Source organism: Misgurnus anguillicaudatus, chromosome 8 (assembly GCF_027580225.2).
Source record: "Misgurnus anguillicaudatus chromosome 8, ASM2758022v2, whole genome shotgun sequence".
NCBI classification, from domain to species: domain Eukaryota; kingdom Metazoa; phylum Chordata; class Actinopteri; order Cypriniformes; family Cobitidae; genus Misgurnus; species Misgurnus anguillicaudatus.
In genome coordinates this window covers 20,462,968-20,607,146 of record NC_073344.2, presented here as the reverse complement: position 1 = coordinate 20,607,146, position 144,179 = coordinate 20,462,968, and the positions used below count along the sequence as shown (strand labels likewise).

Sequence of the window (144,179 nt, the reverse complement as noted above, 5' to 3'; positions counted from 1 at the left end):
TCCTAATATACATATTTATGTTCATATAATTTATGTCATTTATACGTCATCATCACATGCTTATATTTACCGGAAATATTAACTGGAAATTACTAATGTAGTTTCCCCAGTCTTTCAGTTTTTATTTATTTTATTTCTTTAAATAAGAAGGATATTAAGACAGACGGGGAAATGTAGCCTATAAAAAATTAAAATGACAGATTTTATAGTTTTTCTTTTATTAAACATAGAGTTCACCTTTAAATCAAATTACAAATCATAAACACTGACATACAGAGGCAAAGTCCAGTCACTATTTCCTTGAGACACCTGTGAGTACAGGTAAGCATATTTCTCTGTTATTCTTTAAGATAAAGAGAATCAAATAATGTAGTAAATGGTTTTCAATCTGTTTACATTGGTTTCAGTCAAAAAGTATTTTATTTATCCCGAGTTTACTTTTTTTTTTGTACTTTATTTTTTCTTACATTTTTTTGAAACATTATACAAACAAAACATATAGTTATACAAACAAAACAAACGGTTTGGTCACCTATACTTTCGTATACAAGTCATATTAACAGGAAAACAAGTCATATAATGCAGTGGTCAGTTTACATCATGGCTCCGAGTTTACTTTTGTGTAAATGTACATATATTTAACGAGTTCTGTCATTCTGTACAGATTTTATGAGCAAAATATGGAAGATATTTTTCTGGTAGTTCTTGTCAGTATTAGTGGATGTGGCTTGCAGACGACACTTAGGCCCCAATTAATATATGATATTAAATTAGATAACAAAATATAAAAAGTGGCATCTAAGCTACAAATGAATAGAATTTATTCACGAGTTGAATGACATGAGGGTTTTTTGAGTGATGTAACCCTTTAAGTTCAAGATAATAGCAATCACATCTTTTCATTAATATACTCTCAAAAATGCTGGGTTATTTTACACAGCCTTGGGTCAGAAAGGGACAAACCCAGCCGTTGGGTTCAATTAACCCAGAAAATGTTTATATTTGACCCAACAATGGGTTAAAACAACCCAGCATACCCAGATAGCAACACATTCTGGGACAAAATTGGCTTACTTTAGGCACTTCAGGCTTAATTCTGGCTCTGTTTTTGTAACACAATGGGCTGGGCTGGCCCCATTTGACCCAACGCTTGGTTGAAAAGAACCTAGCATTTGTACACTGCAAAAAATGATTTTCAAGAAAAAAAATTCTTGGTATTTTTGTCTTGTTTTCAGTAAAAATATCTAAAAATTAAATTTAGTGTATAAACATGCACTGCAAAAAATGATTTTCAAGAAAAAAATTCTTAGTATTTTTGTCTTGTTTAGAGTAAAAAATTTGATGAGCAAAACGGCCCGAGGAAATAATTCTAGTTTTTAGATCAAAAATATCAAATATCAAAAACACTTAATTCAAGAAAAATTTGCATACCCCATTGGAAGATTTTTTTGCTTGTTTTATGCACAAAATCACTTACATTTGATATTTTTGGTTTAAAAACCAGACCTACCTTCCTGAGTCATCTGCCTCATCAAAAAAAGCATCTTAATTTAAGAATTTTTAGATATTTCCACCGAAAACAAGGCAAAAATACTGAGTTTTTTTCTTGAAAATCATTTTTTGCAGTGTGTTTATACCTATTTGACATCTGTTGGACATTAGTTAAATATTAAACCGATTTAACATCAGTTAAAGATTAAATGTCAACAACATCGTTCCTAATTCCCTGGGCAGCTTAATCTTTTATCGGTTACTGTATTTTTGTCTGTTCAAGCTGATCTTAAACAGTTAAAGAGGAAAACATGGCAGGACAGCAAAGCCCAGTCAAAAGGTTAAGAAAGACCGTCAATGGCCACCTTTGTAATATTAGCCCCATAAAAGATAAACAGAAGCCATATTTTGAAGCATTTCTTCATCACGAAGGTGAATGTTGCAAAGTTGTGGCCTTTAAAGAAGAGGACTACATGAACTTCCAGAATGCTGAGAAGACTCAGTAAGTCTAATCTCTAATATCATCCTAATTATATTTATTGTAATATTTTTATAAAAATATTGTGTGCAGGAGTCCAGTTACACTACAGAATGTGATCGTACAACCATCTAAGTCAAATGGAAGAACTAATGTTTACTACACCCATACTTCCAAAATGTCCTGCGTTCGGGACATAAGCCATGCATTTAAAAATACCTTGCCCGATGAACCACAAGACATAAAATTGTCTGAACTTCCAAAACTGGATATTAACCATCTGAGGGTAAGATTTAGCAATTAATTTCTTTGAGATTGTTATATTTAATGTTTGCAGTCTAATAAAGTCCCTTACTGTCTGATATATGCTGTATCTTCTTTAAATTTTCTTTTCAGATTAATATTAATGTAAAGATTATCCTGGAGGAATACAAGGGGCACAATGTTGTGTGGGATGGACGCTACCTTCCAAAAACTGTATATACTGTAGCAGATACTACAGGCTATGTAAGTCTAACCGTTTGGGGTGAGGAAAGCGTCACTGTTGGAGAATGGTACAAGATTACAAATGTCTCAGTCAAACAGTTTAAAGAGAAAAAATCCCTATCAACTACCAAACAGACACAGATTCTCAGCATTCCATCTCAAGGTACCACAGTTGATGTTGAAGTGCCTATAAAGTCTGTAAAGTGTTATATTATCGGTGTAAACATAAATAGTCTCTTCATTTGTCATCGTAAGCATCAACTTAAAAACATAATACTATCAAGACCAAGTGTGTATTGTTACTCGTGTAAAACACATTACAAAATCACAGCTGCCATCATGAAGATCAGCGGGCACCTGGAACTCAAACCAGAAACGGGGGACATTATAATAAAGGCAAATGCTGAAGATGAGGTCATAAGATCAGCGCTTGCCATGAACGCAAACGCATCTCAAAATGATATCATTCAGGGACTTTTGTCTTTACCCCTGATGCAGATGACCATTTGCAACAACGTCATTGTGAAGATGGAAGAATCAAAATGTCCTCTGACCGAGTCGGATCAAGTGATGGCATCTCTTGCTGTGACGGATCCAGCTGATGTCTACTCACCCCCAGATCTCAGGCTCTTCTTCAGTTCCCAACGCCAAAAACGAAATCTATCAATTGATTCTAAACCCAAAAGATCTAAAGACCATCAAAGCTTGGTAGCCATCAGGGCCGTGCACAGGATTTTATAAATACAGAGGTCCAAATATGTATTTTTAATCGACCGATTATTATTATATATGAAAATAAAACCACACATTTTCTTAACTATTTATTCAGAAAAGATTTTTTCCATTCACATGGCAGTTACCACACTTACAAAATTGGCATCAAAAGCAGGTGATAGTATTACACAAACATGGACAATGTTGCACTTTCATTTCAGATTAACTGTTATTAAAGACTTTTTTGCACATATAATAAATGCAACTTTGTGGCAGAGACACAAGATGTGTACATGTGTGAAGACATTGCCTGATTTAACAAGTTGAATGTATTTTAGACGAGTCTCCTCCTCTTGCAGTCTCTCTCCAGCTTGTCTTCTGAGACGGGGTTGGCTGTAGCGATACCCAATGGGGACACGGAATTAAGTAAGGGATCCTCGGACGCCTGACCGAACAGAGCCATGAGCAAAGCAACACCGAATCCCGTAGCTCTCTCCCCCTGTCGAGAATCCATATTATCGATCATTTATTACAATTTCTTGGAGAAACAGGCTTTCTTTAAATTATTTAATGCTCTGTGTACTCACGGCATGGACGGGGGAAGCTATGTCCACATGTACCCAAATGCCCGGCCAATCAAAACCTAGATGAGAGCCAATGAAAAGGCCAGCACAAGAGCTCTGAGCGTTCTCACGGTCCTGTGGAAACAGAAAACATGTGTTCTGTACTGTAAAAATTTGTAATTGCTTTTCAATGTGCAGCCTCTTTAGTACATAGCAGCAGTAAATATAATTACAGTTTTTGCTTTTAAACTATTTTGTCAATTCCCATTACATCCCCAGATGCATTCCTATTGCTGAATAGTTGGATCAGTGCATTAACAGTGCAAAGATCGTAGGGGTTTGATTCCCAGGAAACACAAATACTGAAACTATGCATGACTTGAATGCACTGCTCACCGCCACAGAGTTTTTCATGTCGGCCATGGCTGAAGTAAATTCACTGAAGTGAAGTTCAGGGCAGTAGACCAAAGGATGTGCCAGGTCTCCGCTGCTGCGTCCCGCTCTCACGCACGCTGCTTCCCACTGCTCATTGTTGGTCATCACGGCCGCGTGGTACTTCCCTGTGGAGATTCCCTACAGGAGGAATAATAAGAAAGTACTGTAGCTGTGTTTCCATTGCCCCCCAAACTAAAATTGAAAATAAGAAAAAAAAAAATTTCAGGCATTTCAAAAAAGAAATATATTGCAAAACTGCAGTAGGAAAAGATTTACAGGTCACCTGACATACATAAACGTCACATACATTTTTTTTTCAGATGCTAAATCACGTACCATAAGTAACCTTTCAGAAAGACATCATCCACTTCCAAGTATTATGGGGCATACACACCAAACGCAAGTTCAACGATTTGCGTGAGTAGATTACATACAAAGTCAATGCAAAGACGTGTTAGACCTGTCCTTGCATGGGGCGATGCAAATGACGCAAATTGGGTAGCGAAAACACGCGCTATTCGCCTCAAACGAGCTTTCGCGCAAGTCAACTCAAGTGTTAAATTTGCATGACAAAAAGTTAAATCCCACGAGTAATCTAGAGTGAACAACGCGATGCTACGCATTTGGTGTGTACGTAGCATAACTGTGGGTTGACACCAGACGCAAGTTCAACGATTTGCGCAAGTAGATTACATACAAAGTCAATGCAAAGACGCGATGGCGCGATTGGAGCGAAAACACGCGCTATTTGCCTCAAACGAGCTTTCGCGCAAGTCAACTCAAGTGTAAAATTCGCATTACAAAAAGTTAAATCCCGCGAGTAATCTAGAGTGAGCAACGCTATGCTACACATTTGGTGTGTACGTAGCATAACTGTGGGTTGACACCAGATGCAAGTTCAACGATTTGCGCAAGTAGATTACATACAAAGTCAATGCCAAGATGCGGCGGCGCGATTGGTGTGAAAACACTCGCTATTTGCCTCAAACGCGCCTTCGCGCAAGTTGAAAATGTTCAACTCGAGCAATAAATTAGCATGACACGAAGTTAAATCCCACAAGTAATATAGAGCGAGTAAAGGTACATTCACATTATAAGCGACTAGCAATAGCAGAGCGACGCAATCTCATTGATTTCAATGGAAGCTCGGCAGCATGAGTGACAGTGACCGCTGGTGGCTGGATGGGCGTGTCCAGTTGCGCAACAAAGTTGAGAAATTTTTTACTTTATGCAAATTATGAGCGACATTCGGAAGCGACTATGATTTTTGAAATGACTTATTGCAAGAGGGAAAATTATGTTTAAGTCGCATAACATAAGTTAATGGAAAAGCTATATTTCGCAACAGATTTTTTATTGACATTTAGAAAATATCACATTTTTTTTTGCCTGAAAACCAGGCTACTGTCTTTTAATCTAATTTCTCTTTGTTTTTGAAAGAGATTTTGAATCATTTTGCTTGAGTCTCAAGAGGACAAATCACTCCTGTTTAAATAGAAACGTTAGGGATAATGACAAAAACTCATGTGACTTACAGAGAACAAGAGGTTCGATCACATGAGCGTGAACAACCACTACAAGCAAACTAAAAACCAAATATAACCCTCTGCCAAGACTCAAAGTGCAACAGCCATAAAAAAAGCTAAGAACCATTAACTGTTCGCTCTCTGTTTTTGTCATGTTGTTGACCATCATGTGACATTGAGTTTTAAAAAAATAATAAAAATAAATGTAACTTAACACTTGATATCAAGTCACAAAACCTGTTAGGACATACTCACCTGTCCTGAATGATGAAATGTGTGGATTAGGGCTGCACGATTTGGGAAATTTTTCCCATTGCAGTTATTCATGCTAATATTGCGATGTGCGATTGCGATTATAATAAATGGTATCATGAGTCAACTTGATGGGTTTTAAGGAAAATCCACACACAGTTTAGTGATAATGCTAAAATTTGTATTTGTAAAACTAGAAATGTTTTTGTATTGCCACGTGATGTACAACTGCTCAGTGTCAGTAATCCTAAATCCAAAATACCGCCATACAACAGACGTAGAGTTTTTTTTAGCTACCAGATCACTGTCAACCTCCTCTGCATCCATCTTCGCTCTGGTATTTCCGCGCTGCGCACACACAAGTGACGACGCACACCACACATGCGCATAGTGTGGATTGTAATTTAATATAGAAATTATATACACTGCAAATAAAATGACTTTCTTTATAAGTATTTTTGTCTTGTTTTAAGTACAAATATCTAAAAATTCATAAATTGATGAGCACAATGATCTAAGAAAATATGTCTAGTTTTTAGACAAAAATATATATTTATATACAAATAAATTTAAGTGAATTTGTGCATAAAACAAGCAAAAAATAAATAAAAAAATCTGCTAGTGGGGTAAGCAAAAAAATGTATTTCTTAAACACTAAATTCAATAAAAATGTGAATTTTTGTCTTCGTTTTAAGCACAAATTCACATAAATTTGGCATTTTATTTTCTGTCTAAAAACTAGACTTATTTTCTTAGGTCATTTTGCCCATCAAGAAAATGCATCCTGTACTAAAAACAAGACGAAATACTAAGAAAGTATTTTTTTTTTACCGTGTATGGTGTGGCATCAAAATCTATCAATCGCTTTCAGTGCTCAAGTTATTGTATGAATCCTCAAATGATGATATATTGTATGATGTCCTTGCATAAGTTAGCACAACCACACCTGAGCTCCGGTCAGCGTCGCCATATCCAGTATGATATCTGCAGAGAGATCTTTGCTTGCATACACAACACCGTCAGAGAGCACCAGCCTCCCTTCTGCATCTGTGTTATTTATCTCCACCGTCCTGCGAAGAAAAAAAAACATACAAAACACAACAATTTAATATTACAATATTTGATCTTTTACATAAACATTCAAGTAAGCACAACCATGTAATGCTGATGATAGGAAGTATGTTTAGGATTAAAACAGCTCTGCTTGAACGCAACGTGAAAACGTCTTTCCAGAGTACAGGGTGTGTATATCGTCTGGTCGTGTGGCTGTGGGCCCGACTGCGTTCTCTGCCAGGCAGAAGACGGCATGAAGGTTGTCCTTAAAGCCCTAAAAAAAAACACAAGTCAATATCACACTATGCAGTGTTGCTATATAATGATAAATACATACATATATATATATATATATAGGAAATGTACAAGATATCTTCATGGGACATGATCTATACTTATGTTGATTTTTGGCATTAAAAAATATCATTTTGACCCATACAATGTATTGTTGAAGTCATCCAAGATTGCACGAGGATGAGTAAATTGCAAGAATTCTCCTATTTGGGCAAACTATTCCTTTAAAACCAGGTTTACACAAAAACCTGTGCTGGCTGATCAAGGTCATAGATGTTTACATGTTTAACAGTGACTTATAATACCTGTTTAACAGTAGCTTTAAATGCTCCCAAAACGGCTGCAGCTCCTCCGCAGTCTCTCTTCATTCCTGGCATTGTGGTCTATAAAGAGAAATAAAAAAATGCTTTAGAATTTACTTATCCCTTTCTAAGCATTATTTCCATCTTTTTTTTTGCACTGTATAATAACAATGATGTATGGTACTCACTTTGCCCTTGATGCTGAGACCACCAGTGTCATAGACGATGCCTTTGCCCACCCAGGCAATAGTCTGTGTGGCACCTGTAGGGGTGTGGCTTAGCACAGCCAAGGCAGGGGGGTGCACGGCAGCTTTCCCAACTCCATAGATACCTAAAGATGAAGAGATTTAACATGAATACCTGCTTAACTAACAGGGTCTCCTTCAGCCAACTCATTTTTTTATGACAGGTTAATAAATCAGCTATAACTCATCTCGTGATGAGAATGCAAGCTCATCGTTTCTGGCATATTGGTCATAAACATTGTGTAATCGCAGTACAAGATGTGACAAATTACCACCAAAGCCTTTTTGTTTCAGTTCCTCTCCTCGGATTATAGTTGGAGGGATGCCTAATTCGTTCCCCACCACTTTGATTTCCTGCAAAACACATCACAAAATAGCAAATGAGGCCATTTTCAGGGAACATCATTGATGGGGTGACTCTCACAAAGAAAAACGTGGTCAACTATTAGCCATAAAGACGGTCTTCGACAGCTTTGTGAGATTCACCCTGAGATGAGGAAAGGAGAAACACTTGCCTCCAAGAAGTCATCAGTATTCATCTCATTGCAAGGAGTGTCTACGATTCGAGCAGCCAGACGAATTCCATCCGCTGCATTAGCAAGACACTACGAACAAAAAACACAAATCAGTTGTTTTATGTATTTGAAAGTCCTTCCTTGTTAAACCACACATGGCAGAAAATCGAAACCGCATTAAATGCATTGCATCTTGTGGCAATGAGCATGCGTCAAATGTCTGTAAACTATACTTCGCAAGGGGGTGCGTTCAACTGTGCGTGTACACGTAAAAAACAGACTATACTCCCGGCTTTTTAAAATACTGTGATAATTTAAGCATCCTTACCTCGAGCGTGGAGGCTTCCAGAGGACTGTTTTCTTGACCCACTGTGATAAACTCAACAGTGACGTGCTTTTTCTCCGTCCGGCGAGATGAGGCAGATCGGCGGGTGAACAGTGGAAACGCTCGTGCGATGGCGCATCCTGAAGCAAACACATCAGAGCGCTCACAGACCATCTGTAAAAAAGGCGCAACAATGGTGTATGTGTAAGCTCTTTAGTCACAGAAGTATATTTAATGAAATTAAGTGAAATGAGACTTACCACAATGCAGCGGTTGTTGCCAGAGGGTAGACATGTTCGGACCAGGCGGGTGAGGAAGTGGGCAGATGCCGGGCTGTTGTGCCGGCTCACTCGTGAAGGAAGAGCCGCCACTGCTGCATGACTCAAATACAGCGGGCAGCTATCTGTAGGATTCGGGTTCAGAGAACCTAAAGCTGCTTGCCATGTCTGAAATCAAGACATATAAATACATAAAATAGATGCTGGAATACTGTACACATTACAGAAAACAGGCTACCAGATACTGTCGTAACAGAGGTGACATCAGACAGTAAAACTATTTTACTGAAATAAAGGTACCATGAGCAGTGGTGTAAAGTAATGAGGTAGACAGCGTCACGTAGCCAGACCTTCAGACTGAGTGACGGCAGAAGGTCTGGAGTCGGGTCTGGGGAATGACCTAAGACTTGACTAACATGTAAAGCAACCAAATCACAGTTAAAATACGTAATGCACCTGCTAATCCTGAGAATTCAACCAATCAGATGACAACTTTGAAATCCTTTTTAAACCGGGAATTGGTATTGGCAGATTAAGACATTTTTCCCACTATCGTACAGCTGATTGTTAAAAACAGCCGATGATCAGGGCAGATTATATCCTGTTAATCAAAAGGGGCAGAAAAACCCGGCAGAACTCATAATTTGTAGTTTTTTGAGTTTATTTGAATTCTTAGTTTTTTTCATAGTTTATTTAAAGTCATAGTGTATTCGTAGTTTATTTGAATTCATAGTTTTTTCGTAGTTTATTCGAATTCGTAGTTTTTCGTAGTTTATTTGAATTCTTAGTTTTTTCTTAGTTTATTTGAATTTATTTCCATAGTTTATTTGAATTCTTAGTTTTTTCATAGTTTATTTGAATTCTTAGTTATTTGTAGTTTTTTCGTAGTTTATTTGAATTCATAGTGTATTTGTATTTTATTTGAATTCATAGTATTTTCGTAGTTTATTTGAATTCATAGTTTTTCTTAGTTTATTTGAATTTATAGTATTTTCATAGTTTATTTGAATTCTTCGTTTTTTCATAGTTTATTTGAATTCTTAGTTATTTGCAGTTTTTTTCGTAGTTTATTTAAATTCATAGTGTATTCGTAGTTTATTTAAATTAATAGTTTTTTCGTAGTTTATTTAAATTAATAGTTTTACGTAGTTTATTTGAATTCTTAGTTTTTTCATAGTTTATTTGAATTCTTAGTTTTTTCATAGTTTATTTGAATTCATAGTTTATTTGTCGTTTTTTCTAGCCTGACGTTGCCATACTCAATTCTAGTCAGAATTTGAGTCTGATACCGCTCCATTGAGCTATAATTATGAGGCGTGTCTCAACCGAAAAATGCCTCTGCACTCAATTGGATAGACCTAAGACCAATCAGAGCAACCGAGTGTGTAACGTATGTTGAAATTACGTCTTTGCAGCCTGACCGAACTGCTAGTTATTTCGCTATGACACAACATTGTGATTATACTGAGTTAGCGAATGTACATCAACACCTATTATGTTTACAACATTTCGTTTATATCACAACATGAAGTATTTACTAAGTCATAGAGTAAGACTATCTCTTACCATTTGTACGTTAGGTGAACTTCATCCACGACGATACCCATTACGTTTGCTTGAAAATATTGGAGCCTAACATGTCCCTCCACTTACAGCAACCACGATTCCGGGCTTCCGAAAAGAAGCTGGCAACGACCGCTAATTATATCCATCTCGTCGTGTACGCTGAGTTGCATCGCCGTGATAACGTTAGCCTTTTCATTTGCGACCAACTTTTGCCGAATAGGACATCAACAAATGCCCTGCTCGCGTTTCTCTGTTCCTCTTTTAAAATCAATGCTCTGTCGATATATTTTAGAACAGACTCAATGTCAGAATCCACACATCTGAACTCTACAGCGGCAGCCATTCAACACACGCGCTCTTTGGTGACGTGGTTCATTACGTTACTGTTGATTATCTGTCCATCATCTTATAAAGCCCGCCCTGACAATTTGATTGGTTCGACCAGCATTTGTTCTAAAATAGTAGCTCCTCAACGGAGAAACCCCAGACCCATCTTCCCGTTTACAAAATCTTGTGGGCGGGGCTAAGATGGGCTGGCACCCAGGCTACGTTTTTTCGTAGTTAATTTGAATTCATAGTTTTTTCATAGTTTATTTGAATTCATAGTTTATTTGTCGTTTTTTCGTAGTTTATTTGAATTCATAGTGTATTCGTAGTTTATTTGAATTCTTAGTTTTTTCATAGTTTATTTGAATTCTTAGTTACTTGTAGTTTTCGTAGTTTATTTGAATTCATAGTGTATTCGTAGTTTATTTGAATTCATAGTTTTTTCATAGTTTATTTAAATTCGTAGTTTTTTGTAGTTTATTTGAATTTGTAGTTTTTTTTAAGTTTATTCGCAATTTATTTGAATTCGTATTTTATTATTAGTTTTCCGTAGATTATTAAATTAAAAGTTTATTCATAGTTTACCTGAAATGCGCTGGTTACCTGAAATCCGCAGGTTCCCTGAAATGCGCAGGTTACCTGCGCATTTTAACCTGAAGATTTTAAGTAACCTGTGCATTTCAAGTAACGCTTGCAATGCGCAGGTTACTTGAATGTGCCGAGGACCTTGAATGCGCAGGTTACCTTACTTCAATTTGTAGTTCACTTTGAGATACTTGGGAATTTTTTTAACTATTTGCATTTTACTTTAACTTGTCGCTGCATGGCACCCATCTCTTTCAATGAGGTTGTTAGGAGGTAGAGCTGCACAATTATGACTAAAAATATAATTGTTGATTATTCATCTTGATATTGTAATTGTTATTATTATTGACGATAAATAGATTTAACATTGATGTTTTGAACCACTTTATAACCTTTTGTGACAGCTGCATTGTAAATTCTAAACAAACTAAATAATATAAATGTAAATAACAAATAATTATGGGAGTTGTTAGTAAAAAATCCAAAACAAATGGCTAAAAGACACCTCAACTTATCAATTTAAAATTTCTGATTTACTGTGTTTGGTTCCCAAACATGCTGGCGAAATAGGGCATAATATTTTAATAGGTGACATTTACATATTGGTGGGGCATATGTACTTTTAGTTAAAGTACTTCAGTACTTTTCCCACCACTGAGGCTCTGTGGTATTTTCTGGAATTTTTTTTGTAAGGGAAGAGCCTTTCCCTAAAACAGCATATTTTGTGAGTAAACCACAATCTTCCCAACCAATCTGAATAGAAAGGAAAAACAAGCATACAAGAAGTTACAGTAACTGTAGGAAATCCAGACTGTCAGGTTCTGCTTCCTTATAACACACAGATAAAGACTTGAAGGATCAAAGCTGAGTCGACATACTAAAATAAAATGTTGAGTAATAAGCTCACAAGTGAGTCTTGTTTAAATATATATGACTCACATCCACTGTAAAAACATGGTATTCTAGACCTTGGTGTACCACTTGTAATACATCACAGTAACATAGTTTTACCATATGATATCATCATTATACCATAATAACACAAAACCGTTCGTAAGGTGGTTAACGTGGTTCATTTTCTTAGTGAAATGTAATAATAACCGTGTTATAAAAAGTACTGATTTCAATAGAACTCACAATAGCACGGTGTAAAGTAACACAAACGTTAAGTCTTTAAATTAATTTAGGTAATCGTGTGTATTTTTCATTCATAGATGCAGACTGCTGCTATGTTACACAGCAGAAATCCGTTGTCAAATCTCCAACTGTATTAGCCGGTGAGCTAACGTCAACGCGTCGGGGGCTTTATTTTACATCACGTACCTCTTTGCTGACCACCGGCTGCAGTTTTCCTTTCAACTGGGCCCAGTTGAGCTGTTGCAGGTTGCCAAGCTGGCCGACGATGAGGACAGGACGGTTCTGCGGCTCTGAATCCCCGGCAGATGCCTTGAACTCCAGCAACACGTTCGCCATCTTCCGCCTGAATGAAATGTTTGTTCGGCTTCACGCGGCGTTGCGCAGACCGATCGACGTATGACATTTAAGTATCGCGAGAATTATTTAAAAGGACAGCTGTAGCGTGAACTGCTTTAACCTTGTTTTTCTTTTCAGGTTGTTAATAAGTTTGCAGTTTCGTTGGTCTTAATGTTTAAATGCAATAGCATCATCCTCACAAAAAGTCCCAGAAAATCACAGTACCACCGTGGTTTCTGTGGACATGTGCATTGGTGGAAAAGAACTTGTGTACAGATAAATCTATTAAAATATTACTTAAGTAAAACTAAAAAGCGTATAGTTTTAAAAACACTTCCAAAAGTACATTCTGAATAAAAAAAGAAATGTATGAATAAATGCGGTTTATAACCAAAATCACAGTTTACTTGTTTATATGGCACTTGGCAGTCTTGCCCGTTCCAATATGGCGGACACGTTGACGTTTCGCAGCAACCGGTCGCGATACTGAAAACAGTCCACGTACGTCTATTGAAACATACGAAAAATTATAACACAAAAATTTCATTACATATTACTTTGTGAACCATTCAATAAATTTAGTTATAAATTACTGATTGTTTAATAATATGGATGCGCCTAAATGGTTGTTTATACAAAGTTCATAAATATTTCTTGCTACCATGGTTGTATAATATATAGTAACCAAAGTTAATCAAATACTTATTGTGTTTAAGACACTACAAGAAACTCAACAGTATCAGCATAATACAATGCCGAGAAAATAGTGATCTTTTTTATAGTGTAGAAAGTTCAAATGTATAGAATATCAGACAACAATCATCTTTATGTATGATTTTATTTCAATAAAAACCTGTTTAGTCTTTACAGAAGGTCAAGGTTCAGAGAGCATACAGTAGTACCATAATGGCAGAAAATTATATGACATTTTTACATGTGCATCACACCAAACCGGCAAAAAAATGAAGGAAACTACATAAAACGAGTTTAAGCACTGGATGTAGCTATTTTTCTATTTATAACTTTTAAGAAAATGCCCCCATTTCTAAAACATCATCATAAATTCCCTCTAAATTCATAAAATAATGCAGTCGTGTTCACCATACAGTAGTGTCGCAATTGCCCTTCACAAAAGCCAACAGGAAATCATTTGGAAAGAAGAGAAATGAATCATTACAATATACAAAAAAGCTTTGGACAGTGTTACCATAAGACAACCACAAAACTCCATAAACTCTGTACAGATATTTTCATCTAAAATAAATAATTTTATCTTGCACATGAAACAGCAGATGTACTGTTTAGGGCTGAGCTGCAGTCTTAGCATGATCAGAGATCAAAGGTTAAAGTTCAGTTTAGGATCTGTCGACAAGTTTAACACACAAATGTCCTTTACTCTTTAAGGCAAGGAACAGAGTGAAGCAAATCACTGATAAATCACTCTATCCTTTCAATGAATATACGGTATCACTGAAATGATACTGATAGTATGATAACAACACTGTCATTCACATGTTGACTAACACATAATGGTGCAATAAGCCTTTACAGACATCAGCAGAAGACTTTATGGTCAGTTATGGATGGGAAACATTTCAGAAAAATAAAGGACAATGTAACATTCCATTCAATTTCTTTCTTAATCACAACGCTTTCACCCCTTAAAATATTAATCGTTTTCAAGACCATGATAAATGCCTAAGTCTTTAAATATCTCCAGGTTGACAGGAGTGTCAGTGCTTCTCTTATAAAACAACAGCGAGCAAGCACAAAAGTGGAAGATTTAAATGCTGTGGTGCAAAAAAGGTGCTTTTGTCTGTGATTTCATTTAGGACTCACATTAAACACAAACAAAAACCAAAACCAACATCAACGTTTTAAAATGCAAGTTCAAAGGCAGCTCATAACGCTATATATGGGTCTCACTATAGCCGACTACTGCGGTGGATTGAAACTGATGTCCCGAGGCAGAAAGTGAATCTCATAAAAACCATGTCCAGGTCACAATTCAACACCACCTGAAATGTATACAATCAAGGATGTTTACTTCATTTATTCGTTTTATTTAAAATAGCCTACCTTTAACAACATTAACTTTTTTTAAAAGCAATGGAGTATTACAACTTTAAATTTAGTATAATAAAAAATCCTTATAACAATATTAAAAATAACATCAAATAAAAGTTCCTGGATGTTTTACTGTAATTACCCTTCATTTCAATGGTGATTCCCATTACTGTTAATACAGTAAAAGTAAAATCTAGCACAGTAAAATAACAAAAAAATAATAATATTACAATACTAGCACAATGTAAAATTCGCATTACAGTAAAGGGAATGAATTTTCGAAATGAATGTGAATAAGTGTCAATAAAATGTCACAATGGTCCTAAAAATAACCTTCACTTAAATGTATTTTTATTTTGAAGTGAAATGTGAGCTGGACAGGTTTTGTGAGATTCAAGTGGATAAGACCTTCTCTTCCAGGACAGGTACAGACAAGATCCCAAACCTTATCTTTTCCCGACATTTACTCTTTTAACCAGATAACAAGCGCGGCCATCTTATAGTCACACTCCAAAGTGCTGTGCTTGTGCCAAACTCTTGTACCACTCCTTAGGACTTTCTTCCAGACACGCCACAGGTTGGCCTCCAGAGGGCACTACACCTATTCATTATGTTGTGTAGTATTTGATAACATAAGCAGCTCTGTTAGACAAACCTTCCTCTCTCAAACAATGGTCCTAAGTCAACATGCACGCACACACACTCACACACATAGAAATACATTGGTTTACTCTCATAAATACAGGTGGAGCTCTCTTAGAGGCCATGGAATGATTCAACTAAACTTTGTCCCGAACAGAACAAGTATTAGAACAACAACTATGACAAAGAGAATTAAAATGACAAGCATCTTGCGATCTTTCTTCTGGTACTGCTCAGCCTAACAACGGAGAAAAAAAGTTAATTCAAGTATTTACAGTAGTGCTTGTAAACCGTAAAATACATTATGGTAATATTATATGTGAGCCTGGACCACAAAACCAGTTAAGGGTCAATTTTCTGGAAAAATAAGCCTTCCATTGATAGAACAATATTTGGCTGAAATGCAACCATACAAAAAACTGGAATCTGAGAGGGAAAAAATCTAAATATTGAGAAACTCGCCTTTAAAGTTGTCTAAATTAAATCCTTAGTAACACTTATTACTAATGTATAAAATATCTTCATGGAATATGATCTTTACTTAATATCCTAATGTTTTTGGCATTACAAAAATATAATTTTCACCCATACAATGTAGTGTTGGCTACTGCTACAAATATACCCGTGTGACTTATGACTGGTTTTGTGGTCCAGGGTCACATCTACAATACGAATGACTGTAAATATCAGCTATTTAAAAGATGGATTTGTTGCTTAACAATAAAGAGCCTCACCTTTTGGAGCTGCTTAAGCCCCTCTTCTGTTTTAACGCATGATTGCTCCACATTGAAGTCAATTCTGTCAAGCACCGTGCCCTGAATTGAATAACATTGCCATTAATAAAACCAACATTAAGTATTTTAGAAATGTATACAGCACAATACAGTCACAATTGTGAAACATAAATCTTTCTAAAATTGTATTCTTGTTAAATAAAGCATTTTAATCAGCATCCAAACTTATTAAAGTGCTGGCACTTGCTCAAGTTATCTAACTCAGGGTTCCCACACCTTAGTTAACTTCATATTCAAGGACCTTTCAAGGACTTTCCAGGTCCAAAACCCTCAAATTCAAGGACTAAATGTGGGGACACTTTTCATGTGAGAGCAAGGTTTCATCGTGTTACCTTTTAAGATACATTGCTACAGTTCCCTTTTGAGGGAACTCGCGCTGCGTCACTGCGGTGACACTTTGGGGACATCTCCAGGGGTAAGTGTGTCTGAATGTGTATATCAAATTTAACCAATGGTGAGACTTAACAACAAAGACAGGGTGACGTGGGAGCCAGGAAGTATATCGCTTTCTGAAATATTGCCAAAGACGGCGTTACAGGGACGCCAGGAAGTATGGCAAGGGAGACGCAGCGTCTCGTTCCCTTCTCAGGGAACAACAGTTACATACGTAACTCAAGACGTTTTCTTCCCAGTGCCTTGAATTTTTCCCCCAGATTCACAAACTTTCAAGGATTAGTGGGAACCCTGCTAACTACATGTGATATGTTTTTCGATGAGATCTTCACACTAACCTGTTCAACAACCATTCCGGCAAGATCTCTAAATATCTCATTAAGGTCCGAGATGGACTGAACAACCTGTCGAATCTCTCTCTCTCGCTCTTCTACCATCACACTGTTCTGCTGAACCATGACCAGCTGGTCATCTGTAAACCCCTGAAAGAGCAAAAAAATTTATCAAGTCAGATTTTGACATTATCATGTAAATCTTGGCATCTTAAACACTTATCCGATTCCAATATCTCCCTACTCAGATGCTGAAGTATTAACCCTCCTATTATGTTTGAGGTCAAATTGATACTTTTTAACTTGAAGTTACTTTTAAGTCACTTTGGATAAAAGTGTCTGCCAAGTATATAAACAAGTGTCCCTGTAAAACTGTCCTAATGAGTGTTTTTTACTATTAATATGTGAAACTGGCAAAACTTTTCTCAAATAAAATAAATGTTATATTATTATTATATTATTAATAATATGTTATATTATTATTTTCATTACTACTTTTATTTTTTATACTAAACATACACTAAATTTATGTGCTACAAAAAATATGTTATTATAGAAATTATTCTATTAAATAAACAATTTATGTATATAAAAAATACATTTCAGATCACCGTAATGATTGCACATCTCTTTAAAAAACACAAGGGGAGCTGAAGCACATGTATAAATAAAACCGTATCAGATGTCGCTCCTTAACTAACAGTGTAATGGGAATTTTCAGTTTTTGAAAGATATATTCATTAAATAATTACATTTAAATATGTGTTATGTGTATTAATATTTACTGCCAGAAGATTTAATTTAAATAATCACAATAATGTGTGAAAATATTTGATGAACAAACAAAAAATGTATGAGAATTAAATGTCAAAACAATTAAACAGGCAATTAATCGTCAAAGCTCTAAACAGGCAATTAATCGTCACAACGGTCACAATTTATTAGTCAATTAACCGTTAACTAAATTTCATAATCGTGACAGCCCTAACCCCAAACATCATAAGTGTTGCTAAAATTTAAACATAACAGGAGAGTTAATATTGGCCAAAAACAATATGAATATCAATATATTTATCATCCCTCATACATTATACATCTAAACATTTGGCGACACATGCATTAAAGCTAGAAATTAGAATATATTGTTTATTATTGTAATGTTTGTAAATTTGTAAATTTCAGATCACCGCAATGATTGCACATCTCTTTAAAAACACAAGGGGGAGCTGCCGCACATGTATAAATGAGACCGTATCAGATGGCGCTCCTTAACTGACAGGGTACCGCGAATTTTCAGTTTTTTAAAGATATATTCATTAAATAATTACATTTAAATTTCATAATCGTGAATGTCCTAACCCCAAACATTATAAGGGTCGCTAAAATTTAAACATAACAGGAGGGTTAATATTGACCAACAACAATATGAAAATCAATATATTTATCATCCCTCATATATCATACATCTAAACATTTGGATATATTGTTTATTATTGTAATGTTTGTAAGTACTCCTACTCGGTCATATAGTGCGATATCTTCATCTTCATCCATAAGGGGACCCGAGTCGAAAAAGTGCTTTGATCGTTCCTCACGGTTTTTCATACGTTTAATCATAAGCAAAGACATTTAGTTTAAGCATTTTATGCAATTCGTACAATATGCATGTTATTACTTCATTTGTAATGCCAGCTTTGACCTCAAAATGCTTACGAATTACATCAGCATGTTAATTTATAGTCTGTGTGTGTGTGCGTTTGTGTATGCATTCACATACGTTTCAAGTAGCCTGACTGTGTGTGTCTGAAGTTAGTTGAAAGATCTTGAAGGCTCTGAGCCAGCGAGGAGACCACATTGGTCAACAATTTTCTTTCTTGTTCTGTACAGTGATGGCTCTGAGTCTGCAGTCCTGTAACGGCTCGCTGGCACCTGTGAAACATCTACACGCACATACAGACACCTTTACAGCACGTTCAGTGATTTACTGTCAGCGGTTTAGTTAGAGCAGATGTTTCTGTATAATTAAAAGATGATGATTGGGCATGTGTGGTATGATACCTGTGTAATTTCCTGTGTGGTGATCTCTATAGCGTGTTCCTCCTCGCTGCTGTCATCCAGCGTGGGGCGGTTCATGTGTTTGTCGTGCAGACCGGCCAGTTCCTTCATCTTGTGACGGATACGTGTGATTTCATACTGAATCTGCAGAAACAAGAGATTCACTGTTCATTCTGGGTTTCACAACCCGATGTAAGAGATTCAGACTGCAAAATTTTAAACTATCTGCCGCAGGAAAGGTGAAAATATTCGGAATAAATGAACATTTGAATGTTAGTTTTAATATCATGCTGTGCACATTTCATTCTTATATTAAATATGCATGTAAAAATACTAGAAATTTAGTGTTTAAAGTAAAGATGATAATTATTATTTATAATACACATAGTTTTTAATGATAATTTTAGGAGTGCACCTGCAATTATATAATCACCCATTATGGGGCAAAATATATATTTGGCACAATAAAACTTATTTGGACTATGTCAAAACTGGGTCTTGCAGCACAACCACCTGAGAACCAGTGAGCTAGACCATTTTAAGTTGCTATAATGCAAACATTGGCATATTAATAAAAATATGAGCATCATATTTATGCAATTAAACCTTTTCTCTTTTTAAAGTCAGGCTGGAAAGACTTCCTTTGTGAGTGGATTGCTGTAAATACACATTTTGAGCAACAAGTAGTACAATGCATGCAATTTTTATCAAAAATTATCAATTTTTTTTACCTCATCCACCCCCTCTACCCATTTGGGTGGGAGTCTTTTTGTGACACCAATAGCAGCTTCTGGGTCCAAACTAATGCCAGACACCAGGGCCATACGATCATCAGCAAGCTAAAGAAGATGAAAGAAAAAAAGAAAATCATAGACTGGGCTTTGTGACTGCATTACAATCTTACAGTACTTTTTTACAGTTTCAGAATAACAAATATTTATTCATTTTATTTATATATTATTCACTTATAAACCAAAAACAGGCCCATGCTAAATCTGCATCACATTTTCTGTGCGCAAAAGTGAAAACATTTGAACAGTACCTCATCAAACTCCTAATATGGTTGGAAGAGCCCAGCGAAGTCCCATCCAATGAGAAGAGAGATAGAAGAGAAGGGGCGTGAGACATGAGAAATGACAGCAGATAACCCCGAGACAAAAAGCAGTGATTATGGACATTTTAAAAATGACTGACAGCTTTGGGCAGGACTGGACAATTGTTATTCAATGATCATCAATATCCTGTAAATGTAAGGGATGCACCATTATAAGAGGTTATATTTATATTATAGCAGATTATTATATTTACCTACATTACATTGATCTAAACCAGTTCATCTGTGGCTGGCAAAAAAGGTTTAAAGGAATACTCCACTTTCTAAAACATCTCAATAATTTACTCACCCCCATGTCGTCAAAGATGTTTATGTCTTTCTTTGTTCAGTCGAAAAGAAACCAAGTCTTCTAAGGAAAACATTCCAAGATTTCTCCCAATTCAACAGACTTCACTAGACCCCAACAGTTCACAGCTTCAATGCAGTTTAAAATTGCGGTTTCAACGCAGCTTCAAAGGGCTCTAAACTAGAGCCCGACCGATTTATCGTTTTGCCGATTTTATCGGCCGATATGAGCATGTCGCAGATATATCTGTATCGGCGTATAAGCCGCAGATATGCGCCGATATGAACGTTTGTTACAGAACACATTAAATGCATTTGAAAGATGTAAGTACTTGTTTGTCCAGCAGAGTGCGCCCTACTGGTTGCTAATGGTGACCCAGGTCACTCACTGTAGTGACACCATCCAATCCCCCACCCCCTTCACCTCAGTCAGTCTCTCAGTTCAGGTGGCATGGAAACAGTCACGCAGTGTCTTCTTCACAACATTTTTACACCTGGTATTAAGACGCGCTTTGGTCGATTGGATTATAAATGGACAAGAGAGACGCATTCCCGTTTGCATTTGGTGTTTTTAATCCGTCTCTTTGTCGACTTATGAGTTAAAACGCAAGCGGGAGAAATGACGCGAGACGGAGAAATTACACGTTTAAACTACGCACAGCCGTGCACTTATATAACACTATATGAGATTACTGCTGCTTGTGTTGTTAGTTAACATGCTCATTTCAGAGCAATTGATTCAATAAGCTCGCGCAACTCTACGCCCTTGCTAAATAAAAGAGGCGGAGCGAAGACGCTTTAGTTTTATAAAAGTCTAAAGTTGCACGGAACCCTGGGTTTGTGTTATAAAAACGTTGTGCACAACATTAAACATAGCGTACATTAGTATGTGCTACGTCAAGCATTGTCTTCGTAACGATGACTGGCTAACTAATTTGTGAAGTACACAACTTACTGTAAAGCTAATAATCAATGACTTCATAAGTTTCTCATTATAACGTTATTCTCGTCAAAACTGCAAATGATGCAAGTTTTATGTATTTTGTTCTCTTTGTGTTTTAAAGTTATTTATAATAAGTCAAGTTTACTGTTTAGTGCACTGATATTCAACTAATTTTGGATAATAAAGTTTATTGTTAACTTCTGCCTATAGTACATATCTTTGTCACATCAATATAAGTGTTGGATCACCACATTTGTGAGTGATCACCACATATGTGAGTGATCATTGCATTGCATTGTATTTATTCATATACAGTATATTATGTTAAAGTATATAGTGTATTCTATGTACAGTACTGTAGTATAATATACTGTAGTATATACTGAACTATAATATACACATAAAGAATATCGGCCGATATATCGTTATCGGTCTTTTTTTACTCCCTAATATCTGTATCGGCCCGAAAAAACGCATATTGGTCGGGCTCTACTCTAAACGAATCCAACCGAGGCATACGGGTCTTATCTGGTGAAACAATTGTAATTTTCGACAAAAAAATATGGACTTTTAAACCACAACTTCTCATCTTGCACTAGCTGTGCGTCGCGCCAGCGCGACCTTAGATATTGCGTAATCACGTCGAAAGGTCACGCGTTTCATATGTGAAACGCACACTTGCGGACCATTAGACCAATAGTATCATTTCACAAACAACAACGTCTGATTGGTCCTCTTTCTCCACACTTGTAAACACTGGAGGGGTAGTTTCGCATACGTCATGCGTGACCTTTCGACGTGATTCAGTAATACGTAAGGTCCCGCTGACAAGTAGTCGTGGTTTAAAAGTACATATTTTTATGTGACGATCGTTTCGCTTAAGACCCTTATGCCTCGGCTGGGATCGCACTTTGAAGCTGCATTGAAACTGTAAACTGCCGAGGTCCAACAAAGTCCACCAAATGGAGAAAAATCCTGGAATGTTTTCCTCCAAAATCCCAATTGCTTCTCGACTGAACAAAGAAAGACATCAACATGGATAACATGAGGGCGAGTAAATAGTCGGGATTTTATATGAAATTAAATGTTCCTATAATGTTTGAATTGGCAAATAATGATATTAGATGTTTCGCTTACTATTTTTACCCAATTGGGAGGTACAGATACCATTACTGATGTATTCAGGGTTCCCACACCTTAGTTAACTTCAAATTCAAGGACCTTTCAAGGACTTTCCAGGTGCAATACCCTCAAATTTAAGGACTAAATGTGGGGACACATTTCAAGTGAGAGCAAGGTTGCATCGTGTTACCTTTTAAGATTGTTACAGTTCCCTTTTGAGGGAACTCGCGCTGCGTCACTGCAGATTGTGTATATCAAATTCAACCAATGGTGAGGCTTAACGACAAAGACAGGGTGATGCGGGAGCCAGGAAATATATCGCTATCTTAAATATTGCCAAAGATGGCATTACAGGGACGCAGGAAGTATGGCAAGGGAGACGCAGCGTCTCGTTCCCTTCTCAGGGAACAACAGTTACATTACCCGAGACGTTTTCATGTGTCAAACAACTTTGCAAAAAGCAAATGAATCAACAATTTGTATTTAATTTGTATGAATCAACATTCGCATACAGAATATATAAGCATTTAAAGCGAACAGTTTAGCATGTGTGCTTAAAAAGTCTAGAATTTTTATGATATTATCCTACACTACACAGGGAATAATATGGATTTTCTTCCAGAAAACTTCTTGCATAAAATAGATTCAAGCACTTTTAATGACCTGTATCTATGTATGTTTATTTTCAACAACTTCTAAGGGCCTTGAATTTTTTACCCCAGATTCACAAACTTTCAAGGATTTCAAGGACCCGTGGGAAGCCCTGTGTATTGTGTGGAACCACTTTGCAATACATCAATTAATGGATGTAAAAATGTGTCCATTCCAGCCCAAAACTAATTCTCAATCCTAGTAAATGATTGTGTTACTAGTTGTTACATGAGTGAACTGATTCATAAAATAGCTAAACAATTTATCAATATTAGATTTGGAAAAATGCCACACTTTCTCCTAAGGTGCAAAGTTCTGTGAGATATTTTATCAACCCAACAGACAACCGTAGATGAAAGCGTGCAAGATTTTGCAAGGCAGTGCTAAGCTAAAAATCAAAAAAGCAAAGCAAAAATCAGCATGCAAAAACAACAACAAAAACAAGCATGCATGATTTGATTTTAAATGACGTCTGTGGTGGTAACTTTATTACGCCAGCTTTGAATATTACATTGTAAGAAATAATCGCCGTGTAAAATCTGCCAAGACCAAAACAAAGTCCATATCCTACAATGTTATGTTCAGTGCCATGGTTCATGATATTATTGTACTATTCAAAGCCATGCTGGATACCAGACCGCCCACCAACATCAAACAGAAAGAAATATGTAAAGCATAGCTTATCTATAGAAAAAAATCTATGGAACTGCAAAGACAAAACATAATGCTTAACAAAAGAGTCTTACTGTACACTTAAATTTGTGCACATTGACTAAATAACTCACATATTTCTTTAAAACATTACAAAGAATTGTGTATTTCACAATTTTCAATCATGTGTATTTATTATTAAATTATTACATTTAATACATCCCATCCTGTGTTTTGTTCTCATGGTAAATGGTTACAGTAGATTATAGTAGATCCACAACCACCACAAGACATTTTTGCAATTAATATTTGGTCTTTATCATTGCAACTCAAGTGTGCTGAAGTAAATTAAATCGTATGAGTATGTAAACAACTTTATGAATAGCTAGCCGGCTCGCGTGGTCTGCCAGCTGTTCATACAGCAAAAACAAACAGTTGAGGCTTGTTGGCGCAACTGACAGCGCTAGTTTACATCAACAAGCATCACTAGCTAGGTTTATCTAGCTAGCTGAAAAGCACACACACGCGAAAACAATCAATTCAGACAATTAACGTTAGACTCACCGCAGCATTGCTACGTGTATTCAGAGTACGACGGTGGTCGTATGTACTCACTTGCTCAGCCAAAATCTGCCGGTTTTGGATCGCATTGTTCCGCATTAATAAGAAAGCATCGGTCAGTCGCCGAGTTGCCATGGCTACGCAATAAAGGAGGACAGTAAAATGAAATAAGGACGAGCTGCCTCGATGGCTGTCTTGAGATTAGTTACTTAGCTCGTCGGTCGCCTTGGCAGCTGGATACTGAACTAGCGAGCTAGCATGCTAAACAGCAGGCAAGCTCGCGCACCGACGATTTCCAGCGGTTTGGGTCACTTTGTAGTGTCTATGTTTGTATCCTGTATAATATTACAACATTACAATGCAGATAACCCGAAATTTCCGCTCGATTCGGAGTGTAAATGGATCATGTCTGCGACTTCCGTGACGTGGAATGCGTAAACGTGACATCACAGCGAAACTTCCGGTTTGGGCAATGAATATACTAAATAAATATATAAATAATAAAATACCATATTTTTGTTACTTTATAAATTAATTTAAAGATACTATGCTTTTTGTGTTTACGTGAATTTTTTTCTTCGTATTATTGTACCATATTACATCTTGTTTACCTGTTAATGTTTGTACTTTATTCCTCAAAGTAATGTTAAAGTTTTTTTATTTAAAAAAATATTTAAAAATAGCATTGAATATTAGTTTTTTTGTTATTACGAGAATAAAGACAAATGGATAACATTTGTAATTCTGACGTAGTTTTATTTTCTTTACTGATATTTAGTTTTATTTTGTTTTGTTTTTTACTGGGCGGATAAAATACGGCGTCTCCAAAGGGGCAAAAATATTTTCGAAACTCGCACTCGTTTTGCTTCTTGTGCAGTTTTACCGCGTGGAGGCGCTGTTACATATTTTAAACCGTGAACAATTCACAAAAAGTTGAAATGTAGAGAACATCTGTGTGATCACTTTTAGCAAACTGTTTATTTAAGATGTAAAAGACACATGGATGCTGGATTTGAGCATTGGACTTGATATCCACTGTTATATAGATTTTTATTTACTATTTTGTTTTTGAAATCGATCTTACTGTGTCCGATCTGTGCTCTGGAAACTTTTATATTCATTCATTCATTCATTCATTCATTCATTCATTCATTCATTCATTCATTCATTCATTCAAACATATTGAATTTTGAAGTTTTTTTTTTTTTAATACATGCACATGCAGATATGAATATGAGAACAAGCTAAATTATAATTTATTAAACATTTAAGGTCACTACATAATTCCAAAATCTCCACTTGGGTTTAAATGCTACTATTACTCTAAAATAGGCTGCATTTAAGATCCCCCTGCTGATCTACTTTCTCTGTAAGTGAGCATTTTAGGGTCACTCTACAAAGATATTCAACAGGACAGGTGAATTTACTACAGTATATCGGCAGTTTATAACACAACATTAAAACTGCCCCTTGTGCTACATAAAGATTTGTGATTTATACCCAACATCACAGAAACATAATTTGAACTCCCACGTGATAGGTGAAGGTTGAGAGTTCAACTATAACAGAATAATAGATCCAAGATTACACATGGTCTCTGTATTTAAAAAACAGATCTTTGAATATTAAATAACATATAGTCATTCACCAAAGTACGAATTGCAGAATGAAAAAGCGTTTTAAGCACATAAGCAGATAATACAGAATGTGTTTTGTATATAAATGTTTGATAGTGGAAAATGCAGGAGTGTATTGAACCATAAAGCATAAAAAATCGGTCTTTTTGTTCTCATCTGGACAGTAACAGAAAAAGAGGTTGTGACCATGAGTAACTAGCGGGGATTTCACCAAAAGAACAGCTGTGTAACCCAAATCCCCTTTCGTAAACTAAGACACTGTATTCATTTAATCTGGAGTTTAAATCATTCAACATACATGACATCTTTCAGTGGGTTGAGAAGTACAGCAGAGCCTCACAAGAGTAAGTCAACCTGGTTTCAACCTCTAAGTTCAAAAGATTAACAAATATTAAGAAACAATGGTAGGAAAAAAGTTTGTATGCAGTGTTGGGGGAAACGCATTACAAGTAACTTGCATTACATAATAATATTACTTTTCTGAAGTAACAAGTAAAGTAATGCATTACTTTTCAAATGTAGCCTACACATTAATATTTGGGTTACTTTTTCAAAAAAGTAATGCAAGTTATTTTTTTAGTTTAATTAATATGATTTGAAAATTAATAGAAAATGATGTACTGAATTACACTAAACGTAGTCACATTATGCACTCTACGCGTACACGTTTGTGTGGGAACTGTTTGAGTCAGAAACTCAGATGGCAGACCAGTGCTCGACTTTTGCGATGGAAATATGCAATTTCTGAATGCAAAACTTTTCAATTATAAAACACCTGCAAGGCCTGAAAGAGATCAAGCCTCAGCCAAGAAAAAGTAACGCAAAAGTAACGTAAGCATTACTTTCCATAAAAAGTAACTAGGTAATGCTATTAGTTACTTTTTTGAGAGTAACTTAATATTGTAATGCATTACTTTTAAAAGTAACTTTCCCCAACACTGCCAATATGAACTTATAGTGGAAGAGCTGTCAAGACTTCCATACATCCAGTAATGACCTTGGGACCTGTTACTGTAGATAAAAGTACTAACATTCACTTTTATACATATGTGCACCTAAGATGTCCAAATATGTGAGACTACTGTACACATATATTCATTTAAGTTTATAAGTTTTATTTATTGATTTAATGAATATCCTGCTCCAATTTAAATATATTAGTTTCATATTTTCCAGCATCAACGTTTACAGCAGCATTATTGTATTTCTAGTCTCCACATTTAAAGAGCACCTATTGTCCGATTCACGTTTTTACGTTTCCTTTGGTGTGTAAGTGTGTATTCGTACATGTTAACGATATGCAAAAGGTACAAACCTCAAACTAAACCATGACTCGAGTTATCGTCTCCAACGTAAATCTCTCTTCTTGGACTACAACAAACACACGGATTGTAGGCAACAGTTTACTTCCCCGGGATTGGTGTGTAGACAAGACCGACATTATCATAAATCCTCCCGCTTCGGACTCACAGCCTGTAAGTTAACTCCTGTCAGCATTGCATCTTTCAAACATGGTAAGGACGTCACATTTCCGGCTGACATCAGAGGTATTCAGGCCAATCACAACGTACAGATTAGTTGGCCAATCAGGGACACAGAGCTTTTCAAATCCGTGCGTTTCAGGAAGAGAGTAAAATCTGGAGCTACAAAAATGTACGGTATGTGAAAACGAATGTGTTTTTTAACCATAGACCACTCAAACACATTGTATTATACCAAATACACAAAAAAACATTGTTTTTTTAGCAAGGAAATAGGTGCTCTTTAAAGTCACAATGAAACGGAAGTAGCGATTGTCTTATTTTTCCCATCCTGACATATATACGAGTATAAAAGCTTCTGAGATAAGAAAAAAGTAGGGCCGGGTGGGACTTGAATTCGTACATCGTAAACTCATTGGATCGTGAGAAGTTGTGGCATGTTTCTGCGATCCTTTTGTAGGCCCGCCCTCTTGCCATTCCTCATGACCGGAAGTAAAGACAGATTGTTTCGAGGAGTGGACTAAATAACCGTTTTTGATGAAAGATTATAAGGGCACATTAATTTTTTTTCAAATAAGGAAGCTCACATATAAGTCATTTGTAAAAAATGCCACAATATTCCAAAAGGAATAAAAGGTTTAATTTCAATTTCATTGTAACTTTAAACTTTAATGCCTTGCTTGTATTTCCTCATCTTTCTCTCCCTTTCCATGATCACCCAACTAAGTGCGCTCTTTAATATCTCACAGTGCGGCGTGAGATTTTCCGCTTTGCTTTATCTTAACCTCATCTTTCGACCAAACCTCAGTGGCCGTCCTCTCACATACACACACACGCACACATGCATACACAGACCTCAGCAGCCACATTCATCATGTTGCTCTGACCCATTTATCACGGCCCCCTGCGCCCCCACGGTTCTCTCAGACACAGGCATGGGGTTAGCAAACATCTCCTGGAATTTAGGGCTGTGGTTGGCTTTTTAATGTTTTACAGCGAGTCTCTCTTGGTTCAGCGTGGAGGAAGAGGACGGATGTGTGCGCATTGAGAATGATGTGTGCTCAGGCTTCATCTCACAGACTGTTTACAGTTTCATACTACGTTCCGCAGAGTGATGACATTTATTTACCCTTGAGCGAATAGGAATCTCTTTGATTGTGGTCGACGTGGGGGCCCGAAAAGAGTGACAGCGCCTAGTGCGGCCCCGTATGCACTCCAGTGCCCTGTCATCTGAATGTGTCACTAAAAGATAGTTGAACTATTAGCAAAACCCTCTGACAGCAAAAGAGATACGATCCACGTGTCTTATAATAAATAATACAGGTTTGTCTATAAAATGCCCTCCCTTTAAAGGATAAGTCCATTTTCTTATAAAAAATCAGATAATTTACTCACCACCATGTCATCCAAAATGTTGATGTTTTTCTTTTTTCAGTCGAGAAGAAATTATGTTTTTTGAGGAAAACATTCCAGGACTCTTCTCATTTTAATGAACTTTAATGGACCCCAACACGTAACAGTTAAAAATTGCAGTTTCAACAGAGTTTCAAAGGACTCTAAATTATCCCAGATAAGGCATAAGGGTCTTATCTAGCAAAACAATTGTAATTTTTGAGAAGAAAAATAAAAAATATGTAACCACAACTTCTCTTCTTCCTCCGGCTGTGTGACATTTGCACATTTGCGGACCATTTTAAACAATAAACTGTCACAAAGACATTAATTAGTATCATTCGACATACAACAACGTCAGAACGGTCCTATTTCTCTACATTTGTAAACAATGGGGTGTAGTTTCGATACGTCATCCGTGACCTCTTGACGTATTGGGTGAGGTCGCGCTGGCGCATCACATGATCGAAGATAGCCGAGAAGTTGTGGTTTAACAGTGCATTTTTTCTTGTCAAAAATGACAATCGTTTCGCTAGATAAGACCCTTTTGCCTTGTTTGGGATCATTTAGAGTCCTTCTTTAAAACTTTTACGTGTTGGGGTCCATTAATATGAGAAAAATCCCTGGAATGTTTTCCTCAAAAAACATAATTTCTTTTCGACTGAACAAAGAAAGACATCAACGTTTTGGATGACACGGTGGCGAGCAAACCATCTGGATTTCCTCAAGAAAACCGACCAATCCTTCAATGATTGTGATGACTTTACATTAAAGAAAAAAGAAGCATGCAACACAGTCTCATGGGAACACGGCAAAATGACAGTATTTTATGAGGTATGTAATTCGGATAAATTCATACAATTTAGTTGAAATTGTATAATTGTAAACTCGGTACACCAAAGATGTAAAAGTGTAAACTCGGCACACCAAAGTTTCAAAAGTAAAAAAAAATTATTGTGGACTTTCATATAACATGTAAAGTTTCGAGCACGCAGGCTCTTCCTCACACATGCTAGTTAAAATTTTAAACTTGATTACACAAGGTGGCTAATTTGCGTGAATTTGTATGAAGTGAATCGTACACAAACATATGATTATTTTTTTAAATTACGATAATTATACTTCACCCATAACTTTGTCCCTAAACCCAACATCACGATGCGAAAGCTAATCATACAAAAACAGACGAATTTAGTCGCACAAATTCATATGAATAAGCTACTTCGTAAAATACGTACGAATTAGCATGAGATTGTGTTGAATATTCATATGGTGTATATTAATGATGTTTACTGTAAACAACCTCATTTATTTGTTTTAAAGAGCACCTATTTTATTGCTTAAAACAATGTTATTTTGTGTATTTGGCATAATACAATGTGTTCATGTGGTTTATGGTTAAAAAAACACATTATTTCCACATACCGTACATTTTTGTAGCTCCAGATTTCACTCTCTTCCTAAAAACGCACGGACTTGAAAAGCTTTGTGCACTTACACACCAAAGGAAATCTAAAAATGTGAATCGGACAATAGGTGCTCTTTAATAGTATCTTCCTTTATCAGTGATGCTGAGTTTAGGGGTAGGTTTTTATTCAAGTTTTTTTTCTAATAATTACATTTTTGTTTGATTTACATTGCATGAATTCATGAAATAGTTACTTTTCCCCAATTGATCTGGTTGGAAGTGTCTAGAAATTAGTTTCTGGGATGATGCAATTTAGTTATCATCATACAAAAATATTTAATCACAAAATGCTACAGATGATAAATCTGATTAAATATTTTAAGAACTACGCAATAGTATGAGATATTATAAATCTTCTCAGTACATAAATAACCATAACATATGCTTCTGTTTATTGACACGTCAACGCATCTGAGGTTTGTTTTAATGACCAGAAAACTGTTCTAAGTAATTCTGCCGCTAACGTGAGGCTTCGCTAAGCCACCCGCCGTGTCCACCTGTCATCCAGAGCCTGTGAGCGGAGCGAGAGGACCGTATACATGTGTTCCTCAAACATTCCTTCCACATCGCTCATAAATCACCATTACCCCGACACTCAACCCCACCAGCTGGATCTCCCCTCTCAGACGTGGTGGGTGGATGGGCCTACACGCTTAAATTGTGAGCAAGAGACACTTTACTGTGAAGTTGGACTTCGATAGATCTTTGGTGCACTGCTTGTCTTAATGTATGTATTTATGTCTTTGCAGATGTTTTGGCAGCGGCTATTTAGACACACTGAGATGCAAAAGGTTAAAGGTGATTGATGATATGGGCTCCGGGACGAATCAGGTTTCGCAGAGAAACTCCACACACCTGCCACAATCTATGAATCATCTTTAAATGATCAGTCTGCGTTGTTTCATAGTATGGTTGGGTTAAATATGGACATTATCTACAGTAAGTTAATTCAAACCAGTGGTTGGGTTGTCCATATTTTACTAAACCCAGGGGATGAAACAACTCAGCATTTTTAAAGTGACACTTTGTAGTTTTTCAACCTTCATAATATATTTTCAAGACCCTTGTCTTAAAATAGGTTGAATGACATTTCTACCATAGCCTGACGGGGTCTGTATCGCTTTTACTCATACTTTTAAACTTGGGGTTTCGGTAGTAACCCGAGGACAAAAAGAACTACAAAATTTGACTGCTTTACGGCATACGTCACTTCCTCCACTTTCTCAAATTCGGACGTGAGAGCACAACTGTTTATTTTCCTGATGTTTTTGTCATGGCCGAAGCAGAAACTAAGAAAAAGAAACACAAGGTTTTGTCGGAGAAGACCAGAAAGAGAAAATTAAACCGTGACAGAATAAAAGGAAGGACGAGGATCAATATTGGGCCAGCGTTCGCTCGCTGTCGTGAACTAAAGGAGAAGGCGGGGTTCCTAACACGTGCCTCGCCCCTAAAGAGTTGTCTTCTTTTCCTTTGCGACAGTGCTGCGGTGCTTGTGGCCTCTAGGGGCGCTAGACACGAAAAATGCATGTCTAGCGCCCCCTAGTGGCCAAAAAGTTCCCCGGTGTGCCTTTAAAGTGTAGATATTTTTATAATCGTAAACAGTGGCGGCTCGTGACTGCTCATCCGAGGGGCGCAAATTCAAAATATGTGTTCGGAGTGTCATGTGTGTTGCTCGCGTTTTCAAAATATGAGTTTGTTGCGTTATGTGAGCCATGTGCATCACGTGTTTTGTCAAGGTGGGTGCCTGCTGCACACGCGTCAAAATTGCTTATGATAAAAGAGACACTCACGTTCACAAAATACACGCAAGACACTTCCTTAACACTAAACTCTGATTTCGCATGACATTATCAGAGTATTTGGCAAACGCGAGCGTCTCTTTTGTCATGGACCCTTTGGGCGCGTCTGCGGCAGGCACTTGTTTTGACAAGACACGTGATGCACACAGGTTCATTCGACACATATATTTTGAAATTACGAACCACACACACGATGGGCTACATACACGTTGTGACGAACTTCGCAATGAGCGCCCTCGAAAAAAGAAGTCACCGGCCGTCACTGATCATAAACATTACGAACATTACTTGTTACTTTCAACCCAGCATTGGGTCAAAAAGGGACAATCCTAATCTCTACATTGGGTTTTAATTTAACCTAAGCTGAGTTGTTTTAACGCAAAATGCTGGGTTGATTTAATCCATTGTGGGGTCAGATGTAAACATTTTCTGGGCGCGCCCCTTTTTGACCCAACGCTGGGTTGAAAATAACCCGGCACTTATGGAGTGTACTCTGTTTCTAGCAATGCTTTCTCTATTCTTCGAATACCTCAGCAGTACCTTTCTCGTTTTTCTTTGCTTGTCATAGACGATTACGTTTGATAAAACATCAATTACTCTTTAATGAGCCAGCATAGATATTTCAGCAGGAGGTTTAGAAACTTCTGACATGCACTGCGTCCCATAAGCTCTCACTACACTATACGAGGGTCAGTCAGATCAAATATCAATGTGAAATTCCTCATCGCTGAGCTACCTGGCCTGTCTATTATTGGTTCACATGCTGCATAGAGAGCCCAATATTGGCATGATTATCTAGGTGTTGGAATCTGAAGGCCAGAGGTTCAGTGTAGAAAGAATGTGAGGTTGTGTGTGTGTGTTGTTCTTACCTGCTTTACTTCAACAAAGTGTGGCAAGAGATATCAAAGGATGTTTTCAGGGTAAGATCGTCACGCTGATGTCTTTAACCGAGAAATCAAATGAACTTTTATCATATCATCAATCAACACGGAGGATCAAAGAATCAAATGTACGCACGCACATACTTCATTAACCACACACATATCGCTCTTAAGAAAGACAAGTCAAGCAGCAAGAGATCCAGCGTGATCATCTAACTGATAAACCTTCATCATCATGAATGTTGCATTGAAGGTGTACATAATGTGCACTCTTGTGTGCATGCATGCATGCATGTCTGAATTCCTCTGTAACAAGAGGGGTCTCAGAATAAGACGTTCAGCTTTCTTGCCAAACTCAACAGATGTTTCGCGAGGTGTGCAGTACATCTGCACTGGTATGTGTGAAACGTCTGGGATTGTCATAATTTATGGTGCGACTTTTTATGTTCCACCTGAAATTGTGTCTCGTCGTCAGATTAATATACTTATAAAACTTCACCTTAGTGATCCCAGCTACAAGAAGTGCATTACATATAAATATACCAGTAGTGGCTGGTGACTGCTCTTCCAAAGGGGCACAAATTCAAAATATGTGTTCGGAGTGTCATTTGTGTTGCTCGTGTTTTCAAAATATGTGTTTGTTGCCTCATGCGAACCATTTGTCAAAAAAAGTGCCTGCTGCACACGCGTCAAAACCGTTTACGATAAAAGAGACGCTCACAAAAATAAACGCAAGGCACTCCCATAACAGTAAACTCTGATTATGCATGAGATTATGCGAGTATCTGGCAAACGCGAGCGTCTCTTTTATCAGAAACCCTTTAGACGCGTCTGCAGCAGGCGCTTTTTTCGACAAGACACGTGATGCATACAAAATAACTTGACGCGCCAAACACATGTTTTGAAATGATGAACCACCACATGACGGGCTATGTACCTGTTGTGACGAACTTCGCATCCTGCGTTCTCGAAACCGGCCGCCACTGGAATGTACGCTCTTAAAAATAGCGTGCTTCACGTATAGCCATTTTTGGCTGGTTAAGAACCTTCAACATCTAACACTTTTCTGTTTCCAAAAAGGTTCTTTAGATTATAGAAAGGTATTCAAACCTTTGACCGAATGGTTCCTTGAAGAACCAAAAGCGGTTCTTCTATGGCATCGCTGTGAATAACCTTTATTTTTAGAGTGTAGTACAGATAGGTTTTATTTAAACCTTAAAACATGCTGCAATTGTATTGGAACCAAGGAGATGTAAATGCAGAATAATTTCCCCCCCACAAAGTTCTGGTAATCACAAAAAAGTACTTTAGTAGTAACATGGTTTTCGGTAATATCTTAAAGGAAAAATTGACAACGGGCCCTTGAATTGTTCGAAAGTGGTGGACACCGAAGGTGGAAATGCGGCACCACGCGATTCTTTTTCTGTAAACCGCACACCTAACTTGTCAAATGTCTTGGTATAAGCGGAATCATTGACTCCGGTCCTTTGAATCATTTAAAAAATAATGAATACCCGCGGTGTAATGGATAAAAATAATCAACACCCATGGAACATATCTCAGCCAATCAGAATAAAGCATTCAACAAACCTGTGGTATAATTGAAAATAATGCACACTTTGCGTCGTGCCGCATGACCACCTTGGGTGTGCATTATTTTCGGATAATTCAATGTCCCGTTGTCAATTATTCCTTACATAATTCAAAGGACCGTAGTCAATTAATCTGCTTATACCACGGTTACCACAGACATTGCTCTGATAGTTATGCCAGGTGTGCGGTTATCAAAAAATAATGCATACCCATGGAACATTTCTCAACAATCAGAATAAAGCATTTAACAGCCACGTGGTGGTTTGTAAACATTGGATGACTATCGGGTGCGCGCGCAGCACGGGGTCAAACTGTTCATATCATCCAGGATTTCTAGTTTAATCTAACAGGACTGAAAAACGATGACTTACCTTAAATGAAGTGAGCACTACTAACACAAGCCTCTTTGATATTTGCGTTGTCCCAGTCTGCACGTTAATTGCTTGCAGCCACAGATGTTGTATTTTTTTGATTTTGAGATTCTGCAAGAATCCCGAAAAACGTAACGGCAGACCTGGTGCGATTTTCACAGCCCACGACGCAAGTAGGCATTTTTGACGATACCGAATAATACGCAACTCAATCTGCTGTAATGACATTTCTGACCCCGACATGCGCCGTGGGAACCACCTGTGACGTGAACTGTGAAGGGGTCTATATAACACAATGTAAAATACCAATGACAATGACAAATGCGACTGGGATAAATTGTGTCTGTGTGTGTGTACTTGTTTATCTATACTTTTAATGACCAAATGTCCTCACTTGCAGTGAACTATTATTTTAACCCACTTGTGAGGACATTTTACTAGTCCTCACTAAATAAAAATGCTAATAAATTGATCAAATCATATATTTTATTAATCTAACATTATGCACATGTTTATATGAGGGGTAGGGGATAGAATATATTGTTAGTCAGATAAAAAATCAATGGAAGTCTATAATGTCCCCACATGAGGACAATTTGGATGTCCTCATTTGTAAAAATGCTAAAACTTATAGGGGCGGTTTCCTGGACAGGGATTAGACTAGTCCTAGACTAAAATAAATTTAAGAGCTGTCCAAACTAAAAACAACGTGCACTAACATATCTTAAAATACACCAGTGCCCTTTGTTTTGCCTGAAAATGCACACAAGAAATGTTTTTATTAAAGGGGACCTTTTAATCAAATAAATCTTTGGTGTCTCCAGAGTACGTATGTGAAGTTTTAGCTCAAAATAGCATATAGAGAATTTATTATAACATGTTATAATTGCCACTTTGTAGGTGTGAGCAAAAATGTGCCGTTTAATATATATATTTTTTATAATTAACTGGATGTTAAAGTGTAAAGTCTGTTTCTTTAGGGCTACTGACTTTAAACAGTTACATGGCTGAAGAGATAATAAAGAGCTGATGAGGGAGCAGAACAACAGATCAAGGTCAAAATTGATGTGCATTAAAAATAAATAGTTGATTTAAAAGACAAAAAGCAGTCTTATTCTTTTTATCATCGTCTTTACTTCAAATCTTCAGACACTCTCTGTTTTGTCTTATTTCTTTTAGGCTGACACTTTGATTGAGTTGTTTGATGTTTTTCATCACCAGCACTTCTCTTTGATTAAGAGCTCTCAGAGGAGTGTGTGTGTGAGTGCGCGCACATGTGTGTGTGTGTGCATGCGCGCACATGTGTGTGTGTGTGTATGTGTGCATGCGTGTGCGCAAACATCTGCCGGAGAGATGGATTTCTGCGGAATTGAAATTAAAACAGATTTCTGAGTGTTTTGGGAAAGGGAAATGTCAGGCACACGTGCTCTCACGCACATATTCAAATACAAATAAACTCCAGTGATTACATAAATATCAACCCTCATACTGAACATCTTGCACTTGCCATTGGTGGTTTTGCTTGATTTGTGAGCATAAAAATTACTTTTTTATTGTAAACACGTATATAACAACCAATCCACAGCAGTTAACCATCAATGCCATCAAAATGACATATTGACATCAATGTCCGTCCATATGAACATTAACTGGAGACTCTCTAATCCTATTACCCTCAAGTTGATTTTAACCATAAAATTCTGTGCTCTTGAACTGAACTTGGCACAGACTTAAGACCCCTTTATAAAGAGTATGGCATTTAGACAAACACTAGAGTATGCTGGGATATAAAGGGGCTAAAGGGTTACAAGCATGTGGATCAGACACATGTGGGACGTCTGCAGGAGACTCTTTATGCTTTCTAACCCCCCCCCCCCCCATATTTCATACTTCTCCTGACCTGAAGATAGCCTGTCTGATCTCTGTCCAGTTCTCATAGTTATTACAGGAGCTGCCCTGCTCTATGAGGATAGACGGAGACTGACAACATGATTATTAATACAAATTAAAAGCACGCTCTTATTATAAGGTATGAACAGAGCTGTCACAAAATTTCACAGGCAGTCTCTGTGTACTGGTACTTAAAGGACAGACGATAGATAGAAAGATAGATAGATAGATAGATACATAGATAGATAGAGAGAGAGAGAGAGAGAGAGAGAGAGAGAGAGAGAGAGAGACAGACAGACAGACAGACAGACAGACAGACAGACAGACAGACAGATGGATGGATGGATAGATGGTGAATGGACAGGCAGGCAGATAGACAGATGGATGGATAGACAGACAGACAGATACAGATACTAGACAGACATATGGACAAACAGACAGAAAAAGAGACTAGACAGACAGTAAGATGGATAGACAGACAGATAGAGACTAGACTAGACAGACAGACACATGGAAAGAAAGACGGATAGAAAGACAAAAAAGATTAGACAGACAGACAGACACATGGACAGACAAACAACCAGATAAACAGAGAGAGCAGACAGACAGACAGAAACGTGGATAGATAGACATACATACAGACAGATGCATAGAAAGATAAATAGACGGGCAGACAGATAAACAGACAGATGTCTGTCTGTCTATCTATCCATGTGTCTGTTTGTCTGTCTAGTCTCTCAATCGTTCTGTCTATCCATATGTCTGTCTGTCTATCTATCCGTGTGTCTATCTGTCTGTCTATCTATCTAGTCTCTCTTTTTGTCTGTCCATCTGTCTGTCTAGTCTCTATCCCTCTGTCAATCCATCTGTCTTTCCATGTACATGTCTGTCTATTCTCTCTCTCTATCTATATGTCTATCTGGTTGTCTGTCTATCCATGTTTCTGTCTGTCTAGTCTTTTTGTCTTTCTATCCATCTAACTGTGTGTCAAGTCTCTCTTTCTATCCATGTGTCTGTCTAGTCTCTCAATCTTTCTGTATATCCATCTGTCTGTCTGTCTATCTATCCATGTGTCTGTCTGTCTGTCTATCTATCCATGTGTCTGTTTGTCTGTCTAGTCTCTCAATCGTTCTGTCTATCCATATGTCTGTCTGTCTATCTATCCGTGTGTCTATCTGTCTGTCTATCTATCTAGTCTCTCTTTTTGTCTGTCCATCTGTCTGTCTAGTCTCTATCCCTCTGTCAATCCATCTGTCTTTCCATGTACATGTCTGTCTATTCTCTCTCTCTATCTATATGTCTATCTGGTTGTCTGTCTATCCATGTTTCTGTCTGTCTAGTCTTTTTGTCTTTCTATCCATCTGACTGTGTGTCAAGTCTCTCTTTCTATCCATGTGTCTGTCTAGTCTCTCAATCTTTCTGTATATCCATCTGTCTGTCTGTCTATCTATCCATGTGTCTGTCTGTCTGTCTATCTATCCATGTGTCTGTTTGTCTGTCTAGTCTCTCAATCTTTCTGTCTATCTATTCTCTCTCTCTATCTATATGTCTATCTGGTTGTCTGTCTATCCATGTTTCTGTCTGTCTAGTCTTTTTGTCTTTCTATCCATCTGACTGTGTGTCAAGTCTCTCTTTCTGTCCATATGTCTGTCTGGTCTTTCTATCTACCCATATGAATGTCTGTCTAGTCTCTCTATCTGTCTGTCTATCTGGATGTCTGTCCATCCATCTGAGTGTCTGTCAAGTCTCTCTTTCTGTCTGTCTAGTCTCTCAGTCTGTCTATCCATTTGTCTATCTGTCTGTCTATCTATCTATCCACCTGACTGTCTATCTAGTCTCGCTTTCTCTCTGTCTAGTCTCCTTCTATCGTTCCATCTGTCTATCCGTTTGTCTAGTCATCTGTCTATGCATCTGTCTGTCTGTCTGTATGTATGTCTAGTCTCTCTATTATGCAGATACAGACAGACAGATAGGCAGAAACATAGACAGACGGACAGAAAGACAGGCAGAAAGAGAAACCAGACAAAGACAGACAGACAGATGAGTTGACTGTCAATCACACTGTTCCGGTTTCACCCAGCTCCTCCCCCATCTTAAGGTATTTTGTGGCTACATGCATGACCCAACATGAGCAACTCTTCTTGCAATGCTGTTTTTATGATTATTCCTTCAACCATTTCCAGGAGGGGAACTCCGCACAGAAGAGGTAAACCAATCCAACAAGGGAAGCCTTTCTTTTAAAGGATACCTAAATCTTGAACGTAATTCTATTCCCACAAACTCTCCATCTCGTATCATAGCAGAACGTTCCCTTGGTAAAGACACGATTGTAAATAATAATGTGTCACACGCTGCTACACCCAGTTGTTATTTCTGTACAGCACTGAGAATCGTAAACCGCACGGTGTCGTAAATTTAGCAAGGAGCGAGATATAACCGATACAGATGGAACTTCACGATCTTGCGACGAGGGACTGTTTTTTCTATGAATCAAACATCATAAAGGGATGGAAACAGAATGTGTATTGTTCTGAATGGTAGCACAGAGACCGTTTAATGAGGAAGGGATGCACGCCGGTGTGCATGTTGGATCAATTACTATCAAGATAAAATAACACCATGACCCATATGCAGTAGATGACTCTGTCAACAGCTACTGGATATTTGGTCAGAGTAACCAGCAGTCAATGGCAAGTCACCTCTCAAAACTATGGAGGTATGCCCAGAAAAAAAGAAAAGGAAACATTATCATTGCTGTAATGCAACAAAAATATTGTGATGTTCAGATCCTTCAAATTCACATTTGAAGAAGTTCATGCAGACCTAAAAAACACAATAAATGAACACGGTGTCAACACCTCTTTTATAAAGGCTTCATGCTTAATGGCACATAATAATATCCTTCTTTGAAAATAGGATGTTTTAAAAGCATGGGTGTGGCGACAGTCATCCCCTTCATATTCTGCCAAGCACCTGTTGGCGGGTATGAGATGAGAGTGACTTTATACCTGTTACTGCAGGACTACAAAACAGCCCGTCTAACTACCGTGACCACTAAACCTTTTCATCCACCTCCCATGTTTTGTCCATCTTTTTTTACAGTCTATGGCCTAAACGTTTAGCCTGGTCCAACCAGCGTTACTTCCGTTAATGAGGGTCCTCTGTTGAAGTTTAAAACTATTGGATCTGCCCAGAGTCACTCTGACCCTACAGTCTCATTAGCTACAAAAGTGAGCGACACCGAGCAACACGCACTCGCTTGACGGGCGTTCCTTGGCTAGTTTCTAAAAGCGGTATCAAAAGTCACTTTAAGAGGTATTGTTAAGTTACAAGAACGGTGTTTTTGGGTTTAAAACTATTTATTTCTCGATAAAAGTAACAAAATATATTAGATAAAATGCCAAACTTATCAGATATATACATAAATACGCATTTTCCGCCATCTTGAATTATTTTCTCAGACTCGACCACAGACCTACGTCACGCTGCTCCTTCACTCCGATTGGCAGTCGCTTTGTCGCATCGCTCAGCATTTGCATAAAATAGCCTGCATGTCTATTTTGGCCCCGCCTTGCTCGCCAAACGGCGAGCTCGTCGCTTGTCGCTGGCAAACGGCCACTCCCATTGAAAATGAATGGTAGCCTGTCGCTATGTCTCTTGTAGCTAATGTGACTGGGGGGTAAATCTGCCATAACCAATCGCTAACGAATCAAACTTTTCCCGAACCCCGTGGGGAGGAGGGCCATAACGTGTCTGGCGAACAACCTCAACGTCATCGTTCTTAGCCACCCCCCTGTGTTCGCTGATTGGACCTGCAGATTTTCGCCGGAGAAAACGAAACTCTACTCAGCAGTCCCAGACGTTGTACTGAAGCGAAATGAAAATTAAGCGGAAGCACATAGGAGGGCGGAGCCAGGCTACTAAACGTTAGCATATAGCATTAAATAGCATATAGTGCTAACTCAGCAGTCACAGCAGTCTTTGTTTTTAGCATTGTAACAACATTGTAATTCATTTAATGTGTAATTTAGTTGAGTAAATAGTTGAAGAAACATTCTCTACAGGCAACATAAACAGCAGTCGATTGTAATCAGCTGTCCTTTACAAAATTACGCACCATTTAGCCAAGCAAAATCTCCTATACTCAATGTGTTTACCCGCTGCATGTAAACAAACTCCTGTAAGCACATTATCAGTCTCTGTGCTTCATAAGTTTTGTTTTTGGAATTTAATCAAGTGCAAATACTGTAAGAAGTCTATACTTTTCTTACAGTTTAATAATAATAATTTAATAATTTATTCTTAACTACTTCAGCGTTCTACAATAACATGCATGATATTGAGAGCTCCTGTAGGAAAGTAATGCATTAGGAGTGCAAAGGTCGTGGGTTTACATCCAACGAAACACACATACTGATATAAATGTGTAGGCTTGAATGCACTGTAAGTCGCTTTGGATCAAAACATTTGCCAAATGCATAAATATCGATCTGACATTCTGTTTGTGGGTTGACCTTTTCTTTTGAAATGTCTCCCAGCTTTGAAACAGCTGTTCTAAGTATCTGACATTTTTCACAAGCATGTATAGTAGGCTACAGTCTATTTACAGTCCGATAATCTTTCTACAACTGGTCCTGTAAAACTGTTATTGTACCGTCACTACTATTACACACATGTACAGTGATATCTATGGCATCAGGATCTTCAGGGCTCACGTTACAGGTCATAAAGAACTCACGCTTCATCCCGTGTCTTAAAAGAAGAGCTCGACAAATAATCTGGTTTATGTCAACAACAGACTTCTGTTAAAGGAACACTCCACTTTTTTAAAAAAATATACTAATTTTCCAGCTCCCCTAGAAATAAACATTTGATTTTTAAGCAATGATAGTTAAGCAATGATATTACGCAGCAGCCGAAAATAGTCCCCTTAGTAACTTTCAATGGCGAGGGACTATTTTCGGCCAGTGTGTAATATCACTACGCCTGCTGCAGCCATGTTAAGGCAGCAAAATCCTTGATTATTACGCCAGAATGAGAGTATAGTTCCTAGCCATATCGGCCTAGAAAATAGCAACTTTTAAATTTCTGTGGGTCTTAGTACACGATGTAGCTACAGAAGAGTCAAGTTTTAAATAAGAAAATATCGAAATTCTTTGGTTATTTTTTAGCGCAATGCTAATGGTCTAATCAGATTCAATGGATTATGCTAAGATATGCTAAAAGTGGTACCGCCAGACCCGGAGATCGCTGAATAGATTCCAAAACGCTAAAAATCAAATGTTTAACTCTAGGGGAGCTGGAAAATGAGCATATTTAAAACAAAAGTGGAGTGTCGCTTTAAAGAAATGGTTTTACAAATATAAACAGACTGATCTCACGGAAAGTCGTGTTATAGTCGCGCAAAATTTGATTAATTTATTTGTGTCCATGGCACGAAATTAAGATTTTTATCGTGCCTTGAGTTTGTGCCACAAATTTCTTTTTCGTGTCACTCGCACAAATTTCTATAAATAGTTTTTTGTGTCCATTGCACTACTTTTTTTCCGTTTCATTTTATGTATTGTTTTTTCCTATTTTCTTACCATTGTCGCTTGGGGTTGGGATCACTTTCTGTTACATTTTTAGATATCCTAACCCAAACCCCAACTCTAACCCCAACTCCAGGCAAGAATAATTTTAAAAGCCGAATAAAAACATGTAGAAACCAATACATAAAAGTGCATCCTTACCCAAACCCCAAGCGACAATGATTCATGCGGGTGACACAAAAAAGACATTCGTGCTCAAGGCACGAAAAAAAGCAGATTTTCGTGCCATGGACACGAATAAATTAATTGAATTGTTTGTGACTATAACATGACTTTCTGTGAGATCAGTCTGTTTATTTTGGTGTAAGCCATTTCTTCAAAGGGACACTCCACTTTTTTTGTAGATTTATATACCACCACAATCTCATGGCAATGCGTATGTCACGGCTAGGGGCTGGCTTTAAATGGCTAAAGCCACGCCCCTTCTCAACTTCCACCTCGAGGAGGTCCCCAAAGCCAACCCAATGACCAGACAACACGAGAACAGGTAAGTATTAAAACAAACTTTATTTAAATATTTAAAATAACTTGGGGAATGGGGAAGGGGCAATTAAAACTAAACTTCCTCGGCACAGGAAGGTGGCAAGAAGGGGAAGAGGGCAACGGGGGTTCCAGGGGGCTGGTGACCAAGGTATAGGGGGGGGGGAAGACGGGAAACACAGGCTCCTGCCAAACTCCGCTATCCGTGGCGCCCTCCTCTTCTCTCCTGGAGGCAAAGACAAAATAGTGTGATTTAAGGGTTTATCTCTCTCTTCGCCCGTTATACCTGTATCGCGTGGGTCCGATGCTTCACTGCTCACTCTACTTTCCTCCTCTTTCCACAGGCAGCGACTGGGGCACAAAAACACGTTTAATCTGGACTTGGATCATCCTCACCTGTCTGCTGTTTACAGCTCTGGGTATGTATGTCTGTCCACAGTTCGTTCTCCTGACGTTCACTCTCGTTCTCTCTTTCTCCACAGGCAGCTTGGACACAACAACACGGTTAGTTCAACTTGGATGCTTCTCACCTCTCTGCTGTTTACAGCTCGAGGTATGTATGTCTGTCCACAATTCGTTCTCCTGACGTTCACTCTCGTTCTCTCTTTCTCCACAGGCAGCTTGGACACAACAACACGGTTAGTTCAACTTGGATGCTTCTCACCTCTCTGCTGTTACAGCTCTGGGTATGTATGTCTGTTCACAGTTCGTTCTCCTGACGTTCACTCTCGTTCTCTCTTTCTCCACAGGCAGCTCTCTGCTGTTTACAGCTCTGGGATGTATGTCTGTTCACGGTTCGTTCTCCTGACGTTCACTCTCGTTCTCTCTTTCTCCACAGGCAGCTTGGACACAACAACACGGTTAGTTCGACTTGAATGCTTCTCACCTCTCGGCTGTTTTCAACTATGGGTAAGTGCAGCTTTTCCTCAGCTCACTACACAGTGTTCTGATCGACAATGCACGGGGGCGGGCTTACGACAGCTGGCCTGCACAGAAGGGCAACGGCGATGATTTCCCCAGAAGGCGCCGGGGGGCCAAAACCCTCTCGGCGAGTTCGCTGGTCAGCAGGGGGCGAACTGTCGCACCGTCACACCGGGCCGAGCGCTGCCCTATCCTAAATGCCCGTGGGGCGATCGAATACCGGACAGGGGCGCCCCTTTGTAGAGACCACGGGGCGGCGGAACTCCTTCGCCTCTCACTCTGCCACAAGGGAAAACACACAGGTAAGTAGCAATACACAGGCCCGTAGTTGTACTCACGCACACACTGCCAGCTTCCAAATCTTCACCGCCACACTCCGAAAACTGTCGACACACCGATGGGGGCCGGCTTCCAGAGGCCCACACCGTCACTTCATGCTCAAACCGCACACAGCGTATAATAGATGAGGTTACTCACGACCGTCAGCCTTTCCGTCTCTTCCTCAGTAAAGGGGATGATGCAGGGTACGTCTGACAAGACACACAGCACTTGCACAGCAACCCACAGCAAATACACAGCACCACTTCAACGTGAAAGGTTTTCAAATTACATGGACTCACCCACCACACTATAGGTGTACACAAAGAGACGCCCGACATCCTCCACTTCGCTGAGGTCGGATGGGGGCGATGACAATACGGCCGGAGTGTTTAGCTCTGCTGCTATGGCTGCTGAGTCCAACTATTTCCGCGGCTCACCTACCGCGCTAGATCAGGAGTAGGGCCGCCCTCCTCTTCCTGGAGGCGTTCGATAATACACAGGTTAGTGTCTACACTTCATTTAAATCCAGAGCTAATACTCACAGCGGTCCTCTTGGTAAATGTTTTGCAAGGCTGTTTCGTTTCCTTCTTCCTTGGTTTCCCTAAATGTGTCACATAAACCGATGTTTTCTTCTACCCACAGGGTTTTCGCTTACTGCAACATCCACTGAGAACTACGAGAGAGAGAGAGAGAAAGTACAACCAGCTTCCAATGTGTGTCGGACGAGCACAGCTCCGCACCTCAACTCACACACTAAGCACCAAAAGCGTCCTCGTGGTGCAGTGCTCCTTTACATATCACAGCTCCGTCCTTTCCGCCTCTCTTGGCTGCCGCACTCTTTCCTCTTGCTATAAGCACTCCGTGGATCAACGGCGCCCTCCGGCTCCTCCAAGGACGGAGCGTGTGAATTTCTCTGCCCTAAGCAGCAATGGAGCTCGTGCCCAAAACAACTCTTTTTGTTTGTGCTTTCCTTGGACTTTTTATGGGTCTTGTCTCTCTTCTCTCCTCCAATCACGAGTTGCCAGCTTAATCTGATACACCTGTGGGTCATCTGCCCGTGATCTGTGTTGCCAGGGAGACCAGGAAGTAAAATGTGTGGTTAAAAATTGGGCCCGGGCGGAAACCATCTTCAGGCGGAACCTTTCTCCGCCACTTTCGGTTCCGCCCCATCATAGTCACCCTGTGACACGTACGTATTTTACGAGGAGGCTAATTCGTATTAATCTCCATAACCACATTTATACACCCCTGTGAGGTTGCGTTTATGTTTTTTTTTTCTAATAATTGAACGTTTTTGTACGAATCACTTCCTATGAATTCATACGAATTAGCCAACTCATAAAATATGTATGAATTCATGTAAGATCAGGCTGAATACAACCACGGCCCCTTGCATAACAGAAAGGTATATTTCATGTTTCATGTTTGATTTTTCGAGGTAAAGTGAAACAAAATCCGCTTCAGAAGCTTTAAATATAAAAAATATACAAAGCAATTAAAGGACTTAAAAATAATAAATAAACATAATAAACATTCTTATCCTGTCTTAGATATGATTTGTCTTAGATTTGCTTAATCTAAAATAATTCCAACTATAAAACAATCTGTCAACTCTTGCAAATACATAAGAGGGGATGCTATTTGTGCATGTATGGTTTCTAAAAGTCACATCTAAATTTATGCTACTGCATTTATATGCCAGATTAGTGACTTTTGTAATAAGACATATTCTTGGCTATGGATATCATCCTAGCTCTGGTTAACACCAAGATTACATATTTGCACCTAATCCTTCACAAAACATAATCCTTAAAATCTCATATTGTTTATCATGAAATGTCTTCATACTGTAAATATGAACATGACAAAAGCTTGTTCTTGGAAGAGCGGTTCAAGTTTAGATAAAAAGTGTCAGAGAGAGAAGTTAATTGGTCAGTACGTGGTATCTTAATGTATCTGTGCAGTATCTCAAGCTTTATAGATGCAGTGTGTGAAGTGATGTGCAGGTTCTTTTGCAGATTTGAGGATGGTTTTGAGGTATTTTTAACACAACAATCTAGGTTAAGGTTGGAAAAGTTGGTCACAGATCAGCGCACAGTGAAGTGTTGAAAGTGAGACGCTTTGGGTATCAAGCCACACTCATGTCACGATCCGTTACCAGACGAGAGATGTGAACTTCAGAGCCGCCTAATCTTCTCAATTCCCATCAACAAGCCTTATCTCCCAAACTAGACAGCGAATGTTAAAGCAAGAGAGTAATGGGCAAAGTTAAGAGAGTCGAAGCTCACAAACGTGCCAAAGGGGTTTGTATGTTCCAGGCGTTTACTCACATATCTACAGAGATTCATGATAAAGTCAAGGATCTGTGTTCTCACATGGGGAATGTCTTTGAGCCGAAGTGAATGAACTCCAACGAAAAACAAAAATGTGTTGTGAGTAAACCTTTCAAAAAGATTGCCATTGTGCTAAACCCACATTATTATGCAAAAACACTTCCGTCATTTGTAATCTCATTTCTGATAGTGATCTCACAGGAATGTAAAACTATTTTACGAGGTGGCTCGTAATCGTACAAAATAAAAACGTATGATTATTAGAAAGATAAAGCAATAATGAAGCCACACCCACAAGCAAATCCCTTATCCAAAGGCACTGGGGTGAAAGCAGATCTTACTGAAACGTACAAGTGAGCTCATACGAATCATACGAATGAGTTACCTTGTAAAATAGTTACGAAATGCAATGAGATTGTGTTGGATAATGCTACAATTTTGAAGACATAATCTAGCTGCATTTTCATTAAAGATTTGCGCAAAACTTAAAGGAACAGTATGTAAGAAATTTATATCAATTAATCATGAAATGGCCCTGATATGTCACTAGACATTAAGAAATCATTTTCATTTCAAATACTTATATCACTGACAACAGTGGTCTGGCCAGGATATTGTCATTTAAAAAATGGGATTGCAGCCCTCAACTGATGTTTATGTTGTCATTTTGTGTATTGGCCACCAGTTGTGTGATTGCAGTACCAGTTTTGTCCACAATCCTACATACTGTTCCTTTAAGCGTTATTGTCTTAAGGTCGACAAAAAAGTATTGCGTAATGACAGCATTTCCATTAACCGATGTTATGTGAATTAAATGTAATTTTGTGATCTCGTGAAGTCATTAGGTGTTATCGACTTCATGCGGCGCTGTGCAAACCAATCGGTGGCTGACTTGAAGCAGTGCATGCCGGTTAAAGATTTTGTCCGACTTGAGCTGGCCCTAAAGGCACGTGACTGTGACGTACTGTATCAAAGTACCACAAGAGCATTTCAAGAGCAGCGAGTTCTGATGACGACACAGCTCTTTGTGATTGGTCGCCTCACCAATGACAACGATCACATGCATTTCATGTTTAATCCAACCATCAGTGTCACTTATTTAAAAGTAGGTTTTTATAACTGGTAAAGAAGCGAAATATGAAACTTGGTATTTTAATAATCCAGGCTTATGTTTCCTGTTATTTTCTTGCATATAATATGAATAGCAACTAAAATAGTCAATATGAAAGGATTCTGGTTGCAATTTTTACAACATGATCTCACGGCAAGTCGTGTTACAGTTATGAAAATTTGTATTAATTTATTCATGTCCATTGCATGAAATTCAGCTTTTTTCGTGTCTTTTTTGTGTCACTCAGCACAAATTTCTATAAATAGTTTTTCGTGTCCGTGGCACGATTTTCTTTTTCGTGGCATTTATGTATTGTTTTCCCTTTTTTTCCCCTCCTATTTTTAAATCATTTTCACTTGGGGTTGGGGTTAGATTTGGGGTTTGGATTAGGATATAGTTTTATGCATTGGTTTCTACACGTTTTTCTTCCGCTTTTAAAACTATTCTCGCCTGGAGTTGGGGTTAGAGTTGGGGTTTGGGTTAGGATTACTAAAAATGTAACAGAAAGTAATTCTAACCCCAACCCCAAGCGATAATGGTAAGAAAATAGGAAAAACTATGAGAAAACAATACATAAAATGAAACGAAAAAGAAAGTCGTGCCACTGACACAAAAACTATTCATAGAAATTTTTTCGAGTGTTACGAAAAAGACATTCATGCTCAAGGCAAGAAAAAAAATCTGAATTTTGTGCCATGGACATGAATAGATTCATTAAAATTTTCGTGACTATAGACAGTTTCAGCAGTAACAACATAAACAAACAGCTTTCGTGGTCAACACGTAACTTGTAACCGGTAAACTCCACTAAGAAAAAAATAAACAACACGTAGATTAGGAAACCAAAACATTTAATTCGATGAGGTATTTGTTCAAGAGTTCAGTTGAGTTTAGCAACTAGTCAGACCATTAAAAAACTAAAACCGGAAGTAAAGTTCGGACCAGACGCGTAATCGTGTCACCGCACGTGCGTCCGATGAAACCGCCTATAACACGACAGTCTGAATTTTTATTACTGCGTCACTACGGCAAGCAGCAGGTGTCCGACTTGACGGCTCCTCCTTCAACTTCTCCCTTGACTGCAAGTAAACCTTGCCGATCGGTCTGCGCAGCGCCGCATGAACCATAGTGAAGGGTGTGTTCACCTTCGTACGGTGCTGCGCAGACTGACGTGTGGATGACATCAAAATACGGCAAGAGCGTCTCGAAAGCATAAAGAGCAGTCGACTCACAGATGGTTCTCGCTGTATTTTCTGTCATGCGCTTGGCAGTAGTGTGACACCACATGAAGGCGAACACACCTCTTCTGTCTTGTCCTCTAATCGAACATACTGTACAGCGCCATATTTAAAAAAAAGGTCGTGTGACTTTTACGCATTCATTGCAGTTTTGCGATATATTCCTTGTTCGAATTTCATAAAAAACACCTCACCCGAGAAAACTCTAAACTAGAGTTCATGCAAAATTGTTGTGTTTCCGTTACCCACATTTTCAATTCACTATTTCAATTTGCGCAATTTTAAGAGTTATAAAAGCGCAGCTTGTAAAGCCACAGCTTTTTGATTCTAAATCATAAATCATTCATTTGCAAATTATAGGGCTTCCTCGAGAAATAAACAACATTTAAAAGGCAAAATTTTGTACAGTCGTAGCCCAAAAATAAATGAATTTAAATAAATAAACTGAAGTCATTTTGTATAAAAGCATCTGCCAAATGTGTAAATTGTATTACTGTTGTTGGATCCATTAAAAAGTACAGCTCAGTGTAACCCCTGGAAGAACAACCGGGCCTTGCAGCACTGTACTAATGACCCTAATGCACATGTGTGCATCTAAATGCCTGCAACTCTGCATGTTTACGCATACAAATGTTTATTTTCGTGCCTAGCACACACACCGAGTCCGAGAAACACACGGCGGGTTAGAGGTCAATTGGCTAATGCGTCTTCCATGTGGCATCGGAATGGGAATTGAAATATTCCAGGCTACGTCTACGCGGAATTCCGGATAAAAGAGGGACGACATTGCCTGGATGCCTCCCAAGTTGTGCTCTGACTTGTTTGGGCATCTGTTGCACTCCGATTATGCAAAAAAGATAAACATCAGCGCAGATAGAGTATCAGAAGAGCAAAGGCAAAATCTCCTGCATCCCGGACCTCCACTGAAGGAATCCATACAGGAGGTCCGCATTCCCACAGAGCGACTTTCTTCTAGAAATAGCCACTATTAAATGTAAATATACAGAGGAGCAAACTGTTGATGCGAGTGTTTGAGTTAACATCCGATGAGCAAACATTCTTTAACCACAGTGACTGTTAAGCAGTAACTAACTATAATTAACCTACACCTTGTGAAACACTGGAAAAACTAATCTACACACTATAAAAAGGTATATATATATATATATATATATATATATATATATATATATATATATATATATATATATATATATATATATATATATAAAAAGTAATGTTTCTTTAACAATCTTTGACTGAAAGGTTCTTTGGGGAACAAAAAATGGTTCTCCTATGCACTCCTAAAAATAAAGGTGCCGTGCCAAAGAACCATTACAATGCCATTGCTTTCTGGCCTTTTGACATAAATCCTGACTAAATTAAAAGCATTACTGCAAAAAAAAATCTTTATAGACCCTATGAGCGTCTTTGAATATTTAAAGGTCCGATGCAACATGTCATTTAATGTAGCATTAAATATGCAGGCTACATACAGCGAAAATGTCCTATTCGTGTTGTAGTGCAAGTGTATATGTTTAAAGTATATGTGTGTTTGGGTATGCATTTGCAACCACGCAGCTGTAAGATAACACGCAGGGATGCAAACGTGTGATGATTAAAGAGACTGGATCTTATCTTAGACACACGGGTACGGCTCTGCTTTTGTTCTGTGGCAGACCTCCTCTCCACCCGCCTGAGTTGGCACCCGTGTCGGGGCGGCCTCGACCTCCTGAAGCTTGGATCAGTGCCACATGTTAGTCTTCACTGGTTTGGAACGGCTGCGGCATCTCTAAGGAAGCGAGCGGGGAAAATACACTCTTTCATATCTCACGATAGAGTAACACAGCTTACACCAGCCAGATCTCTGCATGATTTTGACCGAGTGAGCGAGAGAGAGAACAGGGAGGATGGTGGTTTACCAAAGGGGCTTTGCACCTTTATGTCATCAGATCTGTGTGTATGAGTGTTTGACAGAGATGGCAATGACTGAGAAAGGTTTTGATTAGAGAGCTGTTTGTGGTTTTGGGTGCATGAGAGCGTGTTGGAACGGAGACTGACGCCATTATATGGATAGTAGACCGAACACGGAGAAAAAAATAGAGATGAAGTAGCAAAAGGAAAATGCAGCCATAAATGTGTGCAGAAATTGAACAGGACCTGTTGGGGGAGCTACAGCCACATTTTGGAATTCAGATATAACATTAATTTCACATACATTACATTTTACATTTATGCATTTGGCAGACACTTTCATCCAAAGTGTATTCAATGTACTCACTTTTTTATCATTGTGGTCCATGAGGATCAAACTCATGACCTTTACACTGTAATGCCCTACCAGTGGAGGTACAGAAACAACACACTGATCAACAACTGAATTTTCACCATTTTACTTTCTAGTGTGACATTTTTAAGTTAAACACAAAAATGTTGGGTAGGATTTGATTTTAACTATCAAAATATTGCACACCAAAATAAAATAAAACCTTTATCATACCTGTTTGCTTTGACTAAATACCCAAAAAAATGTCAAAATATGATAAACTATGATAAAAATTTGATAAAATTTGATAAACTTTAATAAAAATTTGATGAACTTTAATACAAATTTGATAAACTTTAATAAATATGATATGATTATTGTAAATGATAAATAATCATATGATCAAATTATTGTAAAAATATGATAAGCAATGATAAAAACAATAATACAAAATATTATAAACAATAATAAAAATATGATAAAAACTATGATAAACTATGATAAAAATATGAAAAACTATGATAGAAATTTGATAAACTATAATAAAAATTTGATAAACAATGATAAAATATGATAAAAATATAATAAACTATGATAAAATGATTGTAAAAAATGATAAACTATGATAAAACTAAGATAAACTATGATAGAAAATATGAAAAACTATTATAGATATTTTATAAACTATAATAAAAATGTGATAAACAATGATAAAAATATGATAAAAATATAACAAACTATGATAAAATTATTGTAAAAATATGATAAACTATGATAAAAATATGATAAAACGATGATAAACTATGACAAAAATAAGATAAACTAAATTATGATAATCAATGATAAAAATATAAGAAACTATGATAAAATAAGAAAACCCATAATAGAAATTTGATAAACTATACAAAAAATTTGATAAACAATGATAAAAATATGATAAAACTATGATAAAACGATGATAAACTATGATAAAACTAAGATAAACTATGATAAAAATATAATAATCAATGATAAAAATATAAAAAACTATGATAAAAATATGAAAGCATATGATGGAAATTGATAAACTATAATAAAAATTTGATCAATAATAGTAAATATATGATAAACGATGATAAACTGTAATAAAACTATAATAAACTATGATAAAATTGTTGTAAAAATATGATAAACAATGATTAAAAGATTATAAACAATGATACATTTATGATAAAAACTACGATAAACTATGATAAAACTAGGATAAACCATGATAACATATGATAAACTATGATAAACTATGATAAAAACAATACACTGTGCTAGAAAAATGTATAAACAATAATACAAATTATAAACTATGATAATAATAAATAATATTATAATTATGATAAAAAATATAATAAAACTATGATAAAACTATGATAAACTATGGCAAAAATTTGATCAGCTATAATAAAAATGTAATAAACAATGATAAAAATGATAAACTATGATAAAAATATAATAAACAGTGATAAAATTATTGCAAAAACATGATAAACTATGACAAAAATATGATAAATATAATAAAAATATGATATCTCACAACCTGATCTCACTGGAATTTGTACAAAATTTTATGAGTTGGTTCAAACAAAGTTAATTGTACAGAAACTTACGATTGTTAGAAAATAATTATAATGATACTCCACCCCAAACCCCGCCTCTGGACCCAATGGCATAGGGCAAAAGTTGATTGTACAAAAGTGGATGAATTTGGTTGTACGAATTAAAACAATTTAGCTACCTCATAAAATACTTATGAATATACGATTAGTGTTGGGTGATATTGAACAAAATTAATTTTCTTGGTAATTTGGGAGTAAATTGCAATATATAAACATCTATAAAGTGGAATAAATGTTTACATGCAAGTAATAAATTCCTCTTTAATCCTGATATCGATGGTATTTTCTCATCCCGTATCCCACTGGGGAAAAATATTGATATAGGTATTACCAAAACTCGATATACCACCCTACCCTACATACAGTGGTTGTGTTGGAATTTTCCAAACGACTGCAATGCAGCTGTCCCTTCAAGGAGGTGCCATCTCCAAGTCCTGGCACAAACCCTGTTTTCTCCCCATAAAACCTGACCTGTGCTGACCGTTACCTTTAGTTGTGCACTTTAGCTATTATTTCCTCTTATAAACTCAGTAAATGTGTGCGGCCGATCTTGTGCAGCTGCACTGGTTACTGGATCCTGGATTTTCTCATTATACAAAACCACAAGCGCTGAAATTCAGCAACAGATTCTGGCGCTGTTCAGGGTTACATCGGCCGTCCAAATCTGTTCTCACTCATCACTTCTGACTGAAACAAACGCATTACTGAACCGACTACAATGGCCGACATCACCGAATGAAACAACAGTCATAGAGAGTCAAGAGACTAGAGATGAAATGAGCTACTGACTGTTTCATATTTAATACCTGGCTTATAAAAAAATCCACTAAACAAACACTTTAAAATATACCATGTACCGCTTTCAAGATGTTTTTGCCAACATTTTATTAACTTTTTTAATCAGGTCTCACATATCATTTGTAAAATTATTTAGACTGAAAACTGAAAGAAATGGGTTAAAATAGTTAATGCAATAAAAGTCACCCAATATGGCATTTTTAAAATAATGTAATATTAATATCAGGTGGCCCCAAAATGTGCCTGTTAAGTTTTAGGTCCAAAATATAAATACTTTTTTACACCATGCTGAAAAGGCCCATTTTTGAGTCTCTTTAAATGGAAACGAGCTGCTGCTTCCCTCCCCATTTACTGTTATCTATACCAAAAACATACACATAGAAGCAGGCGACTCTGCACCGGAGCTGCTGACTTTGGCGCGTATTCGGTGTGGATCCGGCCTGGAGTCGTCTGCGGTCTGGAATAGTTGTGTCCAATATGGACAAACCCAACAGTTGAGTTATAATTTTAACTCAAATGCTTGGTTGTTTCAATCCATAGATGGGTAACAAGGGTAATTCCCTACTGAAAATCCAGCTAAGACCAGCATAAGCTGGTGAGCTGGTTTTAGCTGGTCTTTCAGCTTGGTTTTAGCTGATATTGCTGGTGTAGCAAGCTGGTCTAGCTGTGTTTTGGTCACTTTTTAAGCTGGTCTAGCTGGACCATCTTAAACCAGCTACCAGCTTATGCTGGTCTTAGCTGGATTTTTCAGTAGAGTTTATAATCCAACAGTTGTGTTTGATCCAAATTGTACCCAAGTATGGGTTGAAACAACCAAGCATTTCTTAATAAGCACCTTACTTCATTGTTCAGTGATGTAAGTGATGTTATGAATTATGTAAAGAAGCTTTAAAATAGAAATTATGACCTAACTGCGCAAAGTGATGTCAGTTTGCTCAGAAATCGTCAACAGGTTGTCTCATGAGACGGTTGAGGTTTTGCAGGGATTAAAACAAAGATTTTTATCATTACAAGGTGGTCGTGTACACACAATTACGTTGAAACAACACATGAAAGCGAATTTCTTATATTAGGTTTCCTTTATACAGGGATCCCACACCTTAGTCAACTTCACATTCAAGGACCTTTCAAGGACTTTCCAGGTCCAATACCCTCAAATTCAAGGACTAAATGTGGGGACACATTTCAAGTGAGATCAAGGTTACATTGTGTTACCTTTTAAGATACATTGTTACAGTTCCCTTTCGAGGGAACTCACGTTGCATCACTGCGGTGACACTTTGGGGACGCCTCCAGGGGTAAGCGTGTCTGAATGTGTATATCAAATTCAACCAATGGTGAGACTTAACGACAAAGACAGGGTGACGCGGGAGCCAGGAAGTATATCTGAAATAATGCCAAAGACGGCATTACAGAGACGCAGGAAGTATGGCAAGGGAGACGCAGCGTCTCGTTCCCTTCTCAGGGAACAACAGTTACATACGTAACCCGTGACGTTTGTGTCAAACACAACTAAAAAAAGCATTTTGGTATGAATCAACATTCGCATACAGAAGATATAAGCATTGAAAGCGAACAGTTTAGCACGTGTGCTTAAAAAGTCTAGAATTTTTATGATATTATCCTACACTACACAGGGAATAATATGGATTTTTTTCCAGAAAACTTCCCAGGACCTTGAATTTCCCCCCAGATTCACAAACTTTCAAGGACCCGTGGGAACCCTGTTTATAAGTTAATAAATGTTATAAAGTCTTAATAACCATCAATAAATCTTTATTCTCAAATGAGGAGAGGGCTTTTTCATCTCTGTGTGTGTGAAAAAATAAAGTTTATAGAAGAAACGTTCTGCTTAATTTGCATCTGTCAAACATCTGAACGTATGTGTGTGAGGAAAATGAACACACTGATGTTTAATCTAATGTTGTGGTCAGGTTTCTTAAGCCTCTGTGTCCTGCACCTTGCTTTTAGTTTTCCCCAGAGAGTAACATTGAGAGGTTATAAGTTCCCACCTCCTCTTCTCTCTCTCTCTCTCTCTCTCTCTCTCTCTCTCTCTCTCTCTCTCTCTCTCTCTCTCTCCCCTCCCTCTCTTGGACATACTCTCACTCGCTTAGCTAAGATCACAGACAGACAGCACACAAGCCCGTCAGAGGTTTAACATCGCCAGAAACAGCACACAAGTGACACACATTCAAATATATACGGTTATAGCGAGCTAAATTCTGCAAGTTAAAGGAGATCAACCATGAATGGAAAACCTCACACTGAAAGATGAAACACTTGTGATAAAACTCTTTGACATTGGATTATATTTACCTGCATAACTGGTGATATACATCTCGACCAACCGGCGCAGGACGTTTTTGTATTTTTACTCTCTACATATGCGTTTGATCATGGCTGGGGAGAAACTTATTCACCTGCTGAAGAGATTTTGGATGATGTACCTGGTGCAAGGTTAGTAAATGTGTTTATTCGAACCTTTTTGTTCTCTTTTTGCTCAGCTGTTCTTCAAAGGTTTTTGACATCGTTTCATTAAACATCTTCAATCAATTTAGATTTAATATTGTACGTAAAACATAAAAGTTGCAAAACTAAACTAATTTTACAAAAAAATCATACTTATTGTTCCACAAAGTGTTTTGATTCTCCAGTTAGTTTCTGTAAATGAACATTTATACTTGAGCACTTAGGTTTTTAAGTTTAATCAACTAGGATTTACAAGTCATTTCAACTATCTTGATAAGTGATGAGTTGCTGTAACTTATTAAATCAAGATAAATTTGCTTTAGTTACAGTGTGTCAACTTTATTTTATAAGTTACAGCAACTCATTCAAGTCAATACAGTGTTTTACAAACTTGTAAAACTAAGTTGATTAAACTTATAAATTTAAGTGCACTGTAAAAATACTTTGCAAAACTTAAAAAAAATTTGTTAAATCAACTCATGTCAATTTACTATTATTTATCTTGACAAGAGATGAGTTGTTACAACTGATAAAATTAAGTAGACTTTTTAACTATATTTTATAAGTTACAACAACTCACCTGTAGTTAAAACAACTCATCTCTAGTCAAGATAAAAAATAAGTTTACATGACTTGTAAATCTGAGTTGATTTAATAAAAAGTATTTTTTACAGTGTGCAAAAGGTTTTTTTAGTGCGCTAAAACTAATATGCTTATCTGAATAGCTGTATTAACGTTTTTAGGATTAAAAAGACACGACTATTTCCACTCGTTCTTACCACAAAGCAGAGCCAACACTAATTGTTTATGTGCAAAATGTGTATAAATATGAATTTTGAAAATGTTTGATGTTTTAATATAGAAAAGATTGTTACTTTGTGATAAACTGAGGACAAAGCACATTCATTAGAGACCAACAAGTCTGAGCGTTTTCTTTTTGCATCTTTATTCTTGGCACTGCGCAAATGTAATTAAAATGATTAAGGTGACAGCTGTCAAAATAATCTGACAATAGCTTATGTGTTATTTAATAAATGCAACCTTTATATAGAACATTTCTAAAGCGTCCTTAAATTGCTTGTAAAGCAAAATGCACAAAACAATGCATTTTTAGTGTCTTTTATTTAAAGTGACTTTTAGTGCATTACAAGATATACGTTTTTATCAGTATGTGTGTTTCCTGGGATTACACCTACAACCTTTTGCATTGCTAGAAGAATGATTTATTACCGTAATACACACTGAAATTAAGGCAACTTGGTTATGCAAGTAAATTGAATCTATTATTTTAAGTTTTGACTTTTAACTTACAAAAACAAGTTGAAATTGTTTAACCTTATATATTAAGTTAAGGTAACAAAAAAATATACGTTGATATAATTTATTACAGAACACAAATATGTACGAACACAAACCGCTGAGTTAAGGTTAACTTTGTTTATATTTGACCCAACCCTTAAAAACAATCCAACATTGTAGTGTATTTTGGTCTCTGATTTTTTTTAGGCATCTGTGCGCGTTTTCAAACTTGAACTAAACTACACTTGTCAAAATCATTTAAAATTCTCCCTTCATGTGGGTCTAAACAGCTCTCTTGGGTTTTAAAGAGATCCTCGTATAAATGCCTTAGCATAGAGACAGACAGTTCGGCTTGACTGTGTTTTCATTCTCACCTTTCCCTGCGTTTTGCTCTTTTCAGCTGTCAGTCTTCTCCACGGGCCCCAGACCCCCGTTTTTGTCTCGAACTCTTTTAAAGTTAGCAGGGGTGAAAAGAAGGACATTGTTTCATCTGAAAGCGAATCGTAGCCCTGGAACTAATGCCTCCATTAAAATAATGATCAGAGTAACAGCCCAATAGCATTAATGACCCCCTCTGTTCCAGTGCCATTTAGTGGCTGTTTTTCTTCGACGGCCCCCGTTTTTATCCTTCCTTTCAGTCAGGGATGATTAGGGTGATGAAGAAAGCAATAGGCTTCTGTTCTCGCTATCAGGCCGCCCACCGGACTACAGAGACAGGCTGACGAAATTACTCATGACCCGTGTGCGCCTTTATGGAGAACACGGATGTTCTCTCTTTAATTAAAAAAAATCAGAAAACACTAGAATGTGAGAAATGTCGTGCCCATATGCTTTAATAATTTGATAAAACAATATACTAAACCATGAATGCATTCCAGTATTAACGCAGAAATTCAAGCATAACTCTTCCTCCGTCATTTACAGCGCCAAGCAACTGCTTGGCCACGTCTGGTCTTCCTCTCCGTTCCATCATTATAATTTTTTATGCATCTGCTCTGAATTTCAGCCGGTGCTCAATAAAAGCATGAATAATATTCATAAGCAGAGGAGTTGAGAGAATGACTGTCAGGCATTTGTGGATAAAAGCAGGCGCAAACATAAAAACCGGATGCATGGCGCTTGAACACCATCAATCATGGAAGTGAAAGATCGGACCATCAACAAAGCGACTGTCATGTTAACTGATGTGGTGTGTGGTTGCCTCTGGCTTAGATAATTGTGTCTATGATAGATTAAATAATATTGAATGTCTCAATTTTGTATTTAACGAACAGAATAATGTCTATCGTCATATAAATTAAAACTAATGACGCATCTTAAACAAAAAAGATCAACTTACTGTATGAAGATTTACTGTATGCAAGATCATATTCACTTTTACTATTTTTTATTATAAACTAACATATATAATAATATATTTGCAGATAATAAATATATAAAAAATATTCAATTCAATTCAATTCAATTTTATTTATATAGCGCTTTTCACAATTGGTGATTGTTTCAAAGCAGCTTTACATTAATAGACAACATTACAATTATTTTTCGTGATAACAGATTGCATGATTGTACTTGTATTAAACTTGAACTGATCGCAGACCATAAAGAAAATCTAATTAAAGGTTAAGTTAGTAAGATTTGGGGTTAACTATACTAATATAATAATTTTGGGAGTTCTTCATATTAGGTTTACTGTTAAAAAAATGTCATCTAAAAAAAATGCTGGGTTACTTTCAACCCTTTTTCAACCATTTTTCAACCCTAACCACTAAGAAATAAATTAACCTATGCTGGGTTATTATCACCCCTTTTTCAACCAATTTGCAACCCAAACCACTGGGAAATAAATTAACCTATGCTGGGTCATGTTCACCCCTTTTCAACCAATTTTCAACCCAAACCACTTGGTAATAAATGAACCTATGCTGGGTTATTTTCAACCTTTTTTCAACCAATTTTCAACCCACACCACGGGGAAATAAATTAACCTATGCTGGGTCATTTTCACCTCTTTTCAACCTATTTTCAACCCAAACCACTGGGAAATAAATTAACCTATGCTGGGTCATGTTCACCCCTTTTCAACCAATTTTCAACCCAAACCACTGGGAAATAAATAAACCTATGCTGGGTTATTTTCAACCCTTTTTCAACCAATTTTCAACCTAAATCACTTGGTAATAAATGAACCTATGCTGGGTTATTTTCAACCTTTTCAACCAATTTTCAACCAAAACCAATGGGAAATAAATTAAACTATGCTGGGCTTCAGGTTGGGTTAAATTAACCAAGAAAATGTTTATACTTGGCCCAACTAGGTTGAAATAACCCACCATATGTTAATTTACTACACAGGGGCTTTGGGTTACAAATGGTTTGAAAAAGGTAGAAAATAACCAATTTTTGTGTCATGCTGCTGTTTGTCCATTCACCAAACCTAAATTACCCTAGGGGTAACTGTTAGTTTGTAGGAAAAATCTCTCCTAATCCCTTTTGTAAATAAACACAACTGCTGGATTAAGCCGGTTTAACTTTCATGAAAAGACAACAGAACTGCTAAATGATAAAGTAACAGAGGATTTAGGGAAAAAATACAGAAACGCTTTTCCTCACATGACCCTTGAACTGCTCAGTAACAAATCTTATTCTACTGGCCCGTAATAATATACCCATGCACGTGTTCTTGCAAACGCTTCACAAGCGTATTTGTAAACACACAAAAACCGCCCCTATACATGCACAGATTCTCTTCTGTCTGAAACGTATATCTTTTCTGAGACTGTACTTCATCAGACAAAGATAAAGTGATATTGAGAGAAAGCGCAGAAGACACACAGGTATGATGAAAGAACCACGTATAAAATGTTTGATACAGTATCTGTATTATCCAGTGGGATCCAAATGTTTGAGACCACCAGTGAAAAGTTGAAATGAAAATGAATGTGTTAGCGTTTGGTGCATTCCTCCTTTACGCTTTCATGACAGCGTGAACTGAAGCTGGCATAAAGTTTGTGCAAAACTCGATGACCCATGCGCTCACAGCATGATTTGAAGAATGTTTCTGAGAGCATCTTATACTCTTCAGCGAAAGCAGATTTGCTTACATATAGTGCGAAATCTTCGATTTTCCTTCTTCATTTTACATCATAGCTGTTCCTTGTTTTACATTTTCAAAATCATATTCAGGTTTAAGTGAGAAAAAAACTTTTAACTACACTGACCCACATATATTGTTATACCTATAGGCACCACAGTATTCGCTATTTCAAAGTAAGTTTAAGTAGTTTTGTTATGAGGATTGATTTTTATTAAAAAAAATTACCAAAAAATAGTACAGTCTAAACATATTGGGGCGGTTTCCCAGCCTAGGCTTAAGTTATATTAGGAAATTTAAGTCATTTTTACAAAGAAACCATACAAAAAACAATACTGGTGTGCATCTTGAGATATTCAAGTCGTCATGAAATTAAAATGAAAACCTGTCATTTGTTTTGTAATATAGTGGTATTTTTTACAAATGACTTATCTGTGAGCTGCATTATTTTTTTTTATTAATGTGCCCTCATAATCTTAAATCAAAAACGCAAATTATATTATACACGTCACTACAGGGAATAAAAACAATCGCTACTTACGTTTCTTGGCGACTAAGATATTTAAGTGCAATATCTTATTTAAATAAAGGGGACATTTCACAAGACTTTCTTTAAAAATTTTGGTGTCCCCAGAGTATGTCTGTAAAGTTTTAGCACAAAATATCATATAGATAATTTATTATAGCATGTTAAAATTGCCACTTTGTAGGTAAAATGTGCCATTTTAGGTGTCCTTTAAAATGCAAATAAGCTGATATCTGCACTTAATGGCAGTGCCGTGATTGGATAGTGCAGATTAAGGGGCAATATTACCCCCTTCTGACATCACAAGGGGAGCCAAATTTCAATTAGCTATGCTTGCAGAGAATGGTTTACCAAGTTACTGGGATCTTTTTCACATTTTCTAGGTTTATAGAAGCACTGGGGACCCAATTATAGCACTTAAACATGAAAAAAGTCAGATTTTCATGATATGTCACCTTTAAGGTAACTCCAACATGCATTTTAGTCTGAGACTAGGATAAGCCCTGTCCAGCAAGCCGATCAATAAATATTTAAACATGCCCATAAATCACGTGTATGTGCACGTGTTAGTTAGGTAAGAAAAAACCTGAGGCAGAAATACGGGTAGGTAGGAACAGATTTTTTTATATATGGTAACTGGACAGAAATGACGCATTAGTGGGAAGAAAGAGCTAAAATTGAAATGACACATAAAAACAAACAAATTAAACCCCATCTCAATAAATCTCCAGTGTGTGTACGTGTCTGCGGGTGTTGAAGGCTGGAAACATTAGGACAGGTAACTTTACTTTGGCTCTACACTAAAGGAAAATGTCTGTAAACCTGAGACCACACACACACACATCCACCACAGCCCCCTCTGCTGGTAAATATGATGCACTGCCAATCTACCTGGGTCTCTATGTACATGGGTCACTTCTTCTATTAGTAAAGAAAATTTTAAAGATATTCCGAGCAGGTTTATTAAGACCCTATTATTTCTACAGAGCAATGCCATAAAGAACCATTTTTGGTTCCACAAGGAACCTTTCAGTCAAAGGTTCTTTAAAAAACATTTCTTACTTACATTTTTATAATCTAAAGAACCTTTTGTGAAACAAAATCATTGATTTGATTATAAAAAAGCACTTTATGTGATAAGAGTCTTGGTGATGTCATACTGTAGCAACGCAACCCAGGGAACACACATCCTGATAAAAAAGGATCTTGTTGTACTGCACTGTAAGTCGCTTTGGATAAAATTGTCTGCCAAACGCATAAATGTAATATGATTCAGAAATGTTTGATCTGACAAAAGGCCGAACAAATAACATTTTGATGATTATGATTATATGAATCATTCACAAAACCACCAGGACAAGCTTTATCGAAGTCATCTAAATGCAAGTAATATGAAACAATCATCTGGAAAATGAAACAAAGGAGAAAATCTGCCTGATTAAAGATAATGCTTAACCATATAACAAACTGCATTTAACACGCAGCAAATCTGTTTCAAAATGTTGGCTTCATATTGAACAAATCTCTTAGCACAGAAGAGCGTGGATTCTTTCCAAACAGCATAAGGAAATAATTCCCTCATTTAGGCCGCAAACAACCTCTGACATTCTCAATAAATGCAATCAGATGAGTTTTAGCGCAGCTAACAAATGGAAATGAAAGTCTTGTGTTTTCCTTTATTTGTAAAGCCTTTTCTTTTGTTTAGTTCTGCTCATTTGGCCGATCAAGACAATAATAAAATTACAGTATGAATTGAGATGTTTATACTGTTACAGATCACTCAACATACCCTTATTTGCAAAGAGTTGCATTATTGCCAATGGATCAACTATTTCATGTGCCACTTACACTGCAAAATATGATTTTTGTCCTGAAAAAACATCTAAAAATTTTTAAATTAAGATGCATTTTCTTGATGAGCAAAACGAAGAAATGAAGAAAATAAGATCAGATTTAATTGTATACGATTCTTACTCTATTTGCAGATATTGCATTAAATACATCTCGATTTAAGAATTTTAATAAAGTCTTAGAAAACGAGACAAAAATCATCAGACATTCATTTTTTTGCAATAAGTGATTTGCATAAATTTGATAAATTCATTCATAAAATCATTTTTATAGTGAAATTCAACAAGCATCTCTCACACAACATCAAAAGTGATGTTTACATTAAATACTGCATGTTTTATGAATCACCTACACTGCACAAAATGATTGCAAATGAAGCAAAAAAATCTGCCAATGGGGTAAGCAAATACTCTTGAACATTTTTTAAACACTAAATTCAAGAAAAATTCAAGACATATTTGCTTACCCCATTGTCAGATTTTTTTGCTTGTTTTATGCACAAAATCACTTACATTTTATATTTTTGGTCTAAAAACTAGACTTATTTTCTTGGGTCGTTTTGCTCATCAAGAGAAAGCATCTTATTTGGGAGGTTTGAGATATTTTGCTGAAAACAGGACAAAAATACTAAGAATTTTTTTTCTTGAAAATCATTTTGTGCAGTGTAGGTGTAGGTCATAAAACATGCAGTATTTAATGTAAACATCACTTTTAATGTTGTGTGAGAGATGCTTGTTGAATTTCACTATAAAAATGATCAAATTTATGCAAATCACTTATTGCAAAAAATGAATGTCTGATTATTTCTCATTTTCTAGTAATACATTTCCTATAATTCTTAAATCCAGATATATTTATTGCAATATCTGCAAATGGGGTAAGAAAAATGTATACCATTTTAAACCTATTTGAAAAAACATCATTCATGTTCATTTTTCTTACCCCAGAAATTTTAATCAGTTTGAAGCATAATTTCACCGGAATTACATTATTTTTCAGGAAAAGAGTTTTAAATATCTTGGGTCATCTTGCTGATCAAGTAAATGTATCTTAGTTTAATAGTTTTTAGAAATTTGTTGAATCTACTTGAAAAATTACTTCAATTAGTAACACTTAAAAATGTAAGTTTTATCAACTTCAATTTTCTCATTTTAAGTGAAAAATTTATGGGAATTTTTTAAAATTACTTCAATTGCATGGCGGCGGTGACTACTTTTATCAAAGGCCCTTAATGCGAAGTTCGCCACGACATGTATGTAGCCCGTCATGTGTGTGGTTCTTTTTTCAGAATATGTGTTCTGTGCGTCGAGAGATCCTGTGTGCATCACGTGTCTTGTCAAAATAAGTGCCTGCTGCAGACGCGTCTAAAGGGTTTATGATAAAAGAGACGCTCGCGTTTGCCAGATACTCGCATAATCTCATGTGTATTCAGAGTTTACTGTTAATGGAGTGCCTTGCATGTGTTTTGTGAACGTGAGCGTCTCTTTTATCATAAACGGTTTTGCGCGTGTGCATCAGTCACTTATTTTGACAAAACACGTGATGCACATGGTTCACATGACGCAACAAACACATATTTTGAAAACGCAAGCAACGCACATGACACACCGAACACTTATTTTGAATCTGCGCCCATAGAAAGAGCAGACACAAGCCGCCACTGTTCAATCAGTAACACTTATTCAACCCAAAATGAAAATACTGTCATCATTTACTTACCTCATGTTGTTTTAGAACTTCATGAATTTTTTTCTGATGAACACAAAAAAGACATTTCGAGAAACGATGATAAGCACACAGCCGGTGGGACCCATTGACTTACATAGTATTTACTTTAAATAAAAATTTTGGAAGTTTTGTGATAATGATAATGAAGATATTTTGATAAAAATATAGTAAGCACACAGTTGACGGTCCCATTCAATTCCATAGGATTTGTTTTTCCTACTATGGAAGTCAATGGTTTACGCAACATCATCTCACAAAGTTCCGTGGTATAGTCACAAAATATTTTGCTCACTTTTTCGATTTTCCGTGGCCGTACCACAGACTTTCTTTTCCATGTCATTGTCACGGATTGGTTACTCAACAGTTTTTCCTATTTTCAAACCATTGTCGCTTCGGTTTAGGGTTAGATTTGGTGTTTGCGTTAGGATGTCACTTTAAGTATTGGTTTATACTATTTTTTTCTTATTTATTCTTTTATATTTTCTACATTTTAAACCATTGTCACCTGGCATTAGGGTTAGAGATGTAAATCCAACCCTAAATGGTAGCGACAATAGTAAGAAAATAGGAAAAACAGTTGAGTAACCAATCCGTGACAATGACACGGAAAAGAAAGTCCGTGGTCCGGCCACGGAAAAATTCGGAAATCCGTGACAATGCCACTGAAAAATTAGCAAAATATTCTGTAACTATACACGGAAATTCGTGAAATCAGGTTGGTTTCCACCAGCTTTGTGCTTATCACCATTAATTAAAATGTCTTCTTTTGTGTTCATCAGAAAAAAGGAAAATATAGGCCTATAACATGATGGTGGGTAAATTAAGACAGAATTGTCATTTTTGGGTAAACTATTCTTTAAGCTTTATCAAATTAAAGTAATTAATCTAACTTTCACTTTTTACAGTGTGGAAATCAAGACAACAAAACTAAGACATTTATTTTTCACAGTGCTTTAAGTAAAATGTATTTGCGCATAACTTATGCATATTATAATACCTTTTCTATTGACATTTTTATTTGAATTTGGGATGTAATGTGATCTGCTGTAGATCTTGCAATCATTTCTTGTTTGAGACGTCCCTAAAATAACCCCATTACACAGTTTATCCCCATCCCGCCATAGCTCTTCAAATGCAATTTGATAAAAGCAAATTAAAAGACTCCTCCGCATGCATTCGTCCTACGCAACAAATCACCCCAGTGTAACCTCTGTCTGAATCCAATTCTGCTCATCAGGTTTACCACACCATATATCTAAAAGATCTTACTCAAGGACAGGTCTGTGGTCAGGCCTACGGGAAAGAGATTTACATCTCAAACAAAGATGCCCAGTATGGTGTTTGCTAAACCTCACTCTTCGCACGCTGGGAGCGTGTTTGCATTTAAAAAAATTGTCAAAAATTGTTGTTTTCATTGGCCGGCAGTAAGCATCCCTTCCCATCCCCTAGAAGATGTGACTTGATTGAAGTGATGTGCCAAACCTCTAAGCCCCTCACCCCCTTTACCACAGACGGTGGTGGGAGCAGGATTTGGATCTATATATGGCTCTAATCGACCTCATCACGTTTCATTACATGGAAAATTACAGAAATGCAAAATCCTTCAACCACTTCCACTTCAACAGAATCCTGTTTCTGGACCATAAAGAAACAAGAAGCGAAATGTTCTTCTTTTTATGGCTGATGGTGCACAGAGAAACTGAAGCTTTTTGAAGTGTGTGAGGTTTTTTACAGGCTTCATTTATTTGGAAATGTGGCTCAAGAATCACGAGAAGAGATCAAGAGTATTATTGCAAACTGAGACGCTCTGGAATGATTTCACTGACGGCTTTTGAATTGAATGCATTGGCAACTTTTACAAGCAACGACAACCCACATTATTATTTAATCTCCTTTCATTACATTTACATTGATGCATTTGGCAGATGCTTTATTCAAAGCGACTCAGTATGTGTGTCCTGGGACTGAACCCATGACCTTTGCATTGTTAACACGATGCTCAATTGAGCAACAGAAACACATAAGAGCTTAAAACTTATCACCACCTATGTTTTATAGCGTTTGAAGGAAAACACCACTGTTTTTAATGTTTTACTATGTTCTTACCTCAACTTAGACAAATAAATACATACCTATCTTTTTTCAATGCGTGCACTTAATCTTTGTACAGCGCGTCGTGAATGTGTTAGCACTTAGCCTAGCCCCATTCATTCTTTAGGATCCAAACAGTGATGAATTTATAAGCCACTAAACACTTCCATGTTTTCCCTATTTTTAAGACTGTTACATGAGTAGTTACACGAGTAAGTATGGAGGCACAAAATAAAACTTTTGTTTGGAGCCATAGGAATGAATGGGGCTAGGCTAAATGCCAACACACCCACAAAGCGCCGCACAAAGACCGTGCACGCACTGAGAAAAGACAGGCATGCATCCATTCATCCAAGCTGAGGTAAGAACATAACAAAAAATGAAAAACGGTGGTGTTCTCCTTCAAACGTTAAATTATAGTAGTCTTAAATAATTGAATAAGCTAAACTTCTCCAGTATTAGTGTCTTTATCGGTCGTACATTAGTCACTATTTGTGATGAATGATACACAAAACATGCAGCATGAACTGAAGTTAAAACAACTTGGTTTTGCAAATAAATTCAACCTACAATTTTAAGTTTTGACTGAGTTAAAGTAACACAAAAATATATGTTGATTTGACATCAATGCTGCATTTTTTTGTTAACCAGTTGGAGCAGAGGCATACAACTTTTCTGATAAATTTTCACATAATGTGTGATTAAATTGAGAAAAAAATTCATTTAAAAAGAAATCCAAGCCACATCAAATGCAATGTAGCCAACATATGCTTCACAACTTTAATAATACGAAGAAAACAAATAGTTAAGATTATTAAAAAGATGGTTTTCCTGTCAAAGTCATAACCTCAGCTTAATATAAAATAGTTTCCACATGTTTTAGGACAACTTGATGAAATACTGGTAAAGGATATGCAAGCCGATGTAATTCAAAACTGAATTAACCGAATTTTTACTGGAAATCTTTCTCACGCAGTGTCAACTTTATGTTCAAATGATAATTTTCGTCTGTTTCTCTTCAGTTTTGTGTGTGAAGGGCAGTAAGTTGTGGGAGGTGCCGACGGCTCCCCTCGTACCACACGGCAACCTCAGCACAAGGCTGTTTTGGGAACCCCAGTGCCAGGCTCGGTTACGCCACCTGCAGAACGAGGCAAGAATTACAGCCACTATACCACCCAAACTGGATGGGCACTGGGTGTCAAGCAGGTAGAAAACCTCTTCTTTATTATGAATAAATATTTCTAAAAGGTTCTTTGTCAGGTTGTATGGCTCCATAAAGATCCTTTAGTATCCTCAGAAGCTTTCTGTTAGACCAATAGTTCTTTTTAGTTGAGAAGGTTCTACAGGTTATAGAAAAACGACATAAGTTTCCTTGAAGAACCATAAAACATGCTCTTGGACTTATCCTCAATTCATCGGTGCACATTATTTCAAAGATAAAAAATACATAATTTTTCATGAAGTACAATAGGCTGCACAATCTTAAAAATAAAGGTGCTAAATAATTACTGTAAAAAAACTGTAAAGATACAGGAAACATGAACAAGTTTACAGTTAAAGGAAAACATCACAGTTTTTCAATATATTACTATGTTCTTACCTCAAATTAGACTAATTAATACATACCCATCTTTATTCAATGCGTGCACATAACCTTTGTACAGCATGTTGTGAATGTGTTAGCATTTAGCCTAGCCCCATTCATTCCTTATGAATTAATTTAGAAGCCACCAAACTAGGGTGGCCATTCGTGCCAGTTCCGCCGGACACGTCCCGAACATGTTTTCGGGTTCGTTCTCCAGAAGTCGCGTTGGTCGACCACATACGTCATCAAGGTTTAATATTTCGGGTTTTATTTCAGAAAAGCAACCGTTACATTTAAAGGGAAGAATGAAACTACGATAGTATGTCTTAAAATAAATAAATCTTAATTATTTTAACTGAAATGTGAGAACCTCGATGATGTATGCGGTCGACCAACGCGACTTCCGCAGAACGAACCCGAAAACATGTTCGGGACGTGTCCGGCTGAACTGGCACGAATGGCCACCCTACACCAAACACTTCCATGTTTTCCCTATTTAAAGACTGTTACGGATAAGCGGATAAAAAATGAGAACTTTATTGCGAAAAAGCACTAGTTTGCAGCACTTCAACCTCTGCTGCAGTAACATCATCACGTAACGTAACTGCGTGCCGAGAAATAGGGAAAACATGGAAGTGTTTGGTGGCTTCTAAATTCATCCTTGTTTGGATCCTAAGGAATGAATGGGGCTAGGTTAAATGCTAACACATTTACAATGCACCGTACAAAGATTAAGTGCACGCATTGATAAAAGATAGGTGTGTATTAATTTGTCTTTAAGGAATAGTCCATTTTCTTAAAAGAAAAATCCAGATAATTTACTCACCACCATGTCATCGAAAATGTCAATCACAAAATGAAGTTGTGGTTTAAAAGTGGATATTTTTTTTTTCTTGTCAAAAATGACAATAGTTTCGCTAGATAAGACCCTTATGCCTCGTTTGGGATTGTTTACAGTCCTTTGAAACTCCTTTGAAAAAAAACTGTTAAGTGTTGAGTTAAGTATTAAATGTTGGGCTCTATTAAAGTCCATTAAAATGAGAAAAATCCTGCAATGTTTTCCTCAAAAAACATAATTTCTTCTCGACTGAACAAAGAAAGACATCAACATTTTGGATGACATGGTGGTGAGTAAATTATCTGGATTTTTCTTTTAAGAAAATGGAATATTCCTTTATTGGAGGTAAGAACATAGTAAAATATTATAAACTGTGGTGTTTTCCTTTAAAAACTGTAAAAAAAAAAATCAGTGGCTTTTTCTTTTTCATTACAGCAAGGTTTTGTATATTTCACAATTCTTAACTGTGTATTTAATTAACTGTTAGTTAGTTTGTTAATATAAATCTGCTTTGTACTTGATAACATAATTTTCAAAATGAAATAAGATCAAAAGGGAACTGTGGAAAGTCCTACCGTATGTGGAAATATGTTACCGTAAAAGTACATGTATAATCCAGCTAAATATTGTAGAGATTTTCACCATAAATATAATTCACACCATCATAATGTGTATGGTTTTACAGCCTGATATCACAAGAAATCTTACATATTTTACGAGTTGGCTAATTCATACGAAGTTAATCACACAAAATCGTAAAATTCTCATGAAAAAACAACAACAACGAAACTGAACCCCAAACTCTGCACTTGACCCCAACGTCACAGGGGTCAAGGCAAATCATACCAAAACTTACGAATGTGGTTGTATAAATTAATACGAATTAGACAACTCATAAAATATGTGAATTTTCGTAAGATAGCGTTGGGTTATAAGGAACCTTTAACATATGAAAAACTTTTCTGTTTCACAAAAGGATCTTTTTAGTGGAGAAAGAAAAGACTGTAAAAAGTAAGAGACATAATTTATAAGAACTATCCTTTGGGGAACCAAATTGGTTCTTCGCTGATAGTACCTTTATTTTTTAAGAGTGTACTTTTTATGTTGACTTTAACTAGACACGCTCTAAAAAATACTACGTTATTTTCAACCCAGCGTTGGGTCAAAAAGGGAAAAACTTATGCAGCCGTTGGGTTAAATTAAACCATAAAGTGTTTATATTTGAACAATGGGTTAAAACAACCTAGCATTTTTTTTTTGTTTTAAAGTGCATGACATCTCATTAGATCATTTTTTCCTCAGATGTGAGGTGCGACCCGGTGCAGAATTCCTCACTCGATCCTACACATTTCACCAAAGCCCGACCCGTCTCTTCAAGGCTCTCCAGCACTATTACTCAGATAGCGACTGTCACACGCCTGCCTATTCCCTCGTGATCAGAGGTAAACTGAAACTACGCCAGGCATCATGGATCACCCGCGGCGCGACTGAAGCGGAGCACCAGCTCCATAAAGTAGGAATGGTCATTCACAGTCAAAAGGCCATCCATCAACTCTCCACCCGTCTGCCCTCATCCTGTCTGGAAGCTGGTGGACACCTGGCGCGTCATCGGCTTTATGAACTCTTTAATGCCAAAGAAGAGAAAGACTGCTTGGGTGCTCTTGGATTCTCCATGATGGAGCTGGAGTTACTGAGGGTGGAGACCCATCATTATCCTCACAGCAGGACGGTAAAGGAGCTGTTCTTAGGGGATATACACACAGACTGGAATGAAAGGATTTATCATAGACCCACTGGTTACCAGGAGCCTCTACAGAACGCTATGGTGAGAGTTTAGATGAGCTTAGTGTAAATCTAAAAAACAATGCTTTTTAACATTTTTAAAGTTAGTAATATGTTTGTTATGAGCACTTTGATTTGTTATGTTGGTGGCTCATGTTGGTTTATCTGCATAAAAGGGCCAAAAACTGGAACATACCACAAGAAAAACTGTACTAGTACTACACTTATGGGTGATTCTCACGAAATCCAGACTTACAAGGTGTCCAGCATCAGAATTTTTTAAAAGCCCTTGAAGCCAATTTGTTTTGCACATATAAGATTAAGGTCTGAACTTACTATAACCATTATTTTTTGAGGATTTAAAAAATATTTCATTTACAATTATTATAATTATCAAAATTGATCATTACCGCAACATGATATTACATTAAATATATGCATTTACAAACTCATGTTTCGGTAATGAGAACAAAATTTTTTTTTAGTATGACAAACAAAATTTTAACTTTTATCTGGAGAGAAAAAATATGAACTGCTTACCTGTTAGCCATCTTGAGTGTCACAGTCAATTATGTCCCTTCCAACTAATTAAAAAAAAAAAGTTAGTTCCTTGAGGGCTTAAACAATGATTGAAAATTGTTGCGGAGGATGAGAAAATCTTGGACACATTTATGTTCCTTATTATTGTCTCTACATTTACCAACCATTACCGCAACATGATATTACATTAAATATATGCATTTCCAAACTCATGTTTCGGTAATGAGAACTAAAAAGTTGTCTTTTATCTGGAGAGAAAAAATAAGAACTGCTTACCTGGTAGCCATCTTGAGTGTCACAGTTAATTATGTCTCTTCCAACAATTTTATTTTTGAAAAATGTTAGTTCCTTGAGGGCTTAAACAATGATTGAAACTTGTTGCGGAGGATGAGAAAATTTTTCTTGGACATATTTATATTCCTTATTATTGTCTCTACATTTACCAACCATTACCGCAACATGATATTACATTAAATATATGCATTTACAAACTCATGTTTCGGTAATGAGAACTAAAAAGTTGTTTAGGTAGGCTACTATGACAAACAAAATTTCAACTTTTATCTGGAGAGAAAAAATAAGAACTGCTTACCTGGTAGCCATCTTGAGTGTCACAATCAATTATGTATCTTCCAACATTTTTTTTAAATGTTAGTTCATTGAGGGCTTAAACAATGATTGAAAATTGTTGCGGAGGATGAGAAAATTGGTCTTGGACACATTAATATTCCTTATTATTGTCTCTACATGTTTCTTTACTGTAAATGTTTATAGTTTAACATGCACTGAAGTGTTTTATTTTTAGATTTTTTATAAATTATAAATATTTCCATGTCAAAGAACCCAAATCCAGTCATGACATGTTGCAGTAATGAAAATGTTCTTCTTAAAACAACAAAACTGGTTTGAATGATGTCATTTGAAATCATGTGCAAAATAATACATGAAGAGATTTGTAACTGTAGGCTTCTTATTTTGATACTCTTACTTTGCATTTACTTTTTATCCAAATGTTTCATGACATCTCATAAGTCTAATTTCGCAAGAATCACCCTTATGCATCTGAATAAAAAATAGTGCTTGGTAGTTGGTAATCTCCAATCCTGTTACTTTAGGGCAGCTATGGCATCTTACTATTACAAAACTAATAAAATATTTTTTTTAATTTTAGCATCATATTCATCCATGTCCAGTGTGTGCATTGGTATACCGAAGCTCTGAACAGCATCCACCCATTCTGCCCTCATCAGCATCTACACCCCTAAACCTGAACGGACGCTGGGTGAGCCAACGCTGCGAGTCTCGTCCATCCGTCCTCTTTCTCACACGTCTTTTTACCTTCGACGAGGAGCATCGCACATGGGAGGGAACCTATCAACATTACTCTGACCCAGTGTGCCGGCGACCTAGTTTTACACTATCTGCATCAGGACATTACGTCAAAGCAGGAAAGTCTATTAAAGTACGTGGTGCCACTGAACTAGTTTTCAAAGTGACACGAGCAAAAGTGGCCGTGTTTGAACGAGGATTGTTGCGGGAATTGAATTCGGCACAGAACGGAAGCTGTGGCCAGGCAAGTGGGTGGGAATTGGGCGTCGAGCAAGATATAACCTGGACGGATGGTTGTGAAGCATTGGGGATTCGGCTTCCTCACAAAGAGTACGAGTTGTTTAAAATGGAGCTGGATCATAAGGGCCAACCCCTGTTGTTTATCGGGGAAAGGCCCACGGATGGATCCAGCCCGGATCGACTTGGTAAAAGACCGACGTCATTTCAGACACCGATGGTGAGGTGCAGCACAGCAACTGGGGTGGAGCTACGGCACGGTTCACGTAGTCAACGTTTAACAGGACCAAAGATGAGCTCTGCAAATGCGCTGGGTTCCTCAATGATTCTTCTTTTTATTATAAACGTATTGTTTTGGGATATGGCGGTCTAAAACTGATTCATCTTTGCCTAAATGGACAATGGTGCCATTCTCAAATATTGACCTTTACAGTACGCTATGGGATAATTATGGCACAATCCAGTCCATTCAGTTCGGTGCTGTTACAAAACGCTTGCTCTGAAATATGACACTTTTTATCAATGTACATAGAAGTCTTTTTCTAATCGTATGGTATACGTACATTCAAATATAATGTCTGTTGTGTTGTTTGGTACTTTGATAAAAAACTACAGAGGACTCTATGCCTATCCAAAGCCTGAACTTTTGATTGAAATTCATTCAACAACATTCCAGCATTAACAAAGACGACAGTTTAAAAGATACAGAAAATAATTGGACATTCAAGTGACTGGAAATAAATACAGAAGCTTTCTGAGAAATGAGATGGTGGTCGAATGCCCGTTTCAGACCTTGTCCTGGTTGTATATAAGTACATGGACTTTGGATATGGACTACATTTAGCATGATGGTACGGCTCATAAATTACCCTGTATAGTTTCAACATTGGACTGTTGTCTTTAAATCAAGGCAATGTAGCTATGTTACAATCTAAAAATGTTATGATGTAATCTTATAAAATGGTGAGGGTGCCTCCTTGGACATATTTATTGCTATTATTAAAGTAATTTTGATAAGAAATGTTGATGTATAAGTTTTAAATCAAACTTTGAAGTGACAAGTGCATGCATTTATATTTACGCATTTGGCAGATCGGACCCACAACTTTTGTACTAACACAATGCTCTACCACTGAGCTACAAAAACACAGCAGATTACACATTTACACTTCAATATCATAAAAAAAGCACAATAGTTAAATTCACATTCAATTTTGAATACATGTGCAAAACATCTGAATGAAACTTATCATATGGCCTCCACATTAGAGCGCTGTCTGGCGCCAAAATCTTGGAACTCTGCATACGGTTCCCCCCGATGTTTATTTGGAAGAACAGGAAGTTTTCAAGTTATTCGGTTTTAGCTCAGCGGCGCGTGTGATTTCTGTTTTTACAGACTGTAGTGATCCTTTGAAAAATTCTGAAAGCATATTTTGGAAGCAGAATACATTACCAGGACAAATTAACTTGTCGAACATGAAAGGGAATGCATTGATTCTCATGATCTTGACAACCTCTACAATTAATTATAATTGTAAACCAGTTTTACCCAAAATGCCAGAGTTAAAATGCTAAGGTGACATTGGAGTTAAAAAAAATCAAAAATTTAGTTTCATGTGCTCACGTGAAACTTTCATGTGCTCACATGAAACCTTCACGTGCAGAATTTTTTTTTAAGTTTAGTTTCGCGTGTGCACGAAACAACTTATTTTTTAAAAAATGGGTCTCATTCAATTAACATGCATACACACAAATTTGTTTGTGAAATGTGCGTATGGACGTTTTTACTAACAAATCATGAGTAAACAAAAACGTTCATACTAAAATTTATTTTTAAAAATTAAATGAAATGTGTTATATATATTTTTTTCTTGTTCATGATTATTGCGTACGTGTGGTCTAAGTTGTTCTTACGTTTTTGCATACATTTAAAATAAATTTAGTAAGAAAGTTTTTGTTTTATCATGATTTGTAAGTTAAAAAAAGTCCATACACACATTTCACAAACAAATTTCTGTGTACGCATGTTAACTGAATGAGACCCATTTTTTCTACAATCTAACTGTGGGAACTTTCTCATCAAAAATATATAAAAAAGTTATTTTCTGGTTCTCGAACCTGATTGGCTGAGAGGCTTCTCCGGCCTTGTGATATTCCACCAGTATCATTCCGCCAATTACAGAGGCTTGTTTAAAGAGGGGGTGCATGATTTTTGAAAAACACATTGGAAAAGGGAATTATGCCGAGTACCAAAACACACTTGTAGCCAGCAGTAAGGGGCGTGTCTACTAACCGACATCATGGCCTGGGTTGCGTATGTGTGGGGCGGGTCTATCAAAAGAAGGTCCAGATTCTATTGGAGTGGGGGCGTGTTGTATAGGTGATTTAAAATATCAACATTGTCTTTCAGAGATCATGCACCCCGCCTTTAACCACTTGAGCCGTACAGTTAAAAAATGCCACTTTGTAGGTGTGGGCAAAAATGTGCCGTTCTGGGTGTGTCCTTTCAAATGCAAATTAGTTGATCTCTGCATTAAATGGCAGTACAGTGGTTGATAGTGCAGATTAAGTTGAGATATAATCCCCTTCTGACATCACAAGTGGAGCCAAAAATGTATGACTTATTTTTTCACATGCTTGCAGAGAATGGTTTACCAAAACTAGGTTGATCTTTTTCATATTTTCTAGGTGGAAAAAGTCAGATTTTCATGATATGTCCTCTTTAATAAATGAACACGCAAGAGGTGGGTCATGTGCAAAATTTTGTGAATGATGGAGATTCAAATTTAGAATCAGTTCAGGCCTATAGGTGATAGTATACAACCTCGTGCATTTCATATAACCAATCATCTCTCAAAATCCAATATGTCACATTATTCAATTTCAATCACAGCAACGATTACAACTGTGTCATTACCACATCTTAAGGTTTAATTCCTTACTATGTTAAATAACAATATTTAAAGTACATACTTAATAGTTTAAATAATAGCTAATATTTTTAAATAACTCTTGTGGAAAAACAAAATTGAGTTTGTGGTTTGTCTTTAAAAAAAATAAGTTTATTGGCCGAGGACAGCAACGCAAGAAAGAAAAATGTCCATGCGTTACATCCAAGAGGCAAAAAACTTTTCATAATGCTTTTAGATCACAACAATCCAAAGGTTAGAAATTTGGCATGAATAAAGAGATGTCACATTTCTCCTCAAACCAACACTTGAAAGCAGTCATAGCATTTACTTAAGACTGTAACTCGCCAATAAAAACAGATGAATGCAAGTTAACTCTAGGAGCCTTGGCAAAGCTTATTAAAAATCAATGACAATATTTTGGAGGTCTGTTTGTGGTTACAGCTAAACTAATTAAACTTTCAAGAGATCGCAAAAAGCCTTTGGCTTATAATGCTTGTCAAAAGAAGCTATAAAAAGATTTAACACAAGGCTTATTTTACACCGTTCAATGTAAAGTTGTGAAGCATAACAGTGTGTCCTAGTTACGATGTCTTTAAGTTATGCTTCACTGCTTCGGTTATTACTGCTGATGGCTTTGATCATTTGATCCCGTGACACACTACCGTGGTTCTGCGTTGGTGAGCTGCCACCCAAAAACTGATCCTGTTTCTGAATGTTTTGGAAAGAAATGCTTTTAACCATACAATTTATTGAAACTTGGGTTACAATATAAGCAAATGAAGAGAAAATGCTTTTTGAAACTGTATTTTGACAAATTTAGTCACTACCGACGCCCACATGAAAACGTTGCGTGCCATCATTGAAATACAATAAAAAATAAATAAAAATACAACCCAGACCCATCAAATATACGAGGTTCTGTTGCACTGAGAATAAACGGCTGGCAACAAAACTAGATAAAATCAAACAAAACAATGCCAAAACAGAAAGTTTTCCTTCAACAAATCAAAGCATCCAAACCTCAGATTTCTTTGTGGGTTTGTCATAATAATTCCCTAGTAAGGAAACAATGTGAACTTTGAGCACATTGATGAAATCCAGCCCTTGAATATAAAAATTATAGCACAACGATAACATTCCAGTCTCATAACTGCAAAAATCCGATCAGTGAACCAGACAAACTGGCATTATCTCTAAAGACATAGCAGATATGAGCAATAATCTTATTGTATCTCTTTCGAAAAGGTTTCTGAACACATGGTAAGCATTTGTATGATTTATAAGTGCTATTATTTGATGTTAAAAGTCTTCCAAGCTATCATAAAAACCGTGGCACAGAACGACACAACATCGTGACACTAAGTTGCTTTATCCTTATTCATTGTAAGAATAGTAACAGACTCGATATGTACAATACATTAATACTCTCTTTTCTGGCACGGTTAAGTATCATTGTTGAAAGAGTTACGTCAGTGCCATATTTGCACTCTTACCCTTGACTTCTATAGAGCTCCATTGGAAACATTCATTACAAAGCGGTTCATAATATGGGCTACAGCTGTCTAATAAAACTCAACATAAGCTACACGAGAGCATGTGGCTCAACCGCTAAAGAGAGGAAATATCATGTCCATGAGGTCTCTTCTACAATACATGTTTTCAAAATGTGGGGTCTTACAATGGATGAAACAACGTCCCTTGTTTCCTTGAAAAGCCAGAGAAACAATTCATACGATTGATGTTATTCCATGTTTTCTTAAATCTTTGTTGATGTAGTTTTTATCTAATGTTACCAACATGTGTCCTACTATGGATCTTTATATTGTTCTATTTTGTATGATTTTGTAAGCAAAATACAATCCCATAGAGTCTGAGAGGGACTTTACCCTGATATTTTGACCCCTTAGCCACTTTTCTTCAGTTTAAAAAAAATGGTTCCCTTCATATCTAGATTATCTGTAATTCATATAAAAAACTGGGCTTGATTCCGTCATTCTGAAGATGTGTACAAAATATTTTTACAAAGAGGCCCTTGGGGGTCAAAATGACCCCAATTGAAAACGTATTTTTAAAAAAATCAATGCATCCAGAATAAATCTGAAAATTTTAACACAGAAAGGAAGGCTTGGTACTAGAGCACAAATGCAATATAGAAAAGAGATGCTCAATCTCACACACACACACTCAAATTTCTGTGGCATTTGGCAAAAACAGACATTTTAAAATGCATAAAAAAACTACAAAATATTCTACGATTTGAAATAATATTTATATTTAATGTCCTTTCTAATATTTATATATAGATCAATTCACAAAATGTATCACTAAAGTAGTGATGTGAGCAGTTGGACACATCTATTGAAATGAATGGTCAAATTATTTATTTCCTAATTCTTTTATGTTTTTTTTTTCTGATAGCCAAATTCAACACATAACATCTAAATATCTAAAAACTTTCAATCAAATTTAGATAATAATTTATGTGAATTTTTCATTAAAAATTGATATTTTACATGCAAGCTAATGGTGTAGTTGAGGAATTTAGTGGTAAACGGGTACAAAAGTACTTCATATCTCCCAAAACACAGCATTAATGTATAGATATGTAGTAAACATAAAACATTTTTATTTGTTATTAAAAATGTATATTTTTGTAATCACTCTTTCAATTTCTGGGGTCATTTTGACGCCCATGGAACTCTAATGTAAACAGGAACATTTGGGCTTTTATGAGGGTTAAATAAAAACCTTGTATTGCAATTTACAATGTGATCTTGAGGAAATTTGTACATACTTTAGGAGGTGGCTAATTGGTGTGAATTCTAACGAAGGTCAAAAACGTACAATTATTTAGAAAAAAATACAGTAATAACCCCCACCTCATCCAAACCCAACGCTATGGGGCGATAGCGGATTGTAGAAAAACATTAAAATGTGATTGTATTCGTATGAATTACGGCCGAGGTATGCACTATTTTTTTATTCGTACTCGCGGGTCAGCATACAGTGTGTGTGATGCACTTTTCGTCATCAGAAGAGTGCGCATTTACCATACATGCACCACCACATTTATGAAACCCTGCGTACATTGTATGCGTATGTTGCGCATACGTGTACAGGAGAATGTAGTATGTAGCCCAGGAAATGCGCTGCATTTTGTCGCAATGCGCAATCGCCGAGGTACGAGTCAAATAAACTATGCTTTGCAAGGCCGTACGTTCGAGTGTGCACATACGTTCGCATGCATGTAAACTATACTCCGGTACTCCGGGCTTTAGCCACCTCGTACAGTAAAATGTGTACGAATGGCTATGAGATTGTGTGGTGACATCAGTATTTGTTTTTTCACTAGCTTATTTTTTGCTATGTACTTCTTAGCTCCCGTTACCGAAATAAATCAATAACTTAAAACAACAACATTTGATTGATAGTTTACTAACAATAAAAGTTCAGAAGATTATACGAACCCTAACATTTAGTCATTAACAAAGCAGAGCAGTCTGAATAAAATAAATACCAGTCTGCAAAAGAATTTTGAGGTAAAATGAAATTTTTGTCAGCACAAACATCAGGTAAAAACATACAAAACACTGACTGGACAGAAGAATAGACAAGACGACCACAAGAAGTTTGGTCTGGGGCTTTATTGATTTAATTTATTAAGATGCTACATAGTCCAACAAAGTTGGGGTTTCTTTATATACCATTATAGACTACTTGACTAGGAATATCAACCTTAATGTTCATCCTAGACTCATTTATTTATTTATTTATATACATACAAAACTGTCACCTTCATGTTTACATCACATATGAAGGTTTGGGGCGCTAGAAGTATTTTTATGAGCCAGCCGATTGGCTGACAAGCCCCCAAAGCCCTCCCCCTCAATGGCAATCGCATTCCTCTGTGAAATATACATCATAAACAGCAGTCCGAAACCACTATACCCTGAACATCTCCTTAAGTTACTTACAAAGCAAAATTATTCAACATTGTAAGCTCCTCAGTTCTTAAAAATCTGCAATAAGATGATCTGAAAACAAAGCTTTTCAATGGGGAGGGGGAGAAACGTTAAATAAAAAGACACACCCCCACAACACCAAACTATGACGCAAATACATATCAGGTCACAAAATGGCCCCTTGAAGGAAGAGTCTGATGTGATGAAAATAAAAAGGTCATAGTGTTGAATGGGAAGATGACAATCTTTATAATGTAGTGCATAAACAGTTCTGTGCAATAAAAGCTTTATTTATAACTTAAATCGAAACATCCGAGAACGCAGAGGGCCGAGGAAAACGGTGCAGGAGTGTTTTAAAAGCTGTACGCTTGCGTGTGCGTTTCAGACCGCCGACAAGGCATATCGAAGCCATGCATTTGTCTGGAAATGAGTGTAGATTGGCACGGCTAGAATACAGGCGATGTAATACTCACAGAAGACCTCAAGGCCACGAGCGCTTTAGTTTGTTCGCTTTACGAGGGTAACAGTGTTTACGGGCCGGATCAAGCGTGTACGAGAACGTCATAACATGACGAATTAGCAGCTGCCCGATCATAAAAGGATCAAAAGTTCATTCAGGTCTACGGGCAGCGAGATGGAAACTTGCGTGCGCTAGGCGGGCTCAGGAGACCTATGGAGCAGCTTAATAAAAGAAAATGTTGATTTTGCTCTCGACAGAGCCATGCATTCAAGCAGATATCCCCTCCCAAAAGAATAAAGACAAAGAAAGGTGAATCATCTATTTGATTTTGAATACAAGCAATTGGGAGCCATCAGCCTTGTGCCTTACCAACATAAACAGCAGTTACTACAAAGAAATATATTTGAAATATTGAGCTTCACCAACACTTCCCCAGTAACAGCGGCTTTTAACAGTCGATTTCCATGCCGTCAATTTAAAAATGTCTAAAAATAACCATTAAGTTATCACTTGAAAGCCAGTTTGTGGTGTAGTTTTGCCTTGAAAGCAGCACACTTACTGTATTTGCTTATAAGGATTGGTAGATCTGCGCAAGCCATTTTTATTTGCTAATCAGATCTAACGTATATATGTTTGATCGTAATACCTTTTGGTATTCAAGACATATGCATGAAACATCAACAAAACGCATGTTATGCTATGGGGAAGATAGTAGTTCATCATTTACTTGCTCTTGGAGATGCAAACTCATCAAAATATCTAGGCTATATACTGCTGGATGTTTTGGTATGCATAAATTAAACACACATGTGACACTTTCCAAAGACTTAGAGCATTTCTATACAGATTACATTTGCGGACCTCCATAGGAAAAGTGATAAAACAACATTCACTCAATCACACATCTGGTGTTAGAAAATCCCCACGACACTTTTAGTGGTTAAAATCGGTGACGTTTGTTATCCATTTGAACTTGCATCAGAAATGGTACAGGAAGGAACGATTTCACAATTTCGAGCCAGGAGCCGTGTCGGATTATTTTTTTTTACAATGCACATTACATGATGAAATTCCTTGATCGCTTTAAATTTTACACACCTCTCTAATCCAAAACTACCCAAATGATATGTCATTCGGATTAAACGAATTCTGCGTTGGTTACTTGTCTGTGTTGATTTCGATTCGTCCACGATGCATGCTTGTAGCACTCGCCTCTTGGATTTTACAAGGCCAACTTGCCTACGATGACGCCCACCACGAAAAACAGCACGATGAGAGCGATGATTCTGCTGCTGAGCCCCTCCTCTTTGACTCGGACGGCCGGGGAAGAGTGCTGAGAGGGCATTATTGTGCTCTTCCTCATCCGCAGGCCGTCGTCTTCCTGCTGGGGGTTGGAGAAAGCAAGATCACAGAGAGTTGGACTTTTGACCTTGTGCCCTTTTTAATAAACACACTTCTATTTATGATAATAAACACAATTTGATTTTCTACTGGAGCCATAATGCGTCCCAGCTGTAGGTTCATCTGCTTAGATGAGTAAGGTGGGTTATCTTCGATTCGGTGTCCAAATATGGTTACCGCCCTGAGGCCACTATTGATTAAAACAAGTTCAAGGGCTGCTTCTGGTTTGTTTAATATAGCGAGAGGCACAAACATAATAGGTAGACCGTTATTGGTTTATCACATTTGTGCAAGTACTAAATAGCTACTATATAAGAAGTGACCAAAAAAACATATTGGTAAACCCAAATCTAACACACACTTACCCTAATCTGTTTGTTCTCCTCTCGTAGTCGTTGAACCTCCGTCTGAAGCCTTTTGCACTCCTCCATGATCTTCTTCACCTCTCCATCATCCAAACTGGAGGCCATGGACTTCATAGACAACGTAGACGATTCAGATTTAGAAAGACTGGAGGAGATCTTATTGCTGTCCATGTCATGCTGCCACCACACAAAATGCACATATAAATTGAGATGAATTAAGAATAAGACAACATTTATGAATATAACTATAAGATTAAAAATCTCTAACAAACATAAACTAGTTTTCGGTCAGTTTGGGAGTGTTTTTAAGCAGTGGTGCATGCGGCTAGGGCTGTCACATTGATTAAATAATCGTCTCATCGCAATTGTTTGACCTCATCGCGATGATTTCAAATCACCGCAATGATTGCACAACTCTCTAAAAAACAGAAGGGGGAGCTGTAGCGCCTAAATAAATGAAACTGTATTAGATGGCATTACTTAACTGACAGCGTAATGCGATACATTGCAAAACCATTCAATACAGTGGGAAAAAAAACAGCATTTAAAGAAATACTTTTAAATATGTGTATTATGTGTATTAATATTCACCGCTAGGTAAACGTCGCAAAAGATTTAATTTAAATAATCACAACAATGTATGAAAATTATTTCATGAACAAACTAAATGTATGAGAATTAAATGTCATAGCAATAAAATAATCAATTAATCGTCATAACTGGCAAAGCCCAAAAACAGGCAATTAATTGTCATAATCCTCACAATTTATTAGGCAATTAACCGTGAGCCAAATTTCATAATCGTGACAGCCCTACATGTGTCATTTTAAAGAGCTTTTTACATATGTGACCCTGGACCACAAAACCGTAAGTTGTTTGTAGCAAAAGCATAAAAAAATTAAAACATTTGTTTAAAATTGTTGATTTTTCTTTTATGCCTAAAATCATTAGGATATTAAGTAAAGATCATGTCTCCAGATTTTTTTGTAATTTTTCTACAACTTTTCTACAACTTTTTGCACAACTTTAAAGGTGATTTTTCCCAATATTTAATTTTTTGTATCCTCAGATTCCAGATTTTCAAATAGTTGTATCTCAGCCAAATATTGTCCTATCCTAACAAATTATACATTCAATGGAAAGCTGTTTTATTCAGCAGATGTAAATAAAAACGAATACATCTTAAACGATTTTATAAAAGGTAGTCATGCCTCACATCACTGTTTAAAGGTGTAAGGCAATCTGACAGCTGTAAAGCTCTTGTTTAAAGACATCACGACAAATAACCGAAGAAACGCATCCACTTACCGTTTTCTCATTTTCAGCGGGCATGTCAAAGACACATCGCAGCTTGGAGTCCATCAGATCCTCAGGCTTGGCTTCTTTCCACTGGATGAGAAGAATACATACAAATTTCACCTCTTACACAAGTTTACACAAAAAGAAGATTTGAGCTACGATTTAAAGGGAGAGTTCTTTCCAAAATGAAATTCTGTCATCATTTACTCACCCTGTATGAGTATTTGAAGAGTTTGGTTCTAAAACGCAATAAACGCCATTTTAAAAAAAATTAGTTACCGCCAAAATCAGTACTGTATCAGGTCAGCATTAAAAAGTCAATTCTTTATTTTACGCAAAATCCGATCTCCGTCGGGTGTTTCATCTGTCATCTTTTCTCCCTTTTTCCCAAACTCTGCAGAATGCTATATATCGGCTTAACCAATCACAGCGCACCATTCCACGCATTGTAAACAATAATGGCAGCGCGTTGAATACACAAGGAATCCTAGTTTTCCTCATCTACTTTGTACTTCGTGATCAACAAACAAACAAAAACAAAATAGTAATTTTGATGGCATTGATAAACCTGTGGTGGTTTTCTGTAACGGGGAAGAAACCGAATCGAATAATTTACGTGAGATGCACTCGGGTGAAGGAAAAATGTCGGCTGTTGCTTGTTCTCCCGACAGCATCAAGCTTCTGTCATGCTAACACATTGACCGGGGATCTTATGAAAAACTTTCCATTATTTTACTCGAAGTCAACGAAAATCGAGCAGGACCAAAACATTTTACAGCTGATCGCTGTCAAAAAAGTTCAGCGCCGACGTCCCAAATATGACAGCAGCAATGACAGTGTTCTTAATATGACAAAGTAAGTTATTTGATTAATGCGATTAATGTTTTTTTATCAGTGTATACCACTAGTCAACTAAATGACTTTAACATGACAAAGATGAATGCACATTTATATATCAATTCAATAGATTTATAGCATTTTGATAAAAAAAAACTTGCCATGGATTTATTGCATTTTGCAGAAAAAAATAATCAGTTTTTATAATAAATCTTTGAAAATCAAATTATGTATTTGAATTTTTAATGTTATTATAACCTAAAGATGCATGTGAAAGTTTGTAACAGAAAATATTGGTTTTCATCTTCATCACGTTTTTAGAGAAATTAGTCAAAATGGATTTATTGCGTTTTGGAACCAAACTCTTCAATTTCTTCTGTTGAACTTCCATAGTAGGAAAAACAAATACTATGGAAGTCATTGGGTACTGGCAACAGTGTGCTTACCATCATTTAGTAAAATGTCATCTTTTGTGTTCAACAGAATAAAAAACTCATACAGGTTTAGAACAACATGAGGGTGTTTTTGGGTAAACTATCCCTTTAAAACCTAGGCATTGCAGCAAAATTTGCAACTTAAAGTTTTATGTAAAAATAGACACTTTTTATTATTATAAGATACATCCTTTATAGACAAACAATCTGAAAATGCACTGCGACAAATTTTCATTCATAATAATGGCCAGGATTGACGCAAATTGCCGTTTACATAAGTAAATTAAGTACTAAAACTAGGCCTATTAAAAGTAAAAAGTCTGTACCCTAACATTTGTGTGTGAGGTATTTGTTTTTTTCAAGCAGGTAACTTATTTAACAGGCTAATAAGCAACCTCATGAAATCTTAAAACATCTATCGTCTCATATCAGATAGCAAGCAGCCTTAGAAATTAGCTGCGTATGTAGACAGTAGAAAACGAGGCTTATCAGTCTAATATCGTGTTTTGTAGACGGCTTTTGACAGTGAATAAATGGCTAAATCTCTGCTCTGTATTTTCTTTTCCCTTCCACTTTCTGACATTTTCATAACCTATTTATCATTACATTCACACTCCGTTCAGTAATCTGAGCAGATCTGTAGCACAGAGTTGCGAGCGAGAGATTTGAATCTTGCTCTTGGCCCCGTCGAACGCCGCTGGGGTTATCTGACATTTGTTTATATTACTTCAAACCCACAGCATTTGTTTCATACCTACTTGCTCGGTGCTGGAGGTTGTCATAATATTATCACTTACGCCATCTCTCACAATGTTAAATGGGAATTGTAACACTTTAAAACACGGTAACAGGATCTCTATGCAATGTTTTCGCCTATGTCTCCCCCTCTTTTTGTTAACTCCTTAAATGTTTAAAAAACACTATATTTGGACGTAATAGAAAGTGTTAACAAAACATCTGCACTGAGCACTAAAGTATAAACATCCAACCAGGTGGTACGGTAAGAATTACATTACTAAATAAAATTTACATTACTCACCACTCCCTCCGTGTCGGTCATATCGGGCGGGGCCAGCAAAGACTGAACCATGAACTTGTGTTTGCTTTTCTCGTTCGGATCATAATCGAACGGCTGCAACATCACTGTAAACACAAACAAATACGATAAAATCAATCGTACATTCATAGCAATCTGTCAGGACAGTGATAAGAAAAAGGAAATGTTGCGAGTAAGGTTCAAACTTTGCGCCAAGCCACGGTTCCAATATACAATTTATTTTTATTGTTAAATAATAGGGGGAAAAAATAAGTGTTCACTAAAGTCCTAATGTGATGACATGCTTGGAATAACAGCATTAATCTTTCATAGAAAAAAATTACATTACATTACTACATTAAACAAAGAGATTTATCCATTTCTTTCGTGTAATCCCACTACAAACGTTGTTGCTGATAAAATGTCAATGACCGCGCAAGAGTAATTTTTTCTCACAGTTTCCAAACAATGTTTTTCATGATAATAACACATTCAGCCTGTAACTCAAACCAGGTGTTAGTTGTGTGAGGAAGTTCAGGTCTGCAACCCCATCATCTCTATCCAAAGAAGGCCATGTTATTTGATGTCATTCCAATAAGCAAAAGCTAATTTCGAGCTGTTACCATGATTTACAATGATGACTTTCTTATGTCTGCCGTACGAGGCCCAAAAGTGAAAATCCGTATTGATGGGTGATTTCACCTCCCGTTGCCCTTTTAAAGACACAAAATTCTGATTCAAGGAGCCTTTTTGACATCGGGCCTGAACGTGTGCATGATTTTGGAAAACGGCTGCTAAGTTTCATTAAAAACAAATGATCATTTAATTTCAAAGGCTGAGAAGGTTTTCTCAGATGTGGCTAAAGGTGTGCGGCGAGTTGAAACGTCGCTTGTGTTTTGGGCGCCATCACGGCAATCAAGCGGCTTCAGAGTTTTAAACTAAAAACAGACGGCAGGAGTAGATTGGGAATGTCCTGTTTTGTCGGTTCCAACTACTTTTCAATGATTTGAATGAAAGGTTTTTCACTATCAGTAAGGAGTATCCGTTTGTGCAGCTTAGAGGAAGAGTTTTCAGACAAGCCTTTATTTGTGCAATTCCTATCGGTAATATGTGACAAGTGACGTGTACTGTGCAAATATTTTTGGCACAAAACTGCTGCTAACCTTGAACTGAGAGAAGAGGAAATCCAAGTATGTTTGTTCACATTTTTAAAAAGTTTCATAACATTTTTATGTGCTTCTGAAATTATGCTTAATAACTAAACAAATTTGTCAATTTTAATCATGCATATCAATATTTGCTGTGAAAACTTACCAAGTAAAGACAGATCAAGATAAAGGTAATATAATTAGTAGGGCTGGGAAAAGATTAATCGCGATTAATTGCATACAAAATAAAAAGTGATTTTTGGCATAATATATGAGTGTGTGCTGTGTGTATATATTATGTACATATAAATGCACACACATTCATGTATGTATTTAAGAAACATTTACATGTGTGTGTGTGTATATATATATATTTATTTATATTTTTATATATTCTATATAAATTTAAAAAAAATTATATATAAATAAAAAAACTGACATGAATATACACAATAATTACACACAGTACACACACATATATTATGCAAAAAATAACTTTTGATTTGTATGCGATTAATCGCAATTAATATTTCCCGGGCTGTCAAAAGATTAATCGCGATTAATCGCATACAAAAAAGTTTATGTTTGCATAATATATGTGTGTGTTTATTGTGTGTAATTACAAATATATGCAAACATGTAAAAGTTTCTTAAATACATATAATCATGTGTGTGTGTATTTATATATACAAAATAATTGCACACAGTGCACACATATTATGCAAAAAAATGATTCTGTATGCAATTCATCTCGATTAATCTTTTGACAGCCCTAAATATAATAGATATTATATAATTTGATTTGATATTGTAGCAGATGAATTCTCCTGAATACAGAGGAGACTAAGATGGTGGCGCTACGGAAGGTAGTTATTTACGTTAGTGAGGTTTTGAATGTGGATGTTTCTACAGCAACGCCGTGCGGATTGCCCTCAGAAGACCTTTGCTTATCATCCTGGAGCCGTTTGGATTTGTTTTGTGAGGGATGGACGCACTTTTTTTGGACTTGAAGGTCGTGGATGAATTGAACAGGCATCGCAAAGCTCTCTTTTATAAAGTATCTTGATAAAAACAGTGTGGAGGATTATTACGGTGGGACTGAATCTCTTCAGAAATTCGAAAGCAACCGCGTTTGGCATGACCTCTTTCTTTTGCACAGATTTTTACAAGTTATTTGCACAGGCTGTTCTTGTTTTTTTTTATGTACACATTAAAAGAAAGCCGTTTTAATCACAGCTTCAACATCGTCTTAAAACTTGCAATGTCCAAAATGCAACACCTGACAGTGGACAAAACTACAAAAAAAATTCCTATGCAAACTAACCGGATCCCCTGAGATAAACGTTAACAACTTCATTAATTACGAAAAGTGACTAAAATCTACAAGCCTAAATAGAGGGAAAAAATGTGAGGAAATCCAGACAGCCCCCGTGGTTTGGAAACACGTACTTGACCTGCCGAGTTCCAAAGCAAATGTTCAGATTCAGGGTCAGGTTTAAAGTAAAATCAAGTCGCAATATGATATTATCATGACATGATAATAACAGTTAACCATAATAATACCGTATTAATCTTGGATTTTAGTGAAGTCTCCCCAAAATTTGATGTGAACAGCAGTTAAGGAAATACTCTGGAATTTTGTTGAAAACTGCAGAAAATCATTTCCACGTCCTCAGTTTGTAAAAATGTACACAACTAGGCAAGAACATCGGAAGCAGTGAAAATATTACGGTTGCATAATGCAACTATTCATAAAGCACTGTTTACAAGGAGCAAATTCCACCCAACCAAAAGTTCATCCTCCTGGTCTGGAAAAGTAATCTCATCTGAAAAGTAGGGCTGTGCAAAAATATCGATACAGCTTACTATCATGATACATTTTTCCACGATAGTGTATCAATATTTCAATCCCTACTATCCATTTTTTTTATCCCCCTATGTGAGTCAAACAGAAAATTTAAAAACACCTGCAGCTTTCAAAGCTGACGTGTGGAAGCACTTTGGCTTTAAAAAAAGTTTTTAAAAAAATCAGATTTTTTTGTATAGTATCGTATCATGTATTGTGATATGTATTGTATCGTGAGGCCCTTGCCAATACCCAGCCCTACTCAAAAGGAGAGTCTAGAGAACTGCGTGTGTGAATAATAGTTGCTTGCCTGTGTAAAATGTACCAGCATCACACTGAGTGTTTAAGAGCACACCCTAAAGCTAAAAGTATAGTCCCATATTTGTGCATACGCAAGGGTCTGCGTACAGTGCGTGCGACGTAAATTTCAACATCAGAGTAGTTCGCACACACTTGTACGCACACCGCACTTGCTGACGCTAGCAGATGAAAATAAACACAAATGCACGCTTTGGCGGAATTGCAAAGATGGACGTTACATCGAGGAAGTGTTAAAATAAAGGTACCTCAAATCGATTTTTTACGTCTGGCATTGATGCATCGGATCGTTAGAAATAATATTGATGTATCGTTACACCCCTAATATTTACGTATACGCAAGTGTCCGCGTACAGCGCGTGTGACGTAAATTTCATCATCAGAGTAGTTCTCGCACACTGTACGTGCACCGCCGGAAATTTGCAACTGCGCAAACTTTGCGTTCACACCAGATGCGGAAGAGGTAGCAAAAACGCGATATTCGCAGGTAGTTGGACGCTTGAACATTTTGAGTTTACTCACTCAATTCACGTGTGAAAATCCATTCGAGACATTCACACGTAAATTCGTGTAATGGGAGGGGCTTATATAGCTCAAATTGAGTAAAATTACCAGACTATTCAACCTCCACACTCACTTGCTTCCAAACAAGATCCTTTTAATTCCTGTAAAAGTACAAAGATGTCTCGTATAGCGATTGCCCTCCATTGTTGTTTTGTCAGGGTTTATACAGAAATCCTTGAGTTAAATTTACTACTTTTTACTACCTTTTTTACTACCTTCAGTATATTTTTTAAAACCATCACGACACTGAATTGCAAGTGTTCATCAGCGACCTTTCTATTATTTACACAGATTTTGACATATATAACATACAAAAAATAATTAAAGTGAAAAAAATTCTTTTGACTGAAATATTTTTCAGGCCAAGTCATATTCCTTTACCTAACACTTTATGTAGGCGAGACCAATAGCATTTTAAGAGGAGATTTTTTTGCCATAAATTCCATATTGAAGTCTCATGTGGCATATAGCTAGCTGTAGTTTGCAGGGCATTTCAGATTAAGGCGAAACAGCTAAATAACTCACTATACTGTATAAAAAGAAAACATGAATATCACCACCTTTAATGAATCTTTTATTAATTATTTATTAATTGTAAATGTATTTATTTTAGCATTTACTAATAATTTTTTAATCAAAGTTGAAACTGTTACCATTAGTGAATGCACCATGAACCACCGGCAATTACTGTAATGACATAAACAAGAATTAATTAATGATTATATACTCTATATTTTTCATTGTTTGTTTATGTTATATAATGCATTTACTAATGTGAACAAATACAACTTTTTCATATCATATTATTCAGTACACATAAACAAATAATCCAGGGTCTGTTCTGTTCACACAACAGCTTACAGTCACAGCTCTAATACAGTAAGGTTATGTGTATGAATATAAACCCTGAACGAGCAACTCGAGTTAAAGTAGTGTACAAATCCCACAGGGTGTCTGTAACCATAGTGACAGTTGTAAATTGAATGACTGTACTTTATCAACAAATTATTATGTTACAATTGAGGCAGCGCTGATGTGCTAGTTTGTGCGCAATGTTTCTGCTGTTTACTTTCTCTTAAGACCTAAATGGTCGTGTTTATATGAGGATATTTGCAAAGACGGGATTTTTGAGGCATATGTGTTATTTAAGGCCAATAAAGCGGCAAAAATACGTACAACACAAGCTCAATGAGAAACGAATGCGCGGCTAGCGTGCTCCTCTGACACAGAAACAGCGGACGCACTGTTGTTTGTGTTTGAATGGCTTAAAATCACTTGTTTTTAAACTGCTGTGCTTAAATATATGTACAAATGTTACGTTTTTGTGACCACACGCAAATGCAACTGCAAGAACCGACAGGTGGATGACATCAAAGTCGCGCGAGAGCATTTCGGAAGCAGTCTCCTCTTATGATTCCTCGTCAATCGCTCTCAAGGGATTTGGATGTCATATGCCTTTTGGTTGTTGTGCCGCCACATGAAGTTTACCCACGAGTTAAACAAACCCGTTGTACCAGCCACTGGCTATATCAGCATAGCATTAAAAAGCGTGCCGCGGATGATCAGTAACGTGAGAAATCATTTACCCCCAAAATACAGGACCCCTTACGTTAGTCATACTGTGCAAAGACACGCAATTACCTGTTTGGTTTTCTTAGCCCACGAACTGAAAGGCTTGCCAATCTTCATCATTTCGCTAAGCCTTTTACACCTTTATCGATCTTCAAAACATCAGAGCCTTCCTGCATTATAAGTTTGACCATGCTAGCTGAAATAAACTTTTACCTCAAATAAAAGTGTGATACAGTCAGAAAACCCGGAGTGGATCCGGTCCGTAGTGATTACAGAACGCAGAGGGGAACGTGATTTGGCTCCACTCCAGGCTTTGATCACATCCCAGAGACGAAAGATCTTTGATTATTTGCCCAGATATGCGGGTGATTTGAACTAATTTCCAGGCATCATAACATTACAAAAGGCAATCGAAAATTTACTACCTCGTCAGATGACGTTTACTACTTTTTACTACTTTTTACTGGCCTTAATTTGGCATAATTTAATTTACTACCTTTTACTACCTTTTACAACCCCGCGGAAACCCTGTTTGTTTTTCTGCTTCCGCTCACTTCCTGTAATCACGTCACTGCTAGAGCAAGCTCCTGATTGGTTAACGCGGCGCGAAGATCCTCCAAAGTTCAGATTTTTCAACTTTTGCGGATCACGCGTGAACGCTCAATTCGCTCGGAATGCGCCATTCCCACTTACTGCGCCGCAGGATGCCTATTTGCATTGCTTTAACATGTAAATCACTCGTGCTTGCCGCCTCTTCCGCATCTGGTGTGAACGCACAATTAGTCACTTCCGTGTTAGCTTCATCAGAGATCGGAATGACGTTGAACGTCTGCTTACACGTACGAGTCAAATAAACTATGCTTTGCAAGGCTGTGCGCTTGACCATGCGCATACATTCGCGTAGACGTAAAAAAAACCTGACTATTCTCCAGGCTTAAGTCTTTATGATATTCTGGTGGCTAGATATTACTCGGGTACCTCCTTTAATCTAAATTTCCTCTATTTTACCATCTGCAGGTGAAAATCTTATATTAATTTTTTAAAAAGAAAACTAATAGCACACCCTTCCTCCAAAATTAGCACGTTTTCAAGTATTCTTTTCTGTTTTTTTATATTCTTACATTGTAAGATTATAGTTATACATCAAATTTGAATAGTCCGGGTCAGGGACTCATAAACTAGAAAGCGCTACTAATAATAAACATTTCCTGTTGAATAATTCATGCTAGTGCTTTAGCACAGATACGAGCTTTACATTTCTGCTTTTAACTCACTTTGGAATGATTGAATCGTAGACGTCCATGGTAAGGGCATTACCGGAATTACTGTTTTGTTAGAGATGACAGAGCAGACAGTCCTTAAGCCAGAACATACCCAGCTGTAAGTTGTTGCTTTTGAACTGTATACAGACAACTTCACAACCCTGAACCACAGTGATGTGCGAGATGGGTGGAAACATGGACATTGCCTCATAGGCCTGGATGAACGTCAAAACCCCATTAAGTAAAATCCGTGATGTATCCACATCAACAAACACACCAGGGACCAAAATTCCAAAAAAACAGGCCTGTCATTCATTTTAAATACTGAAAAGCAGAGTGAGTGAAAGCTATTGTGCATATTGACAAGCACCAGGCTATTCACCATGGAGAAAAATCTCAAAATATTGGACTAAACACGAAATAATGACCGCAATTTACGAACGTCATTGGGATTCCAAGAAGCTTTGCGATTTCAAAATAGCAGAGTTATTAAGGAAACTCTCAGAGGTCTGAGAGACCAACAACTGTTGCTATAAAAATATCTCGAGGCTACGTAAAAGCTTCCATCATACACGAACGTCCCTTGTGTAAATAAAACTACAAAAAATACTTTCTTCTGTTCCAGTTCGTAAGAACTTCCCATAAGTGATAAATTTGTAATTCCTCAAAGTGTGTAAACACCATACAACATTGCTATTAATTAGTAAACTGGTTTAACCAAAGGTAAACGATTGGGGCAGATTTTAGCATTAACAAATGAGTCCTGAAGCTCAGCTGAAAGACCACTGCATTAGCAAAAGGTTATAGGTTTGATTCTCAGTAAATACACATACTGATAAAAAATAAATCACAAATCGCTTCGTTTAAAAGCGTCTGCACCATGCATAAACGTAAATTAGTCTTGTATTTGGGATTTAAAGGGATAGTTCAACCAAAAATGAAAATAATGTCATTAATGACCCTCATGTCATTCCAAACTCATAAGACCTCCGTTGATCTTCGGAGCACAGTTTTAGATGTTTTGTATTTGGTCCTAGGGCTTTCTGACTCTCCATTGACGGTCTAAGTGCGGTGTGCTGTCCATGTCCAGAAAGGTAATAAAAACATCATCAAAGTAGTCCATGTGACGTCAGTTAGAATGCGTTGAAGCATCGGAAATACATTTTGGTCCAAAAATAACAAAAATTACGACTTTATTCAGCATTGTCTTCTCTTCCGCGTGCGTCTGTTGTGAAGCGCATGCGCGAGATGACGTATGACGCGGCTGACGTGTTATCTGGTGCGCCCCAGCTGTTTTTTTTGTTCACCCAGGCTTCGTTTACAGTCTGAGGAAGACGCACGCTGTAAGTTTGAAAAAAAAACTTCGCAAACATTTCTGAGTATAACACGCCATCACTGCAGTTACGTGACTTTAGTCTCGGGCATGCGCTTCACAACAGACGCGGAAGAGAAGACAATGCTGAATAAAGTCGTCATTTTTGTTATTTTTGGAGCAAAATGTATTTTCGATGCTTCAACACATTCTAACTGACCCACTGATGTCACATGGACTACTTTGATGATGTTTTTATTACCTTTCTGGACATGGACAGTATATCGTACCTAGATTTTCAATGAAGGGTCAACAAGCTCTCGGACTAAATATAAAACATCTTGTTGGAACGACATGAGGGTGAGTCATTAATGCCATTATTTTCATTTTTCTTTAAAGCCCTTATCTATAAGATCTGTCTGTTTTTTATCAATCAAAGCATCCCAAAATGGTAATTTGACATAAAACAATAAAAGACAAACAGAGATGGCCTCTCAAATCTGAACTGTCCTATAACTGAATACTGAATATTTAAAGTAGCAACTGGTATTGAAAATCTTAGACATAAGTTCAAAAAAAATATTTGCAATAACATCAAAAAGAAAAATAGGCGAGTTACCCGAGACATTGATCGAAGTTCCAGCATCAATCACTCCGCTGTTTGGCCGCACACAGTATCGGCGCGGTGCAGTCGTCTTCACTTTAAAGCACACATTTCTGTCTGTGGGATTAGCAAGCTTGAGGGTGGTGGTCACCACATCTGTAAATGGACCTATAACAGAGAGAAAGAGACGTTGACATGAGATTTAGGTAAACAACCAACACAGATAGATTTTCTTGACTGGATTTTTTAACCGCTAACCCTAAAGATGTGAAAAAGTAACATTGATGCTCCATTGTTTCCCTTTCTAAATGTAGTCCTCGCTTCAGCAGATTTGAAATAAATAAGCCGAAAGCAAAGCACCCCAACTCTACTTCACAATCTATGCAAAAAGATGAGAACATCCATAAAATCGAAACGATCCTAATAGGCAAAAACAACCCACACTGATCATAAGCAATTACAGAATGCAGACTAGTTTACGGTCTTTAAACCAATTTCACACCACCTAGACTAAATGACTCGACACAAATCAAATCAGTGGCACATTACAAAGAGTGATGCATCACGATCCAAAAAACACAGAGCGGTTTCTCAAGCATGACATTCATTAAACGCTCCAACAGGAATAATGGAGGTTTTCAGGAAGATGGAATAATCCAAGTTTGTTCTGTCACAGGCCGATGCTAATCGCTCTGTGTCACACCATCAGACAATTAAAACGTTTGTGGTGATAAACAAAGCGTGTGGATCTGAAAACAATACAGGAAGACCAGGGCAACAGACAATACAGATGGAAACCTGGAATTGCGGTACATAAAAGTGACGTTTTTTGTCCCCACATGGATTTAAAGACAAGATGTCTACTACATACTTTCCCGATACACATTCCTGGTCAAAATTTGATTTATTAATTGGTGCATGATATTACAACTTTTCTGATGATGTCACCAAGGCCGCTTTAGTTTCAACCAATAAGTGCCTGTAGGCCTATTGCGATAATGACTATATCGACTTATTATCGAGCGATAGGTAACAAACGTCGGTAGGGGTGATAAATTACCATAGTGTTTACATGTGATTGTTTGCAAAAAATAAATATCATTAGCATTTTAGACGATCACGATCGCCTCTGTTAGTGCTTTAGGAAGGAACGCAATTCAAAACGCAATCTCTACATTATTTTTTCGCATCAAAATCTGAAGTATCTCACATGATGTTGACTTTGAATCAGTGTTCAACATTTTCAATCAATAAGCTGAAGATCAAAACACTGATGTGTTGTAACAGTTGGAAACATGTTTTCTCTGTAAAAATAAACAAACCAATTGTATAATACTATACATATGTTTGAGCAACACTATAAAGCTTGAAGTCCAAAGTTAGCTGTGGGTAAACTGATTTTTTCAGAGTAAATGGGTAACATATGGTTCGACGCTATATATTAAACGTTTTGAATTATGGTACATTATTTTGATTCGTGTTGAAGTGATCCAAGCTCAAACAGAAACAACCGATTCATTTCTGAAATAATGTGGGTAGGTCGAAAGGTGTTTTGTGCCTTTAATATTTCATATATGCAGTATCAACTAAATAGTGCTGATGAAATTTTAGTCTATTTAGTCTATAACCAATAATCCATATAATCTGAAATTACTCAATTTACTACAAAGACAAACTTTTTTTTTTCACAATCACTTGCACTGATAATAAAGTCCAGAAAAATGGTCGATTTTATACCATGTTAACTTAACACATCAACCACATTACGTTTTTTTGCCATCTCAAACATCTCAGCTTTTGTGATGGGCATCAAGTATGCAACACCTCATCAGGGTTCATGCAATTAAACTGGTTAAATTATTGAAAGGGTGCGACACATGAAACGCATTGTAAGCCTTATGTTGTTTGAGCCATTATGTCGCTTACATTGCGGAAGTAAAGACGCAAAACGAAAGCCCTTTAAGCCCCTGACAGAGAGATAAAGAGGGCCAATAATTGACCATAGTGGTAAAAAGGACTTCCTATGCAACCGACATAAGTGCACAGAGCAAATGATGCAATAAAAGGTGATCGACGTTATTGCAAAGCATGTGTCATGCACAAAGATATTCTTTTTTTCTGTATTATTTTTATTATGTAACAACAACATCATAAAAAAGAAACAACAATCACTGATCTACACTAAGGGCCTAAAAAAACAAAACAAATAGAGGCATTTACTGTAATGCTTAGATATGCATACATTTAAATCAATGTCACAGTTCAGGTTGATATTAAGGAACGTTCTAGAATATTTTGCAGATGTAAAACACTGTACATATTTCCGAGAATGGTACTAGTACGATGAAAATATGATGCGTGCCCTCTGTACAGCTCGAAAATACCCGACGAATCCGTCTGCAGTGCTCATCTGTACGGAGAGACACTTGGCATCCATGCATGCAGATGTCTTTCCAGCTATGTATTTCAACATCTGTCTTTCATTTACACCCTGTTTTATAGTCCTAAAACATATTTATTACAGGAATGTTTCATGATCATTATAATAATTCAGTTGTCCAAGGTCTGAACCGATGAGCACTTATGTAATTTTTCCACGTAGATCAAGGAGACGTCGCCGTATTTTGACAGCTTTACCTCATTACAACCGTTCAGATCACAGAGGGATCAAAAAGCCTTTTATACTTCCCATATGTGATCATCACATATAATTGTTGAAAAATATGCACCTATTATTGGCTAGTCTTACTTCCTGAATGCCTCAGACTTGCCTCGGCTACAGACGTTTTAACTATGAAATGGCATGGCCAGGGCGGTCGGGTTAATGTTACCTGAAAGCATTAGGGAAGTATCATTGAATTGCATTGTGGGGGCGGAGTTTGAGGGTGGGAGGCGTGGTATAACAGTCGGATTCAGCAGGACAGGTCAACTGCATAAATGCTTAAAAGAAATTATGTAACCTTAATAAGGAGCAACGAATCTTTATGAGCTGAAAGTAAAATTTTACAATCTTAAACACAGCCAAGCCAAAAAATTGTAGTACCTCATTCATAAGATATAAGCTCAAACCAGGCTTTGGACTACTTCCAACAACCATGCAGTGGATTCCAGATCTCTTCAGCTTTGTTATAAGCTATTATTATAAAACAGCCTGCATATGATGCACCTGGATCTGGTGTAATGCACAACATGGATCTGGATTGTATAAACATAATGATGATTAAAGCTTTAAATTTAATTCACAATTCAATCGGAGTTTGTGGATGTTGGCTTAGTCTTGGTAGCAGAAAGCAGCTCCATTAGTGATATACCATCATCCATTGTGCAGTAGCACTAACTGCTTTCGGACATTAGATGAAGAAAATTGGACATTACTGTTTCAAATGTTTTCTATATTTGATTATAGAATATAGACATAACAGTAAGGGTTTTGTTCCAATAGCTAAACCTGGCTTTATGAACAAAAGTACAAGTGATACTCGCCTTAGTGAAATGGTAGCCTGGTCCAACCAGACTCTCGTACATCCATTTCATTTGTACAGAGAGTCTGGCCACGCTCCATTGCAAAGCGTTACTTCCGTTAAGGAGTGTCCTCTGTTGAAGTTTAAAACTATTGGATCTGCCCAGAGTCACTCTGAATTAGGGCTGGGTTTCGATTCAAATTTCAAGAATCGATTCGATTCCGATTCTCAAGATCTTGAATCGATTATCATTGTTCGATTCGATTCGATTCGATTCGATCCGATCCGATCTGATCCGATCTTCGAGATTTAGATAAGTGTTTTTGAAAAAAGCCCAAAATGGTGCCAGATAGGGGTGCATGGCATGACCAAAAATCTATTCCATGAGTCATTTTATCAGTTTATTTCATGGTATACATGTTTTTCAGATTTTTGGATTATAAAAATGTGCAGTTATTTGCCACTCACTATAGCTTTTAACTGCTCACCACAGTTTTAAAATATGGACAATTTAAAGTTAATAATGTTAAAGTGGAAATGCCCAGAGGATAACAACAGATTAAGTCTTGATAGACAGAATCTTGTTTTTAATTGAGTTATTAATATTATAGACTATTGAAGCTATAGTATGCATTGTATTTTGTATTTATGCATACATTACATTAAAAATAGGCAGTATGTAAAATGAACAGGTATAAATTTATGCACAAACCTACAGACAGGATAAATACCTGTATATGAGAGACGGACCTCTATATAGATATTATGATGGGTGCTGATGTGATGAAGTCTGTTTTAAGGTCTTGACGCTCTTTACTTGCGTCTCTTTCTCGTCTTTCTGAACAAAGATGTTTGTACTATAAGCAAATTAGGCGTCAAACTACATCGGTCCAGCAGCGCACGTGTCACTGATATAAACGCGAGTTTTGTCTTAGCTTGCTTAAAGTTCAGAAACCTTTACAACTATTAGCATTATTTGTAAGAAGAACTCTTTATTTGGCGCCCCGTTGCGCGCGCCTCAAGAAACCTCTGCCCGTCAGAGACCGGCTGCATGAGCACAGAGGGGGAGACAGAGAGAGAGTTTCGCTGGAGACCCGCGGTGGATTCACTGCATGGCGCTTATTATAAAAATTACACAAATAACTCGTTCATTTGTTATGAGTGGATTATTTTACATGTAGATCGCAGCTTTGAGCGCTTCTAGAGTTTTCAAAACAACCGCTTGCTTAACGTTCCTGACCGCTATGTTTGTTGTTTTAATGTCCTTCCACCTCGCGCGCATGCGTGAATTCAATGACGCGGCAAGTTTAAGTTATTAATTATTAAATCGATTCTCTAAGTTACGGATCGATCTTTAGAAATTAACATGAGAATCGATTCAGAATCGGTGAATCGATTTTTTCAACACAGCCCTACTCTGAATCTGCCATAACCAATCGCTAACGTTTGGTCGTGACGTATATCATGCACCGAAACGGGCCAGAAACAACAAGTAAGAATAATCAGACAAACAAAACTTGGTCCTGCAGATTTTTGCAGCAAAAACACGCGCTACTCGGCTCAAATGCGTCTTCGTCCAAGTTGAAAATATACAACAAGCGAAAAATTCTAATGACACGAAGTTAAATCCCGCGAGTAACGCAGTGCTCCGCGTTTGGTGTGTACATAACGTAAATGTTAGCATATAGCATTAATTAGCATATAGCGCTAACTCAGCAGTCACAACTTTGTTTTTAGTATTGTAACAACATTGTACTAAATGTAATGTGTAATTTAATGTTACACACAACTGTAATTTCACAGTTGGTGTTATGGTAAGATTGGCCTTTTGTTAGTGGACTTTTGCATGCGCAAGGTTTATAAAAAAGAGGAGGAAACAATAGTGTTTGAGGCTCACAATATGTCATTACCAAGACATAGATAGTAGAGTAAGACATAGATAATAAGAGCTCTGTACATGGTAAATACAATTTTACATTCTGCGGCACCTTTAACAGTAAAACGGCACAAAATAGTATTGCTCAAGATTTTACCAAACAAGAAAAACAGGCAACAAGAAACAGGCAATACATATTAATAAATTAACGCCAAAAAAAGTTCAGCTATTGGTATGGATGCACCAAAAAGAAAAATTCTTGGTTGAAGTCGAAAATAATAAAACACTCATTTGAGGCCGAACATGTTTTTTATTTTCCCAATTACTTTGCCAATTTTTTCACCACTGCGTAAGTTTCATTTTCAGAATGTGCTTTTACTTTATTTATTTCACATTATTTAACAATGACAATTTTTTTTAACATAGCAGGAAACATTTGTACCTTCTGTGAAATGTATTTTGTCTGTTTTGCTATTTTCGTCTGAACAATTTTGGTTGCAGTACATTCGGTGCATCCATAGCTTTTGGTAAGTCAGGAAAGGGCTAGACATACGGTCGACACTATGGTCTGACTTTCAAAAAAAATCATAGTACGGAGTTGAAAAGGTATGTGTTGTATATTTAAGTCCTGGAGAGCATTAATTCTGCAAAACATCTTTAGTTACATATAGCTTGTAACATAAGACAGGATTTATACGTTACAAGCAAGTAATTTGACCACAAAATAACTGAAATACATTAGGAGAACTGAAAGAAACCCAGTGTTATTTGGCACAGAATATAACATTTAGAGCCAACAGTTTATCTAATGTCCCATCACAGTATGCTGGTGTCCACATATCAAGCCCTGTCCCATAAAACAGCTTTTATTAAAACTAGGGCCGGGACTTTAACGCGTTAATTAAGATTAATTAATTACACAAAAAATAACGCGTTAAACATTTTAACGCATTTTAATCGCACTTATTAATAGAGTCATTCGTAAATGCTGCAGACCCTGTTTTAGTTCGAGAACTCCGGGGTTGTGATGCAGTGTAAATAAAAGTAGACGGAACCTAAACGAACAGCTGATTTTAACGTGACAACGCATCAATTTCAAAGTAAAAATAATTTATTCTGGTAAATGGAGGTTTGCAACGGAGGTTTTGCCCAATAAACATCTACCAACAAACTACAGATTATTTAAACATGTATCCTAATGTCTGTTATATGTTAATGTTTGAGTATTGTTGGGTTTAAATATTGTTGTAATGTTGTTTTGTTTCAATTTAATTAGTTTATTACGAGTTTAATTTAAGTTTTGTTTGCTACTTTAAAACGAATTTCGTTTCAAATAATTTGTCTCGTAATTATAAACAATGTTTTGTTGTTAGGTTTTGTGCATATAAATTAAAAAGAACATTAAAAGCAACACCGTGCATCTCATTGATGCATATGCTACCGAATGACAAAACATGCCGTGAGTAGCCTATATCACTTACTTTTCAAAAAATCAGCCTGGCAGTGCCCAGAAGTTAAATTTACACGCGCATTTAGAGCATACTGTAGCAGCACGTTTGATTTGCGGTGTGCTTAAGACTTTTAAAAATCAACTTCATATTAATTTTAATAGGCTACTTTGACGGAGGACACGCACAGAGAACAGCGATGGCAGGTAAAGGAAAAAAGTTAAACGAATAGAGTCAGTTTGTAAGAACATTTTTAAATTGACTATAAGATCATCAATATGAACTCTGAACAATGAACTATTATAAACATAACAGCAAGAAAAGCTGAAGAGGAACTCGCAACATTAAAGCAATAAGCATTTATGTAGGCTAAAGCTATATATCACCTTTTATTTTTCCGCGCACATAGGTACCAGAACACAGACAGTCAAAACCTGAGAAGTCCCGAACCCTGCAATATTAAACAAACTACTTTAAGAAATGCGGGCCAGGAAGCGGGTCGGGTATAATATATATATTTTTTTTCTTTGCGGTCCGAGTTGCGGGCGGGTTGTTTATACATTGACCCGCGCATCACTGGTAAGCGTTGATAAGAGCATGGTTGTGTGTAAGATATGCAACAAGGAATTCACATATCACCGAAGTATAATCTCAATGCAAAACATACAGCAGCTAGCGTGGACATTAGCCCGAGTCCGGGTACAACGACTTGGTTGAACAAAAATAAACAATATTTTGTTAAGCTTATGTATTCAGTCATTATTCATAAAAATCCATGTAAAAATACTTCTTAATGTTCTCAGGTCAAATATTTATATGAGATTAAAATGCGATTAATTTAGATTAATTAATTACAAAGCCTCTAATTAATTAGATTAATTTTTTTAATCGAGTCCCGGCCCTAATTAAAACACATCTTGGTTTGCTAAACAATGAACCATACACTGTGAACCATAGACAAAAGCCAATACAATTAATAACAGACAACAAAGAGTAACCAGGTTTGAGATGAATCACATTACAAACTTTGATATGAGGAAGTTGGTGGAAAAACTATCAAGAAGAAAGGACTCAACATTATAGGTAGTGATAAGATTAGAAGGTTGCGATATGTCTATTAAACTTTATCTTTCAAAAGGTTAAAAGTTGAAATTGCATTATATGTGATCCCTATAGAAGCATCCAGTATATAATCACCTGTATTGGCCTATACATTACTTCAAATCAAATTCTCTATGGGGTAAATGAAAAGGACTTGCATCAAAAACACAGCTGCTGCTGCTGCAGTCTACAACTGTTGTGATTGTCTCTACAGTCGACACAAAAGACTTCAAGCATCAAGGACCATGGCTTAGGAATACTATTACAAGTGCTAAATAAAACTCTCATTAGTGTCTACAACTTTGAAAGTGAGAGATGGTATGCTGACATGCTTCACACTAACCAACTAAATAGCAGCCAAGCCCTCCAAAACAGGCAAGTATTTTGACAATACAGTAGGAACACCAAAAGGCATTAAGTGTCATTTGGCACCAAAATAAACATGCTAGAATGCCAAATGCATGTTTAAAATGTCCTTTAACAAGCTGCTGGTGTGGCCATAAATAGGGCTGTCACAATGATTAAATAATCGTCTCACCGCGATTGTTTGACCTCATCGTAATGATTTCAGATCACCGCAATGATTGCACATCTCTCTTAAAACACAAGGGGGAGCTGCAGCGCCTGTACAAATGAGACAGTATCAGATTACTTTTAAATATGTGTTATGTGTAATTAATATTAACAGGTAAACCTTGCAAAAGATTTAATTTAAATAATCACAACTAGTAAAAGTATTTCATAAACAAAGAAAAAAAATTATGCCAGCAAATTAATAATCGTCATAATCGCCAAAGCCCTAAAACAGGCAATTAATCGCCATAATCGACACAATTTATTAGGCAATTAACCGTCAGCCAAATTTCATAAGCGTGACAGCACTAGCCATAAACAAGCATTACACAAAAAAAGTGTCCTATATTTATGAACACCTACTTCGTTTGCTTAACAATAAACAGAGGTTTATGACATCATAAACACCAATAGTAAAAATTGCAAATAAATAAATAAATAAAAACTAATATTGGGCTTGTTTTTATGGATGCATAACGATTAATCGCGATTAATCTATTGCAGAATAAAAGTTTTTGTTTACATCATATATGTTTGTCAACTGTGTATAATAACTTTGTATAGATAAATACACACACGTGCACCTACATATAAGAAATGTTTACATGTGTATATACATTTGTATATTTATGTATAATTTATAATATATATAAATATATCTTTATAATATATATACATAATTATTATTCACAGTTCAAACACATGAGATGTAAACAAAAACTTTTATTCTGCAATAAATTAATTGCGTTTAATCGTTATGCATCCCTAATTTTGATTATGTTGCTTCTCAGGACTCCAACTTTTTTACACCCGTTTTTCAATTTTATCGGCAACTTTTACATAAAAATAAATAATCACATATATAAACATGATAAATCTCTTAAGTCATTGAAAGTAATCGTCTAAACTATACCTTGAATCTTAACCTGAAGTAAAACCTTGCAAAAACTGTATAAAATAACTTGATTACTTGATTTAATCTGTCAACTCTTTTACCATGGTTTGGTTTAGTAAAGAACTGAAAACTGACAAGTGGATGTTTGTGAAATATCAGAACTGACATCTCCTATAGTTATATGGGCTAGTCATGTCAAATAAACTGTAAACCTATCAACCCTGTTACCATGATTAGTAAACAACTGATAATTGACAGCTGGATGTTTCTAGAAATATCAGTGAGTTATGTAGTATTAGGGCCTAGTCATGGCAAATTAAACTGTAAACTTGTCAGCCCTTTTACCATGACTTGGACATATGGATGTTTCTGAAATATCAGCAATAAATCATCTTTCGAAGAGGATCCAGAATTGTTAGTTATAGGGGGCTTAGGTCAAATTAACCTGTAAACCTGTCAACCATGTCACAAGCACAACCAGACACTGACAGCCTCAGTCCCGATTCGCTTTCATTATACAGGACAACACAGTCAAATGGGTCTGAAACGACCTGAGTGGGAATGAATGGTGGTTTATGGGTGGAATGAATGGTGGTTTATGGGTGAACTAACTAATCATTTAAGTGTCAACAACCGTGCTGCTTGTAACTTAACGTATTACATAAAAAACCACCAGTAGTGTTCCTGACTAAAAACCAAGTATCAAGTTAAGATGAAATGCTAAATACAAACCGAATTAGCAGTCATGTTGACCAGCCCATCAAGCGCAGCCTGCACGTCAAGGCCAAAACCAGGTTAGCTCGAGCTATCGTGCTAGTCAGTCATTCTCTCGCTAATTCTTGTGCAGATCTCTATGGCGACCGATTTTTCCGCCCTGTTCTTTCGCGCGAAGGGCATTTGATGTCATTTAAACGAGAGGTTTATTGAAGTATCCCACTTAAATGGTCATTATGAGGACCGAGGCCTCGTAATAAACGCCATGTCACCTCCCGCTTCCACTACGGCAACAAAAAACCCGATTCCTTCGTTCGCTCGATGTCTCAGCAGTTTGACCGTGACCGTGTCACTCACTCACCTCGAAATCTCAGCTCGTGCTGCGGTTCCAAAAGCAGGACCTGCTCCGGCCTCGCCATTTCCCACCGTGCTTTAAACGCGAAGTGCTGCTGACGCGGACGTCCGCTCGGGCTGACGGCAACGGGCTCGAGGGCTGAAGCTGTCGCGGAGGAATTCTGTTACATTTATTGAAATAAAAACTCCACGAGGCGGTGGAAATAGCCACGGCGTTACCCGATCCACCCGACTGTTGTGATGCAGCAGGAAGAGACTGTGTCAGAGAAGGGGAGAGAGAGAGAGAGGTGTGTTCGACTTCATGCGACGCTGCGCACATCAATCTGACTATGACGTCAAGTACCGCGAGAGCTATTTAAAAGCTCTACTCTAGAGTGGCTCTCGCGGTACTGAGATGTCATACGCGCATCAGTCTTCGCAGCGTTGCACAAAGTCGAACACACCTAGCGAGAGAGAGAAAAGAGAGAGGGGCTATCCGTGACGTCACTGCCCCTGCAGTGAGTAGACCACTCTGTAGTGAAAAAATTGGGTTATCTTAAAGTAGAAATGAAACATTATATTGTAAATAATAATTGGTTTAAAAATAGTAAAGCAAAATACCTCTCAGTGAAGCTTTTAGGTTATTTGAATGATGAAAGAAATGCTAGGTTCTTCTGAAGCACCGTAATTCTTAAGAGTGTAAGGTACAGTAATATGCAACCTAGGCATGTGACCTGACAGGTGCTGGCATGATTCTCTGCTTTGTATTCTATTAATTAGCAGCTAATGAAAGATAATACACCACAAACATTTGCTATTGCAACAGCTATTACAACAAAATATAAATATAGAAGAATGTTTATTATAGCTGAACCCTTAGGGGCGGTTTCCTGGACAGGGATAAGACTAGTCCTAGACTAAAATAAATGCAAGAGCTGTCCAAACTGAACACAACTTGCACTGACATATCTTAAAATACATCAGTGCCCTTGTTTTCCCTCAAAATGCACACAATTAATGTTTTTATTAAGGCATGTTTGTTCAAACGAGTAATTTTCCTAATTAAACCAAGGCCTAGTTCTGGCTTATGCTAATCCCTGTTCGGGAAACCACCCCTCTTTATAACTCCTAACAGAGTCTGCAAAAATGGTCCATAGCTCTCAGTGGGGTGGTACCCTTTCAAAACGTACACCTTTGCCCATAAAGAGTTCATATTAGTACCTCAAATGTACTATACATATTATAACCAAACATACATATATCTATACGTTATATATCTATTTATAAATAGGTGGATCTTTTATAAGGGTACTGCCCCAGTGACAGGTTGGAACCATTTTGACCATTTTTTCTGTGTGCCTTAGTATGCTCAGGTAGGCCGTTGCATTTTAACGATGCCCAATTGGCACTAAGGGGCCTGAAGTGTGCCAAGAAAACATCCCCCACACCATTACACCACCACCACCAGCCTGCACAGTGGTAACAAGGGATGATGGATCCATGTTTTCATTCTGTTTATGCCAAATTCTGACTCTACCATCTGAATGTCTCACCCATCAGACCAGGCAACATTTTTTCCAGTCTTAAGCTGTCCAATTTTAGGGAGCTCGTGCAAATTGTAGCCTCTTTTTCCAATTTGTAGTGGAGATAAGTGGTACCCGCTGGAGTCTTCTGCCGTTGTAGCCCATCCGCCTCAAGGTTGTGCGTGTTGTGGCTTCACAAATGCTTTGCTGCATACCTCGGTTGTAACGAGTGGTTATTTCAGTCAAAGTTGCTCTTCTATCAGCTTGAATCAGGCGGCCCATTCTCCTCTGACCTCTAGCACCAACAAGGCATTTTCGCCCACAGTACTGGATGTTTTTTCCCTTTTCACACAATTCTTCGTAAACCCTAGAAATGGTTGTGCGTGAAAATCCCAGTAACTGAGCAGATTGTGAAATACTCAGACGGGCCTGTCTGGCACCAACAACCATGCCATGATAAAAATAGCTTAAAACAGCTCTTTCCCATTCGGACATTCAGACAAAATGTCCAAAATTATTTATTCTCTTTCTCAATACTCAATGGCGAAGCCTTTACTTTCCTCAGTGGCGGCCGGCGACTTCTCTTCCAAAAGGTGGGAATTCAAAATATTTGTTTGTCATATGTGTGTCTCCTCATGTCAAAATGTATGTCCGGTGCATCATGTGAACATATGTGCATAATGCATCATGTCAAAATAGGGGCCTGCTGCACACGTGTCGAAAGGATTTATTATATAAAAAACACTAAAAGAGAAGTGTTAACAAATGAAGTAAATTTTAAGTTGAACCAACTTTTGACTTTTCATAGTGCTGTCACTGAAGCAGTACCCTTTGAAAAGGTCTAAATATGTACCAGTTAGATACATCTGCTAACAATGGTACAAATCTAGAGTGCACTAATCAAATGAACTGATCTAATATGTATTAACATTGATTGCTCACCATTAATTAATTGAGCAACAAACATGTATTGCATTATCACACTACCAGCAGTTTTGTTTAGATGGGTTATTTTACAGTCAGTATGGCAGTTGAACACAAGCTCATGGGTGACGGTTTTACTTTACTCGTGCCAAAGATACTCACATACCACAAGTGTCATATTTATATATATAGCCCAATGGCCAGTACAGCAGGAACGATTCCTGCTGTTAATAGACCCTCAGACCCTCTTCACTTGAAGCACTTACACCCTTTGATTGTAATTATCTACAGCTTCTTGTTTCAAATAAGAATGATTGAAGCCGCTCAATGTACCGATTTAATTTCATTAATGACAAATAAAAATGGATTTTGCATAATTTTATTATTAATAAAGACATTTCCCTTTTGCACATTCACAAATGGCTATTTTCAAGCCTTCATTGCATGACAAAATAACGAAAGAGAAAAGCTAAATGGTAAACAAAAAATTAAATGATCAGGTTAAATTATACTTATACTACTTGTGTGTATAATGTTTGTCAGAAAGGTCTGAAAGACTATTTAATTTACACAATGTGTGGTATCTACAAGTACATTTCACAACTTTCTTAGGGCCAGCCCAAGACTGTTGGCATTGTTCTTCAATCTAAAGACCACATAAACCAAAACCAGACAGCATACTGTCCAGTTTAAGTGTAGCATGTAGTTTCATTCAAAAGCAAAACCTGCGCTCCCAAGCAAGAGGACAGAAAGACTCTGCAAGTGCTTTTCAGCTGGCTAACAATTCAAGAACTTGGCCATGTAGCATTAGTGTGGATCACAGGCTTTGTACGAGACATACACTGAATAAGACATCTAGTCTAATGCATTTCCATATGTTGTAAAGGTCCTTTAATAAGTATAATAAAAACGTGACATTAGTTGGACTGTTTTCCTTCTCAAGATAGTTTTACACGGCATAAAGCACATTAAAAGGTGAAGTTTAGGAGTGATAAACTATTTACTAAGCACAGGTATAAGTCAGTGGACAATCCATTGGCAATTATGCTGTTAAACATTAATAAAGACTGCTTTGGAATATAAAGTTGTAAAGCAAGCTATTTCAAAAAGATCAAAACTACAAAGCAATGTTTAAAAGTGCACTCGCCCCGCCCAAGTACTGCAAGTTCTATTCTTTTTACTTAACAAGAACCAAATGAAAATATTGTAAAGATAAAAATACATTTAAAAAAAATCTGTCGGGGGGGAAACATGAATAAACTCAAAAACATTTTCAGGAAAATTTCTATTGTTATTGCACTTGTGAATCCTAAAAGTCATTGGCAACACTGCATATAGTTTCATAGGATAAATTAAATACTAAACACATGCTGCCACTCCTTGCCAAAACAACATGCCATGTTAATATGTAATGCTATGAACATAATACATACTACAAAATCCACATATCTTTGAAGACAATTAAGAGGTGGTTAGACGTGTTATGTAGTACATTTTACATTGAGTACTGTACATTGCACATTTCAAACTTCATCATTGTGGGTATGCAAATTGTAACAAACTCCGTAAATGTTTTCTATTAACATTTCTACCAACATAAGTTAACATTTGTGAATAATAAATGCTTGATAAATGAGCAATTCAAATAAGACGCCCCCCTCTTCAACAAAATAAACATTAGAGGACTTAAAGGCGGAGTGCACAATGTTTGAAAAACGCTTTGGAAAAGGAGACGGGCCGACTACCAAAACACACTTATAGCCAATCAGCAGTAAGGAGCGTGTCTACTAACCGACATCCTTGCCGGGTTGCGTATGTGTGGGGCGGGTCTTTTAAAAGAAGGTCCAGATTCTATTGGGGTAGGGGCGTGTTTGTTTAGGTGATTTCAAATATCAACATTGGCTTTCAAACATTGTGCACTCCGCCTTTAAAGAAACATTCAGGTAAAACTTGAGGTTAGTGTACTTTAGTTTAGCCAGTAAAGAGTCATTTTGGAGTCAGTAAAAAGCAGAATATTTGGAATAGCATAATGTATGGAGGTTCAGAGTCTTGATTTTTTTTAAACAGGTCTAGTTTCCAGATTCACTTAGATAGTTAAATCATGGTGGATGTGATGGCCAAAACTTATTTTGCGTAAAAAGTTTATGAGATCATTAGGCCATTTGGCAAGACCTTGCAAAATCACATGGGGGCGGTTTCCCGGACAGGGATTAGACTAGTCCTAGACTAAAACATTTTTAAGAGCTGTCCAAACTGAAAACAACTTGCACTGACATATCTTAAAATACATCAGGGCCCTTTATTTTGCCTCAAATTGCATACAGGTAATGTTTTTAGTAAGGCATGTTTGTTAAAACTAGTTATATTTCCTAATTAAACTAAGGCCTAGTCCTGGATTAAGATAATCCCTGTCCGGGAAACCGCCCCCATGATCCAGTAAAAATGTCATATAAGAATGGCAAGGGATCTGAACGGACCCGTTGCCAACTAACACAAATGGTTAAACAGTAATCTCAGAAACATTCAGACGTAAAAAATGTGTTACCAGATTTCTGGCATTCAACTCCCTTAAACTACTAAAACAGAAAACATGTAAGCAGTTGGAAGAGTTATCATATCTAACACTTTAAAACCTCTACATTTCAACGTTCAAGAAGTTTGGGCAACTTTCACAAAGTGCTAACCTCCTAAGACTATTTTGGGGTTAGGAAGAACCAACAAATATAATAACCAAATTGTTTTCGGAGAACATGAAGCAGTGTATTGTCCACGTTTGTGTAAAATAGGTTCCAGCTACACAGAATTAAGTATTATGGTGCAAACATCAAAAAAATGTCATGTCCACATATGTGGACATCCAGGTCTTAGGAGGTTAAAGGGACACTCCACTTTTTTTGAAAATATGCTCCCCCTCCGGCTCCCCCAGAGTCAAACACCCGATTCCCACCATTTTGGAATCCATTCAGCTGATCTCCGCGTCTGGAGCTAGCACTTTTAGCATAGCACAATTCATTGAATCCGATTAGACCATTAGCATCATGCTAAAAAATAACCAAAGAGTTTCAATATTTTTCCTATTTAAAACTTGACTCTTCTGTAGTTACATTGTGTATGAAGACCGACGGAAAATTAAAAACTGCGATTTTCTAGGAGATATGGCTAGGAACTATACTCTCAAACTGGCGTAATAATCAGTGACTTTGCTGATGTAGTGTGTAGTGATATTACTCACTGCCCGAAAATAGTCCCCTTTGTTACTTTCAATAGCAGGGGACTTTTTTCGGGCAGTGCGTAACATCAAAACGGTAAGAATCAAATGTTCAACTCCAGGGGAGCCGGAAAATGAGCAAACCCCCAAAAAAAGTGGAATGTCCCTTTAATGCCCTTAATATATGCAATTCAAGCAGTAACAATTGTGAGCCAATGTAATGCATTTAAGTGCAAACATAAAAGTCTTTTTCAACTACACAGTCCAGTAACAGGCTGTAATATGGCATCTAAAACTGAAGTAAAATTGTCACTATTGCTATATTGACATGCAAACATGTTAATATGCAAATGTTAAATGTAAAATGTTAAGTCCCACCTGTCCCAGCTTGAGGTTAAACTGTTATGTTTAATTTGATATATGCCTTATATTTACACATTTCATTATAAAATAAAATTTTAGGCTTTCCTGCTAATTTATCTCAATGTATTGGAGTATTACCACTAATCTTCATTTTTCTTTCACTTTTAAAGTGTAAATTATAGTGATATTGAACACTTTTTCTTTGATTTTGGGTTATTTTAGAGTGACCAGGTTTTGTGAGAGTCACCACTTTTATATATGTATAAAAATACAATATATATTATCGATGAAGTGCAAAAATATGAAGACAAGAATGCTTGCATTTGGACCAAATGCTAAAATGTAAATATGCAGATAGGCAGACAGTGGCTTTGCAGGACACACATTTCAGAGTATTTGCACAAGAACAAGAGAAAGAGAGAGCGCGAAAGCAAGACAGCACAGTATCTGATCCGTTCAGCAGGTGTTTTTGTTGCCATCTCATTCTGGGCAGCGATCTACAACCGAAATCGATCCCTTGGGACATCTGAACAGGGCAGAGGAATAAGATAAGGTTCAACAAGTGTAGGAAGGCCTTTTCCCTTCTCTGCATCTGGGAGAATAAATCTAATTGCATATCCTAACCGAACTTCTTTTGTTGGCTTCAAAGGGACATTACGTAACTTCCTCCATGACATCACATTCATCCTTTGCTACTTTTCTTTGTTAATAATGGAAAATGAGGGGTCGATGAAGGTTTGGCCGGATCGTTTACGACCACGTCAGCAACAAGTGCGCTCTCTGGTCGACTCTGCGGGTTGGCGTCTTAGTTTGAAGCCCTTGACCGCAGAAGAACCTTCGCCATCTATAACCGGGATCCTTTGACCTGGAATGAAAAAATGAAATAAATGCACCAATTATTGTAATTATTTTAATTGAATTACACATTTTCTATAAGGTGCACAGGGAATAATTACACATTTATTTGATCAGTCAGCGCATAATTTTTTACAGCCACGCTTAAAACATATGGCGGCAATTAGAAACATGTCTGTAAAATGTAAAGTCTGATTGCAGCTTGTACAAAAGTCATAACGTATGGTTTCATGCACCCGCAGGAATGCCTGTCGGGGTAAGAGCCAAAGCCCATAGTAAAAGATACACATAGTGAAACCCATCCAGTGTCTTGGGTCCAAGTGGTGGGAACAAATATCCACCTAAGCACCATTCTCACCACCATCAGAATCAATTATAGATCATGCATTTCATTAAGACTTTAATAATGCAAAGTACAGCATTTATTACAACTACAGTTTTTGAAAGCTCAATCAAGGACAGACAAAATAAAACCAAGCACAGTCAGGTCAAATAAAACTGTGTTGAGTTGTCGCCAAGGTTCTGAATGCCCAATGTTAGATTTTTCAAGTCTTGAAATGAACAATAACTGGTGAAAAATTTACTCACTTATCTGAATAAAGATCTCATTGATGTTAATGGAATTTTTGGCACTGGTTTCAACAAATATGGCATGAATAGAGTCAGCGTAGTCCTTGGCGTCTTTCTCTGTCACCTCTCTGGAAACATGAAATAAAGCAGTGCGATATAAATGAACATGACGCATTTAAAATCATTCTGGCATGTTTGCATTATATTTTGATTTAATGTGTGATACTACATGAGTGGGGTGAACGTTGTTAAACTCGTCTATCTTTTTGTGATGTCGGTGTATGCCACACAAACGGTAAACTATTGTGTGCAAGCTGTCACCTGATCACAGGTGATGATCGGATTGCACCTGTGCTACACCTATCGGCCCGGTCACGTTGACAACATATCAGTTTTCCTTTGGATTAACCACCTAGCCAGTAAGGTTTTCGTATGTTGAAAACTACATTTCATGCTTTTTGAAGAAAATATAAATAGCGTTTGGCTGCACTGCTATGACGCAAAGATGTTTTGAGTGGCTGTAAGAGTATAGCTATACAGTATTTTAGTGAATCCTTATGTGGTTTTCTGGGTGGTTCTTAAAGATTTGTTGGGATTTTTATATAACAGGACACCCAGCTGCTAATACACTTTCAAGTACAGCCCTGTTTTGACATACAATTTTCTCCTGGTGGACGAATAAAGGAACAAAACATCACAGTTTATTTTGACAATGGGAATCTCGAGCAATATCTAGGGAATATTTTATAGGCATCAGTTTTTACACCTCCTGTGCCCGACTGAACAATCGAAAGAATTTTCCCAGATATTTATTGCTCGAATGCTTGCGGCACAATCGCTATTCCTCAGATTCAACGTCTTGGCCTTTATAGTCTTGAGATGTAAATTACCACCGCATTGACAGCCAACTAGTGCTGCCAAAAAAAGCAATGGTGAACCAAGACGTATCATTGGACCTGTGGGAAGAATGAAGCAATTTCAACTGGAAAGATAAATTGCAGACAGGGTGGATTTTTTCACACAAGTCGTGCAAATGGTAACACAGTGTGCGTGTGCTTCTTTTGCCGACTTCAAATTGAGTTGACAGCCACTGTGGGCGCATCCCTTCAATCTGAATGGATATGACGGGATGTGGTGTCTTTTGTGGGGTAGACGATGAAATTCACCTGGCATCTGAGAGATCGCATTTATTGCCAGCAATGGCAACAACTATGTTGGGTGGTCCGTGCTGGCGAAGTTCCTTCACCCAGTTCTTTAAAGTCTGAAATGATTCCTGTGTGTGAGAGAAAGAGATATTTAAGCTTAAAATGTCAAAGGTTGGTGCATCAACTGCTTTGCAATTTATAGTTGAAAAATTTAAATAATGTCATAATCTATTAACCATCATGTTACATTAAATGTATATGTATTGTGATTAGGTTTTTTAATACATGCAACACAATCTCCAGCTTACTATTTTTGATACACTGACAGTGAATGGTGATCAGCGGCTACAAAACGTGCTTGTAAATCATATTTTATATCTTCTAAGGCCAGGCTGACACTACAGATTTTTAATTAATTATTATGAAATCTGGTTGCAGCGTGCACATTAATAGAATCTAGACAGATTTTTCTCTCTTAAATCTTAAACATGCTCACACTACAAGATTTGATTATCATGGTGCATCACACACTACAGGATATTATTAAGATTATCGTTCCAGTAACACCTAAAACATTTAAGCTTTTTCAACTTAAAATTTTAATTTAAAGGATTAGTCCATTTTCTTTAAGAAATCCAGATAATTTACTCACCACCATGTCATCCAAAATGTTGATGTCTCTCTTTGTTCAGTCGAGAAGAAATTATGTTTTTTGAGGAAAACATTTCAGGAATTTTCAAAATTTTAATGGACCCCAATACTTAACAGTTTTAATGAAGTTTAAAATTGCAGTTTCAAAGGACTCTCAACGATCCCAAAGGAGGCACAAGGGTCTTATCCAGCGAAACATTTTTGGCAAGAAAAAAAAAATGCACCCTTAAACCACAACCTCCCGTCCTCCTCCGGTCCTGTGACGCGCCAGCGCGACCTCGCATAATTGCGTAATGACATTGAAAGGTCACGTGTTACATATATGAAACGCACATTTGCGGACCATTTTAAACAATAAACTGACACAAAGACATTAATTACATCAACATTTTGGATGACATGGTGGCGAGTAAATTATCTGGATTTCTTTTAAGAAAATGGACTAATCCTTTAAAGGTGCTGTAGAATGTAAAACTGTATTTACCTAGGCATAGATGAATAATAAAAAATGTCTACATGGTAATGACATATTGTGAGCCTCAAACATGATGTTTCCTCCTTTTAACTCTTTCCCCGCCATTGACGAGAATTTCCGGCTTTCCGCAATACCGCTATTATCCACCTGGTGGTGCACTTACCCAACTTTTACAACCCGGAAGTAACGCCTCACGTGAAAGAGAAAGAACTCTGCGCATGTTTTTAAGATCGCTCTGAATCTGATCTCTATCAAGTCCTTCACAAAAAAGGAATTATCTCAGCTTTTGTGTTTTTTAAGAAACCTACCCATATTTGAGAGGTGATAAAAAGAGAACTAATGAAGGCAAAATGAAATGTTTTTTTTTTGTTTGAAAGCAAAGGGTCTGTTCTTTCATTTGATATATTGTATGTTTATATATTTAAAGAAGAACATTTTCTGGAAGGCATTAAACTTTTGTGAAAATCATGAAAAATGCTGGCGCTGGCAACTTTTTTAAAAAACGCTGGTGGGGAAAGAGTTAATGTTAACCTCGTGCACCGACTGTGACATTAAAATCATAATGTACGCCCCAATATTACATTTCACATTAAATTAATAACAATGTTGTAACAATGCTAAAAACAAAGTTGTGACTGCCAAGCTAACACTATATGCTAGTTAATGCTAATGTTTAGGCTGCCAAGTTCTACTATTGACGTTACAGTCTACTGAACTAAACTGTTCTGTGCAACAGCCAATGAGAGCAGAGCTCAACATTATTATTCATGACCCTTTCAATTAAGGTAATAATGGATGTTTCTGGATCATTTTTGCACTTAAAGGTGCAGTGTGTAATTTTTAGAAGGATATTTTGACAGAAATGCAAAATAATATACAAAACTATATTATCAGGGGTGTATAAAGACCTTTTATAATGAACCGTTATGTGTTTATTACCTTAGAACGAGACGTTTTTATCTACATACACATAGGGTCCCCTTACATGGAAGTTGCCATTTTGTGCTGCCCCTTTTTCTACAGAAGCCCCTAAAGGACAATTTTTTTATTAAGTTGTTTCCGATGATGACACATTTGTCCGGTGGCGGCTACCGTAGCTTCTCTATGTGTTTTTAAAGTCCACTGCTCACCCCTCGCTAAGCCATTGGTTGCAATTCGCAACCTTACCACTAGATGCCGCTAAAATTGACACACTGCACCTTTAATAAAGTCACATACCTTCTATGTAGATATTAGAGAACAATTTAACATATTATTTCAATGAATTCTTTCTTTGGCACCTTTAAGTAGACATTTTATGAGGAAAAAACTTAAAACACCTAAAACATGTAAGTTTTTTCAACCTAAAATTTTCATTTAAAGTGAGAAAAAACTTTTTTAGTTGAAAAAAACTTTTTACAGCGCAGCTGTCTTATCTCCACACTTCTGTAAGCTGTTTCTCCTTCTCCACTGGCTACCAGATGCATACAGCAGCTTGTTTATTTGGTTGCTGTTTCAAAATATTTGCCGTTCACCGTATCGCTCATTGGCTATTGCAAAAGAACTGACGTAATCATTGATTTAAATGTATAATATCAATCATGTTTGATATGAGGGGGTGGTCTCCGATATGCTTGAGAGCAGATCAGGAGGTGTAAAATTTGATTTGTAAACGTCACGTTACATGATAATCTAAACCGAACATTGGAACAGATCTAGGCACTGGACTCGATTTTCTCTCGGATTCTCGGGAGGGGAAAATCAGGCCGAAAATCCTGTAGTGTGATCCTGGCTTTTATCCATACAAGAATAAACAAAAATGCACATTACTACTCACTGAACATCTTGCAATTTACCATGACTCAAATCTTATTGCACGGTTCCACATGATTAAACATTTTTTGTTTCAAGACCCTGTGGCATTTGGTGTCAATTATGTATCGTACCCTCACAGTTAGTTTATATGAACTTAAATTTCAGTCACACAAGTCAAATAATATAGAACTTTTTTGATGTTCAGTTAATGGTGACCAGAAAAAAATGCACAGTAGACGCAGACCAGAAAACTTCTTCTAAAGCCAAAATAGCTTTGTGTGTACTGAAAATTAAGTTACGACTCATTGCAATTCATGCTTTCAGCCCATAACTCATTTTGTGTTCCTCACACGCATGCAAAAAAAAAAAAAAACTTATTCGAATGACTTGAGAGTGAGTAGATGATGACAGAATTCATTGTGGGATGAACTATCTCTAATAACTTTAACAGTAGAAAGATTTGTGTTGTTATAATGAAGAGACATTTCAGTACCTCTTTAGTGATGTCATACACTATGATAGCCGCCGCAGAGCCTCTGTAGTACATAGGAGCAAGGGCGCGAAACTGGATGGAGCGTGCACATGAAAGGAAAGAAAAGTTACACCAGTATTTACAAAAGGTGCAAGACCCCATCATCACTGATAACATCCTGGCGACCGATCTCAACTTACATGTGCTTATTATCACAACTTTGAAAGAATTTGTACATTTTGGCAGAGTTTCCCTTTGAGTTTCGCACCAAATTAAATGGACAAACCAAAAACAAACGAACGCGTGTTATTCCAGTATGTTCCTTACAGATTTCACACAGAACTCGGAGTCACCGTTAAAGCCTAAAGGAGAACTTGTGTTTCGGATAGTCGTGCCAAAGGGGCTTGAGTTAGGAGCTGTAGAAAAGGCACATCAACACATGTGGGACCCATCAGAGGAAAGATGAGCATGATGTGTCAGACCGAGTTAGTGTTTTAATCATTATGAAATAGCATATTTGGGTTTTTCACCAGCCGGTCATCAGAAATAAAAAAATAAGACGCAGATTAATAAAAACAAGCTGGATCGAGTATGCCATTACACTGGGGGGAGCAAAAAGAGGGTAAAAGTGCAGTAGAGAGAGAGTGATTTAGAGAGAGATGGTAGGACTAGGAAAAGAGACCAAGTAAGAAAACATGAGAAGAAACCTTGTTTTTCGAGAAGAACTTAATTCTGTGAAGTTTAGGTCTGAAAAATAATACTGCAATTAGCTGATGCGCGTCACTACAACCCTCAAACTCAAATAGATGCTATTAAAAAAATTAATTTGTACGTTTTGGCACATAATTGGGATCTTACAGGTTTACAAATGACTGCGGTTTTAAATGCGTGCCAAGAGCTGTGAATGTTTTCACAGTAAATTTAATGCTTATTTGTGCTTATTAACAGAATATTTAATGAAAAATCATCGTTCAATGCACAAAAAACAATTATAAAGTGTTTTATGAATGTGGAATTTGGAGCAATGGTGCAACAACGTAAATTCATTTTTTTATTTCATTTAAGCCAAAGTTCGAAGCTGTGATCAATGCACCAGTAATACATGGGCTCACCTAAGATAACATATACGAATAACAATTCAACTCTTTAAACAATTCAAAGTATATTATTTTATTTAAAAAATAATCTGAATTAGAATTGGATTTGAATTTATACACCGGCTGCAGCCAAAAAAGAGAGCCAGAAAAGATCTGCTTTTTGCCAATAAAATAAATAAATCCCCTTGACGGACACACTTTGTTGCTGATTTTGGCCCTTGAACTCACTAGAAAAGGAAGAGGAAATGTTTCGACTTAGTTGCAGATACGGTAATGTCCAAGACCACACATTTTTAAAACTGACTAGTATGTGGGTTGCCTAACTAGTACATCAAACCCTATATAATGATTTTATATATATGCTTTATTCTGATTGCAGGGTTCTCACACCTTAGTTAACCTTAAATTCAAGGACCTTTCAAGGACTTTCCAGGTCCAATACACTCAAATTCAAGGACTAAATGTAGGGACACATTTCAATTCAGAGCAAGGTTACATCGTGTTACCTTTTAAGATACATTGTTACAGTTTCCTTTTGAGGGAACTCGCCCTGCGTCACTGTGTTGACACTTTGGAGACGCCTCCAAGGGGAAGTGCGACTGAATGTGTATATCAAATTCAACCAATGGTGAGGCTTAACGACAAAGACTTTTATTATATTATCCTACACTACACAGGGAATAATATGGATTTTTCCAGAAAACTTAGATTCAAGCACTTTCAATGATCTGTATCTATGTATGTATATTTTCAAAAACTTCCAGAGCCTTGGAATTTTTTTCCCCAGATTCACAAACTTTCAAGGATTTCAGGGACCCGTGGGAACCATGTGATTTGTTATTTTTCTGTAAAATGCACACCTAACCAGTCAAATATGTAGGGAATAAATGACGACAGGCTGTTGAATTATTTGGAAAAAAATGCACACCCAAGGTGGTAATGCCGTTACACCGAAGGTGTGCATTATTTTCAAACAATTCAATGGACTGGATTCAATTATTCTGCTTTTGTACCACGGACCTACTGAATGCTGTATTCTGATTGGCTGAGAAATGTTTCACGGGTGTTGATTATTTTTCAATAACCGCACGCCTAACCTTTAAAATGTCTTAAAAATAGGCACCAGAGCAATATTTTTGGTAACCGTGGTATAAGCGGAATAATTGACTCCGGTCCTTTGAATTATTTGAAAATAATGCACACCCGTTTAGGGTCACGTTTACGCACCAATCTTTATCGATAGATTTAAAAAATGTGTAATAATTTGATTTCAAACTATCATAGTTTTCACCACAAATGTAGTCTACTCTGCTGAATAGGTTTTTTTTATTTTAAACATAAGAATTGCTAAAGAAAAAATCTAGATAAAGGGTTGATTTATGTCTCATCCCATTCGTTTTAAAAAACACCCACAAAGTAAAGACATGGCGCACAGCCATTCACAATCTCTCCAGTGTTGTTCCGAAAAGCAATGTGCCAGATAATTATTCAATCAGTAGTCTGACAGCATAAGAAAAGCCAGCTACAGCTTCTGCCAGGGTACAAGAATCTGTGAATAAAACTGTCTGACATAACAATCGGAGACAGAGAGAGAAAGAGACACAGAGAGAGAGAGAGAGAGAGAGAGAGAGAGAGAGAGAGAGAGACAAAGGGGTTCTGGCTTCAGTTTCTCTTCTATAACTTTTATCTCTGACAAAGCGTTTCATCCCATCAGCCTCTGGGGCAAAGCGAAGCAGACATGACCCCTTCTACCAATGCGATGATGATGATGATGAACTTGCACCATCCTCACCACTGGGAAAATATCAAAGCATTAAACACTACCAGATGAGGAGATGAGAAGAGGCAGGCCAGAAATCAAAGGCTTTACCATTGCGCGGTCCCCATACGCTTTATTTGGTTAAAAAATGTGTCTTTCCAGAGACACAAAATTTTTTGTGTTTTTCTAAAAGCAAAGCAGTGTAAATTGCATACATGAATTCTTCATAATAATTTATTATGTCAAAAACTCATTATTTGTACAATCTCAGCATACTTTGTGAATATTTTCAAGAGAATTTTCTGTGTGAAATCTGACCTTTTGCACAATGCAGTGCAGCTGGACAATGACACAAATAACGAAATACTGTATCACCAAATGTTCTTTGTTTTATGTTATTTTTTATTTTAAGGTTTAAATAAACAAAGTTTCATAATTTCAGTGTGGTCTCAGATTTTTGGATCTGTCTTTAAATGCAAAAAAGAGATGAAATTCCTTAACACTGGAATAACATTGGAATGATTCTGTTTTTCTTGCAGCTTGTGTGGGCCGCTTGGCATTCTACATTTAGCATCACATAACATCATAGACAAACATGAGAGGAGATCAGATTCCAAATAAGCACAAGACTGCTGTCAAATTGTAAGCAGCGATAAATATCTGCCACATTTTGACTCAAATTCAAATGCTACTTATGAGCATTTTGTATATGTGAAATATATAAATTTGATCTCTTCTGGTGTGTAAAGATATATTCATACACACAAACAACAAGTGAAATAAGCACTGCAATACTGCCCTCTGTTGGAATATAAACATATCAGAAATACAGTACTTATATAATATATGGATAGTATATACTCAAGCACATGTGTTTGTAGTTTTTATTTACCCTTTCTTGTCCTGCTGTGTCCCAAATGAGGTATTTGTGAAGCTCATTTTGGTACTGCACAGTCTTGGTCATAAAAGATGCTCTGAAAACAAGTCAAAATCATTTTAAAACACATGCAAGCATCTTATGTTGATGCCTATACACTGCCTTTATTTGACGTATTGTCTGATAAACCTTTACGTTCGGCCAGTAAATCTTTCTGCTCCTTAAATTAATTTTTCCTAAAGAAAAGCCACAAATATGTAAAGCCAGATGGTAAAATGACCAATTATTGTGATATTACGCTGTTACGCATAACAACAACGGCATGCAATCTTATTCAAACAGTATCATGAGGTGTCAGGGTTACTGCTGGGCTGCAGATCTATCTTAACAAAACTGAACATTGTATCTCAATTTTTTTTTACAAAGAGACAGATGAGCAAAAACAGCATGAATTTTTATTGATCAATTAATATCCTATACTTTTATCTAATGAATAAAATACCTTACAGATGGAACATATCTGCCTCGGCCAATAAAAAACCCATATCGGTCAACCACTAAGTGTGTTATTATGACGCCTGTAACTGTTCCTTGTTTGATTTTGCTTTAGTTTACTGTTGGGGAGTAATTTAAAACTGTAAAGTATCCCAGCGCTGTCCTATATCAATAATAAATCCTATTCAATTTTGATTCGTGTAATTTAACTAAATAAATCAGTCACACACTACGTAAGTGTAAAGCGTATCCTGTTTTAAACAATCCACATGGTATATTGAATTACCTAAAGGCTTACTGAAAAGAAAACGCTATCAAATGTTGACTCAGACGATTAAACAATATGCCAAGTAACATATCAAACTATAATGGAAATGAAGAAATTTTTTTAAAATGTTGTTTGGATTGTGCCCATAAAGATGTATAGATTTAGCTAGAATGATGTTAATATTACATTTAAAGAAAGATATTATTATTACATAATTAAAACAAATAACCAAGCAGGTTATTTTCTTTAAAACAGCGCCTTCCAACACATACTCCTTTTCAATGTAATAAATATCAAATTTTGTTTGCTTGAAACTAAGGGCCAAGACTTGTGGTGTTTGTAGTGTCCCAGTCGTCAAAATGTACACTTTAGAATATGGCAAAAACGGCATTACAGTAGAGCTGCCTAACGATTAGTCGTTAGCTGCGACTAATCGTTTGCAGAATAAAAGTTCTTGTTTACATATTAAAAATGTGTGTGTAATGAGTTTAATATATGCACACACATGCATGTATATATTTAAGAAATATTTGCATGTGTATAAACATTTGTATATTTACATAATTTACATAATTTATAAATATAAATATTTATTATATCAATATTTTTTTTTATTATGCATACATGTGTTTGTATGTATATATACATAATATTTGTTGATGTACTGCGTATTATAATTATGTAAACAAAAACTTTTATTCTGTAAACATCTTTAGGCAGCCCTATATTAGAGTAAAACACTGTGGGTGTTTCGCAATGATCTTACCCAATCGTGGGATTAATGTTAGGGTCAAAACTATCCTCCACAAACCTCCACACGATACTTGACTTTCCAACCCCCGTTTCCTATAAAACAAGACCAAAATTGGTAGACAATATACACAGCATTTTAGATCAACTCATATTTACATATTGCAACAATACATATTTGTCCACATCGTGTGGACAAGTATTAGTTTAATGTATAATTTTTTTTTGTATAGCATCTATTGACTAAGCTTAATCTGATCCATTTTCAAATTAAAATTTATTAACAAGTACACATCATGTGATTACCAACTTCGTTAACTTAAGATACTAGCTGTTGCATCTCATGTCAGCTCTGAGAAAAATGAGGAAGATAATCTAAATAGGTTTTTAATAACCGAAAGAAAAAGTATTTTAATATACTTAAGTATTTACTATAGCAGCCTTAGTAAAATTCCTAGAAACTAGTGTTTTTGAACCTTAAAGGGATAGTTTACCCCAATTCTGTCATCATTTACTCAACCTCATGTTGTCCTGAACCTGTATGAGTTTGTTATTTATTTTGATAAACACAAAAGAAGATATTTTGATAAATGATGGTAAGCACACAGCTGCTTTAACCATTGACTTACATAGTAGGAAGTATTATGGAAGTATTGTGATAAATGATGGTTAGCACACAGTTAATGGTACCCATTCAATTCCATTGCATTTGTTTTTCCTACTATGGAAGTCAATGGTTACAATCAGCTGTGTGCTTACCATCATTTATTAAAATATCTTCTTTTGTGTTATTCAGAAAAAAGAAATTCATACAGATTTAGAATAACATGAAAATGAAAAAATGATGACAGACGTTTCATTTTTGGGCGAACTACCCCTTTAACATAGTAAAAATTACAGTATATACTGCTAATACCCTAATACTGCTTAATGCAAGAGTGTATAATTTTACAAATTGTAGTAATTATTACTATACTGCACTACTGCATACTAAAGGAAATACTCAAGTATACCACAGTATTTTTTCATGTGGGTGGGTTTAAAAATATTGCTGTTAAAAGCAGGCTGAGTCTAAAAACATCAAGGTGTGAAATGCATGCTAGCGTGAAAGAGTAACACAACCCAAGACATTTCACATCCCCACTTGAATTGGGTCAATGACGTCACCAGCTCTTAAATATTACCATAGTACCTCAGCTTGCACAACAGGTAAAACCACCGAGCACTTTCTTTTGCAAGTCATAACTTGTGATTACACATTAATGATCAAGTATAAAAAGCGATCAAAAGGCAACACGCACAAAAAATGCAATCCACCGCCCTCAAGTCAACTAATAAAAAGTGAACGGTTATCTTACCCCAAGCAGGCATACTTTCAACTCTCTTAGAGACATGTTCACCTCCAAACTAATAAAAACTTGCCGAACATTCCAGTTACGTTCATAAACCCGATCGACAACAATTTCTATTTGACGTAAGCTAAAAAAAAAACACAAACACAGATCGTGTATCCACACAATAGTATCAAATATTTGCTCTTTAGCAAAACACGCAATATAACGCGGTTGTGTGATAAAGTAACACAACTAGAGCTTTTTTTTAAGACAGTTAAATGGTTTAGATGTTAAATTAGTGATCGATTAGTCGCGACGCGAGCTGCTCGCCCGTCGCCATCTTGAACTCCGGCTGACGAGTCACGTGATCGACATTGTCTTCTTTTTTGGTCGCCGACCGTTCGGTTGAGCGATTCGGTTCATCGCGAGTCATTTACGCGATATATTGATTACTTTTGACAAGTTTATTTGTGTTTGTTAATGTTTAGTCGTCATACGGATGCGGGGGTTTAAATAACGGCAGGAAATCTTTTGAGGAAGTGGAGTGACAGCCTCGCTCTAAATCAAGATGGCAGGTAACGTGCTTAAAATGCGTTTATTTAAAGCTTCAAAGCGGTTTAAAGTCAGTCGGCTCCGTTGTCGCACTCGAGTTTGTTTTAGCATTTTTACATTTATGTTGTATTGTAGAACAAAGGTCACGAGTGGGTGAAATTTTAAGTGTTATCAACACTAGTTGCGAGTTAGTAGAGCTAGCAGGACATATGGTAATAAATGATAGAAGTGTAGTCATAAACAGCTATTTCTGGACTAAATGTGTCAGAATACATAATCTACAATATCATTTATTTGCTTAATCTAACCAAAATTGTAAAGATGTCATGGTTGAGTTGACACAGAATGACAGTCAGTTAGTTTGTTAGCCAGCCGGTTTTCTGTTGATTTCTGCTAAGTTAACTACACCGGATAACGCGTTTTCTGGGCTGGTCACTATTTAAAATATATATTTAATGTGAGTGTCATTGTGTTTACACAATGAGGTTTTGGTAAACATAGTTTCAGAGGCTTGACTTTGCCTAGCAAGAGTGACTTGACAGTAACTTAGTCACCATAATTTAGTGAGCTATATTAGCACGACATACGCCACAGCCATCTGTCAAAAGTCAGCGTTGTAGTATAATGCTCATTATGTTGAGTATTATAGACTCGTTTCCAGTTTAGGTAATCAAAATGATGCCAAAATGCTGTGTTGGTTGGTAATACTATTGGTTTTGGGACACAGCCTAACTTATATCTGACAGCAGCATGGTTTGAAACATGCTGTTGACACAGTTGTCAATCATATATTTTATTTTTATCCTCATGCTTCCCCAGGTATGGCTTTATATTTTGAAGATGGCCATGATGATTTGGATGACTGTGAGTATAACAAATCACATCACATACATAGTTAGAAGTAAAGTACATTTGGGTAAATTGGCCCTTTCAAAAAAAAAAAAAATCATAAACAAACAGTTGCTATAGTTGGTTACCACAAATTAACCATGGTTTTGCTATAGTAACCATAGTTCAAATCCATGATTACTATATTTTACTCCAATAATTCCATAGTTAATTTTCATATGGAGGGACACTTTGTGACAGTAATCTATTCGCAATGACAAAAATTATTTATCTTAAATTTTAAAGAGACAGTTCACCCAAAAATGAAAATTCTGTCATTATTTACTCACCCTTAAATTGTTTCAAACCTGTATAAATCTCTTTGTTCTGCTGAACACAAATATAGATCTCTCCAAAAATGATCTGGGGCACCATTGACTTACATTTAGAAATGTTTGTTTACACTTTTCCAAATATCCTCATTTGTGTTCAGCAGAACAAAGAAACTGAATTAAGTTTGGAACAACTTGAAGTGAATAAATGATGACAGAATTTTTATTTTTGAGTGAACTATCTCTTTAAGCTATATGTGTCTGTACCCTCAAGCTGGCTGTGGTACATGATATACTTGAAGTATAGTCTTTGATGACAGAACCAAACCACGTGTAATGGAAACCCTGCTGTGTCATAGAGCCGGTGCAATAACATTACACCTGGATCGATATTCCACTGCTATTAGCTTTAAAAGTGTTTAGATTGGAGAATGTTAAAGCAGACTATTTTTTTATAAATGGATTAGTCTGTAAACTGATGATCTAATTGCGTATGGTTACACTATACTACTCCATCTTTTAGAGGGATTCCTGGTTTGAATGTGAAAGAACTTGGATTTAATACCACCATGGGACTGTACTAAAAGACTCGACATTAAATTATACCTCGTCATTTAATGTCTCTATTAATTTGTCTCGCAGTTGGATTCGATGACTACGGTTCAGAGTGCGATGGGATTCGGATTACAGCGTTCCTGGACGCAGGCCAGGATAACCTTACCCCTTTGGGTCGACTGGAGAAATATGCTTTCAGTGAAAATGCCTTCAACAGGTGAGACATGAACGTGAAGGTTTGAGTATATGTGTGACTAATTCTTCATCTTGCAATGCTCTGCGTTTTTGTTAGGCATAGTTTATTGATTTTATATGTTCATTATGCGTGAATCTCCTGAAAATAAGCGAGATTTGATACTGAACATATTTCACTTTTTATGGCACGATGGTGGAACATAATTTTAAAATTTAGGGGCTTGAAGAATCTGATATGACTTGGTTTCTTCTGGATCAGGAAGACCTGAAGGGAGCCAAACTTGTCATTGTAGAAGTACTTGGTTTTTGGACTGTGATTCAGATGGTTTCTGGTCTTTGTACTTCAAAGTATTTACTGAGCTATTTAGAAAGTGATGTACATTTTTTTTGCAAAGGTTTGTGGTTAAATGTTGTAAAGGAGCAAGTCGTCCAATCTAATATGATCCCGTATATAAATATTTTTATTTCAGGCAAGCTGTGGCGCGAGGATTGCTAGATGTTCTCCGGGAATTCGGGGAGAATGAAAATGACTTCATCAGCATCATGGAGACGGTTGCCAGAATGTCTGAGGATGGAGGTGTGAAGACTTTTTTCTGTATTTAGCACATGTCTGTGTGGTTCACATGCATGTATTACAATGTATATTTATGGTTATGTTACAGAACCACCAGTGAGAGCAGAGTTGATGGAACAGGTACCAAACATTGCCATGTTCCTCCACGAAAACCGCCCCAATTTTCCAGAAGCCTTCTCACGGTATCTAGTACCCATCGTGGTCCGTTATCTGACAGATCCTAATAACCAGGTAACGTTAAAGGGATAGTGTACCCAAAAATCGTTTTTTTTAATCATAAAACTACGTAAACAATTATATTGGAGGGGAATATGATCATGTTGTGCTGTCAATCATTCTCTCTCCTGCATTAAAGGATTAGTCAATTTTCTTAAAAAATAAATCCAGATAATTTACTCACCACCATGTCATCCAAAATGTTGATGTCTCTCTTTGTTTAGTCAAGAAGAAATTGTGTTTTTTGAGGAAAACATTCCATGATTTTTCTCATTTTAATGGACTTTAATGGACCCCAACACTTAACAATTGTAATGCAGTTTAAAATTGCAGTTTTAAAGGACTCTAAATGATCCTAAACGAGGCATAAGGGTCTATCTAGCCAAACGATCGTCATTTTTGACAAGAAAAATAAAAAATATGCACTTTTAAACCACAACTTCTCATCTATCTCCGGTCCTGTGACGCGCCAGCTTGACCTCACGTAATTTCGTAATGACGTGCAAAGGTCACATGTTACATATATGAAAAGCACATTTGCGGACCATTTTAAACAATAAACTGACACAAAGACTTTAATTAGTATCATTCGACATACAACATGGTCGGAACGGTCCTCTTTCTCCACACTTGTAAACACTGGGGCATAGTTTGCATACGTCATCCGTGACCTCTTGACGTGATGACGTATTGCGTGAGGTCACGCTGGCGCATCACAGGACCGGAGATAGTCGATAAGTTGTGGTTTAAAAGTGAATTTTTTTTTCTTTCCAAAAATTACAATCGTTTCACTATATAATACCCTTATGCCTCGTTTAGGATCGTTTAGAGTCCTTTGAAACTGCAATTTTAAACTACATTAAAACTGTTAAGTGTTGGGGTCCATTAAAATAAGAAAAATCCAGGAATGTTTTCCTCAAAAAACATTATTTCTTCTCGACTGAACAAAGAAAGACATCAACATTTTGGATGACATGGTGGTGAGTAAATTATCTGGATTTTTTTAAGAAAGCGGGACTAATCCTTTAAATGAATTAACTTTTAGAGAAACCGATTAAATGTATATGCTTGTGTTGTATATGTGGGAGGGGAAAACTGGGCTGGATGAACCCTCATCTTTTATTGTGTCCTCCAGCAAAAAAATCTGAGATTGATGTGACAATAAGTAGATGGGGTGTCTCATTTTATTTATAAACAAATTCATACTTTAAAAATGGGTAGTTCCTCTTTGTGCAACCATACCAACAGATCATCATAACAATATTTCACTGTCGCTTTTTTCCCATCATAAGGTGCGAAAGACAAGCCAGGCTGCTCTGCTGGTCCTGCTTGAACAGGGTCTGATGAGTAAGGCCGATATGGAGGGACGGGTTTGCCCTGTGCTACTGGAGCTCACAGAACCCAGCAGTGATGACGACTACAAGATCGAGGCTGTAGCGGTGAGTGGATTTGTGTGAAAGACAATACGCTTTTGTATACAAGCATTTGAAGGTTACCATGTTTGTTGGGAGAATGCCTGAAAATTCATATTGCAGTCAATATGCATTTCTACATTTGTATTTATAAGAGTGTTTATGTTTGAAGAGTTTGGTTCCAAAACGCAATAAATCCATTTTGACGAATTTTGGTAAAAATATGTTTTCTATACCAAGAAAGTGATGAGATGTAAAACACTATTTTCTGTTACAAACTTTCACAAAGCATCTTTAGGTTATAAAAACATTAAAAATTCAAATCTATAATTTCATTTTCAAAGATTTATTATAAAAATTGATTATTTTTTCCACAAAATGCAATAAATCCATGAAATCAATATATAAATGTGCATTCATCTTTGCCATGTTATATTCATTTAGTTGACTAGTGGTATACACTGATTAAAAAATAAACATTAATTGCATTAATCAAAACACTTACTTTGTCATATTAAGATCACTGTCATTGCTGCTGTCATCCTTGAAACGTCGTCGCTGAACTTTTTTGACAGCGATCAGCTGTAAAATGTTTTGGTCCTGCTCGATTTTTGTTGACTTCGGGTAAAATAATGAAAAGTTTTTCAACTTGTGTTTTTCAACAATGTGTTAGCATGACGAGTGCCTCTCACGTAAATTATTCGTTTTTGATGGCTTACATTTTTTTCCCGCCACAGAAATCCACCACAGGTTTATCAATGCCATCAAAAGTTTTATTTTGTTTTTGTTTGTTTGTTGATGACGAATTACAAAGTAGATGAGGAAAAATTGGATTCTGTGTGTATTCAACGCACTGCCATTAATGTTTACAATGTGTGGAATGGTGCGCTGTGATTTGTTGAGTGGATTTATTGCATTCGGCGGATATTGGATTTTGCGTAAAATTTAAGAATTAGCTTTTTAATACTGACCTGATACAATACTGATTTTGGTGGTAACTCGTTTTTTTTTATGCCGTTAATCACGTTTTGGAACCAAACTCTTCATTTGTAGGTTTTGCAGAGTTTCACTGGTTTTGATTTCTGGGTTGATAACTGTCTACTTTATTGTAGCGATCATGTGCAAGTTGGTGACTATGTTGACTAAAGAAACGGTGGAACAACTTCTGTTGCTGCGGTTCTGTGAGCTATGCAGTGACGCCAGACTGTTTCAAGTCCGCAAGGTAACAATATGTTCATTGTTCAGGATGCATTGTTCAAAATATGTTCTCTATAAACGGCGTACTAGAGAATTGATGTCTTGGTCCAAGCAGTCACAAACGGATAACTATTGCATAATGTTCAGTTGTTTCAAAAGGTATTTTGAGTCTTCAGTTATGTTTAAATGCCATTGCATTAGATAAATATTACACAAAACATTTAGTTTTCAGTGTCACTGTTTTGTCATTTAAAATGTTTGAGTGTGTCCTTTTAAATGCATATGAGCTGATCTCCACACTAAATGGCAGTGCTGTGGTTGGATAGTGCAGATTAAGGGGTGGTATTATTATAATAAGATTCCTTTCTGACATCACATGGGGAGCCACATTTCAATTACCTATTTTTTCACATGCTTGGAGAGAAAACTGAGAGAACTGAGAGAAAATTGTCTTTTTGACATTTTCTAGGTTAATAGAAGCACTGGGAACCCAATCATAGCATTTAAACATGGAAAAAAGTCAGATTTTCTTGATTTGTCCCCTTTAAGCTTGCATAGACGTCTAACCGCCGTTCAAAAACAGCACAGACGTCTAGGATAAAACATGACAAAATTTGGGCTGTCTAAAAATGTATTAGACTTCTAACCATAGCCCAAAAGTAAATGAAACCAAACACCTTGTAGTATTAATCACTTTGCTTACATGGTGGCGTGGCAAAATGACATGTAACCAAGTTTATTTTGGCTGGAAGTGGGTTACTCATAGCCAGACTGCACTGGGTCTGTAGTTAAACTTGACTGTGAAATGACAGCTATTGCTTGCTGGGTTGTTATAAAAAAGTTGCTAAGAATGTTAATCTGCTTTGGCAGTTTTCACAAGAAGCAATAGTTCACAAGTTGCAACACGCCCTGTTTTGCAACACAATATGAGACCTCACTGTAAATTTTAACCCTTTTTATCTGTGCACCAGGTCTGTGCAGCAAACTTTGGCGAGTTCTGTTCTACTGTTGGCCAGGAAGCCACAGAGAAACTACTGGTGAGAACCATTGCCTTGCTTATGGTTTTTAATTCAAGAGCTACTGTTTACGTTTATGTTTTTAACAAGGACACCTTTGCCCATTATATTTAATTGAAACAAATTTTAATACTAAATTTAAGTTGATTTAATTTGAGTTGTACTGAAAATAACTTGCACTGACAGATCTTATAGGCCACTGCCATTGATTTGTCTCAAGATACACGTCATCAGTAATGTCTTTTGTAATGCATGTTTATAAAAGATGCTTTGTGTGTATTTCTTTATATGCGTAATCAATGTCTGATGTGTTACGTTGCGACTGTGCCCTGATGTAATCAACAATACAGTGAAGGTGTGAACCAAATGCCACATACAGATGGCCTATAGAAACTGATAAGTGTGAATAACAAAGAATAGACCAATCTCCTGTAGGAGGTCCTAACAGGTTTCTATTGTTTGTTGGCCATTTGTTATCATGTATAAAGGTCTGTCTCACAGTTTATACAACAACATCACTCCTGAAGAACTATGCTACATAAGAACCTGCTTATTATTTTTACGTATTAGATGCAGCCCTAAAAGACTGAGCAGCCAATTGAAGGAAAATCTAACAATGCTTAAAGGAAAACACCACCGTTTTCAATACTTTACTATGTTCTTACCTTAACTTAGACAAATTGCATACCTATCTTTTTATCAATGGGTGCACTTCATCTTTGTACAGCTCGTCGTGAATGTGTTAGCATTTAGCCTAGCCCCATTCATTGCTTAGGATCCAAACAGGGATGAATTTAGAAGCCACCAAACACTTCTATGTTTTACCTATTTAAAGACTGTTACATGAGTAGTTACACAAGTTAGTATGGTGGCACAAAATAAAACGTGGCAATTTTTTTAAGCAAATAAAAAATGAGAACTATATTGCCGCAACACGTGCTCTGGTCTTGCATAAACGTAATTGGCTGGCTTGCACTAGGTTATTTGCATAAGGCAGTCTGATTGGCTGATGCATGCATTGGCACTTGAAAAGTTGATAAAATGTTCGACTTTTGCCACGAGCAACGGCAGTGAGGCGACGTTGACAGATCCACAATTCAGTTCGGCAACGCATGACGTCGCCCATTTAAAAGTAATTGTGAAGCGTTAACGCTTGCGCCCCATGTGAATGTACCGTTAGTTCAATACTTCGACCTCGGTGCGCAGTAACATTATCGCTCCTGACTACTCCTCCTCTCGGTCAAACTTCGTCAATATTACTGTACCCAAGGTCGAAGTGCTGAAAACTAAGTGCTCCTTGCCATACAATATAGTTCTCATTTTTATCCTCCACGTTTTGTTTTGTGCCACCATACTTAAGCTCGATTTATAGTCGTGCGTAGGTTATACGTAGCCTGTGCTTAGCTCTGCGTAGCCTGACGTGCACCTCGCAAAATTTTTTACAGCGCGTCAGATCTATGCGGACCGCAAGCGCTGTGATTGGACCACCAGAAACCCTACCGTCAGGTAAAAAAAACTGCGTCATAGGTATTTCCGTTTGTGACAGTGAAAACAAAGATGAGCCAAGTTGAGGAGTGATTTAACTCAAACTGCATCAAAAGTCGTTGTTTATTTACTTGTTAATTATACACAACAAGTTGCTGTTTCTTCTTCGTTTGTGGGTTAACTTGCTAAGCAGCTTCTTCTTTGACGTTCGCGCTGCTACTGTGGTTACATGCGTGGTTACTGCCTACCAGCTGTCTGCGCGTGTGTTTGCACGTCGACGCGGACGACGAGGCAAAAGTATAAATGAAAACCGACGCGGAACCTACGCCGTAGGACCTACGTGCAACTATAACGAGCCATTTACTCATGTAACTACTCATGTAACAGTCTTTAAATAGGGAAAACATGGAAGTGTTTGGTGGCTTCTAAATTCATTCCTGTTTGGATCCTAAGGAATGAATGGGGCTAGGCTAAATGCTAACACATTCACGACGTGCTGTACAAAGATTAAAAGTGCACGCATTGAATAAAGATAGGTATGTATTCATTAATCTAAGTTGAGGTAAGAACATAATAAAATAATGAAAAACTGTGGTATTTTCCTTTAAACATCTTAATTTAACTAATACCCTGTCCTGGCGTTTGCTAAGCCTTTGTGAAACCAGGCCTAAGTGTTTTGTGAAACCAGATCCATGTGGAGGAGATTTGCTGAAATCCTTATTTTTTCCTCCTCAATACAGATGCCTAAATTTTTCGACCTGTGCTCAGACAGTTTGTGGGGTATAAGGAAAGCCTGCGCTGAGTGCTTCATGGTCGTTTCAAATTGCACGTCTCCGGAGGTGCGACGCACTAAACTGTCCCCCTTGTTCATCAATCTCATCAGTGATCAATCACGCTGGGTAAGAAAACGATACACACAATCCAACATAGATATGCAACTAGAACAGCAGGCAATTAGTTCCTTGGAACACAATTTAGACAAATATACAGGTCAGTGGAAAAAAATAGACTTCAGAATGAGCAATTAACACTTCATCCTATGTAATGTAAAGTATAACTTTGGTATCTTTAAGATTGACTGAGTAAGCCCTTGTCAAAGTTCAAAAACAAATGTTTGGGTAACCATGGCTTTGAATACTTGGATGCTCCTAATCATCTCATCATTAGATTATGAGACGTTAGCCTGGATTTCACAGTAAGGGAGAGGGTGCACCTGTTGATTTTTGTTTTGTTTTATTGCACAGGTAAGGCAGGCTGCATTTCAGTCCCTAGGTCGTTTCATCTCCACATTCGCCAATCCGTCAATCACAGGACTGCACTTTTGTGAGGATGGAACCCTTTGTGATATATCCAAGATCTCCTTGGGAAGGTACATTTGTGTGGTTGCGCATTGCATTGTATTTAATTATATTCAACCCATTTTCCCATTTTTAAATCTGAATAAATTCTCATCAAACTTTTTTTACCTTCTAGCCACCAGCAGAAAATAAACACCAGCAACTCTTGCAACGCCTCAAGTGGGAGTCCCGCAAAACATCTCATTCAGCCCCATTCAGCTCAGCCACAACCCACCTCAGAAACAACAGCTCCACCATCACAACCTCCACAGGTCCAACAGAATCCCACAAGTCATTCATCCACCAATCCCAGAGAAGACAGCGCTAACCAGCACACCAACCAGCAGATAGATGACTGTGCGATGTACAACTCCTTTAACTTCTGGAGATCCCCACTGCCTGACATCACCCAAGACCTCCAGCTTCTTCAAGGTGATGAAAGAAACGATAAGGAGGATGAAGATGTGGTGATGGAGGAAGAGGCTATGAGGGAGACAGAAGATGAGGAGACGGAAAAGCCACCCAGTTTAGATGCTCAAGGCCCGTCCGCCAGCTCACAGATCCAGAAGGTTTTAGACTGCCTTCAACCTCACATAGATGATCCTGATGTACAAGGTGAATGGAGCATTAGTAACACGTATACTGTGTGCTCGAGCTTTTAAACATATTTGAGGCATTAAAACATTTCTCCATTGCAGCTCAAGTGAAGGTGTTGTCCGCTGCGCTGAAAGCGGCTCAGTTAGAGAGCCAGACAGAAGATGGCGACGATTCTTCATCGGACAGTAACGGTTCTGCAGGCTCTCCGACGTCTGATGAGCTCAGCGCCATGAGCGAACTCTCGTTGACAAACGCAGAGATTTCAGACTCGCCCTTGACTTCACCCGTACTGGTAGATGATTCTGAACATAGCAGTGAGGTAAGAAAATTTGTCTTTTACTGAATGTAATGAATTTTTGCCCTTAGACACTTTGACATGACACAAAATAAACGTGATAGCACCTTCAACAATTAAACCGTTTGCCACAGAAACAGCTTAAAGAACGAAACGTGAGTTTATGCTTGGCACAACTATACAGCTCAGATATCGTTCAACAGGAGTCAGACCTAATAGAAAATGTGGAGGAAGATAAAGACTCATACATGACAAAAACGTCTGAAGAAGAGAAGTCTAAAGTTCAGGTAATGCACCATTCTCATATACAATATGAGTAAACCGATACAGTTTATTATAGGAATGCATAACGATTAATCACAATTAATCGCGATTAATCTATAGCAGAATAAAAGTTTTTGTTTACATCATATATGTGTGTGAACTGTGTATGATAATTATGTATATATAGGGCTGGGAAAAGATTAATCGCAATTAATCGCATACAAAATAAAAGTGATTTTTGGCATAATATATGAGTGTGTGCTGTGTATAATTATTATGTACATATAAATACACACACATTCATGTATGTATTTAAGAAACATTTACATATATATTTTTTTTAAAAAAATTCTATATTATATAAATAAAAAAATTGACATGAATATATGTATGTGTGTGGTTAAATATACACAATAATTACACACAGTACAAACACAAATATTATGCAAAAAAACTTTTATTTTGTAGGGGATTAATCGCGATTAATCTTTTCCCAGCCCTTATATGCACACATGCATGTATAATTTGAAGATAAATATATATATATATATATATATATATATATATATATATATATATATATATATATATATATATATATATATATATATATATATATATATATATATATATATGAAGAGTTTGGTTCCAAAACGCAATAAACGCCATTTTTGAAAAAAATGAGTTACTGCCAAAATCAGTATTATATCAGGTCAGTAGTTAAAAGTAAATAATTAATTTTACGCAAAATCCAATACCCGCCGTGATATTCTGTCATCTTTTCTCCCTTTTTTCCCAAAATGCGACAAACGCCACTGCTCCTTTTTACAGAATGCAATAAATCCATTTCTGATATTACAGCGGACCAGTCACGCAATGTAAACAAACATGGCGGCGCGCTGAGTACACGGAGTCCTAGTTTTCCTCATCTACTTTGTACTTTGTGATCAACAAACAAAACAAAATAATACTTTAATAGCATTGCCAAACCTGTGATGGTTTTCTGTGACGGGAAAGAAACGTAAGCCATCAACAGCTAATAATTTCCGCGAGAGGCACTCGGTTGCTTGTTCTCCAGACAGCATCAAGCTTCTCATGCTAAAACATTGTGTTCTTAATATAACAAAGTAAGTGTTTTGGTTAATGCCATTAATGTTAATTTTTTAATCATTGTATACCACTAGTCAACTAAATAAATATAAAATGGTAAAGATGAATGCACATTTATACATTGATTTAATAGATATATAGCATTTTGAAATAAAAAACTGTCATGGATTTATGGCATTTTGTGTAAAAAAGAATTCGTTTTTAGAATAAAACTTTGAAAATCAAGATATGGATTTGAATTTTTTATGTTTTTATAACCTAAAGATGCTATGTTAAAGTGTGTAACAGAAAATACTGGTTTTCATCTTGTCACTTTCTTTGTATAGAAAACACGTTTTTACCGAAATTTGTCAAAATGGATTTATTGCGTTTTGGAACCAAACTCTTCAAATATTTATATTTATATATATTTATATATAATATATATATATATATATATATATATATATATATATATATATATATATATATATATATATATATATATATATATATATATATATATATATATATATATATATATATATATATATATATTATACATAAATATACAAATGTATGTACACATGTAAACATTTCTTAAATATATACATGCAAGTGTGTGCATTTATCTATTTATTATATTCAGTTCACACACATGATGTAAACAAAAACTTTAATTCTGCTATAGATTAATCGCGATTAATTGTTATGCAGCCCTAGTTTATTACAAAAAAACGTACAGTATATATTTCTTTCATGTATAAAAAGTGATAGAATTAGGCAGCCAGTTACATACAATTGGGACCATATGATGTCTTGCTGTCTTCTAACCTTCGTTCTTTCTGTCCTCCACCATCTCAGAATGTCGTCCCACAGCAGTTATTAGATCAGTACCTGTCCATGACGGACCCAGCTCGGGCACAGACCGTGGACACTGAGATCGCCAAACACTGTGCTTTCAGTCTGCCAGGTGTTGCACTGACGCTGGGCAGACAAAACTGGCACTGTCTGAAAGACACGTACGAGACGCTCGCTACAGATGTACAGGTGAAGCCTGCTCCAGATAAATTCATATTTCAAACTAGATAATATCCATCACGGCACCTTTAGAATTACTGAGTATTAGCTGAAAATGAATGATTTTTTACTTCCTTGAGGGCATTTAACTCTATCCCTGCCATAATTTTTTTTATTTTCACAAAAGTTTAATGCCTCCCAGAAAATGCTCTAAACATACTATATATTAAATGATAGAACAGACCTTCTGCTTTCAAAAAAAAGTTTGATTCTACCTTCATCAGTTCTCTTTTTATCACCTCTCAAATATGGGTAGGCTTATTAAAAAATGTCAAATTTTGAGCATCAAGCTGCAAGAATTCTATTTTTGTGAAGGACTTTTGATAAAGATCAGATTCAGAGCGATCCACAAAACTTAGACGGACATGCAGCTGTTTGCCTAGGTCGATACTTCCAGGTTTTATAAGTTGCCACCTGGTGGATAATGGCGATATTGCTGATTGGGGGGAGAGAGTTAAAGGCGGGGTGCATGATCTCTGAAAGCCAATGTTGACAGTTGAAATCACCTAAACAAACACGCCCCTACCCCAATAGAATCTGGACCTTCTTTTGATGGACCCTTCCCACACCAACCCAATCTTACAGAAATTTGTGTTATAGTTATAGTATATAATTTTTGATTGATGTGTTCGTTCTATTGACACGAATTTCCGTTTTTTTTCGTGCCCCTGGAACACACGTGTCTTTCATGGCACACAGCACAAATTTCTAGAAACAGTTTTTACTTTCTGTATCGTATAATTTAATATTTTATTTTCTCATTGTTTTTCCTATTTTTTTTACCATTGTCGCTTGGGGTTAGGGTTAGAATCACTTTCTGCGACATCCTAACCCAAACCCCAACTCTAAACCCAATTCTAGGCGAGAAAAGTTTTAAAAGCGGACGAAAAACATGTAGAAACCAATGCATGAAATTACATTATAATGCAAACCCCAAATCTAACCCCAAGCGACAATGATTTAAAAATAGGAAAAAATGACACTATACAGAAAGTCATGCCACATACACGAAAAACTCTTTTTAGAAATTCGTGCTGTGTGCCACGAAAAAGACATCCGTGCTCCAGGGGCACGAAAAACAGCGGAAAATCGTGTCAATAGCACAAATAAATGAATAAAACATTTTGTGACTATAATGTTGCGTTCACACCAGCCACGATAGAGGCGTCAAGCCCAAGTGATTTCAATGTTAAGTGAAAGTAAAGACGAGTTGATGCGCGTCTGGAGGTCTCACGGCGCGAATGAGGTGTTTAGCGCGGCGGTAGACGTGAATTGAGTGTTGCCGCGAGTTGAAAAATATGAATTTGGCGGAAAAATGCAGCGTGTTAACCAATCAGGAGCTTGCTCTAGTAGTGACGTGATTACAGGAAGCGAGCAGAGTCGCAGAAGCCCCTCCCATGATGCAAATTTCCACGTGAATGTCTCAATGACTAGAATTTCATGCGCGAATGCGAAGCGATTACACTCGAAATGTTTAAGCATCCAAGTACACGCGGTAGACACGAATTTGACACTTTAAACGTGTCTGGTGTGACCCCACAGTAACGCAATTTGCTGTGAGATAGGGTTGCCCCACACATATGCAACCCAGGCAACGATGTCAGTTAGTAGACACGCCCCTTACTGCTGATTGGCTAAAGTGTGTTTTGGTACTCGGCCCGACTACTTTTCCAAAATGTTTTTACAAAAATCATGCACCCCGCCTTTAAGAAATACTCTTTTAATTATTTTGAATTATATTTAGTTGTTAATCATTCCTTACTTATTGAATGTGTTGACAGTGGAAGGTGCGTCGGACGCTCGCATTCTCCATACATGAGTTGGCTGTGATTTTGGGGGATCAGCTGACTGCTGCTGACCTGGTGCCTATATTTAATGGCTTCCTCAAGGATCTGGACGAGGTGCGGATAGGAGTCCTCAAACACCTGTATGACTTCCTGAAGGTAAAAATGATGTGAAATTCCCTTTGCAAAGCTGAGCATATGGGGATCTTCAACGTTCAACAGATAATTAAATATATTTATGTAATTTTTCCAAAGCATCATCAAAGGATACTTTTATATTTTTAAGAGATTTTAAGCTCAATGACTCTTGGGAAAGTAGATCTGCATCTCTTTAAAAATTTTATTGCAAGTGTTAAATTGTAAATGGCCACTTGATGGATCAATGTAGAGTAAATCAGGCTTTATAACAGGAATTTTTTAATGTACCAAAGCTCCTTATGCATCAAGTTCCAATGTTTCTAAGAGCAAGTTATTCATTTTTATCTTTACTGTTTCCCATATACACTTAATCTGTCCGTCTTTTTTAATATCAAAAGATGAATATCGCTCTGTGATTAACAGCTTGATCTTTTTGCATCCTTTTACAGCTGCTCCACACCGAGAAGCGTCGGGAATATCTGTATCAACTCCAGGAGTTCATGGTGACCGATAACAGTCGAAACTGGAGATTTCGCTATGAGCTAGCAGAGTACGTATTAAATATCCAGTTTCATTTTTTTAAAGCATTTTTCTGCATCGCACACAAAGCTTTAAGTGTAAACTCAGTCCTCTTGTATTCATATGCGTGTTTGTCTGTGCATTTCAGACAGCTCATCCTGATCATTGAGTTGTACAACCACAGCGACATCTATGACTACCTCAGACAGATAGCTTTTAATCTCTGCTCTGACAAAGTATCAGAAGTGCGGTGGATCTCTTATAAGTTGGTGAGTCATTTCTTCTCACGCATACACAGACTGTTTTTAGGCTTCTTACTTTCTGCCTGTAGTGGCTCAATTTTATTTCTAACCTCAGATTAGAAGCTGTTCACACCTGGTGTTAGCATCTATCTCGGGTGATATGATCATGAAGGCCTCAGTAGGTGTTTTTTAAAAGTAGTATTTTAACATAATGTTATTGGTGTGTTGTATGGCGTAGAATAAAATTTTAAAATATTTTAGGCTTGTGGTAACCCAAGCTCTTATTTGAGGCCACATTAAAAAAAAGACAATGGGCCTCATTCACTAAGCATGCGTACGCACAAATTTGTGCGTACAGATGTTTTCACAAACAAATCGTGATTCAACAAAAACTTTCATATCAAAATGTCTTCTAAATGTACGTAAAAATTCAAGAAAACCTAAAACCACTCGTAGGCAATAATCATGTACACTATAATCCAATACTAGCCTATAATTATAATGTTTATAATAATGTTGATATAACATTGTGACATGATTATTTTTTTATATTATAATATAATAATATTTTCTGCATCATATATAATTATAATTAATCGGAACTTTACCGATAATAAATATGATCATGGATTTATTTTCGAGCTCTTTTGCTGCTATGACAAACTGCTCAAAAATTTTCCGTGGACTTGCGCTGCGAAAAACTCTTATATGGAGCTGGCTTGGGCATGTTTTATGCAAATTACCAACCTCATGCACGCCGGCCGCTCATGTAGAACACTCCAAATTCACTAATGCAAGAACAAGTATAAGAACAAACTCATGTGCGTGCGCACGTGGTGTGAATTAGGTTGAAAGTTTTCGTGAGAAGTTCAGTGTGCGTATAAATACAAAAAACGTACGCAATTATGAGTGAATGAGACCCATTGAATTAGGGAAAATTGAATCGGAAGAGCTAAAAATGCTAACTCGCTTCCGGGTTTTTGCCAAAGTCGTAATTGACGGTAGCCGTAATGCTGCAAGCGCTGCATTTTTTCATATATAAAAATGCAGCACTTGATTCATATATAAGGCGCAACGGATTATAAGGCGCACTGTCGTTTTTTGAGAAAATTAAAGGCTTTTAAGTGTGCCTTATAGTGCGGAAAATACGGTAAATAACAAATAATTAAAGTAGTTATGTATCCAAAACTAATGGGTAAATGGCACATGAACTTAACAATTTAAAATCTCTGATTCACGACTGTATTTGGTTTCCAAACATACTGCTGAAACGCACCGAAATGAGCACAATGGACAGCTGTAGTGGGGCGTACACACCAAATGCGAATTTTAAACGATTTGCGCAAATAGATGCGAACTTGCGCAAGGCGAATTACGCAAATTGGCCGGCGCGATTGTCGCAAAACACATGCTATTTGCCTCAAATGCATCATCGCTCAAGTTCAAAATATCCAACTCAACCGAAAAAATTTGCATAGCACGTTATTTGCATAGCAAGTTAAAACCCGCAAATAATCTAGTGCGAGGAACACATGGCGGATGTAGTAAGTCTGAAATGTATACATACTGCATAATGTATAAAAATTCCTCCAATTCAAGTGCGTACTGCCACAGTGCAAGATTTTGGATACAGGAATAATATTTGTGTCAAGGTGTTTGGAGCCATTTTAAATGCAACACCTATAATGTGATGTTTGACCAGTAGTAGTTAAGAGAGTCCACATACAGTGTGTGTGACACGCGGACGTACGTGCACCGTCAGATTTCTGTAACCACGTGTATTTTGTATGCGTAGGTCGCGCATGTGTTTACAAGAGAATGTAGTATGTAGTCCATGAGATGCATTGCATTTTGTCACGATGCACTTGCGTTGAACGTCTAAGTTCACGTGTGAGTCAAATAAACTATACTTTGCAAGGCTGTGCATTCAACCGTGCGCATATGTCTTCGTACATGTAAAAAAACAGACTGTTCTCCGGACTTAACATGATTAAGCCAAATTACGTCACCTTGGGTCATGCTAGATCCTGTATTTAGCGTTGTCCACTTGTGATCAGATCAGACAGATGTTAATACCAGGTGTCCATAATGTTTCAATATCTGCTTGTAGAGAAACCGTCTGCATCTGTCTGTGTGTTTAGGTGGTGGAGATCTTGCAGAAGCTGTATTCCTGTGGAGCTCATGACCTGGGTTTTAATTTCATCCATGAGCTCGTTATGAGATTCTGCCGCTCTCCCAAGTGGGTTGGACGCCAGGCGTTTGCATTCATTTGTCAGGTGCATTTTAATTTCACGTACATAACCCAAGTGGACTTCCACAAAGTCTTGAATAACCTTAATAAAAAAATAATTGGCAACGTTTGTAAAGCCTTCCTATGTTTCTGTGAAGGCGGTAGTGGAGGAGGACTGTATGCCCATGGACCAGTTTGCACAGCATCTTCTGCCCAGTCTGCTCAGCCTCTCGTCAGATCCTGTGCCCAATGTACGCGTGCTGGTAGCCAAGGCGTTAAGACAAAGCGTGTTGGAAAAATGTAAGTGTACAGACATCTTTTTAAAAAATACTGCTGGTTAGTTTTCCAATAAATACAGACTAAAATTAAGTGTGTCTGTTTGTCAGCGTACTTCAAGGACCCAGGCAGTGCATACTCCGATGAGCTCGAGGAGGCTCTGTCTGAACTGAGGATGGACAAAGACCGGGACGTACGGTTCTTCGCCACCCTAGATCCCAGCAGGAACGTCCTGGACACGGCAGCGCTCATTTAGCACCTTGTGCTGTCCGCACACCTGAACGAGCACCAGCAACAACAACACTAAACATGTTCTTACTGACAAGTGTTTGAAAATAGGAATCACTGACTGACCTACGCACACACTCGCAAACTCATCCCATACAATATGCATATTCTCATTTATACATAAAATGGGCCTCTTTTATAAAACTTATTGCTAATGCAAGATGTTTCTTAGATTGAACAACGCTGCCAATCAGATATAAACAACAAAAGTGCAATGTTAGCATGTTTTATAAATGAAGCTCATTTGGACAACCTCACATCTAGCACACACACACATTTGTTAACACAATAACCATCTCACCTCTGACTCCTCTCTGAACTGGGCAAGATTTCAATTTGCACCTTACGGCAGCACGAGTATTTTGAGAGACGAGACAAACATCAAGCATCTTAACCTTGGATACTTTTCGACATCAAACTTTCCAGCTGCCCCTCCAAAGCTAACTGTACATTTGTGAGATTTTTCTTCATTTCTTTTTCTTGTGGATTTCTTCGAGGACTAAGAAAACATAAGCAGACTTACACGATGAAGTGCAACTAACTCAGGGAGACCTGACAGATTTTTTTTAAGCCGCAATGCCGCGAGACGGTATCGAGCCGTGCCCAAGTAATGCTGCAGGAACATTTGCTGCATTTATTATCCTTCTGTTTACTCCAGATTCACTCGAATTATTGGAGGAATCATCATCACCCTCTTCTTCGCTCGGTCTTTTTTATGTTGGACACCAGACGACTTTAATATCAACTTTAACGTATGTTTTATCTGTGTGTGTCTTGTGTGTGTCATACGTAACCACCTTGTCTTCCCTGATTGGTGGAGAGCAGTTTTATACCTCGTTATTTAAGGGCCAGTATTTTAGAGGATAAACCAGTGCTTTAAAATGTTTAATTTGGACATCAAAAATTGTCCATTTAAAACTATAATTAAATGTTCATTCGGTTGTGAGTTGAGGGCCTGACCTGCAGAGGGCGCTGGCCGGTTGTCTGCAGAGAAACACTGAACCAAGCACACTGTTTAGTTGGATTTGCACTAGTAGTTAGTCAAAGCACATGAATCTTGCAAAATAGATTTTGCTTTAAACTAAATAAGCTGTCAAACGCGTGAAGTTAGTACGACGGACCATTTTTATAAAGCATGGTTGTGCTGCTCTTGACATTGTTAAACTCTAGCTGCTGATTGGTAGTTGGTATGTTTGCTTTTATGATTTAGATTTAAATCAGCACATAAGGGCAAACTCTGCCAAGAGCACTTTACTTTAAGGGTTCAATTGAGAAAATACTGCAAGCTTTTTACCATTTTTACTTTAAAATCTGACTTTTTCTTTTCGATTAAGCAGTTATCTCGACCAAACGGTGCTCGGATTTAGTGCTTTTACTCACAGTAAGTGTTAAAAAAAATATTGTTTTAGTTTGATGTGAATTATAGGATGTGATTGCTGGCACTAAATTGATAAGATGTTAATAATAATATCTACAGGAGTCGCGGCCAGTCTTTATTCTCTCCTGTAGATATTTGATTTGGAATCGTATAACGGGGAAGTCACTTTCCGGTTGTTCTCGTGTGTCTGCATGCGCCTGTGTGTTTTTCATTTTTCCTTATGGACCATGTTTATAGTAGATTATATTTTTTTGTTTTTAGATGCAAGCCAATGAACTCTGCCCAATACATTTTCCCTTATCTATGTGATTAAATGAGGCACTGACATAACTGTCATTAACCACTTCATCTGTCTGCATATGTGCTGATCCACTAGATTTCCTTGTAATGTTACAATATTAAGAAGCAAGAGTTTGTATTTCTCCTTTTTTAATGTATCATGCTCAAAGATTTTATATCCTAACCGTTCAGGTTACAAACTTTGTAATTTTCTGTGTATCTCTTAAATACATTTTATGTGTTTGTTATTTTTAGAATTCATTAATTAAAATAATATAAATTGTAATGTTTGTCCAATTTCAATTTATTTGAAATCTTTTAGGGTTTCGGCCTCAATATACCGCTTTCTTCAGTCTTGCTAATACAAATATTTACAGTTTGTGATATTTGAATGTTTTTTTCCACTTTAAGCATCACAGCAAAATATTTTTGGCCTTAATAATTTTGCTGACGTTTAACACCAATTGCAATATTTTATGTAACGTTAACTGTCATATCAATATTTTTTTTTAAAGATGTAAACATTAGTTAAAATTTTTCATTAAAATTAAAAAATGAAAATGATGCAATGCTCAGTAGTACCTATTATCACATTGTTTTACATATAATATACAGTTTTAT

General features: G+C 36.9%; 7 protein-coding genes across 15 annotated transcripts; 3 read left to right on the top strand and 4 right to left on the bottom strand.

Moving 5' to 3' along the window:
• Positions 1-39: 39 nt before the first annotated feature.
• Positions 40-3,249, top strand: LOC129451218 (uncharacterized). Of its 4 annotated transcripts, none has more exons than XM_055214284.2 (5): positions 40-321; positions 1,775-1,993; positions 2,063-2,255; positions 2,366-2,476; positions 2,954-3,249. In XM_055214284.2, exons 2-5 carry the CDS (start codon positions 1,803-1,805, stop codon positions 3,194-3,196), a joined length of 738 nt encoding a protein of 245 aa, XP_055070259.2. In that variant the 5' UTR covers positions 40-321; positions 1,775-1,802; the 3' UTR covers positions 3,197-3,249. The 4 variants fall into 4 exon arrangements, with proteins under 4 accessions (XP_055070259.2, XP_055070258.2, XP_055070255.2 ...); XM_055214283.2 differs by having other exon boundaries at positions 2,366-2,618; XM_055214280.2 differs by having other exon boundaries at positions 2,366-3,249.
• Positions 3,250-3,263: 14 nt separating this feature from the next.
• npepl1 (aminopeptidase like 1) lies at positions 3,264-12,950 on the bottom strand. The gene is made up of 12 exons (XM_055214279.2): positions 12,759-12,950; positions 8,940-9,125; positions 8,683-8,853; positions 8,355-8,444; positions 8,112-8,193; positions 7,783-7,925; positions 7,598-7,675; positions 7,172-7,272; positions 6,892-7,015; positions 4,129-4,305; positions 3,757-3,867; positions 3,264-3,668 (listed from the first exon to the last, which is right to left on the bottom strand). Exons 1-12 carry the CDS (start codon positions 12,906-12,908, stop codon positions 3,504-3,506), a joined length of 1,578 nt encoding a protein of 525 aa, XP_055070254.2. The 5' UTR covers positions 12,909-12,950; the 3' UTR covers positions 3,264-3,503.
• Positions 12,951-13,727: 777 nt separating this feature from the next.
• On the bottom strand, positions 13,728-24,976 carry stx16 (syntaxin 16). Of its 3 annotated transcripts, XM_073870443.1 has the most exons (9): positions 24,522-24,976; positions 20,234-20,245; positions 19,923-20,030; positions 19,195-19,335; positions 18,918-19,076; positions 18,655-18,747; positions 17,143-17,286; positions 16,352-16,432; positions 13,728-15,855 (listed from the first exon to the last, which is right to left on the bottom strand). In XM_073870443.1, the coding sequence occupies exons 1-9, from the start codon at positions 24,651-24,653 to the stop codon at positions 15,751-15,753; spliced, it is 975 nt and encodes a 324-aa protein (XP_073726544.1). In that variant the 5' UTR covers positions 24,654-24,976; the 3' UTR covers positions 13,728-15,750. The 3 variants fall into 3 exon arrangements, with proteins under 3 accessions (XP_073726544.1, XP_073726545.1, XP_073726546.1); XM_073870444.1 differs by lacking the exon at positions 20,234-20,245 and having other exon boundaries at positions 24,522-24,975; XM_073870445.1 differs by lacking the exon at positions 20,234-20,245 and having other exon boundaries at positions 24,573-24,975.
• A 30,870-nt stretch (positions 24,977-55,846) lies between these two features.
• On the top strand, positions 55,847-74,128 carry apcdd1l (adenomatosis polyposis coli down-regulated 1-like). Its single transcript, XM_055214074.2, has 4 exons — positions 55,847-56,195; positions 67,819-68,002; positions 70,522-71,044; positions 72,713-74,128. The coding sequence occupies exons 1-4, from the start codon at positions 56,123-56,125 to the stop codon at positions 73,478-73,480; spliced, it is 1,548 nt and encodes a 515-aa protein (XP_055070049.2). The 5' UTR covers positions 55,847-56,122; the 3' UTR covers positions 73,481-74,128.
• A 5,520-nt stretch (positions 74,129-79,648) lies between these two features.
• vapb (VAMP (vesicle-associated membrane protein)-associated protein B and C) lies at positions 79,649-105,140 on the bottom strand. 2 transcript variants are annotated; one of them, XM_073870442.1, is made up of 6 exons: positions 104,869-105,140; positions 94,455-94,607; positions 85,817-85,920; positions 83,516-83,596; positions 82,208-82,384; positions 79,649-81,822 (listed from the first exon to the last, which is right to left on the bottom strand). In XM_073870442.1, exons 1-6 carry the CDS (start codon positions 104,924-104,926, stop codon positions 81,664-81,666), a joined length of 732 nt encoding a protein of 243 aa, XP_073726543.1. In that variant the 5' UTR covers positions 104,927-105,140; the 3' UTR covers positions 79,649-81,663. The 2 variants fall into 2 exon arrangements, with proteins under 2 accessions (XP_073726543.1, XP_073726542.1); XM_073870441.1 differs by having other exon boundaries at positions 79,649-81,825; positions 104,869-105,138.
• A 2,510-nt stretch (positions 105,141-107,650) lies between these two features.
• On the bottom strand, positions 107,651-123,717 carry rab22a (RAB22A, member RAS oncogene family). The gene is made up of 7 exons (XM_055212348.2): positions 123,425-123,717; positions 122,083-122,162; positions 120,569-120,650; positions 116,842-116,913; positions 113,450-113,556; positions 112,302-112,411; positions 107,651-111,723 (listed from the first exon to the last, which is right to left on the bottom strand). Exons 1-7 carry the CDS (start codon positions 123,458-123,460, stop codon positions 111,620-111,622), a joined length of 591 nt encoding a protein of 196 aa, XP_055068323.1. The 5' UTR covers positions 123,461-123,717; the 3' UTR covers positions 107,651-111,619.
• A 119-nt stretch (positions 123,718-123,836) lies between these two features.
• On the top strand, positions 123,837-143,844 carry ppp4r1l (protein phosphatase 4, regulatory subunit 1-like). 3 transcript variants are annotated; one of them, XM_055212347.2, is made up of 20 exons: positions 123,837-123,975; positions 124,772-124,816; positions 125,755-125,884; positions 126,333-126,439; positions 126,525-126,667; positions 127,945-128,091; positions 129,179-129,286; positions 130,233-130,298; positions 132,503-132,661; positions 133,007-133,131; positions 133,236-133,714; positions 133,798-134,015; positions 134,195-134,278; positions 136,209-136,394; positions 138,206-138,367; positions 138,796-138,896; positions 139,014-139,134; positions 141,249-141,383; positions 141,496-141,637; positions 141,724-143,844. In XM_055212347.2, the coding sequence occupies exons 1-20, from the start codon at positions 123,969-123,971 to the stop codon at positions 141,867-141,869; spliced, it is 2,811 nt and encodes a 936-aa protein (XP_055068322.2). In that variant the 5' UTR covers positions 123,837-123,968; the 3' UTR covers positions 141,870-143,844. The 3 variants fall into 3 exon arrangements, with proteins under 3 accessions (XP_055068322.2, XP_055068321.2, XP_055068320.2); XM_055212346.2 differs by having other exon boundaries at positions 134,132-134,278; XM_055212345.2 differs by having other exon boundaries at positions 134,126-134,278.
• The last annotated feature ends 335 nt before the right edge of the window (positions 143,845-144,179 follow it).

Bases quoted from the DNA above. Each gene is read 5' to 3' on its own strand.
- LOC129451218 (XM_055214280.2), top strand. From the start codon at position 1,803: ATGGCAGGACAGCAAAGCCCAGTCAAAAGGTTAAGAAAGACCGTCAAT. The intron at 1,994-2,062 runs GTAAGTCTAATC...TATTGTGTGCAG, and splicing joins CAGAATGCTGAGAAGACTCA to GAGTCCAGTTACACTACAGA. The intron at 2,256-2,365 runs GTAAGATTTAGC...TTTTCTTTTCAG, and splicing joins TGGATATTAACCATCTGAGG to ATTAATATTAATGTAAAGAT.
- npepl1 (XM_055214279.2), bottom strand. From the start codon at position 12,908: ATGGCGAACGTGTTGCTGGAGTTCAAGGCATCTGCCGGGGATTCAGAG. The intron at 8,854-8,939 runs GTAAGTCTCATT...CCTTTTTTACAG, and splicing joins GCAACAACCGCTGCATTGTG to ATGGTCTGTGAGCGCTCTGA. The intron at 7,926-8,111 runs GTAATTTGTCAC...CTTCATCTTTAG, and splicing joins GAAACAAAAAGGCTTTGGTG to GTATCTATGGAGTTGGGAAA.
- stx16 (XM_073870443.1), bottom strand. From the start codon at position 24,653: ATGGCAACTCGGCGACTGACCGATGCTTTCTTATTAATGCGGAACAAT. The intron at 19,336-19,922 runs GTAAAAAAAATT...TTGTTTCTGCAG, and splicing joins GGGTAGAGGGGGTGGATGAG to ATTCAGTATGAAATCACACG. The intron at 15,856-16,351 runs GTGAGGCTCTTT...CTCCGTTGTTAG, and splicing joins GGCTTAAGCAGCTCCAAAAG to GCTGAGCAGTACCAGAAGAA.
- apcdd1l (XM_055214074.2), top strand. From the start codon at position 56,123: ATGCGTTTGATCATGGCTGGGGAGAAACTTATTCACCTGCTGAAGAGA. The intron at 56,196-67,818 runs GTTAGTAAATGT...GTTTCTCTTCAG, and splicing joins GATGATGTACCTGGTGCAAG to TTTTGTGTGTGAAGGGCAGT. The intron at 71,045-72,712 runs GTGAGAGTTTAG...TTTTAATTTTAG, and splicing joins AGCCTCTACAGAACGCTATG to CATCATATTCATCCATGTCC.
- vapb (XM_073870441.1), bottom strand. From the start codon at position 104,926: ATGGCGAGGCCGGAGCAGGTCCTGCTTTTGGAACCGCAGCACGAGCTG. The intron at 94,608-104,868 runs GTGAGTGAGTGA...TCTCTGTTATAG, and splicing joins GCACGAGCTGAGATTTCGAG to GTCCATTTACAGATGTGGTG. The intron at 81,826-82,207 runs GTAAGTGTGTGT...TCCAACCCCCAG, and splicing joins AGGAGAACAAACAGATTAGG to CAGGAAGACGACGGCCTGCG.
- rab22a (XM_055212348.2), bottom strand. From the start codon at position 123,460: ATGTCTCTAAGAGAGTTGAAAGTATGCCTGCTTGGG. The intron at 116,914-120,568 runs GTAAATAAAAAC...CGCTCCATCCAG, and splicing joins ACACAGCAGGACAAGAAAGG to TTTCGCGCCCTTGCTCCTAT. The intron at 112,412-113,449 runs GTGAATTTCATC...TCATGTTTCCAG, and splicing joins TGCGATCTCTCAGATGCCAG to AGAGGTGACAGAGAAAGACG.
- ppp4r1l (XM_055212345.2), top strand. The intron at 126,440-126,524 runs GTGTGAAGACTT...GTTATGTTACAG, and splicing joins CAGAATGTCTGAGGATGGAG to AACCACCAGTGAGAGCAGAG. The intron at 126,668-127,944 runs GTAACGTTAAAG...TCCCATCATAAG, and splicing joins TGACAGATCCTAATAACCAG to GTGCGAAAGACAAGCCAGGC.